The 122,051-nt window shown below is 44.8% G+C and overlaps 3 protein-coding genes across 3 annotated transcripts; 1 reads left to right on the forward strand and 2 right to left on the reverse strand.

The window, feature by feature from the left end:
* The first annotated feature begins 14,671 nt into the window (after window positions 1–14,671).
* Window positions 14,672–30,670, forward strand: tekt4 (tektin 4). The gene is made up of 6 exons (XM_068003468.1): window positions 14,672–15,376; window positions 20,032–20,102; window positions 21,782–21,925; window positions 25,856–26,078; window positions 30,150–30,304; window positions 30,431–30,670. Exons 1-6 carry the CDS (start codon window positions 14,843–14,845, stop codon window positions 30,645–30,647), a joined length of 1,344 nt encoding a protein of 447 aa, XP_067859569.1. The 5' UTR covers window positions 14,672–14,842; the 3' UTR covers window positions 30,648–30,670.
* A 295-nt stretch (window positions 30,671–30,965) lies between these two features.
* Window positions 30,966–90,277, reverse strand: LOC137340552 (uncharacterized). Its single transcript, XM_068003068.1, has 18 exons — window positions 89,806–90,277; window positions 78,884–79,046; window positions 77,497–77,646; window positions 76,129–76,289; window positions 73,802–73,975; window positions 72,868–73,009; window positions 72,513–72,700; window positions 68,599–68,740; window positions 67,099–67,272; window positions 51,255–51,460; window positions 46,597–46,759; window positions 45,773–45,922; window positions 44,358–44,518; window positions 42,531–42,704; window positions 40,717–40,858; window positions 38,503–38,690; window positions 34,843–34,984; window positions 30,966–34,115 (listed from the first exon to the last, which is right to left on the reverse strand). Exons 1-18 carry the CDS (start codon window positions 90,004–90,006, stop codon window positions 33,940–33,942), a joined length of 2,997 nt encoding a protein of 998 aa, XP_067859169.1. The 5' UTR covers window positions 90,007–90,277; the 3' UTR covers window positions 30,966–33,939.
* A 16,722-nt stretch (window positions 90,278–106,999) lies between these two features.
* Window positions 107,000–109,747, reverse strand: cox19 (cytochrome c oxidase assembly factor COX19). The gene is made up of 3 exons (XM_068003470.1): window positions 109,620–109,747; window positions 108,348–108,459; window positions 107,000–107,232 (listed from the first exon to the last, which is right to left on the reverse strand). The coding sequence occupies exons 1-3, from the start codon at window positions 109,699–109,701 to the stop codon at window positions 107,139–107,141; spliced, it is 288 nt and encodes a 95-aa protein (XP_067859571.1). The 5' UTR covers window positions 109,702–109,747; the 3' UTR covers window positions 107,000–107,138.
* Between the last annotated feature and the right edge of the window lie 12,304 nt (window positions 109,748–122,051).

The following is a 122,051-nucleotide window of genomic DNA, read 5'->3' on the forward strand; positions in this document are numbered from 1 at the left end:
CTGTAAATTTATATTACCATTGCTGTTAAATTGGGACTGCACTGCCCCTTCGCCATACACCCTAGCCTAGAAAACTAGCAAAAGTGACCAGCAGCTTTTAAAACAGCCCTTAACCTAGTGTAGTTAGGTTAAAATCCCAGAGTAAGGAAAGCTTTAGGATTAACTTTAAAAGGAGCAGAGACACAGAACAGTTCAGATACACATACATTTAAAAATGTTGATAAAGTTCTAAGAAACACGTGCTCCTAATTTATTTTTTAAAAAAGGGGCACACAGAGTACAAAAGCAGAGGTAAACCTATACAAATCATTGGTTAAGCAGCAGTTAGAATATGTTAGAGCAGATTTTCCTGTTTCATCCACCCTCACCACTGGAGCATTTAAAATGTGCTACTCCAGTCCCGGCCCATGAGACACATGAATCCCCCATTCCAGCCCCTTAACATAAGCCCACTTCCTAGCACTGGTAGAAGCAATAGGGGACATAAGCGCAGCTGCAGGGATGTTAACCCACTTAGGCTTGCAACTGTGTGTCCAGCCTCCAACATTGAGGTCTTCTGCTAGCAGCCAGAAGGTTCCAATTACTTGTAAACATTCTTAAATTTTGTGGTGGGGGGGGGGGGGGATTAAAATACTAAAAGGAAGACACTTCCCGTCTCTAGCCTGCTCCCACGCCCTCCCGATCAGGAGTATAGAGACAGACTACTGTGTTACACCAGGAACATGAGGTGGGAGGTTAGGAAGACCCCCTATTACCTCAGTAGAATTGTCAGATATGCAGCTAAACCCAGGTCAACCCCCCCCCCCCCGAAACTTGGAGGAGGTCTGTGCAGGTACTCAGGCCACTACTTGATTGAGGAGTAATGGTAGAGGCATATCAGCTCTCCCCACACCATGTTCTTATACAGAAGAGTACATTAAGGTCAACTAAAAATAATACACCAAATATACAGTATATCTTACAAACTTTACCAATTTAGTCTTACTCAACAAGACAGATGTTAAGAGAAAATGTAGCCCATGGGATAAATCTGTAATGTAGATTTTTCTCAACTATCTCCAGTGTGCATGGAAAGCACAAAACTGCAACTGGGCTAATAATTCCACTAGCCCAAGCAATGTTCTTGCTCAGGTTGTTGCTAATAGGCCTGCATGTGGGCTTTGCAATTCTTCTTATAGCCAGGAGCTATGAAATTGGACCTAACGAAGTACTGGGCTATCTAGATCCAATTCATGCCTAATTATCCTTGCAATCAACCTCATTAAAGGTAATGGTTCTTCCATTATCATTTAGAGTAGCATAGTTAAAATTTTCAGGCAGGAGTAGAGCATTGGTCCATCAAGTCTATCCCATCCAACTTCCTAAAAAATTACCTTGATGCATATAAAAATCTCATAACTCTGAATCCTATTTGTTGACAGGATCCTTGAGGGTCACAAGGAATTCCAAAATCCTGATGTTGGATTTGACCTCTCACCCACCCTCTGTATAGCAATGTTGCACTCCCTAACACTACTCCGAATTCTTAAGAAGTAGTGGAAGGATATCATGACTGCACTAGAATAAATTCAATTATTTCTGAGCTCAGCTAAAATGGGTGTAGACTTGTACATATCTTTGGTACTGTAGATTTCTACAGTGTATAATCAAAGCATAGCTACTACTGTAAATCTGTAGCTGAAAAAAATGTAATGTGACTTGACTATATATATTAACTGATAAAGATCACATGTAAAAAAAAACAAATAAACCCTGTAACAGGAAGGTTGTTGAAAGTACTGATGTCTCTACTATATTTTATTTAACATTTTTATAGAGAGGTATAACAAGATGAACAATGGTACAGACACAGGTGTCTTCTGTTTCAAATCATGGGTTTGCATAAATTCCAACGGAAGGTATGTTGATTAAATTAATGGACTAGTGTGCAATTCGAACTTCATTATTGTAACCAGAAGAACTGCAGTACAGTATTATATTTGTTTTTTAATGATCAAGTTGGAAAATACATCATGTAAAGTATGCCATCTTTTTAAAATGGCTATTTAACATCTGCTGGGTGTGGATTTTAAAGCAAACCTGCAGAACCAGCTGAAGTGTTCCATTAATAATCTAACCTCTGATTCATAATCGGTAAGGATAGAAGAAAATATCCGAGGAGATTTTTAAGTGATTTCAATACAGTACAGTGGTCTATTTGGGGATTGTTTTTAAAATTGGGATAAATTATGCATAAACAATGTTTTTGTATTGAGAATCAAACAAAAAATGTTAGTTAAAATATCACAAAGTATTAACAAATAACTCTGTTTTCAGGTTAAAATAGACGTAAAAAAAGTTTAAAAGTTTGCTCATTTCTAGTATCCAGTATAGGACAAGAAAGATTTGCATTCATGTTGCATTTTTCATGACCTCAGAATCTCCCAAAGCACTTTACTGCCAATGAAGTACTTTTGTAGTCACTGTTGCAGGGAAACGCGGCAGCTATTTGCGTACAGCAAGGTACCACAAACAGCAATGAGATAAATGACCAGATCATCTGTTTTAGTGATGTTGGTTGAGAGATAAATATTATCTGGGACACTGGAGAGAACTCCCCTGCGCTTCTTCGAATAGTGTCATGGGATCTTTTAGGTCCACCTAAGAGGGGTGACAGGGCCACGGTTTAACGCCTCATCTGAAAGATGTATATTCACTGAGCACTGCGGAAGTCCTCAAATTGTAATTATTTCATTTAAACCACGACAATACATCCTCACATGATTTCCTAATGTTCTGCTGAATAAACATATTCAGGAGATATTCTATGTCATCTGTACTGTCATAGAATCATAGAAATTTACAGCACAGAAGGAGGCTATTCGGCCGATCGTGTCTGTGCCAGCTGAAAAAGAGCTATCCAGCCCAATCCCACTTTCCAGCTCTTAGTCCATAGCCTTGTGGGTTACGACATTTCAAGTGCATATCCAAGTACTTTATAAATGCGATGAGGGTTTCTGCCTCCACCACCCTTTCAGGCAGTGAGTTCCAGACCCCCACCACCCTCTGGGTGTAAACATTTCTCCTCAACTCCCCTCTAATCCTTCTACCAATTTACCTTAAATCTATGCCTCCTGGTTATTGACCTCTCTGCCAAGGGAAATAGGTCCTTCCTATTCACTCTTTCTAGGCCCCTCATAATTTTATATACCTCAATTAAATTTCCCCTCAGCTCCTCTGTTCCAAACAAAACAACCCCAGCCTATCCAATCTTTCCTCATAGCTAAAATTCTTCAGTCCTGGCAACATCCTCATAAATCTCCTTTGTACCCTCTCTAGTGCAATCACATCTTTCCTGTAATGTGGTGACCAGAACTGTACCCAGTATTCTAGCTGTGGCCTAACTAATGTTTTATACAGTTCTAGCATAACCTCCCAGCTCTTAGAAACATAGAAACATAGAAAATAGAAGCAAGAGTAGGCCATTCGGCCCTTCGGGCCTGCTCCACCATTCAAAATGATCATGGCTGATCGTCTAACTCAGTACCCTGTTCCCGCTTTTTCCTCATATCCCTTGATCCCTTTAGCACTAAGAAATATATCTATCTCCTTCTTGAGTATCTAATGACTTGGCTTCCACTGCCTTCTGTGGTAGAGAATTCCATAGGTTCACCACCCTCTGATGAAGAAATTTCTCCTCATCTCGGTTCTAAATGGCATACCCCGTATCCTGAGACTGTGACCCCTGGTTCTGGACTCCCCAGCCATCGGGAACATCCTCCCTGCATCTAGTCTGTCTAGTCCTGTTAGAATTTTATATGTTTCGATGAGATCACCTCTCATTCTTCTAAACTCTAGTGAATATAGGCCTAGTCGACCCAATCTCTCCTCATACGTCAGTCCTGCTATCCCAGGAATCAGTCTGGTAAACCTTCATTGCACACCCTCCATGGCAAGGACATCCTTCCTCAGATAAGGAGACCAAAACTGCACACAATACTCCAGATGTGGTCTCACCAAGGCCCTGTATAACTGCAGTAAGACATCCCTGCTCCTGTACTCAAATCCTCTTGCAATGAAGGCCAACATACCATTCGCCTTCCTAACTGCTTGCTGCACCTGAATGCTCGCTTTCAGCGACTGGTGTACAAGGACAGCCAGGTCTCGTTGCACCTCCCCTTTTCCCAATCTATCACCATTCAGACAATAATCTGCCTTTCTGTTTTTACAACCAAAGTGGATAACCTCACATTTATCCACGTTATACTGCATCTGCCATGTTCTTGCCCGTTCACCCAACTTGTCTAAATCACATTGGAGCCTCTTTGCATCCTCCTCACAGCTCAAAATCCACCCCAGTTTTGTGTCATCTGCAAACTTGGAAATGTTACATTTAGTTCCCTCATCCAAATCATTGATATATATTGTGAATAGCTGGGGCCCAAGCACTGATCCCTGCGGTACCCCACTAGTCACTGCCTGTCACCCGGAAAAAGACCTGTTTATTCCTACTCTCTGTTTCCTGTCTGTCAACCAATTCTCAATCCGTGCCAGTATATTCCCCCCAATCCCATGTGCTTTAATTTTGCACACTAACCTCTTGCGTGGGACCTTATCAAAAGCCTTCTGAAAATCCAAATACACCACATCCACTGGTTCTCCCCTATCTATTCTACTAGTTACAACCTCAAAAAACTCCAGTAGATTTGATAAGCATGATTTCCTTTTCATAAACCCAAGCTGACTTTGTCCAATCCCATTAATGCCCTCCAAGTGTTCTGTTATCACATCTTTTATAATAGACTCTAGCATTTTCCCCACTAATGATGTCAGGCTAAATGGTCTGTAATTCCCTGTTTTTTCTCTCCCTCCTTTTTTAAATAGTGGGGTTACATTTGCCACCCTCCAATCTGTAAGAACTGTTCCAGAGTCTATAGAATTTTGGAAGATGATCACCAATGCATCCACTATTTCCAGGGCCATTTCCTTTAGTACTCTGGGATGTAGATTATATTCTATGCCTCAGCTAATAAAGGAAAGTATCCCGTATGCCTTCTTAACCACCTTATCCACCGTCCTGCTACCTTCAGTGATCTGTGGACATGCACTCCAAGGTCCCTTTCTTCGTCTACACCTCTCAGTATCCTCCTATTTATTGTGTATTCCCTTGCCTTGTTTGCCCTCCCCAAATACATTACCTCACACTTCTCCGGATTGAATTCCATTTGCCACTTTCTGCCCACCTGACCAGTCCATTAATATCTTCCTGCAGTCTTCAGCTTTCCTCTTCACTATCAACTATATGGCCAATTTTTGTATCATCTGCAAACTTCTTAGTCATGCCCCCTATTTAATTCTAAATCATTGATATATACCACAAAAAGCAAGGGACCTAGTACTGAGCCCTGCGGGACCCCACTGCAAACAGCCTTCCAGTCACAAAAACACCATTACCCTTTGCTTCCTGCCACTGAGCCCATTTTGGATCCAACTTCCCACTTTCCCTTGTATCCCATGGGCTTTTACTTTTCTAACCAGTCTGCCATGTGGGACCTTGTCAAAAGCCTTGCTAAAATCCATGTAGACTACATCAAACACGCTACCCTCATCAACCCTCCTTGTTACCGCCTCAAAAATTCAATCAAGTTAGTCAGACACGACCTTCCCTTAACAAATCCATGCTGACTGTCCTTGATTAATCTGTGCCTTTCTAAATGACGATTAATAATGTCCCTCAGAATTGTTTCCAATAATTTGCCCACCACCGAGGTTAGGCTGACTGGCCTATTATTACTCGGTCTATCCCTCGCTCCCTTTTTAAACAACGGTACAACGTTAGCAGTCCTCCAGTCCTCTGGCACCACACCTGTAGCCAGAGAGGATTGGAAAATGATGGTCAGAGCCTCCGCTATTTCCTCCCTGCTTCTCTTAACAGCCTGGGATACATCTCATCCGGGCCTGGCAATTTATCTACTTTCAATATCCAATCCCCTTAATATTTCCTCTCTCACTATGTTTGTCCCATCCAATACTTCACATTCCTCCTCCTTAACTACAATGTCTGCATTGTCCCCCTCCTTTGTGAAGACAGACGCAAAGTATTCATTAAGAGCCATTCTCACGTCTTCTGCCTCCATGCACAGGTTACCTTTTTGGTCTCTAATAGGCCCTACTCTTTCCTTGGTTATTCTCTTGCTCTTTATGTATTTATAAAACATTTTTGGGTTTTCCTTGATTTTACTTGCCAATATTTTTTCATGCCCTCTCTTTGCTTTCCTAATTTCCCTTTCCTGTCATGTGATCTTTTTGTTCTCCTTGTCACATAGCACACTGAACCTTTAAACTATAAGCCCCTGTGATGCTTGCACAGTATTCATCTACATGATGCTCCCAGCAAGACTACCTCATACCAGATCCAGCAACAAGTCGCTCCCCTGCTTCCCAGTCAGAAGATAAACTAATTCAATTAGTAACACATACATTATTTATTATACATAACGGAGCTAAAGGCAGGAAAGCCATATTGAAGTTCATGTGACACTGAAGCATCATGTCACCTTTATTCTCAGTTTTATTTTGGCAGGTGGGTCCATTGTTGGAGCGATTTCCTCCCCTTCACAGACACACACACATATACGTGTTCACAGTAAATGCTGGTGATACACAGCATTTAGCATCTATAAAAAGAAAAGGCAGATTAGGGCTCAATGAAGATATAGACCCTTGGTCAAAACTGCTCTGATGTACCAGTTCTGATGCAGGATCTACACTGTAAACACTGGTCCATCTTTTCCTCTTACAGCTGCTGCATTTTTCCAACATTTCTGTTTTTATTTCAGATTTCTGGCATTTGCAGTTTTTCTTTTTTATTCACACTTGTCACAGTCTGTCCTATGGATCGCTCATCAAATTTGCTCTAAAATTTGAAAGCTAATTGTTTTATGCGTAACTGTATTTTTTGACAATTATCTTTAAATAATTTGTTTGCAATACCACGAGTGGGACACACTAGGTCAGTTTAACATAAATCGAAGTTTGTAATACATGTAAAAGATGCAATTATTAAATACATTTTCATGAATTTAAAATCTTACTATCAATTGAATGTACTAAGGTTAACATTCATATATTGCAAGCTTTAACAGTTTAATAAATATATACATGCCTATCAGTGTACAGAAATAAAAAACGGTTTACAGAGTTATCTTAACTCAATCAATGGTCCATCTTTAGTTGATAATTGATAGATTTTTGTTAGGCAAAGGTATTAAGGGTTATGGAACCAAGGCGGGTAGATGGAGTTAAGATACAGATAGGCCAGGATCTAATTGAATGGCAGAACAGGCTCAAGGGGCTGAATGGCCTCCTCCTGTTCCTATGTTCCTATCTTCTGTTCAATGCAGACGTGGCTATATAACAGAAACTTCCACAGTCACCAGCAATCTTCTATAAAAGGTATCCCTATAAAACAGCAATATTTTAAGGGCCAGTCTGTTAAATCTTGCCATTCGTCCTGACTCTCCTTTCCAGAGATGCGTAAACTCGAGCCTCACAAACAAAGATGATGGTGTTCGATGGCAGGGCTTTGCAGGACTGCAGATCAGGCAAAACGTCCATCACCCGAAGAGACTAGAGAGAAGAGTACAGAGGCAACAATCAATCACCCTGCAGCATTTCCATAGCAAAATAAACTCATGGATGTTCATATTTTTACCAGATAACAACTGGATACCTATATAACCAACCTCAAGATATCATCTTGAACTACAGTCAACTACTGTATTCATCTTGAACTACAGTCAATTCAGTTGCCTGCAAATATTACAGATACACATATTTCAATTATATTTTGATTTTTAAACATTTTATAAACAATTTCTTCATTAAAATCTTTAGACAAACCAGGGGGAGATAAGGATCTTTTTTTACACAGCGAGTTGTTATGGTCTGGAATACATTGCCTGAAAGGGTGGTGGAAGCAGATTCAGTAGTAACTTTCAGAAGGGAATTGGATATATACTTGAAAAGGAAAAAAAAATTGCAGGGCTAGTGGGAAAGAGCAGGGCCGTGGGACTAATTGGGTAGCTCTTTCCAAGAGCCTGCACCGGCACGATGGGCCGAATGGCCTCCTTCTGTGTTGTATGATTCTATGAATCTTTCAATGCACGCCTTTTGGAATTAGCGTTGTTCCAACTACGAGCTGCAGTTTAGCAATCTACAGAAAGACCCTGGTGTGAAACCCCCGGTCAAATATAAACTGAAAGAAGGAATATAGACACCGACGGATACATCACTGTCCCTCACCATGCTTCCCATTCCTCGGTGCGGTGACTCGTCCTGCATTCCCAGTTCTCGGCTCTCGTCAAACCTGATCCCAGACCGATCCCTCCCACCGTGGAGAGTGCTGCCAGGCAGATCCCCAGTCAGTGATTGGCTGGTCCTTACTGGATCTGTGGGTCCATAAGTGGACGGATCTTGGGCGTGAGACCCGCCGTTCCTGGATTGGTGCCCAGTGAGCGATGGCACTGCGAGCTCTGGCAGAGTGACCCTTGGAAGTTCTGGAGCGAGAGAGCGCCTTGTGTAGGGCGATCGGTGGACTCCCAGCAGGATCCCGGAGGCTCGACCTACTGTATAATACCGAGCTTTGGCAGCCTGTTTGTACCAACCCTCTGCCGGATGCAAGGATAGCAGCAACATCGTCAAAGAGACGGAGAGCAGGAGAGGAGTGTGGCACTGGCTTACTGACAGCATTCTCTAACCCTGTAGCACAGGAGGCTGAGAGCAAAAAGAACCGAGTTTCCTTTAGCTTATATCAGGACGCTGGGTTATATACACTTCGGCCAGTAATTCTCAGCCCAGTGATTCAGAACCCTCTTGGGACAACTTATAAAAACAATTCTGAAAGTGCTGATTAGTTTCACTCTTTTCGCCCTGGTCATTCATTGATCGAATGAAATATAATGGGCTGTAAGCAAGGTTAAGAGTGACTTAAAACATCATCTCATCTTAAACGGTGACGCAAAAAGAAGCACTTATAACGTAATGAGGCTGGGAAGATTGATTTGCTCGTCAGAACTTGACATCAGCTTTAAAACAAACTGCCACGTTGGCTTCTCCACTCCTCCAATTGTTTGCTTCAGTGCATTGAGTTTTAACCAATTTCTGAATTTTCAGTACTGTAGCTGGATTCTTCAATTGGTCTTTTTTTAAAAATTAAGATTAAGTAATTACATGAACTTTTCAAGAGCTTTTCATCACCATTTTAAGACGATCACTTTTCGACCGACTATAAAGAAGTATGGGTAATTATTATGATGCAAATATTAAAAACAAAGTTAAATTTAAGTCATACATAAAACTGCAGTATGCTCGTGCTGTAATATTTATAATATTTGACGATGCCTTTGCTAACAATTAGAGTGTAGAAGGGCTGAAGTGAAAAAATGAAGGACCTGAATACTAATTGAGTAATCTTTGTTACAAACTACTATCCATTGCAACCCAATGTTCTGATCCCTCTATGAATCAAATTGTCAGCTATTCCTCAGGAATATTTATGAGTATGGACCATGGATTCGATTCACATTAAGGGAATTAACAGAAGAAGAAATCCTTTGATGTTTATGAATATGGATGGGTTCAGAAACTAAACAAAAGTTTCAAATCTTCCAGGACTGGTATAAATTTTAGTTATTCTGGTGCTATTTTCTACTGAAAAGCATTTTGTGGCAATATAGAAAGGAGAGACCTTTTTAACATATCAATTTTCCAATCTCAATTTTATTTCCATACAAGAAGTTAGTGATGAGAACTGAGGCCCGTGGTCAAGAGAGTGTGGCGTTCAGCTTCAGTGAGTGTTTGGGACATATGTACAGAAATTTAATTATACTGTATTTTGAGTGTAATTAACTTTAATTTAATTTAGGTGTCAGTCGTGACTCAGTTGGTAGCACATTCGCCTCTGAATCAGAAATTCGTGGGTTCAAGCCCCACTCCAGAGACTTGAGCACATAATCTCGGCTGACTCTCCCAGTGCAGTACTGAGGGAGTGCTGCACTGTCGGAGGTGCTGTCTTTCAGATGAGATGTTAAACCCGAGGTCCCATCTGTCCTCTTAGGTGGACATGAAAGATCGCACGGCATTATTTCAAAGAAGAGCAGGAGTGTTCTCCCTGGTGTCCTGGGCCAATATTTATCCCTCAACCAACATCACTAAAAACAGATTATCTGGTTATTTATCCCATTGCTATTTGTGGGACCTTGCTGTTGCAAATTGGCTGTCGCATTTCCTACATTACAACAGTGACTACACTTCAGAAGTACTTAATTGGCTGTTAAGAACATAAGAAATAGGAGCAGGAGTAGGCCCCTCAAGCCTGCTCCGCTATTCAAAAAGATCATGGCTGATCTTCTTCTACAACTCCACTTTCCCACTCGATCCCAATATCCTTTGATTCCCCTAGAGTCCAAAAGTCTATCTATCTCAGCCTTGAATATATTCAACGACTCAGCATCCACAGCCCTCTGGGGTAGAGAAGTCCAAAGATTCACAACCCTCTGAGTGAAGAAATTCCTCCTCATCTTAAGTGGTTTGATGTGGAGATGCCGGTGATGGACTGGGGTTGACAAATGTAAACAATCTTACAACACCAAGTTATAGTCCAACAATTTTATTTGAAAATCACAAGCTTTTGGAGGCTTCCTCCTTCGTCAGGTGAATGTCATTCACCTGACGAAGGAGGAAGCCTCCGAAAGCTTGTGATTTTCAAATAAAATTGTTGGACTATAACTTGGTGTTGTAAGATTGTTTACATTAAGTGGTTTGAGACATTGTGAAAGGCAAGTCTTTTTTCTTTCTATGAGCAGTTTTGGGTGCCCATTATACAAAGGACATTAAAGTCATGCAGCATAGATTCACCAGAATGATGCTGGGCATGGGAAATTATAGTTATGAGGAGAGATCGTAGATACTGGAACAATTTCCACTTGAGCAGAGAAGGCTAAAGGGAGTTTAATAGAAGGTTTTGAAATTATGAACGGTTTTAATGGTGAATAAGGAAAAATGATTTTCTCTGGTTGGAGAATCAGTGACAAGGGATCATTAATTTATAATTATCACTAAGAGAGTGAGGAGAAATGCAGGAGAAATTTCTTCATGCCTGGGTGCTTTGTCACAAGGAGTGGTTGAGGCAGACCACATTGTGCTTTTAAGGGAAAAGTGGATAAATATTTGGAGCAGAGGGTTATGTGAAATCAGCAGGGCAGTGGGATTAGTTTGGATTTCTCTAACAAAGACCCAGCATGGACATGGTGGGCCGAATAGCCTCCCGTGCTGTAAACTTCCATGGTTCTAACCCTTTTGAAGAGTGCAGCGATCAGTAATTAATATAAGATAGTTCACTGATGGTAATACATCTTTGAGTTTGTCTCCTAAATGTGGAAGACTCATTAACAATGTGTAATCAGGATACACATTAATTTGTTTTGAAGGAGAGGAGTTGAAGGATATTTATTTTATCAGTAAATGCTCCAAAGTTTTCACTTTGAGTACTGCATGTATGATTTCAGTTGAAGCATTTGATAGCAGTGCGTTATTTTAATGACGATGCAACATAATATAAGAAATACTTAATAAAACACAAGATGTAATATACTGCCCACTATATTATTTATGATAAAAGTACTCAAAATTGCCATGACTCATATATATTTAATCATGTAGGACAAAATTGTTATTATGTCCAGTATATTGAAATATTGATCTATTAGCGGTTAACCTAATTCAATTTGCCCTAATTTTGTTATTGCAATTAAAATTTTAATAATTTGCCTTGTGTAACATTTTGAGTTGGTAATATAAACCTAATACAATTAGTAGCCCCTCTCACTCTGAACTAAAGATCATATTGATTCTATCTTTTATTTTATCAGATATTGTATCTGATAGTAGAAACTGACATGATAATATTTTGACATTATATGATAAAAAATATATTGGGCTGAATCAGATTGCAGATAAATTAACACCAAAAAGATTAATATGTTGTTAACAAAAATGGTACCTTTTGTTCTTATCTTTTCCCCAAGTGTCACCAAGATACGTACATCAGGATAACCTAGCAGACAAGACCACAGTCCACTTTTTGAAACACTGAAGTATATTTCTTAATTGGTATCTAAGGTATAATATGCTTATTATTTTTCACCATTAGTCACTATCTGTTAATTCCACACATTCAAAATAAAGTTTGGAAGTATTTTGAAAAAGTATTTTAATTGTATGTTAATGGATAACAAACGATGAATTGCTTCCCATTATGATGGCTGGTCATTTTTTTTGAAAATTGCCACAATGGAATTAAGTGATAAGTTCATAGGTTCCCCTAAGCTCAAAATCCAATTTGATTTAAGAATTAACATTTCGAAACACAAAGGGTGGTAGAAGTTTGGAACACTCTTCCGCAAACGGCAATTGATACTAGCTCAATTGCTAAATTTAAATCTGAGATAGATAGCTTTTTGGTAACCAAAGGTATTAAGGGATATGGGCCAAAGGCAGGGATATGGAGTTAGATCACAGATCAGCCATGATCTTATCAAATGGCGGAGCAGGCACGAGGGGCTGAATGGCCTACTCCTGTTTCTATGTTCCTAATGAGCATGAACTTTTTTCACTTTCACAAATACAAATATAAAAATACAACAAATGTGTTGAAATTTACTATAGGAACAGATAGACACACCCACCGATGTGATGGGGGGGAGGGATACTCATCACCCCAGAATGTTTTGGGCGTGGGTTATCTTCCCTGCTCCACTCCAAATCCCAGAATTGCTCCTGATATCTCTTCTCTCCCTGAACATTTTATAGGTGTTTATACCTCTGTGGCAAAAGAAAACTCAGGCTTACCTCTGAATTCTGTACAAGAGGCCAAAGGCACAGTATGTGCTACGTTTTGTAAGGAAGCAGTTTCATCTCTGCACAAGAACTGAAGGTGAATTTCAACTTTGAAAAAAGATTGATTTCCACCCAAAATTCACTGCAGCTTTGTGACTCACTGTTGAAGAAAGGTCAATTTGGAGCTGAAATATTATGTGGGTAGACTTTGTTTTTAATTGCAGGGATGGAAGGACATGTAGAAAAGCTGTCCCAGACGCAACCCACTATTTTCAGAACGCAAATATTTACAGTTCTGTAGTGCAGTGAAAATATCAAGAGCTTAAAGTCAGCAAGTGTATAATACTCTGACGGAACTGCTACACAGACAGTTGGGAAACTACAGACCAGTATTTAATACAAGCCGGCTTGTCAACTTTTATTTTAACAGTCTGCTTGCTGGTTGCTTTTTAAAACCCATCTAATCACCTGATTAAGAAACCTGCCTGGTTCACTCATCTTCCTACTCACACAGCAGTTCCAATGCCAGAGGAAGAAGAGGGAACCAATGGTGGCCGTGCCTTCAGCCGTCTAGGCCCTAAGCTCTGGAATTCCCTCCGTAACCTCTCTGCCTCTCCACCTCTCTTTCCTCCTTTAAGCCGCTCATAAAGACCTACCTTTTTGACCCTGTCCTAATATCACTTTATGTGTCTCAGTTTCAAATTTTGTCTGATAACCCTCTTGTGAAGTGCCTGGGGACGTTTTGCTATATTAAAGGCGCTATATAAATGCAAGTTGTCGTTGGATCAGAAAACTGTCGAGGAGGCAAAAAGGAGAAAGAAGGAAGAGAAAAAACAGGGACAGTGAAAAGTAGGAATAAAACAAACAAAGGGAGGTGAGAAACAAAATCGTAGAGAGGCAATATTTTTGGTGGGGTCCAGCCCAAAAAAGTTTGACCAAGATAGTTTTGTTCAAATTAACTTAAGATAGGCTTGAGCAAAGGCATGTGGGTGAGACGTCATTCTTCTCTCTACCATTGGGTTGCCAACTCTAGTTGAATGTATTCCTGGAGGTTTCATCACATGACCTCCAGCTTCCAATTGCCTCACCCCCATACTCCCGCCATTGGTCACCAAACACGCCCATCCTCGCGGTGCACTGCCTTCCCACGCCAATCGAAAAGCGAATGGACTCTTTGTTACCCAATTGGATGATTCTTGACTGTCAGTCAAACAGCCTTTTTCCCATTCCAATATCATTAAAACTAATAAACAGAAGCGCTCAAAGAAAATTAAACAAAAACACAATTTTTTTAATGCCCAATGATTTTTCTCCCGGGTGTTGCTCCCAGCAGTGTCCTGGAGATTAATCATCAATTCCTGGAAACTCCAGGCCAATCCTGGAACGTTGGCAACCCCAAGCCCTTCTGTTATTTTGTTGGAAGTTGAACCTATATGGTACATATACCACATTTCATCAGTACAATCAATAAGCCTCCACCTTTTTGCACTGCCATGTCCACTGCAAATTAACTGGGGAAAAAAGAGGTAAGAAAAGTTTGGGAGCAGTCTATAAAGAAAATGAACGCTGATTAAAACGCAACTACACCGTTTTTTGGTGGAGAGAGGAGAGGGGGGAGGCAGCTGGCAGCAACCACATTGCTTAATGGCCAATCGAGTTTACAGTGGACCACGTTTTGTAACAACGCGTTCTCACCATAGTAACGGCCCCGGGTAACCGAGCAACGCGACGCTCACAACAAACTCAAGTAACAAAAAGTTAGGGCGGCAAGCAGCTTGTTGGTGACTTGACACAACCAAAGAGTGGTGGTGGGGGGAATCCGAGAGCCCGTCCGCTGTACGAGGCAAGGGTTCGAACCCAGCTCATTACACACAATTTTTTAAAATATATATATATATGTATTTATATATTTTTTTTGGAAAAAAGAGAGAATAAAAGGTTTGGAGGGGGAGAGAAACAAGAAACAATGTCTGTCTCAGAAGTTCTAGTAACTCATCCACAGGTTGCTCGATGCATCCCTGAAGAGGAGCTGCCTTGTAAACCTTACTGTATCATCAAGAACACGGGGCTTCATTCCTCCTCTGGTTTGGCCACCGCGGGTTTTAGGACAGCTAAGTACATCCCCGAGGAATGGCTGCAGAACAATTATTCCAAGTATTACCAGTCCTTCGCCGACCGGGACACGGCGGAAAACGTGCGGGACGAATCCAAGTTCTTGATCTCAGACAGAGAGAAGCTGACCCATGACACCCAGGCGCACTCCACCAAGAGACTGGGCGAGAGGCTGCAGGACATCTTTTTCTGGAAATCGGAACTGAAAAGGGAAATCGAGGACCTGCTGGCAGAGACGGAACTTCTGCTGCAGCAGAAAAGGCGCCTGGAGATCGCCTTGGACGCGAACGAAATCGCTCTTTTCATATCAACCGACAACCTGCAGAACAGGGAAAGGCGCCAGGGTCCGGATCTGGTCAAAGACAGGGTGGAAGAGGAGTTGCTCAAGGTGTGTGGCAGAATGCAATGTTGCTTAAACGTCAGGACTTGGCGTTTGAAGGTGCAGTAATTGCATTCCCGCAAAGTGGCTTCCACTTTGTAACACGGACCCATCTTTCCATGGTGTGAAGCTGGGAACTGTGGAGGAGCAGGGAGATTTAGGGGGTCCGTGTACAGAAATCACTAAAAACTAGTGGACTGATACAAAGAAAATTAAAAGGCTAATGGAATGCTGGCCTTTATCTCAAGGGGGCTGGAATACAAAGGGGTGGAAGTGATGCTACAGTTATATATTTTACCTGAGGAAGGAGGAAGCCTTCGAAAGCTTGTAGATTTCAAATAAAATTGTTGGACTATAACTTGGTGTTGTAAAATTGTTTACAACAGTTATATAAAGCTCTGGTTAGACTTCATGTATCTTAGCACCATTTATCCGCCTTGGTTCCATATTCCTTAATACCCTTACCTAACAAAAATCTATCAATACTGCGTCCATTTCTGGGCACCGCACCTCAGGAAGGAGGGGGTGCAGCACAGATTCACCAGAATGATACCAGGCTAAAAGGGTTACTATGGGGACAGGCTGCATAGACTAAAGCTTGTATTCTCTTGAGTATAAAAGATTAAGAGGTGATCTAATTGAGGTGTTTAAGATGATTAAAGGATGTGATAGGGTAGATACAAACTATTTCCTCTGGTCCAGAACAAGGCAGCGTAACTTTAAAATTAGAGCTAGGCCGTTAATGGGTAATGCCAGGAAGCACTTCTTCACACAAAGGGTAGTGGAAATCTGGAACTCTCTCCCCCAAAAAAGCTGTTGAGGCTGAGGGGTCAATTGAAAATTTCAAAACTGAGATTGATAGATTTTTGTTAGGTAAGGGTATTAAGGAATATGGAACCAAGGCGGATCAATGGTGCTAAGATACAGATCGACCATGATCTAATTGAATGGCGGAGCAGACTCGAGGGGCCGAACGGCCTACTCCTGTTCCTATGTTCCATATCTGACTCCAGAACACGCTGCTATGAGATGCCCTTGGGGAAGCCCATCCAGCACCAGTGCAGTGTCAAGCTGGGTTTAAAAAGTGCCCAGGGGCCAGTTAGCCCCTTAGGTTTAGGGAGGAAACTCCAGAGCTTGGGGCAGCTGAAGGCACGGCCTCCAATGGTGGAGCGATTAAAATCGGGGATGGGCAAGAGGCCGGAATTGGAGGAGCGCAGGCATCTCGGGGGGTTGTAGGGCTGGAGGAGGTTACAGAGATAGGGAGCGGCGAGGCTATGGAGGGATTTGAAAACAAGGATGAGAATTTTAAATACAGTGCAGTTATATTGTCCAAGTTTGGTATTACTTGATCACTACTTCCTGATCCACCTTGTTTTTTATCTTTCAGTCTCGGTGCTGTCCTACTCTATGGATCCTGGGCCTCCAACTGGGTTTCCCAATTAAAAATAAATGACCCAGACAGCACTTTTGGAGTGGTTCGAGTGGGCAGGGCGGAGTTATGCTGCCTACACCCAGTTCTCTCTAATTCGGCATGCGCAGAGCCTCCTCTGATTACAGAGCTGGGAGTTTAAATGGCAGTGACTATTCTGCTACCACCAGTAGATCTTCTTTCAGGCCTATGCTTGACATGTTGCACCTGCTCACTGCCAATACTGGGAATAGCTTAAATCAATCTGTTCACATCCATAATCTTATGATGAGTATAGATTTCAGCGTATTTGAGCATATGCTGCTAACACGTTTTAATTCCCTCACATCAAGATGTGCCCCAGGATCTTTGATCTGCTATAAATTTTTTATGAAATAATAAATGAGGCCAAGAGGATAATTTTGGTGCTGACAGAGAGCGCCCACAAACCAAATTGCACTGCCTCCATTTTAGGTCTGCTAATTGCAAGGTAGCCAGCATTTCAACCCAACTGTAATATTATTGATCCACTATTGGTGGGAGCAAGGACACAATCATAAAATTTCATAGCGCAGAAGGAGGCTATTCGGCCCATCACGCTTGTGCTAGCTCCCTGAGAGCTCCATCAGAGTTTAAATTCATTTATTTTCTCTGGATCTGTGCATGTACTTTTTTTTTGTTTCAGTGTTACTTCAGTCTGTCACAGACTTTAACCAGACATTTTTACTGTGCCTTGGACCACTTTAAATTCTGTATTCTAACGCCCCCCATTAATCAACAAGAAACAAAATGATATTGAGTTAAGAATGCCTGACACATATAATGGGGGCACATATCTGAGTACAATAAATACATTTAACATGTGATCCATAGATTCATTCTACTTTGATTGATCATAGCGTCATTGTATAATTGCTTTGATGATCCTTTCAAAGTGCTCACTGCTATATTATTATCTATACTTGTCTTGGTTTATGTGATGGATAACAGGTCAAACATGTTACCCACCAGTAACCTTTTGCATGAGCAATAGCAATCTTGTACAGTCACCTTGTGTAAATTTAGGTGGAAAGGAAGAAGCTCTCTCAATACAATTGATTTCCAACCCAACGTTCATATACGTATGATGGATGATATCTGCCAATTGTCATCCTTAAATGTTAATGCTATCAAGAGAACTATCATTTAATAATATCAATAAACAGGCAGGAAGACCCCATTAGTCCCTGCTTCTCTGTAACATATGTACCAATGTAAAAATGGAAATGAAGGTTTTAATGGGTCGTGCTGCCCATCTTACTCATTCTCCGGCAATGCCTTGATTTTAAAATTCTCAGCCTTGTTTTTAAATCCCTCCATGGCCTCGCCCCTCCCTATCTCTGTAACTTCCTCCAGCCCTACAAACCCTCTGAGATCTCTGCGTTCCTCCAACTCTGACCTCGTGCGGATCCGATTTTCGTCGCTCCACCATTGGCGGCCGTGCCTTCAGCTGCCTAGGCCCTAAGCTCTGGAATTCCCTTCCTAAACCTCCCTGCCTCTCTCTCCTCCTTTAAGACGGTCCTTAAAACCTACCTCTTTGACCAAGCTTTTCATCACCTGTCCTAATATCTCTTTATGTGGCTTGGTGTCAAACTTTGTTTGATATTCGCTCCTGTGAAGCACCTCGGGATGTTTTACTACGTTAAAGGCGCTATATAAATGCAAGTTGTTGTTGTTGCTGAATCAGATGATTTTGAATTGCTGCCTGTAAAAACTTCAAAAGGATTGTTTTGCATGGGTGTAAGTAAGCAATCTTATTGGACTAAAAACAAAATCCCAAATTGTTGCACTGACTTTTTCTGCCAACATATCAATACAGAAAACTGCCTTGCTATGTTCATACTTTGTTTACAGATAAAAGAAAAAACTTGCATTTATATAGCATCTTATCACATGCTCAGGATGTCCTAAAGTGCTTCACATCCAATGAATTACTTTTGAAGTCATTGTTTTTATGTAGGTCAGCAAGCAAATTATTTACGTATTTTAAAATGGGAGAGAGTCAGTGCAGTAAATGGGCTGGAAAAAAAATCAACCCACCCATAGGTTAAATAAAGACAGAAAATGTAAATACTAGAACTGCTCAGTTTAAACTCTATAACATTCATGTGTATTAAACACTTATAATTTCCTTATAATTCTGATTTGGAAACTTGAAAAAAGATCTTTGCTACCCTCTCCTGTGAATCATTTAATATTCTGCAAAGACCATATTTGTTGCATTGTGTTCAATCTGTGGAATTTCATTGCTGTTTTGAACTTTCATTAGCATTGTTTTCTTTATACTGAGACTACTGTATATATTACAGATGGCAGAAAAGGACCATGTGTGTGCAATTTAATACTGTGTTTATATGACACTCATAAACCACTCAGCCTGCTTTTATTGCTTTATGGTGCGATCTGAACACCCAGGAGTAAATCATAGCCCTATTACTCATTCCCAACTATCCATAATTCTACACAACTTCAATTGTGTTCATTAACCCATTGACAACTTTTCTCTCCACAGTGCAGTGTTTTACAGTGACTGTGTAATCCCAAATAGGAGATTCCCATTTTGCTGAGCCCAGAGTAGGCAGAACCAGTGGAATTTCTTACCATAAGTTGATGGAAAGGCCCAATTCACCTCCATCAGTTTCATGTTCTATATATGAGCGTTAGTCACTCTGAAAATATAGTATCACTGTCACTGGACTATTAGGATTCAATTTAATGAAATACCTGTACCATTAGATTAATTGAACAATTAGCCGGGATAAATACCCATTTCTTTCATCAACGGCTAACGTCTCAACAATGAGAAGATTTCCAGCATCTGGAGTATTTTGCTTTTGAATGAGAAGGAGAGCTGTGTTTCTGGGGCAAATCTGAAGTAAAGCTGTATCAGCTACCCTGATTGCTTGTGGACTAAATGCATCACATTGCATGGCACTGAGCTACACTGACGGTGAAGGTTAAGGTACCAGTAGGTCGCTGGCCTTTAGGAGTGGAGGCATGAAAGAGAAATGAGACAAAAAATAAACTAGAATCTCTAGAACGTTGTGTGTGTGTGTGTGTGTGTGTGTTGCTGCATTGCCAGTGTCAGTGAACACCTGGCTCGCTTGCTCCTGGAAAGCTTAATAGTTCACACATGGGAGTACCAACCAGTGAAAGCTCCATCAGTAATGCCCATTTCTGAAGCGACTTCCTATAAAGTTATTTCTTTTTAACACAGGAAGTTGACCTGATTCGAAATGTACATGGAGTTTTGAAGAGAACTTTGGATCAGGTCAATACACAGATAAGGTAAGTTCATTGTTGGTCAGGGATAAGATGTCAATGGATTCATTACTTATTCATTGCCCTTCCTGTGCGTTCTACGTTATGTCTTCAATTTCAAGTTACTTACCTACTGATATGACATCGGCCCGCAGGGAAGTCTAAATTTATGCTCAAAATCATTGCTCGGTAATCTTATATTTTATGTTAATTAGGGGAGCCTCACCATCAGGGCACTTTTTAAAAATCAATTACTAATGATTGTAGCTCATTTTACCATGTATTTTTCTGGTTACTTTTGTGATTTTTGCATTTTTTTAAAACAGTGACAAATTGAACGGGGAAATGACTTGAGAAGTTTTCTGTATAGTTGTCAGTTCAGATGCAGCATTTCAGAAACTACAACATTTTTAGCTTGGGCACTAAATAGAGCAATTTTCCACTACATAACCATCTAAAGACCATGATGCCTGCAGGAATATACCCCCCACTCCTTCTGATTAAATAAATGTTTTATTTTAGTGGAATCAGAATCATATAGAATCATAGAATTATACAGCATGGAAGGAGGCCATTCAGCCCATCATGCCTGTGCCGGCTCTTTGAAAGAGCTATCCAATTAGTCCCACTCCCCCCTGCAATTTTCTCCCCTTCAAGTATTTATCCAATTCCCTTTTGAAAGTTACTGTTGAATCTGCTTCCACCACCCTTTCAGGCGGTGCATCTCTTAGTTTTTGTATAACTTTTCAAAGTGTAAACTGTGACGGTATGTGTACAGCGTGTCAGAACACTTAAATGATAAAAAGAACCCCCCCCCCCCAATTGCTGTAAACTGAAATAAAACCAGAAGGTGCACAACAGGTCAATCAGCATTCCAAGGATGAAACCACCTCCAATGAAAGATCCGAACGGAACGTAAAATGGATATTCTGCTAGCATACTTTATTTTTAGGTAATAGGTAAAATTACCTAGCAGAATATACATTTTATATTCCGTTCAGATCTTTCATTGAATTCAGATGCTAACTGACCCATTGTGCATCTCCACATCTCTCTGGCCCGACGTAATTTTTTTTCTCTTCAAAAGTTGATATTTTAAACTCCTGCTTTATAATAACGCACCAAAACTCACTCTCCCATTAGCTTGCGTGAGTTTATTTAGTGAGCAATGTAGACCAGTAAAGCCCTGGGTTCGAACTCTGGTCTTTGCTTTGTTCAACTGATCTCAGCCAGGGCATCAGTAGGTCTTCTAGAATCGGCTTCAGCAGCTAATGGCGGGGAGAGGAAGGTCAGTCCCTAATTGCGATTCCGTGACCCCAGCTGGAAATGTGTCTGCAGATACGTTGGTTGAGAACAGGGTTGGGCTTGGTTGTGAGGCCCCTCATGACCAAATAATCTGCTGAGGCTCACTACTCCAACCCACATATGGCAAGGCACCTACATAAAACTTAAACTCAATGCTATTGCAACTCATTACATCCATTATGTATGTATGCATTTTGTCCTGTACGTATTACTTAAGCCTTAAAGTTAACTTTAATTTTCCAGAAAAGGGAGTTCAGCCATTTAAAAAAAAATTATTTCTTAGTTTTGTCATTTTGGAGAGTGCCGTACACTCTCTTTAACAACTTGTACTTGAATAATGTGGTATTATTCTAAATATTCGACCATTGTGCTAATGGTGCAATATAAATCATTTGTTTCAGGAGGAACAGAGATATCAAGGAACTCTTGGAGATGGATTGGTCCGATAAATATGAGGCGTATAAAATTGACGTCAAGGCTGGTGGCCTCAATGACCAGAGCACTAACATTCAGTTCCATCCAAACTCTTCCAAGTTCGAGGACAAGTAAGGCAAATTCAAATTGATACTCAGAAATCAAATAATGGGGAGAGGGGAGAATCCATCTATCCCATGTGTCAGTGGAGCCAGCCTTTGGCTTAGTGGTAGCATTTTTGTTAGGCAAAGGTATTAAAGGTTACAGAATTAAGGCAAGTAGGTGGAGTTAAGATACAGATCAGCCATGATCGAAGTAAACGGCGGAACAGGCTCGAGGGGCTGAATGGCCTACTCCTGTTCCTGTGTTCCGTTCCCAGCCTTGCGTCAGAAGGCTTGAACCCTGCCCCTGACAGTCCTGGCATGTGGAGACTGGAGCTCCATCTCTGAATTCTGAGTTGAGATCCAGCGGGTTACTCTCATCCAGTGGCTGTGGGTGGCTCCTCCCCCCTTCACTGTAAGGGTTGCGGGATCCCACAAAACCCTCCTGCTATATAGGACTAGGCACCCCACGGGATAGTATAAAGATGGTTACGGCCATGGAAGGAGCGTTCAAGTTAATCAGGTTGCGAATCCTTCCACTATTTCACACTATTCTCCAAGGGAAGAGCGTGAAGATACAAAAACAACAACAATCTGTGTCAGTCTGTGTTTTCCCCAAACTGAGAGTGCCTGATGCTGACTTTGCCAAAAGTAGAAAAGTCTTTCAGTGCTGACATGGTGCTGAACTGAGTTAACACTTCCAACAATTTTTTCAGGTGCCAAAATATTTTTCAACCACATTATAAATGCAACTATTGTTACTCAGTTGTGCAAATTTTGCTTTCTTCAAGATGAGGGGTGTTACGGTTGGGGAATGGAACGTGAAATGCAGTTTTAATTCATTTTTATGCTCGGTTTAAAGGCTTCAAGTATTTTCAATCAGCTTTGTTCAGTTGGTTAGCATTCTTGCTTCTGAGTCGTAATACTTTCGATTCATGCCCCACTACAGATTTTGAGCACATAATCTAGGCTGACACTTCAGTGCTGTACTAAGGGAGTGCTGCATTCTCTCAGGTGCTATCTTTTGGATGAAATGTTAAAAACTGAGCCCTTGTCTGAATGCCCAGATGGCACTATTTTCAGAAGAGCAGAGTTCTCCCGGTGTCCTGGCCAACATTTCTCCCTCAACCATCCGCAACAAAAAACTGGTTAAACATTCATTTGCTGTTTGTGGGATCTGGCTGTGGGCAAGTTAGCTGGTGCATTTGCCCACAAAACCACAGTGACTGCACTTCAAAAATTAATCCATTGATTGTAAAGCACTTTGGGATGCCTTGGAGGCATAATAAGCCCTATATAAATGCAATTTCGTTCTTTCTTAAATATGAAGAGTTGAGCCATATCTGTGATTGCACAGTATCCCTAATGATTATAAATATATTCCCTTTCGTATACCTGGTGGTTAATATAAGCTCGAAACAAAGCTGTACCTAGCTAACTTTTGAGAAACGCTTAAGATTGTTTGGGAGAGCATGACCTGCAGGACACTTCTCCCAGGAGGACACGGCCTGTAGAAGACGTCTCCCGGTCTTCCTTCTGGGAAGAATAAACATCCTCAAAATGAACATCCCACCCAAGCTCGTATTCCTATTCCACCCACTCCCAGTCCAAATCCCACAAATTAGAATCAGAAGCATAGATCATCAGACTCGTCGCAGGAAAACCCCAAATTAATATCAGAAAGCTCCAACCACCCAAAGACAGAGGAAGACTTGTCTCCCAAACAGGCAACGTCCTGACCACTCCTGCACAGCAATGGAAAAATAGTCCTGTCAATCTCTCCTGTGTCTCTGTGGCCAAAACGCTGTCTCCCACCCGAGCAGCTCACGTCCCCTATCCTAGAGAGATGTGGGCCGCCATTTCCATCTCCTGCGGAGTGGGGCAGGGTGTGTATGTGGCGGGGGGGGGGGGTTATCTGAGGCATCACCCAGATGGCATAATCCTGACATCCTATCGGCAACCCTGGGTAGGGGCTTCAAGTCCTGGCATAATAAGGGCAACAGAAAACTCTTACAACTCATTGACGATGGGGCCTTCAAGTCAAATTCCATTCAAACAAAACAACACTGCCTAATACTTAAAAGTAATCACTTCCAAACTGACTAGGCCACTCAGGTCAGAATCACATGACCACTTGCAGCCTTAGAAAATGAAGAAACGGCAAAATTCATTTTGAAGGGTTAAATGTTCTTTATTTCCATGTGTCCAGAAAATACACCTGCAGCAAAAATAGAATCATAGAGTGGTTACAGCACGGAAGGAGGCCATTTGGCCCATCGAATCTGTGTCGGCTCTATGCAAGAGCAATCCAGCTAGTCCCACTCCCCTTGAATAGCCTGAACAAGAGAGACCTGGGATGCACCTTACCTGGGATTTGATTTGTGAAGTGGCACACATGGTCCCAATCTATATTTGGACACATCCCAGCCTTGCTTGCACAAGTGGAACCCTGGAGTCACAGCAGTGTGTTGGGGATCTCAGTCCTTCCTATCTTCTAGTTGTGCCCCAAGATCAAGCCATACTGGTGTAAGGTGCACACAACATCCAAAAAAAAAAATCACCAAACACCCCGTCAAACTAGATCCAGCACCCTACCGCCTGCTCCGCACAGTGACTCCTCGCCCAGATCTAGAGTTGCCAACTCTGGTTGGACGTATTCCTGGAGGTTTCATCACATGACCTGCCACTTCCAACTTGCCCCGCCCCCATGCTCCCGCCATTGGTCACCCGACACACCCATCCTCGCAGCGTACCGCCTTCCCATGACCAATCGGAAAACGAACAGAATCTTTGTGACCCGATCGGAATATTCTTGACCATCAGTCAAACAGCCTTTTTCCCATCGTCAATAATTTTTATTAAACAAAAGTGTTCAAAGAAGATGAAATAAAACACTTTTTTTAATGCCCCAATGATTTTGCTCCCGGGTGTTGCTGGCTGCAGTGTCCTGGAGATTAATTTTGAATTCCTGGAGACTCCAGGACAATCCTGGAGGGTTGGCAACCTTTACCCAGACCCCAGCATGGGAATGCTCTTGAGTTTTCTCCTAACTACAACCAGTTGGTACATCCCACTCAAGGGTCCCTAGCCCCAACGTAAGAATGTGGACTGAGACACTGTGGAAGGATCCCCAGCCCAAGAAATAAGGCCCCGCGCCAGAAGAAATTATTTTAAATCAGGTCCCACGTTCTTGGTTCACTGGCAGCTGTTGATCGACATATAGGTTGTACACAGGGGAAAGCACAGCAGCACACATCAGCAAGAAAGAACGATTCGCATTTATACAGCGTCTTTCACGACCTCAGGACACCCCAAAGCGATTTGCAGCCAATGAAGTCCTTTTGAAGTGTAGTCGCTGTTGTAACGTAGAAGTGATATCATTACGACTCCTTCAATCAACCTCCAAGGTCATCTACAAGCCAAGCCACTCAGTAAAGTTCACTCACTATCGCAATATATTAGCTTCATGAACATGAAGCATATCAACATGATGTAAAAAGAAATTGCAAAAAATAAAATAATTCGAGTTGCATTCACCACTAGAGGGTGCTTTAACACTTATGACGTGCATTAAACCAAAAACTATCAACACAGCTGATGTGAATTTATTGCAAGTTCAAACTAGAAAACAACAGTTTAATATCTCATCAGAAAGATGGCACCTCCAACAGGGCAGCAGTTTCTCAGTGTTGCACCAAGGTGTCAGCCTAGATTTTGTGCTCAAGTCTCTGGAATGGGACGATGAACCTGTGACTTTCTGACTCAGAGGTGAGAGCTCTACCCATTGAGCCTCCGTTACAATTAAGTGAGAGGAAACGTCCCTCTGACAAGGTGCTGCACACCCTTCCCTGCTCTAGCTATGTTTTTAATGTCTATAATTCGATAATACTGTAGAAAGAGTAGTTCTGCACAGAAATAACCACTGAATCTTGATGCTGTTGTTTTTTATTAATCTCACAGTTCTTCTACTCCTGAATCTTGGGCACAGTTTACCCACTGTAACATTTACAAAGCTGAACAGGAGCGAATGGCTTCCATTAACCTTCGCGCTCTGGTTGACAACGTGCTGCTGGAAACTTCAGAAGATCTGCGTGAGCAGTACGATAGAGTCAACTCTGCTTTCAACAAGCGCCTGGAAGAGCTCAGTGACACAAAGGCCAAGCTGGAGCATCATCTGAGAAAGGTAAATGCCTGTGTCAGCTGATCCTGCTTCACTTAGCATTCACTTTTATTCATAAATCACATCAAATATAAAACCCTAAAACAGGATGTAATTTAATTGTAAAGGTTATCTGCTATTATGGGTGGATATTTATACGCCATGTGCCTTTTCCTATTTTCTTCTGGTGCTCTTTGTATTTGTTTGGACGTTTTTTTTAACTGAGAAACCTAAGTGAAGGATGAGCATACAATGCTGTACACCACCAAGGCTGAAAAGAGTTGGAGGTGAGTTAAAAAGAAAAGAAAGAAGTGGTTGCATTTATATAGCGCCTTTCACAACCTTACCATAGCGCTTTACAGCCAATGAAGTACTTTTGAAGTGTAGTCACTGTTGCAATGTAGGAAACGCAGCAGCCAATTTGCGCACAGCAAGATCCCACAAACAGCAGTCTGATAATGACCAGATAACCTGTTTTCGTGATGTTGGTTGAGGGATAAATATTGGCCAGGACGCCCCTGCTCTTCTTCAAATAGTGCTGTGTGATCTTTTACGTCCACCTGAGAGAGTAGACGTCTCATCCGAAAGACGGCACTTCCGACAATGCAGCACTCCCTCAGTACTGCACTGGGAGTGTCAGCCTAGATTTTGTGCTCAAGCCTCTGGAATGGGACTTGAACCCAGAACCACCTGACTCAGAGGCGAGAACGCTACCATCAGAGACTTACGATAAATCAAGGCAGCTGGGATCAAGTGGATCCCTTGAAGAGTATAGAGATTGCCGGAGTAGAGTTAAGAGAGAAATCAGGAGGGCAAAAAGGGGACATGAGATTGCTTTGGCAGATAAGGCAAAGGTGAATCCAAAGAGCTTCTACAAATACATAAAGGGCAAAAGAGCAACTAGGGAGAGAGTAGGGCCACTTAAGGATCAACAAGGTCATCTATGTGCGGAACCACAAGAGATGGGTGAGATCCTAAATGACTATTTCGCATCGGTATTTACGGTTGAGAAAGGCATGGATGTTAGGGTACTTGGGGAAATAAATAGTGATGTCTTGAGGAGTGTACATATTACAGAGAGGGAGGTGCTGGAAGTCTTAACGCGCATCAAGGTAGATAAATCTCCGGGACCTGATTAAATGTATCCCAGGACGTTATGGGAGGTTAGGGAGGAAATTGCGGGTCCCCTAGCAGAGATATTTGAATCATCGACAGCTACAGCTGAGGTGCCTGAAGATTGGAGGGTAGCAAATGTTGTGCCTTTGTTTAAGAAGGGCGGCAGGGAAAAGCCTGGGAACTACAGACCTGTGAGCCTGACATCTGTAGTGGGTAAGTTGTTAGAGGGTATTCTGAGAGACAGGATCTACAGGCATTTGGAGAGGCAGGGACTGATTAGGAACAGTCAGCATGGTTTTGTGAGAGGAAAATCATGTCTCACAAATTTGATTGAGTTTTTTGAAGGGGTAACCAAGAAGATAGATGAGGGCTGTGCAGTAGACATGGTCTACATGGACTTTAGCAAAGCCTTTGACAAGGTACCGCATGGTAGGTTGTTACATAAGGTTAAATCTCACGGGATCCAAGGTGAGGTAGCCAATTGGATACAAAATTGGATTGACGACAGAAGACAGAGGGTGGTTGTAGAGGGTTGTTTTTCAAACTGGAGGCCTGTGACCAGCGGTGTGCCTCAGGGATCGGTGCTGGGTCCGCTGTTATTTGTTATTTATATTAATGATTTGGATGAGAATTTAGGAGGCATGGTTAGTAAGTTTGCAGATGACACCAAGATTGGTGGCATTGTGGACAGTGAAGGAGGTTATCTAGGATTGCAACGGGATCTTGATAAATTGGGCCAGTGGGCCGATGAATGGCAGATGGAGTTTAATTTAGATAAATGTGAGGTGATGCATTTTGGTAGATCAAATCAGGCCAGGACCTACTCCGTTAATGGTAGGGCGTTGGGGAGAGTTATAGAACAAAGAGATCTAGGAGTACAGGTTCATAGCTCCTTGAAAGTGGAGTCACAGGTGGATAGGGTGGTGAAGAAGGCATTCAGTATGCTTGGTTTCATTGGTCAGAACATTGAATACAGGAGTTGGGATGTCTTGTTGAAGTTGTACAAGACATTAGTTAGGCCACATTTGGAATACTGTGTACAGTTCTGGTCACCCTATTATAGAAAGGATATTATTAAACTAGAAAGAGTGCAGAAAAGATTTACTAGGATGCTACCGGGACTTGATGGTTTGACTTATAGGGAGAGGTTGGATAGACTGAGACTTTTTTCCCTGGAGAGTAGGAGGTTTAGGGGTGATCTTATAGAAGTCTATAAAATAATGAGGGGCATAGATAAGGTCGATAGTCAAAATCTTTTCCCAAAGGTAGGGGAGTCTATAATGAGGGGACATAGATTTAAGGTGAGAGGGGAGAGATACAAAAGGGTCCAGAGGGGCAATTTTTTCACTCAAAGGGTGGTGAGTGTCTGGAACGAGCTGCCAGAGGCAGTAGTAGAGGCGGGTACAATTTTGTCTTTTAAAAAGCATTTGGACAGTTACATGGGTAAGATGGGTATAGAGGGATATGGGCCAAGTGCAGGCAATTGGGACTAGCTTAGTGGTATAAACTGGGCGACATGGACGTGTTGGGCCGAAGGGCCTGTTTCCATGTTGTAAACTTCTATGATTCTATGATTCTAAGAAGTCATGCTGAGTTGACTTGGGTTTTCCAATTTTGCAGGCTGTAGGACAACGGGGACTCTCAGGAGATTAGGCACTCCGCGGTCTTGAAATCTTGAAAAAGACTGTGTCAAACTGGAACAGTATGATAAGTGTTGATTTCAACACAGTGAAAATGCCTGGAGGCAGAAGAGAATGCAGGGTAGTGCCTCTTAAGTGGAACAGAGAGGAAAGTGACAAGATTTTGAGATCATAGCTATGTTGGTGAAATCAGGACTTTATTACTGTTGCTCAACGTCAGGCAGCTGATTGGCTGATTGCCCTCTTGAGGTTTCACCTTGCCTCATGATGTCATTCGCCTCGTTATTTAAATGTGGAGTTTGCAGAGAAGGAGGAGCCTCAGTTGCCTATTTTAAATAAATCAAATAAGCCTGGCACTGGGGCAACCCAGTGTCGTTATCAGGAAGGCCACTGTACAAGTGGTCTCTGGTAAAGAGGCCCAAAACTTCCAAAAAAGCTGACATTTTAATTTTGAGCAAACAGACATGAGTGAAAAAAAATCAAGCCTCAAACAAGAATTAACATTCACAGTGGTGAATAAGTGGAATCGACTGCAAACTATAGCAGTTAATAATATGCTAATTAATATGTTGATTGACGCCTTAAAACAAAGCTCAGGCTGAATGTGTGGTTCGGAACAGCAGCGAGGATCACAAGACAGAAGTGATTAAACACTGTGAAGCTCAATGGCTTCCCGGCTTCTAGCTCCATGGGTCTACATTCTACTCTTGTTAATTCAAAGTCATCTTTTGCTCATAACATTCTTAAAATTATCCAGCCATGCAAATTAGCCTGGCCTTTTTTCTTAGTACAATTTCAACCTGAATTAACAGATCATTTGAATTAAGAAATGTTGAATTAAACGGAAGTGGGCTGCAGCAATGTAGGTCAAAAGGTCGCACGGGTATACTGGAGTTTTGCCTGACCTACTTGTATGAGGGATGGGGAGGAGCTCTGCTGAAACCAATGGGAAGTTAAATGGATTGAGTGGAGAGCACAATTGACTGAACTGTACATTGTGGGTAGGGGAACAACTTTGATGGGTTAAGTTGCCTTTATCCGTGTATGTTATTATTGACAGCAATTCGGTTGGTATTAATGTCATTGACAATAAAATGAGAGCCACTGCCAATCAAATCCTCTGTTTTACCTGCTCGCTGGTGACAAGGCTCCATGTTGGGAGCCTCATCTCACGAAATTAGCCCCCATGTGTGCACCAGTAGGATGTGGCAATTCAGTAGACTATACTTCCCGCCAAAGAAAGTTCTATTAATAATTGTGTAGACTGCATTCATGTAAATGAGTGAGGACCTTTTAGAGGCTGTACATCGACATCCTATTATTTCTTTCTTTTGAACAGATCCTTGAGCAGATTGCAGCCCAGGAGAGAAACATTGCCAATCTAAAACAGGCCATAAAGGACAAAGAGGCTCCACTGAAGGTAGCTCAAACTAGGCTGTACGAGAGGACCTACAGGCCCAACGTGGAACTCACCAGAGACCCTGCTCAATTAAGGTAAGCTACAGAATGTTTGAGAGAAGCGGACGGTATTTATTCAAATGATTACTGTTCCTGTTCTGTTACGTGTCATGACCAGTTTCTCACAAGTGATGCCCACCTTTTGTCTCCCAACATCGGCAGCTTGATATGTGAGGTCGGTGAAATCACCGAGTCCATCGTGCTTCTGCAGGCAAAACTCAAAGAAGCCCAGATGTCACTGGAGAACATGGAAAACACTCGGATGACTCTGGAGAAGGAAATCGCAATAAAAGCAAACAGCATATTTATTGATAGTGTAAAGTGCCTGAAGCACCGTGAACGATACCCAACTGTCATTAGATTCTCAGGTTATCAATAAACAAAATAAAAATGCACACTTAATATGCAGACATGTTATTTATGAACAGTAATGTTTGGATTTCCCAGGGATGTTGAAGCTACATGTTGCACTAGTGTGATTTAATACACGTTGTGCATTTAGCTAAAAGCAGAACAAATACCTTTGAACAAATGAACTGAAATCACAACTGACTTATCATAAGACTCTGTTTGACACATACAAAATTTTACGATGATCAGGAGGCAATATTTGAAACTGAAAACATTTTCCGTGTTATCGTCTTTGGATTTTCCAGAATCTCGTTTCAATAAACTACAGGAACAGAAAAGATTCCAGTTGATGTGCAATATCATTTTTTAATGCTTATATTTACATGCATAATTTTAAATACTTAAACAAGACACCACTTTATACTTAGAACTACTAGTCAATGTCCTGTGGGAGTCAAAACCAAGCATAGTCTTCGAGTGAAGCAGGGTTGAGGTGGATAATTTGACCAGGGTGCTTCAGTCTACATTTTAAAGTCATGCATTCTGTGCCGCCATCAGCATTGGAAACCAATTAGAGCGCCAACAACAGGCGTCACAAAGGGGTTACATACAAACCTGACGGGTGGGCGCGGACATACAGAACTCCATGGGCCGATGTCTACATAAGATTTTTCAATGAAAGACCCGACAGATGTACCGTTTTAACAACATACTAGTCGATCTCCTGTAACATCACACACGGGGGAGCTAAGACCAAGGGTAGGCTTCGGGTGAAGCCGAGGTTCGTAGGAGCAGGGCGTGCAGACATAATGTGCTCCCCATTTTAACGTCATGCATTCTGTCCTTATTTTGTATGATTTTATGTGATAATTTAGGTGTACAGCAGCAATTTGGGAAGCGGAGAATTGGCTGGAGCTCAGGGGTTTCTCTGCAGCAAAGGCTGAGGAGCTGGGAGACGCCAAACTGAGGTGCTACAGAGGTGGTAGGGAGTAATTACATTGCTACAATTGCTACGCCAATCGTAAACAATTTTACAACACCAAGTTATAGTCCAACAATTTTATTTTAAAATCCACAAGCTTTGGGAGGCTTCCTCCTTCCTCAGGTGAATGTGGAAATGAAATCCTCAAACCTATCGCATTTATAAATCACAGAACAATGCCTGGTGATTACAGATAGTCTTTTCAACTGCCCGTTGCTACGCCAATCGTAGCAATTTATAAAGCTGACAACAGGAAGTAAGGTTTTGAAGATGGGAAGAATTGATGGGCAAAAGATTTTTAATACATTATACAGATAGAGATGTACAGAACTAGAAAAATCACATACACTATAAAATAAATGTTTGATCATTAGCACTAGACAGTGGGGACTACTAAACTGACATTATGGAAGCAAGTTTAACGCTGAAGATAAATGGCTGGCAATATACACCATAACAAAATGGGTGCAAGTGGTGTCCCTTATCTTTAGCACAGCTTCTTGTGCTGGGAATCCATATTGGGAATTTGGGCACATTCAACTCAGAGCCCCATAATTTTCTATCCATTACCGTTAATGGATGGCAATTCCTGGGCCCACAAATCGGGCATGTGCCCAAATTTCCAATATGGGCTCCCAGCGCGTGCCTGGAATACTAAAGGTTAAGATTTACCCACGAGGTCCACAATGGGTTTGCACCACGATATTAGACTGCATTACGATGCTGCCATTTAGTGCAGTTAAAATCACAGTATTTCTCAAATTAGAAGTGCAGCTTCGAATTTCTGATTGTGTAAAATTAGGCATGTATTCTTCATAATGCGCACAGAATCACAGAGTATGGAAGGAGGCCATTTGGCCCATCACACCTGTGCTGGCTCTTTGTAAGAGCTACCCACCTAGTCCCACTCCCCTGCTCTTTGCTCATAGCCCTGCAATTTTTCTCTCAATAAAACTATCATAGGAGGTAACTATAGAACAGTTCTACAACACCGAAGTGTGCTGTTCATTTGCAATCAAAGTAAGCTTAAAGATAACTATGTGTAATTCAGTGATCAAGAAACACAAAATGCTAGTGCTCTACCCTCTGGATGCCCATATCCAACCCTGACTGAATTATATCAAAGTGGTGAAAATACACAGTAGCTTCATCAGCATTAGAACAGAGAAAGGTCAGCCCTCCCCAGCATTTTCCGTTCGTATTTCAACCTTGACTGATCTTTGATCAGGGATGAAGTTTCTGATCTCTCCACAATTATCAGGTGAATCACTGAACAGAGCCTGAATGACCAGCAATCTGGAGGGATAATGACAGCAGAATTATACAGTGGAATTTCCCACTCCGTGGGGGGGATAGCAGATCGACAGGAGTTACACTGTCGGACTCCTTGACCACAGAGTGGAATTGAGAGAAAATATAGGCGCACTCTCTAATGGGGGGAGTGGCTCAGGAGGATGCAAAGGGGATAAAATAAATTTTGGGGGGGTGGGGGGAAAGAAAAGTTCTTTGATTGCATGCGCTGTAAGAAATTGCAGCATCTTTCTTGTGAGGGTACACCTGACTGTCGTTCAATTTTTTGTTCAATATCTTTATAACACGCTCAGAGTGTGAAACAGCACACAGAAACAAGCATTGACAGGATATATAATTAAGCTGTATCCACTTGCACCTCCTCTGGACCCATCTTTTGTTTCTTCACACGTTTCATTATCACCCCCTTTTTGCCTTGCACCATCATCCCTTTCATCAATGCCCTCCACCCCATCACGGACCTCTTCCCTTTGTTCTTTTCCTGCCCCCCTCCCCATTTTCCCTAGCTCTGTTTAATCTCTAACATCTTCCACTTCTGATGAAGGGTCATCGGCCTGAAACATTAACTCTCTTTCTCTCTCCACAGATGCTGCCGGACCTGCTGAGTGTTTCCAGCATTTACTGTTTTTATTTCAGAATTCCAGCATCCGCAGTATTTTGCTTTTTTTTAATATATATATATATAGAATGAATCATATATATATATAGAATGAATGTTTCCTCGATGTGAAGATTGATAGATACTGAGCTGTCAGGGTTGCCAACTCTGGTTGTACGTATTCCTGGAGGTTTCATCACATCAGCTCCTGCCTCCAACAGCCCTGACCAGTCAAACCGCTTTTTGTTCCCCCCATTTTCCAATATTTCTATAACTAATAAACAAAAATGTTCAATGAATATGAAAAAAACGTCATTTTTTAATGCCCCTATGATTTGTTCTCCCAGGAGTTGCTCGCAGCAGGAAATTAATCTTCAATTGCTGGAGACCCCAGGGCAACCCTGGAGGGTTGGCAACCCTCTGTGTTTGTTAGCAGAGTACGGCACACACTTGGTGAGGCTTTGGGCATAGAGTAAGGCCGACACACGGGGTGAGATCCAAGGAGGCTCCCGGCACAGCATGGAAGGCAAATCTCTGCATCAGTGTTGTAAAGAACAGAAAGAGCTCCATCCTGGCTAGGCTTTCCCCAATGCAAATCCGTCGCCCTTTGAAATACAGAAGGAAATAAATTCAGAAAGAGTTCCAGCACCGTGCTCTGCGAAGTGGCGAATCCATTTTCAAGTGACATTTTAAAACTTTATACAGTCACCAATAAAATCAGCTGAGACTGTGTTTACTTATAAATCTTGATTCCCTAGTCGATTCAAGGCATAACCAAATTCAAGCCTTTTTAACTTACTTAAAAGTTCAATTACAACATGAATTTTAAATTTTTTTACAATTACTTCAGCGTATTTAATTAAATTTTCAGCTACAACTTGTGAATAGTTGGAATTATTCCAACCTTGGTGTGAAAGTGTAATGGCTGCCATTTGTGTTTCCTGTGGGACGTGATCCTCCAATCTGATTAGGTCCAGCTAACCACATGATCAATAATATCATGTGATTAACTCAGAGCGAATCAGAAAGCAAGTTGAAACCCTCTGTTGATACACTGAGGCATTCACACCGACACCATTTTTAATTATATATTAGACATAAAGGACAATTCAAACTTAATTTTAGAGATTGTTGATGAAACCTGAAGCCTAAGCGATCATATTTCCCTAATAGTGTATTGAATTACTTTATTTTATTTTTAAAAATAACCTAGGAAAATAATTGGCAATGGAATGTCCACTAACCGATGCAAATAAAGCAATGTGTCCAGCTCTAGATAAATTATGACGATATAAAAAACGGTTTTATTAAAATAATCTATTCAGTTGATACCTGCAGAGAAAGGCATGAAGGCATCTCTCTTCACAAACTTCCCCTCCGCATCCAGAAAGTGAGATGGGTTGAACTCATTTGGTTTCTCCCACTGAGTTTTATCGTACAGCACCGAGGATAGCAATGGAATCACCTGCATGCCCTTTAAATCAAAAAAAAAACCCCAACGTTGTGAAAATCTCACCCATAGCTGTTAGGCTTATTCCTGCCGGAAGCAACAGGCACAATAAGAAGCAGAGAAAACATTCAATTGGCAGTTGCACAAACACTGCAATGAAGCAACTTATGCAGCTGTAGGCTGCATCACTGGGGTAAATTGTCCTCTTCACTGCCTAGGTGCCAATCTGGCAGAAACGGATTACCCGCCTGTTAGAGAAGCCACCCCATTGGAAATATCTTTTGAATTCACAAGTACTTAAGATGAGGAAGGCCATTCTGTCCATCTTAGTTCATTCATCAAGGAAGACCCCAAGTCCCCAAATTGTAGCTTCCTATTGTATCTTCAATGATTCCAGGATTTTTGCCTGCACTATTCTATCTAAGAGTTCATTCCATGTATTGAGTGAAGAATAACTTCCTAATATCAGTCTTAAATTTACTAGTTGTGTCCCCTTGTCCTACTCTCACACTTTAATTTAAAGTAATATTCCAGATTTACCTTTTCCATTCCCTTAACTATCTTTTGTACTTCTCTACGATCACTTCTCAGGCACCTGCCTTCCAGGCTAAAAAGCCCGAGCTCCAGTCTTTCCTCATAACACAGACTTTCAACACTGGAGCTCAGTTTTTCAGGACTTCTCAGCACTGCCCCCGATGCTTGAATGTCTCCCTTGTTTCTGTCCCTTGCACCCAGAACCAGACACAGAGGGCTCGATTTTCGGACGTCCGAGACGGCGGGTTCGTGGCGGGGGGGGGCTCCGAAAATCGGGGATTCCCGGGGAGGGTCCGGAGCCCGGCTCCAACCTGCCCACTTCCGGATTCCTCAGTGACGCGCTTTGATGCGCGCGCAGCTCCCCCCCCCATACGGGACTCCTGCCGGCAATTAAAGCAGTCGGGATCCCACTTAAACCAATTAATTAGATAGTTCAGGTCCTTTGCAGACCTGATTTGTAGGATATTTTAGGAGGGGTGGGATTTTCAGCTCAACTGAGCGTGTCTCCCCTACTGGGGGAAACACTCCCAGTTGAAATGGACGTGTTGCAGCCACCAGCTTGTAGCAGCTGCAAAGGTCCATTTGACAGGTGTGGGGGGAGACCCTCACTCATTGCAGGAGGTCACTCTGTCACATTGGACAAAGTTTGGCCTCCACCACCCTCCTCCTAACAATAAAATTCACAAACTTGCAACCTCAACCCCGGTGTGCAGACACATGTACCTACGTTGCGGACCCCCTCAAACGTACATCTTCCGGACGGGGGCCGCCATAGCTGCAGTCATGACCTCCTCGGAGGACGAACAGCATCACCAGCCTCGCCGACCATGCCGTCCACCTCTGACACATGGAGCTCCACAACACAGTGCTCTGACATATCCACCTGCACAGCAGGAGGGAGGGCAACTGCAGAGAGAGATGCGTCGCAGAAGGCACTACCCTCGCCACAGGGTCTACAGACCGAGGCTCAGCTTCCTGGACCTCTCTGAGGAGCAGTGCACACGGAGGCTCAGTGTCACTCGACATGTAGTCGTGGACCTCTGCAGCCTCCTTCATGCTGTGATGTGGAGATGCCGGTGATGGACTGGGGTGTACAAATGTAAGGAATCTTACAACACTAGGTTATAGTCCAACAGTTTTATTTGAAAATCACAAGCTTTCGGAGGCTTTCTCCTTCGTCAGGTGAGCGACACTCACCTGACGAAGGAGAAAGCCTCCGAAAGCTTGTGATTTTTAAATAAAACTGTTGGACTATAACCTGGAGTTGTAAGATTCCTTCATGCTGAGCTGCTCCCGGCTGGCTCGAGCACCACATTCTTACCTGTCACTGTCAAAGTCACCACTGCCCTCAACACTCAACAACTTCTCCTCCGCATCCTTCCAGGGTGCCACCAGGGACATCGCCGACATCTCTCAGTCGTCTGCACAAAAAAGCCCTGCAAACACACCTACACCCACTCTGCAGTGACACAATGGGTGGCATCAGTTGTGGGTCTTCATGGTGATCCTCAGGAAAGGGCATTATTGAACAAACCAGACAAGATTTGCAAAGACGTGGCAGTAGTGGTGACAATATAATATGTAATGTGAGTTGATCAGAAATCAAATATAAGTAAAAACCATGACAAACCCTCAAACACCCTTGTGCATCTCCTTCATGCTCACGACACGTTTGCCTTACGCTTCCTACTGCACATATGTGATGCATGCCCTGTGGCTGCAGCACAGGTAGCGGTTGATTGAGGCTGACCGTGAAAGAGATGCATGAGAGGGTGAGTATGAGACGGAGCCATGAGATTGTATGAAGATTGGATTGAGTGGTAGTGGTGGGATGAGTACTGGTGAGGTGAGTAAGTGCAGGTAAGATGAGGATGAGCTTTGAGTGGGTGTGAGGAGTGATGTGATATAGTGGTGTTGGCAGTGCAGAAGGAGATGTGGGGTGGGGGCAGTGATGTGGCAGACGGAGTGTAGGGGAAAGAGTAAGTGTACTCACTTCGGCTGACCTACTTAGGTCATTGAAGCGCCTCCTGCACTGTATGCAGCTGCGTGGTATGTTGGTGGTGCTGGTGACCTCCTCTGCCACCTCGAGCCAGCCCTTCTTGGTGGCAGAGGCAGGCCACTTCATCCCGTCCGCCGGGGAGAAGATCTCTGTCCTCTCCCTCCTCCTCACCCCATCCAGTAGGACCTGGAGTGAGGCATCATTAAACCTGGGAGCAGCCTTCCCCCTGGGCTGCTTCATGCTGTAATTTTGGCTCCTTTCTGCAGCATCAGTCAGTGGAGGACTGCCCCTTTAAATAGGGCTCCTCCAGCCGACAGCCGATGATGTGGGTGCGCAGTCCGCCCTCTGCGCAGCTTTCCAGCGCGAAACCCAGAAGCCAAGGTAAGTGGCTTCAATTAGGCTGTGATCCCGTGGGGAGCACCCCGAATTCACTGGGCGGGTTACCCACGCGCCCAGTCAACCCCCCGCTGCCAACCCGCCTCCCTCCTAAAATCGAGCCCAGAAACTCAAGGTGAGGTCTGACCAGTGCTCTGTAGTTTAATGTTAATCATGACCTCCTCTAACTTATATTCCACTGTATGTAGTTCAATATTCTACTGACTTTGTTCATTGCGACTGTACATTCAGCGTTGAGTCCATTAAGATTCCTAGGTCTGTAAACAGCCTAACCTATTTCAGCACCAATAAATATGATTCAAGTTGATTAATGTAGGACAACTCGAACAAGCAAAATTTGGCATCATGTGTTAAATCCTAGACATACAAAGACATAGTTGATATATTTTCTTTGTTGATTATACATATTGTGACTGTGCTTTTTTTAGCTAATGATTCTTATTTTAATGTGTCCCAAAGATGAAATTTCCAATCTTAATAGGGGCTTGGCTTCAGGCACACATTAATCATCCCTACATGTGGAAGTTTGGAATTAGCAGTTGAAAGATATTAGAAATTACTCATGAAGCATAGAACTGAAACATTATTTTGAAATCTTATTTGAAGACTTTACCTTCGGAATGAAAAACCCTCTGAAGTGGGTATCCACGGTCGTTGCATGTGGAATATTCATTGGGATGATGTTAGCAAATCTTTGGATCTCATGCAACACTGCATCAGTGTATGGCATTCCTCTCCGATCTTCCATTCTGGGCGGTCTCTCTGTTCCAATAACTCTTTCAATTTCCTCATGAACGCTTCCTTAAGGGGAAAAATACTTCAGTTTCTACAATATTTCCATTCATGAAAGAACACAGCAACTTCAGTACGTCTTTTTACTGGCTAACCTGTTCATTAAGAGGGAGTTGGTCAAGAATATAAATTTAAAATTTCCTAATTCACATCTGTTTCTGCAAGGCCTCTACTGACGTGAACTTATCAATGAATGTTGCATTTATTTATTTAATTTGCTGTATTCTTTCAAGATTGGAAATATTTGATTGTTGATTAACTCCTGTTTAAAAACAACCATGAAAATTATTATTGAAATGAATATAGACTTCATTCAAAATGTTGCAGTTATGAAATGCTGTTGTTTGAACAATGAAGACAGGAATAAAAGATTGAAGAGGGATTAAATTTGAAGATCTCATCATGATGATCGCATATGTATGAAAAAAAGTTAAGAATAATTATGTCTAACTTGAATCCTTGCTGTGCCAAAGATAAATTGGGCTCTTGGGCTACTAATTAGTTTCCTCGTTCCTTCCTGTAGCAAAGACTCACATCGATCTTCAGACTTTTTGCTTGGCTGAAAAAAAACTAGTATTCAGCTAATCAAGGAACAATTTTTGGAAGTCGTTTCCAACTCTGAAGTGAACAGTTATGCCCGGGATGAAGAGAATAGGCAGAGTAAAATGTTAGAAACGACAAGTTAGGTTAAATTAAATAGAGAGAAATTAAAGTTAAACTTTAAAGTTAGGACGCGGAACAAGACAAGAGGATGGAGGAAAAGGGACAACGGAGTGAACAGAATTAACCTGTCCAAAATGTTTTATTATATTTACAAATAAGTGCTTTTCAATTCAAGGATAATACTATAGCAGTAAAACTCTTGCTGACATTTGGATTGCTGTATTAATCCACTATTAGTGTCAGTCTCAGTGTGACAGTACGTGAGCTAATAGCTCCTGGGGTGAGAGGGTTGTCCTACGAGGAGAGATTGAGTAGGATGGACCTATACTCTCTGGAGTTTAGAAGAATGAGAGGTGATCTCATTGAAACATATAAGATTCTGAGAGGGCTTGACCGGGTAGATGCTGAGAGGCTGCTTCCCTTGGCTGGAGAGTCTAGAACTTGGGAGCACAGTTTCAGGATAAAGGGTCGGCCTTTTAGGACTGAGATGAGGAGTAATTTCTTCACACAGAGGGTTGTGAATCTTTGGAATTCTGTACCCCAGAGAGCAGTGGATGCTCAGCCGTTGAGTATATTCAAGGCTGAGATCGATAGATTTTTGGAATCTAAGGGATTCAAGGGATATGGGGATCAGGCGGGAAAGTGGAGTTGAGGTAGAAGATCAGTCATGATCTTACTGAATGACGGAGCAGGCTCGAGGGGCTGTATGGCCTACTCCTGCTCCTATTTCTTATGTTCTTATGGGAGCTTTCATTTTTCTATTCCTGCGGGCAGCCTAAGAGTTATTTGAAAAAATGCTGGAAATTTTGAACTTAAAACACAATAATCAATTGTACTTTTTATATAGCACCTTTCATAGCCTTCCAATGGACTTCACAGCCAATGGGAGAGTAATCATTGTTGCAATGTAGAGAAGCATGGTAGCAAATTTGTATACAGCAAGGTCCCACAAGCATCAATGAGATAAATGACCAGTTAATCTATTTTTTTAGCGATGTTGCTTAAGGGATAAATATTGGTCAGGACTCCAGGAGAACTCCCTGCTTTTCTTTGAATAGTGTCATGGGATGTTTTACATTCACCTGAGAGGGCAGACGGGGCCTCGGTTTAACGTCTCATCTGGAAGACGGCACATCTGGTAGTGCAGCACTCCCTTCAGTGCTGCACTGAAGTGTCAGCCTAGATTATGTGCTCAAGTCCCATTAATTAGAACTATTAATTAAGTTGTGATATTGGCCCATTCCTTAATGTAAATAATTATACCTCATCTTGCAATTGTTTTACAATTTTGAAATGCCATGTATGAACTTTTTCAAAGTTATATCCTACTCAGGTAAATGCATTGATAATTAAATTTTTAAAAAACCCTTACTCTGAATCTCTGGGTACTTCATCATCAGCAGAATAGCCCAGCGCAGTGTGGAAGAGGAAGTATCTGTCCCAGCTGCAAACAAGTTTGTTACTGAAGTCACCAAGTTGTTGTCATGGAAATAGGAATCTGAGTTCTTTGATTCCTTGAAAATAAAAATACACAACATGAAATTCATTTAATTTGGAAGCATCAGAGTCAGCCTTGTGTATAAGAAAGCCTGGAATGAGAAAAGGCGATTATGCTTATCTAGGCTGCTCTATAAGAGACCAAAGACACTTTCCCACCTAGTCAGCAATTCATAGTGGTAGGTTGGCATAAATGTCCCTCCCTAACCTTTGACCCCACCCTCATAATTTTTGAGCCCATCTGCACAAATATTTACCCTGTTCAATTAATATTCATCATTTTAAAATCTCATTATGAACATTCGATACTCAGCTGAAAGCAAACGGTAAATCACAGAATCATTGAATCATTATGCACAGAAGGAGGCCATTTGGCCCACCGTGCCTGTGCCGGCCCTTTGAACGATCGAGCCAATTAGTCCCACTCCCCCGTTCTTTCCCCATTGCTCTGCAATTTTTTCCCCTTCAAATATTTATCTAATTCAAATCTTTCTTCAAGATAAAAAATCTTGTTAGCAAAGCATAACTAATGCTTGGTATGTAAGTCTGCATTGACAGACTGAGTGGGGTAGGAGTCAATTCCACCACTGATAGAACAACAAGACAATGGGTCATTTTTATGTTGCGTCCAATATCTGCAGGATAATTTAAAAAAGTTAATATAATAGCCAGAACACAATGGATGTGGTGGGCTAGATACATCAGCACCAAATCTGGGCATCCTTCATATTGGATTGCCTTCAAATTGGTTCAAGTACAAAACCTGCCCACATCTCGTGGTGGTTTACTTTAGCTCAGGACCAATTTGGAGGTTGGACTGGACTCAGGCTGAGAGGGCTCTGCAAAAGTCACTGAGGCAATAGAATTGCCCAATTCCAGCTGTTGAATTGGAGAAAAGGCTGGTGCAGTCAGGGTGTTCTGCCTCAGATATCTTTAGTATGCTATGTAAACAGACTGCATGAGAACAAATCTTGGGGGTAAAATTCAACTTGGGCGGGGGACACAAAGTGAACAGTAGTGCATCTGCCACCCGTTAAAAGACCTGTCCAATATTCAGTTTTACTGAAAGCAAAGATAGAAAGATAGACTTGCATTTCTACAGCAACTTTCATGACCTCCGGACGTCCCAAAGCGCTTTACAGCCAATTAAGTACTTTTTGAAGTGTAGTCGCTGTTGTAACGTGGGAAACGCAGCAGCCAATTTGCGCACAGCAAGGTCCCACAAACAGCAATGTGATAATGGCCAGATCATCTGTATTTGTGGTGTTAGTCGAGGGATAAATATTGGCCGGGACACCGGGGAGAACTCCCCTGCTCTTCTTCGGAATAGTGCCAATGGGATCTTTTACGTCGACCTGAGAGGGCAGACGGGGGACCTCGGTTTAACGCTTCATCTGACTTCAATGGAATTGATTACCGGGCGAGGCGTATAACTGGCGGCAGATGCGATACCCGCCCGTTTTTGCATCCGCACCCACATCGAATTTCACCCCCTCCTTGAATTTTTTCTGTCCAGTCAGCAGAGTTTGGATCTTTCTGCAACATCTAACTGGACTATCCAGCAGCCATTGCACAATTCCACATGCCTAGTCTAAAGGTGCTGTCTGGTTACAGTGATATAATGTCCATTGTTGAACACAGCTTATACTGAGGATGCTTTTTAAAAAAAATCAAAAAGCATTAGGGTACCTCTTGCTGTTTTACCAAGAAAGCATCGATTAAGCTCCCTATATCATTCACGTTCAGAGTTTTCTGATGTTCTTTGTAGAAATTGAGGATAAGCCGAACCATCTGTGTTCTATTTTCAAAGATCTTCTTGTGAGTTCCAGGCAGAAACCCAAGGAAAGGAAAAGCATTGTACATCTGTGGAATATAGAACATGTTCAGTTCCTCAGAGATGATCAAACGAATGTAACATTGCATGTAACAGAGAATGAACATGGATACGTTTAAGGGGAAGCTAGATAAGTACACGTGGGAGAAAGGAATAGAAGGTTATGTTGATAGGTTGAGATGAAATGTGAGGTGGGAGGAAGCTCGTGTGGAGCATAAACACCAGCATAGACCAGTTGGGCAGAATGGCCTGTTTCTGTGCTGTAAATTCTATGTACTATTTATCTAAGACACACTTTAAATGCATTTTTTTTAAACCTGTGAGTTTTTCCAAATAATTGATCTTAAATTACCCCTTAGGGTGCTAAATTCGACGGTGTAGTGCCCGTTGTTTCAGCGTTAGGCGGCATCTCGAACACCCAAGATGGTGTCTTGCCGGCTTTTTGTAAGAGCAATCCAGTTAGTCCCATTCCCCCGCTCTTTCCCCGTAGCCCGGCAAATTTTTTCTCTTCAAATATTTATCCAATTCCTTTTTGAAAGCCCCGATTGAATCTGCATCCACCACCCTTTCAGGCAGCGCATTCCAGATCATAACTACTCGCTGCGTAAAAAAGTTTTTCCTCATGTCGCCTCTGGTTCTTTTGCCAATCACCTTAAATCTGTGTCCTCTGGTTCTCGGCCCTTCCGCCAATGGGAACAATTTCTCTTTATTTACTTTATCTAAACCTGTCATGATTTTAAACACTTCTATCAAATCTCCTCTCAACCTTCTCTGCTCTAAGGAGAACAATCCCAGCTTCTCCAGTCTGTCCACGTAACTGAAGTCCCTCATCCCTGGAACCATTAAAGTAAATCTTTTCTGTACCCTCTCTAAGGCCATCACATCCTTTCTAAAGTGCGGTGCCCAGAATTGGACACAATACTCCAGTTGTGGCCGAACCAGTGTTTTATAAAGGTTCAACATAGCTTCCTTGCTTTTGTACTCTATGCCTCTATTTATAAAGCCCAGCATCCCGTATGCTTTTTTAACCCCTTTCTCAACCTGTCCTGCCACCTTCATAGATTTGTGCACATATACCCCCAGGTCTCTCTGTTCCTGCACTTCCTTTAGAATTGCACCCTTTAATTTATATTACCTCTCTTCGTTCTTCCTGCCAAAATGTATCACTTAATGGTTGCAGAATATAGTTTGAGTTGTGGCATTTTTCTCAACATCATGCAGCACATTTTATTTTGCATGTTTATTTGTTTCACCTGAGACATTCTCAAGGGCAATTAGGGATGGGCAATAAATGCTGGCCTCGCCAGCGACGCCCACATCCCGTGAACGAATAAAAAAAAAACATACCCATTTTGGATTGTAATGAGTTTCCTAATTGAACTAGTTCAAGCCCCAAGGCATGAGTCAAAAGGAGGGGATAACACGAGCACACAGGTGTGGAAGGCAGTAAAGACCGGGCTGAATCTCAAGAAGAGGACAAAGAAAAATCAGAAATTTATCTGGAAAAAAGTTTTATCAATGTAACAATATTTATTTTTAGCTTATGTACTGGAAACGTTTAAATAATGCCTGGCCCAGGAAGTTTGAAGTTTACTTGCACCTATCAACAGTATGAAGGTTAATTTTGCCATTCTAAATATTTAAACATTAATCTGAATTCTATTATAACATTGGACAGATACCTGGACTCTAGAAGTTCCAAGTAGATTAAAATTTTCACGTATCAGCTTTGTTATAGTAAGAAATATTTTGTCCTCATAGTCAAACCGTTCTCCAAAAACTATAGAGCAGATAATGTTGGCCATGGCAGAGGTGACAGTAACAGTTGTATCAAAGGGCTGGCCTGCCAACAAAAACATATCAACGTGCAATTTAACGTTAGTCTGAAAACAGAATGGAGATACATTTTAATTCCTTCAGATATTTTAGATTGTTATATCTTCAGTTCCTATGATGACCCGGTGATTGTTTCTGAGTCACACAGATCAGGAAGATCCCACATTTTGGTTTGCAATGAACTTTGCCAGAACAGCAGAAGAAAGAAAGAACTTGCATTTAAACTGCGCCTTTCACGACCTCAGGACGTCCCAAAGCCATTTACAACCAATGAAGTGCTTTTTCAAGTGTAGTCACAGTTGTAATGCAGGGAATGCGGCAGCCAATTTCTGCACAGCAAGATCCCACAAACAGCAATGACCAGATCATCTGTTTTCGTGATGTTGCTTGAGGGATAAATATTGGCCAGGACACCGGGAAGAACTTTTTTTTTATTCGTTCTTGGGATGTGGGCGTCGCTGGCGAGGCCAACATTTATTGCCCATCCCTAATTGCCCCTTGAGAAGGTGGTGGTGAGCCGCCTTCTTGAACCGCTGCAGTCCGTGTGGTGAAGGTTCTCCCACAGTGCTGTTAGGAAGGGAGTTCCAGGATTTTGACCCAGCGACGATGAAGGAACGGCGATATATTTCCAAGTCGGGATGGTGTGTGACTTGGAGGGGAACGTGCAGGTGGTGTTGTTCCCATGTGCCTGCTGCCCTTGTCCTTCTAGGTGGTAGAGGTCACGGGTTTGGGAGGTGCTGTCGAAGAAGCCTTGGCGAGTTGCTGCAGTGCATCCTGTGGATGGTACACCCTGCAGCCACTGTGCGCCGGTGGTGAAGGGAGTGAATGTTTAGGGTGGTGGATGGGGTGCCAATGAAGCGGGCTGCTTTGTCCTGCCCTACTCTTCTTCGAATAGTGCGATGGGCAACATAACTGGCTGCGGCAACCCTAGGTAAGGGAAGGGAAAATCAGCCAGGATTCCCGCTCCTGATCACCTTACAGTGGTCGCTGTGGGAAGTGCACATGAGTAGATGTAGGGTGAACACAGGATCAGGCTTGGAGATGGTGATGAGCTGATCACGTACTTCAGTCTACTATCCAGAATCCTAGAAAGACTGTAAGGCAATAGGTTCATCCACCGGGCAGACACTCCAGTGGCCAGAATATTCAAAATATGAAATAAAACCTGAAATAAAAAACAGAACTGCAAAAGGCACTTAAGCAAGTTGGACACTAACATATCAACCAGAACAAAATTACAGAATTAAATAAAAACTCTAACCTTGGTGAGATTCTATTACTTGCACCAGGAATTTAGCTTCCTCTGTAATTTTGTCTTCAATTGTCTTCTTGCCCATTCCAAAATTACGTAGGCTCATTAAAGCAAATCTTCGCATCTGTTTCCATGACTCCCCATGTCCAAAAGAAATACCTAGAACGCACATCAAATGGAAAATAACTTTCTTTGTTTCCAGTGCTTGCAGGAACTAAGTGGGGAGTATTGGGTTTCTCGTATACTAATTGCACCCTTCATTTATTTGAATGGTTTCAGTCTAGTTGCCCTGGTGTAGTAATTTACACAGAATTATAAAGAATTTACAACACAGAAACAAGCCTTTCGACCCAACAGATCTCTGCCGGTGTTCATGCTCCACACAAGCCTCCTCCCACCCCTCTTTATCTAACCTTATCAGCATGTCCTTCTATTCCTTTCTCCCTCATGTGTTTATCTAGCTTCCCCTTAAATGCATCTATGCTGTTCACCTCAACTACTCCTTGTGGGGACGAGTTCCACATTCTCACCACTCTCTGGGTAAAGAAGTTTCTCCTGAATTCCTTATTGGATTTATTAGTGACTATCTTATATTTATGGCCCCTAGTTTTGGTCTCCCCCACAGGTGGAAACATCTTTTTACAATGAATATGACTTCGCTCTGTGCTATCAGCCTCACAGTAACTGGCTCACTGCTCTAGCATTTCTTGGTGGAGCCTAAGCTCATCCTTGTAACTGGCTAGCCAAATCTGTAATTGAAATATCTTCTTCATTTCATTAATAAATAAACGTAATATCAGTGATTCATAAGAAAGAGGAGAGCTGCATATTACCATATCCATCTGCCTGCATTTCTAACACTGGGATCTTTGCTCTCTCTGCAAATTCGTCCGCACGGTCTACGAGAGCTTCTTTCACCGTTTCGTACCCCGTGAGCACCACCACTTTTTCCAGTCCCAGTTGAATGGTAAACACAGACCCATACTTCTCTGATAACTGAAAATGAATAAGAAAAATTCCATCAATGCAATTATGTTCATAAAAAAAGAAGGTGGGGGGGGGGGGGGCGGGTGAAATTAGACACGGGCGGGGACCCAAAACAGGCGGTATCGCATCAGTCGCCCGTTAGAGGTCCCGCCTCATATACAGTTCCGTTGACTTCAATAGAACGGAATATCAGGTGCATCATATAACGGGCTGCCAATCCATGTCCGATTTCACCCCTGGGTTTTCTGTTGATTCAGAAGGTTCCAGCAACATGTTACTAAGCTTTCTAGAAAGGGCAGAAAGTTACAAAGAAGTTGTGAAGAACTTTTGAAGCAGTTCTGCACCAACAGAAAGTGTTAAGAGTACAAGTTCTGTCATTAAGGAACGATAAGTTGAATCGAACACATGGAAAACTTGTAAAGTGTGTCACAGCTGTTAATTAATAGCTTAAGGCCAGAGAGTACTATAACAGTGTACAGTACAGGGAGTTAGCATTCTTGCAAGGTTAGTTAAGGTAGGGCAAGAAGGTAATGACCGAAGAAAGAAGACAATGACCACAGACAGCACCAACAACCATAGATGAGACTCATCAAGGGCTCTCTCAGAAGAGAAGCTGAGCAGAGGAGGACAATGCTACAGTGGCATAAAAAGAGGATATTTTAAATTCCTATTTCAAAAGAATAGCTGAACGCTGAAACTTGTCAGTGACACACTGAGTATGAACTTGCTAAGCTGTACTGAAATCTTGCACAGTGAATATAGCTCTGCAATGTTATCATTAAACAAAACGCAGCTAAGGCTGAGAAATTTGCTACACTTGTTAGTCTTGTGTCTATGATGGACTAGTCCATGTCAATTAATACGTTGTAATTTCCTACATTGTAGTAATTTCCTACATTACAACAGTGACCATACTTCAAAAGTACTTCATTGGCTGTAAAGCACTTTGGGACACCCTAGGGTCGTGATAGGCGCTATATAAATGCAAGCCATTCTTTCTTTAATAATATAGAACAAAGTACACATTGTAATTTTCATTGGGTAACCTCATGATCGTGTTCATTGCGTTAGCATAGATTTTGCTACATAAGGTACTGCACTTCTGTGTTTATTGTGTCTGAAGTGTCAGCCTTGGCTCAGGGGGTAGCACTCTCACCCCTCAGTCAGAAGGTTGTGGGTTCAAACCCCCACTCCAGAAACTTGAGCACATAATCCAGGCTGACACTTCAGATCAGCACTGAGGGAATGCTGCACTGCTGGAGGTGCTGGGAGAAAAATTGGTTAAGGGCCCATTCTGGGCGATGGTAGCGCGAAGCGCTAACAGCCCACGCCCGACGGACCCTGGGCAGGCAAGACGCAAGTTTGGTCCCAAGGGAGGCGCTTACCTGCAATCAACATTCCGTTACAGGCCTTGCATGCGGAATGAATGCAATTTGCACTTTCCACCACCAGAGGGAGCTCCATCTCTTAAAGGGTAGAAATCTCTTAAAGGTAGCTGGTACCTGTTATTTGCTGAAAATAACAGTCTACTGTTTGCATGGAGTCTGGACAGAGATCAGACATCACACACGTAAAACACAGATCCCATCCCTATGGTTACACACTGATGAGTTATGTTAAAACATTGAATAAAGGTTGCACATTACTAAATTCCACATCCTCCAATCTGCCGATCTGAGTTGGTACCAGGCCTGTGAAAGCACATGCACCAAGGTTCTCTGCTGATGCACATAGTAGACCTTGGGTGCAAGAGGTGGACAGAAGGAGGGACATCCTATATCCACAGGGGGGTGGGGCAAGAGGCCCTCCAGACATATACTCAAAAGACAGTGGGAGGCAGCGGGGGATGAAGTCAATGCCAGGCGCACAGCATCATGAACATGGATGCAGTGCAGGAAGAAGTTCAAAGCTTTGACATGAGTGGGCAAGGTGAGTGAGGTCAACTGTCAAGTGGTGTCTCCTACCAACTGCACCACACACTACACCCCCATCACCCACTTACCAATAAACTCTTTCCATCAGTACTCAACTCTTCCAATCAGATGCTTCCTCTCACCCTTACACATTACCACTGTTTCAAGCCACCCACCCACAACTCACAAGCCACACACACTGGCAGCTACTCAACCATGACAGGCACATTACCCAGGCACACGCCTCGCTTTCTTGCAGGAGAAGGTGGCACATATCAAGAGGCAGCAAGTGCAGTGGCATTTAGCCCCTCGAGCCTGTTCCACCATTCAATGAGATCATGGTGGACCTGTGACCTAACTCCATATACCCACCGTAGCCTTGGTTCACAGAAATCTATCAATCTCAGATATAACATTCACAAGTGAGCTAGCATCAACTGCCGTCTGCACAAGAGCGTTCCAAACATCTCCCACCCTTTGCGTGTAGAAGCATTTCCTCACTTCACTCCTGCACGTCCTAAATGTTAGGCTATGTCCTGCGTCCTAGTATTGAAGTCTAGGAGTCATACCTAGCACAAAGGAAGATGGTAGTGGTTGTTGGAGGCCAATCATCTCAGCCCCAGGGCATTGCTGCAGGAGTTCCTCTAGGCCCAACCATCTTCAGCTGCTTCATCAATGACCTTCCCTCCATCATAAGGTAAGAAATGGGGATGTTCGCTGATGATTGCACAGTGTTCAGTTCCATTTGCAACCTCTCAAATAACGAAGCAGTCCGAGCCTGCGTGCAGCAAGACCTGGACAACATCCAGGCTTGGGCTCATAAGTGGCAAGTAACATTCGCGCCAGACAAGTGCCAGGCAATGACCATCTCCAACAAGAGAGAGTCTAACCACCTCCTCTTGACATTCAACAGCATTACCATCGCCGAATCCCCCACCATCAACATCCTGGGGGTCACCATTGACCAGAAACTTAACTGGACCAGCCATATAAATACTGTGGCAACAGGAGCAGGTCAGAGGCTGGGTATTCTGTGGTGAGTGACTCACCTCCTGACTTCCCAAAGCCTTTCCACCATCTACAAGGCACAAGTCAGGAGTGTGATGGAATACTCTCCACTTGCCTGGATGAGTGCAGCTCCAACAGCACTCAAGGAGCTTGACACCATCCAAGATAAAGCAGCCCGCTTGATTGGCACCCCATCCACCACCCTAAACATTCACTCCCTTCACCACCGGCACACTGTGGCTGCAGTGTGTACCATCCACAGGATGCGCTGCAGCAACTCGCCAAGGCTTCTTCGACAGTACCTCCCAAACTCGCGACCTCTATCACCTAGAAGGACAAGGGCAGCAGCCACATGGGAACAACACCACCTGCACGTTCCCCTCCAAGTCACACACCATCCCGACTTGGAAATATATCGCCGTTCCTTCATCGTTGCTGGGTCAAAATCCTGGAACTCCCTTCCTAACTGCACTGTGGGAGAACCTTCACCCCATGGACTGCAGCGGTTCAAGAAGGCGGCTCACCACCACCTTCTCAAGGGCAATTAGGGATAGGCAATAAATGCCAGCCTCGCCAGCGACTCCCACATCCCATGAACGAATTTTTAAAAATGGTTACAAATGTCTCAGTAGCCAGAAGCAATAATCCAGCAACTAACCTGTAAATCCTGCATGGTCCCTTTAAATAGCGCCGGTGGGGGGTCCTCCAGGCACTCTAAGACACGTTCGGATGGTCAGGGTTAAGACTGTGCGTTGAGTTGAGCGTTAAATCCCAAAATGGGGTCTATCACTTTAAATCAGCGTTGCACACTGATTGAAGCCATTTTCTCCCTACTTTTCATGATTCCAGCGTTCGTTATCTGCGCCTACGCTAACTCCTACACCAAGATGGCGTCTGGCGCACGTCACGCAGGAAACGTGCATGTGCATCCAAGACGCCATCTTGGATATCGGAGAGGCCATGTAGCGCGAAACAACGGGCGCTACACGGCCCAATTTAGTGCCCGCTGTCTTTTGGACTTGGATGAGATGTTAAACCAAGGCCCTGTCTGCCCTCTCAGGTGGATGTAAAAGATTCCACATACTCGATGGGCTGAATGGCTTACTCTTGTTTCTGTGAGAAATCTACCTCCAAAGCTTTACTTCTAAACTCTAAGCCAGAAAGTTCTCCACTCTTTGTGGTGTGCTTGTACTTTGTGTCATCAGAAAGTCTGAGTACCAGAAGTGAGACTTTGGAACACCACTCCCCCGCACTCCTGTACTTATCGAAACTATAAATTTACCCACAGCCTAATATCATCCTCCACAGACTTTAATGTGTTTTTGATTGACAAAAATAACTAAGAGTTAATAATAGAGAATGAGTTCACTTTATTCAGCATGCCGCCAGATAAGGAAATATTGTCCTCTCATTACCATCTACCTTACAACCGTCACACTGATCCAAGCCTGCCATGTAAAGCCCCAACCATACAAGATCGCTCAGTATAGACATGACAGTCTGTTTCTTTCATAGCCTTTCGTCCCATGACTTTCTCAAGTACATTGACACAATCGAACTTAACCAAGATAACCTTATATCACCTCCATCAGGCTCCTGGAGAGCATTTTCAGGTCTAGGATGTGCAGGTTCCCGATCAAAGGCAGAGGAGCTGGACCGGGGGGAAGCTTGAAAGCAGCTGATGGTTTGTACCCAGTATAAAAATACATCAGACAGAATACAGCAAAAAGTAAAAAGAGGACTAATGTGGCCACGTCAGTAGCAAACAAGCTCAGGAAAGACATGATTTATTAATTATACTTTCATTCAAAGAATCAAAAAGAAAACCCTTGGGCATAAGGAAAGAAGTAGTCGGACCATTCGCTACAAATGATCCTTGAAAACTGAGGTAAAAGTTGCTACACTTGAATAGATAATAAATGTAAATAAGGATGCACAAGTTTTTAAGCAAATATTAACATCTAGTCCAAAATGACTAACTCTCACCTTTGGAACCCATTATTACTACAGACCAGCAACTCCCTCCATCGACTCACCAATGGGCTTTTGCGTTGGCTGCTCTGTGTGGGTGCCTTTTTCAATTCCAGGTTATGTAGAATGCAGCAGACCGTGACTATTCTCGAAACCTTGGGTGGGTTACACTGAACTACTGATCTTTGTGGGACCTTGCTGTGCGCCAATCGGCTACCGCGTTTCCTACATTACAACAGTGACGTCACTTCAAGAAGTACTTCATTTGGGATGTCCTGAGGTCATGAAAGGCACTATGTAAATGCAAGCTCTTTCTTTCTTTCCGAGGCATCGGAATCACTGCTTAGCATGAGTATGGTGTTCTGGATTATGTATCCAATGGAGCCATGCGCCTCATTTTACCTGTGCTCCACTGGTGTCCGGGGATACCAAAGAGGGGTTATGAGCGCAGGCGGTAACAGGTATCCTTGGTTTCCCAGTATCCCACCCTTGATCTGCTGGGTGTCAGCAAATGATCAAGGCGTGGTAGACTACGGTAATATTCATGCATCATGACTGCTGCCAGGGAAGTGGGCGTTCACTTGTGGTATCACACACAAACTGGATATTGATGGTGTAAGTGCCCTTGCAGTTCATGTACGGAGCACATAGGGCTGTATGCATGCCATTAATGACACCCTGGACCTTTGGGAATCCTGGAATTCTAAAAAAAAAGTCTTTGGGCTCTCACCTGTTGGGCTCCATTGCTCAAGATGTAAATGATGTCATCGTTTGTTCCTGTAAACAAACGCATCAATGACCTGCTTGATGCAGCAATTCATTGCAGATTGATGAGGTTACTGATGCCCCCAGTGGTGTCTTGGAAAAAACCTCACCGCAGCTGCCACTGTCAGTGGTGAGCTTACCCTGGAGATGGATTCAAAGTCTTCCTGCAACTCTGTTGCTGTGCAACTCTGTCACTGTCTCCCTCGAGCAGCCTCTGAGGGTATTGCTTCTCAGTAAAGTCAAGACCAACATAATCAGGTGACAGCGGGTGGGACGCCCCTTCCTACGATATTGCCTAACTCCCCTCACGTCCGAAAGTTCTTCCTTATTCTCCTTCTCCACTTCCAAATACCACAAGTACAAGTGGATCCCAAAAGTGGCATCCATTGTCTAATGGGAATGGTGGAAACAGAAATATAGCCACTCCAAAGCAGCCCTCTAAATCTTCTGGTCCCAGAAAGTGCAGGGCAACCATAGGTGAGAAAACTTTAAATTGCTAAATGTTAAGTATATCAACAAATTCTGCAAAACAGATTGTTGCTGGCTGGATCTTTATACACCTTTGGCTTTTAGGTGCAGTCTAGCAACTTCTAACGCCCTGTTTATATGGACATTCTTAACCTGACCCACGCCCAACTTGAAGTAAGGACAATGGCACAGAAGGCATAATTTCTGCGTGGTATTTTAATACCTCCAACTGACCCACAAGCAATGCTCTGCACCCCCCCCCCTCCCCATTTCAGTCCCAGAAATGCCCATCACATGCAAAGCAAACAGAGAGACCTGGTATTATGCGTCACCGCCCCTTCCTCCCCCACCGAATGCCCCAGAAGTTGGTGCACACGGGCATTAGGCTGAGGAAGATGAACTTCCAGGTGGGGCAATGGAGATGAAAACCCAGGAATCAATTAAGCAACATCTGGATGGGGATCTGAATGGCTATTCTGGATGGATGGACTAAGGTGGACAGAACAGCCTTTAGAGAGACAAAAGACTTGCATTAGTTTAGCAGCCAATGAAGTGCGGGGTTCATAACCGCTTTAACAAAAGACATTTGAAGGAAAGGGTTAACTGTACCCCTTTTAAACAAAGATATTCGAAATCCTGCAAACATAGTAATGTAGTAAACTTTGTTCTCGCAAATCCTGTTTTCCCTCACTGATGCTGATGTCTTTGGAAAAGTATGAGTTTCGGGATCAAGGTCATTGTACTGCAGATAGATATCTAAGATTATTAAATAAATAAGCTAGATGGATCATATGAGCTTCAAGGCTTCAGATCGGGAAAGCAATGATAGGTGTGAAAAGGCATTGGGCCTCTCATTGCTATCTGGTAATCTGTTCAAAGAACTGGGATTTGTAAAACATCAAATAGTATTGCATCCAGCATCTGGTCAAATGGTATAAGGAATGGATTTGAAGCCACTGAAGCAATCAAAATTGGAGACGTCAGGACTATTAAGAATGCCTGTGCGCAGAAACGAAAGGGACTATCTCTACATGAAAGGCCATAAACAGAGACAGTAAAGGGGCCTTTTACATTCCATGGTTCAGGCACATGGTCTTTTCTCCATCAAAAGGGTCTCCGGTCACATGATCAAAGCCTAAACTGTCAATCATTGAGGTATGTTAATGATTGAGGCATAGCAACAGGGAGTGATTGGACAAAAAGAGTGACACTCCCCAATCCTGCTTCCTATTGGTAAAAAACAATATAAAAAGACCTGGCAGTCACAGGGAACGCACACTGCAGTTGAACATCACATAAGAAGAAGAGGACCTCCAAGACCGAAGAGCTGATCAACCTTCAGGCACGATGAGCAAAAGCCTTGGTTTAAAGGTTGCGTGTGTATTAATGATTTGCCCGATGTGTGTATGAATTGTTAAGTCATAACATTGCAAATTATTAAGTGTATAGCAGGATTTTATAAAGGAAAGTCATTTGTATGGCTTGATTTTACTTCATGAATGCTCGTACGAATGATAACATCATTAAATAATTACTTTTGATTAACGAAACTACTGTGAGTGAGGGTGACTTTCTTTGCTTGACTATTAGTCCAGTGTCCAAGAATCACAGGAAATAAGGAATTCCCTACAGAAATACTTTTGAAGTGTAGTCACTGTTGCAATGTAGGAAACATTACAACAGTGATGTTTATTTTTATCTATTTTGTGATCTCATAAATAGGGTAGAGTTACCCCTATAATAAAAAATAATGCAAATTTATAGAATAAAGTACATTTCCAGCCTGTAAGGGAACATCAGACAAGTTTACTAAGAATAACCCTTCCAAATCTCTGTTCAAAAACTCTCCAAAAGTTGCTGCCATTACAAATTACAAGCTACAAAAGTTCGTATAAGGCAATCTTGCAGATTCAAAGGAAGACAGACAAACATTAATTGACTCCATCTGTTTAGGTTAGATTACATATTAAGTTCACAGATGATCAATGTGTAATACAAGTCATGTTTACTTGGAAAAATTCCCGATCTGGAAGATTACGATCAGTGCAAATATTACAAACTTTAACTCTGATATTTTCTTACAATTGATCATATTCTTAATTCTGTATCGCAGGAGGAATCCTATCCTATTCAAAAAGTTTTTAAAAATGAGCTTACCTCAGCCACCCTTTCAGGCAGTGCATGCAGGATCATAACAACTCGCTGCGTTAAAAAAAAGTCTCCTCATCTCCCCTCTGGCTATTTTTCCATGTGAAGTGCTGCTTCATCCTGCCTATGTATTTTCTATAATGATACTGATAACTACTGCAGCTCATTGTACCTGTGCCTGACAGCCTTTTGCAGCTGTCATACAAGTATCATGAGCCAGGGTTGAAGAAGATATCCTTGGTCTTCTATGAGCCTGTCTTTCACTCTTCTTTGTGGATCAAATAATGGGGACATAGTGGATTGCCTTAAAAAAAATTCTATGCAACAGATTGCAAAATCCCCCACATATGTAGATGGAGGGAGGGGTGACCAACACTGGACAAATCGTGGGTGTGAAGTAACAAAGCACATAGGAACATAGAAAATAGGAGCAGGAGTAGGCCGTTCAACCCTTCAAGCCTGCTCCACCATTCAATATGATCATGGCTGATCCTCTATCTCAATACCATATTCCCGCTCTCTCCCCATGCCCCTTGATGCCTTCTGTGTCTAGAAATCTATCTAGCTCCTTCTTAAATATATTCAGTGACTTGGCCTCCACAGCCTTCTGTGGTGGAGAATTCCACAGGTTCACCACCCTCTGAGTGAAGAAATTTCCCCTCATTTCAGTCCTAAATGTACTACCCCGTATCCTGAGACTGTGACCCCTCGTTCTGGACCCCCCAGCCAAGGGAAACATCTTCCCTGCATCCAGTCTGTCTAGCCGTCAGAATTTTATACATTTCAATGAGATCCCCTCTCATTCTTCTAAATTCTTGTGAATACAGGGCTTGTCAACCCAATCTCTCCTCATATGACAGACCTGCTGTCTCAGGAATCAGTCTGATGAATCTTCGCTGCACTCCCTCTATGGCAACTATATCCTTTCTTATATAAGGATGACGAAACGGATTCTTTTACCCTTCAGTCTGGTTCAGCAAACACTGAGTCGAATACACCTTCAGAGTTAAACAGAGGCTTTTATTCTGCGCAGGACTGAGTCTTATTGCCTCGACAGTGACTCCCACCAGAGTCTGTCGAGTTCAACAGAGCAAGCAAAGTTACAGACAAAGGGTTACATTCTTATACAGTTTTAGCAAGAACATTAGCATGACTGACAATCATCAGGGCCAATCATAAGCGGTACACGTACACATACATTTCACAATCCTGCCTTAGTTAAAAAGCACGGGCTAAGTTACAGAAAACGACTAAAGGCTGTATCCTTATCTCTAACCCACAGAATGTTCCTTCAGCGTGACTCCCTCCAGTTTTACTGCCACCTCCCTAATGATTAATGGCCTCCAGGTGCTTATCAGCCACAGAGGCCTATTCTTTAAGAAACTTTCAAATAACCCCCTTGTACATTCCTCCAGTCGCCTCTCCGACTGTTTCAAGTTGCACAGTCTTCCAGTGATTAGCTCTACTGCACCCAGCAGCTGCATCCTAATCTATTGAGTCCTCCTGTGCCTAACAGGAGGTGTAAATAGAGAACTAAGCACGTTAACTCTGCAAAGATGTGGAGATGCCGGTGATGGACTGGGGTTGACAATTGTAAACAATTTTACAACACCAAGTTATAGTCCAACAAATTTATTTTAAATCCCACAAGCTTTCGGAGGCTTCCTCCTTCCACACCGTTCACCTGAGGAAGGAGGAAGCCTCCGAAAGCTTGTGGAATTTAAAATAAATTTGTTGGACTATAACCTGGTGTAGTAAAATCGTTTACAATAACTCTGCAAAGACTGAGACCCATTGTTCTACTCTCAGCATGTGGCAATACAGTGGTCGTGAGCTATTTAGCAAGCGGTAATGTCAGCATTCTTTTAGGGTCCCTAAGCATAAGGATTCTCAAGGAGACCAAAACTGCACACAATACTCCAGGTGTGGTCTCACCAAGGGCCTGTAGAGCTGGAGATATTTACTTCCAAGCTTGATTGGTAGTAAGATTTTTTTCTTACAGCAATCGATGTCAGTGATGCTCCGGTTATCATGTTTATACCATTGGCCTCTGCTCTTCACTGCTGGGTTATTGATAACGACAGAGCCATGAATTCAGGCATCGTTACACCACCTGTTGCTCTTTTATTCAGAGAAGATGGTGATTAATAAAGGGGAGGAATGGTCACATCAGCCTTTCCCTCAGACCCCTGGTCATTAACACAAAGTCGACGTGCCATTTGGAGGGCACAAAATTTTCCACCTGCAATTCTATCTGAGTTTATTTTTAAACAAGAGTGTTCAAATTAAAAAGAGCTGTTTTTCAGCTTCTAATCATTTTTGCTTTTTATATAACAAACCTTACTGTTGGACTGGCCTTTTTTAAATTTGGTTAAAGGATTCCTTTTATCTTTTGTTGATACAATAGGCCTTTTTTAGCTGGTCAGGTTATAACTTGTTATCCCAATCTCGATTGTTCGACCCCTCCGCTGCCTCTGATTTGTCACACTGCTTGTCTGACACCCAGTACTGGATGATCAGAAATTTCCTCCAACTAAATATTGGGAAGGCCGAAGCCGTTGTCTCCAGACCCTGTCACAAACTGCGTTCCCTAGCGACCGACTCCATCCCTCTGCCTGGCCACTGTCTGAGGCTGAACCAGACCGTTTGAAACCTTGGTGTCCTTTTTGACTCCGAGATGAACTTCCGACCCTATATCCGCACCATCACCAGGACCACCCGTTCCCACCTCCATAACATTGTCCGTCTCCGCCCCTGCCTCAGCTCATCTGCTGCTAAAACCCTCATCCATGCCTTTGTTACCTCTAGATTTGATTATTCCAATGTTCTCCTGGCCAGCCTCCCATCTTCCACCCTCCGTAAACTTGAGCTCATCCAAAACTTTGCTGCCCGTATCCTAACTCGTACCAAGTCCCGTTCATCCATCACCCCAGTGCTCGCTGACCTACATTGACTCCCGGTCCGGCAAAGCCTCAATTAAATAATTCGCATCCTTGTTTTCAAATCCCTCCCCATCTCTGTAATCTCCTCCAGCCCTACAACCCTCCGAGATCTCTGCACTCTTCGAATTCTGGCCTCTTGCGCATCCCCAATTTTAGCCACTCCACCACTGGCGGCCGTGCCTTCAGCTGCCTGGATCCCAAGCTCTGAAATTCCCTCCCTAAACCTCTCCACCTTTCCACCTCTCTCTCCTCCTTTGACTCTCCTTAAAACTTACCTCTTTGACCAAGCTTTTGGTCATCTGTCCTAATATCTCCTTATATGGCTCGGTGTCAAATTTTGTTTGATAATCGCTCCTGTGAAGCACCTTGCGATATTTTACCACGTTAAAGGCGCTATATAAATGCAAGTTGTTATTCTTCCATCTCATAACCTCAAATGAAATAGCAAGTCTTTACTCAGAAATTCAACCACATTTGGTGATGGAGTTACCACAAGCAATGAGAATGTGACTGAAATGGACAATACGGATGACAAAGTACTGTTTAGCGAAGCAGGCAAGAGTGGTTGCAATGTTGTAATATACTGGCCAAACACCAAGGTACTACCAAAATCAATAACCTCGGTAAACCATTAAATTCAGCTTGGTAAATCTGTGTCCCACGAGATGCAACGCTTATAAATTATAAAGAAGGACTTGCATTTATATAGCACCTTTCACAACCTCAGGGCATCCCAAAGCACTTTACGGCCAATGAAGTACTTTTGAAGTATAGTCACTGTTGTAATGTAGGAAACACGACAGACAATTTGGCCACAGCAGGGTCCCACAAACAGCAACGTGATAATGTCCAGATAATCTGTTTTAGTGATGTTGGTTGAGGGATAAATATTGGCCAGGACATCAGGGAGACTGCCCCTGCTCTTCTTCGAAATGTTGCTGTGGGATCTTTTATGTCCACCTGAAAGGGCAGATGGAGCCTCGGTTTAACGTTGCATCACGAAAGTCAGCACCTCCGACAGTGCAGCACTCCCTCAGTATTGCACTGGGTGGCATCAGGCCAGTTTATGTGCTCAAGTCTCTGGAGTGGGACGACCCCACAACCTTCTAACTCAGAGGCAAGAGTGCGACCCACTGAGCCACAGCTGACAAATTGGGCTTGATATTAGCAGGGCTGCGCATGCGCGGCGGTGGGGGGGGCTATTGGGCGCGTGGGTAACGCGCCCGGTGAAATTAGTCTGCCCCCTGCGCGATCGCAGCCCAGTTGGATCCACTTACCTGGTCTTCCGGGTTCCCCCCTGCTGGCCTGCGCGGCGGGCGGGCTGCGCATGCGCAGTAAGTTCTGTCAGCTGGATGAGCTCTATTTAAAGGGGCAGTCCTCCGCTGACAAATGCTGCAACAAATAGAAAAAATTACAGCATGGAGCAGCCCAGCGGGAAGGCTGCTCCCAGTTTAATGATGCCTCACTCCAGGTATCATTAGATGGGGTGAGGAGGAGGGGGAGGACAGAGATCTTCCCCACAGCGGGCGGGAGGAAATGGCCTGCCTCTGCCACCAGGAAGGCCTGGCTCGAGGTGGCAGAGGAGGTCACCTGCACCACCAACATATCGCCCACCTGCATACAGTGCAGGAGGCGCTCCAATGACCTCAGTAGGTCAGCCAAAGTGAGTACACTTACTCTTTCCCCTACACTCCACCTGCCACATCACCGCCCCACCCCACATCTCCTTCTGCACTGCCAACACCACTCTGTCACATCACCCCTCATACCCACTCAAACCTCATCCTCATCTTACCTGCACTTACTCACCTCGCCAGTACTCATCCCACCACTACCACTCAACCCAATCCTCATACAATCTCATGGCTCTATCTCATACTCACCCTCTCGCGCATCTCTTTCACAGTCAGCCTCACTCAACCTGCCACTACCTGTGCTACAGCCACAGGGCATGCATCACATATGTGCAGTAGGCAGCGTAAGGCATGGTTTTTACTTATATTGAATTTCTGACCAACTCACATTGCATATTATATTGGCACCACTACTGCCACGTCTTTGCGAATCTTTTCTGGTTTGTGCAATAATGCCCTTTCCTGAGGATCACTATGGAGACCCACAACTGATGCCACCCATTGTGTCACTGCAGAGTGGGTGTAGGTGTATTTGCAGGGCTCTTTTGTGCAGACGGCTGAGAGACGTCGGCGATGTCCCCGGTGGCACCCTGGAAGGATGCGGAGGAGAAGTTGTTGAGGGCAGTGGTGACTTTGAGAGCGACAGGTAAGAAGATGGTGCTCGGGCCAGTGGGAGCAGCTCGGCATAAAGGAGGCTGCAGATGTCCACGACTACATGTCGAGTGACTCTGAGCCTCCGTGTGCACTGCTGCTCAGAGAGGTCCAGGAAGCTGAGCCTCGGTCTGTGGACCCTGTGGCGAGGGTAGTGCCCTCTGCGACGCATCTCTCTCTGTGGTAGCCCTCCCTCCTGCTATGCAGGTGGATGTGTCACAGCACAGCACTGTGTTGTGGAGCTCCACGTGTCAGAGGTGGACAGCTGGTGAGGCTGGTGATGCGGTTCGCCCTCCGAGGAGGTCATGACTGCAGCTACGGCGGCCCCCATCCGGAAGATGTACATCTGAGAGGGTCCGCAAGGTAGGTAAGTGTGTCCTCACACCGGGGTTTCGGTTCCAGGTGGGTGAATTTTCTTGTTAGGAGGAGGGTGGGGGAGGCCAACCTTTGTCCAATGTGACGGAGTGGCCTCCTGCGATGGTGAAGGGTCTCCCCCCTCTCCCCCTTCTCCCCCCCCCTCCACCTGTCGAATGCACCTTTGCAGCTGCCACAGGCTGCTGGCTGCAACACCTCCATTTGAACTGGGAGTGTTTCCCCCAGTATGGGAAACAGTCTCAGTTCAGTGTAAAATCCCACCCCTCCTAATAAAACAGCTCAATCAGGTCTGTAAACGACCTGAACAAGCAACATAAATACTTTCAAGTGGCATCCCGCTGGCTTTAATTGCCTGCGGGATTCCCACCTGCGGGGGCTGCGCGCGCACGCCGGCGCGTCAGTGGGGAACCCGGAAGTGGGCGGGTTGGAGCCGGGCTCCGATCCCGCTCCGGGATTCCCCGTTTTTCGGAGCCCCCCCCAACCCCCGCCTGGAACGTACCCGATAGCGGGTGCTAAAATGATGCCCATTATGTGCAATGGTGGAAAGCAATTACTTCTGTTGTGTACAGGAGGTAAAAGTAAAGCCTGGGCAAGAGCAAATGCATCAAACTCAAAGTGAAATGAACAGTCCGAAATAAACGAAAATATGTAGGAGCAGCGTTACACTGAACAATGTAGCTGTAGAGGGCTTTATTTAGGCTTATATTATTTACAGCACAGAAGGAGACCATTAGGCTTATCACACCTATATTAGTTATCCTTAATAAAAAAATATGTACCACTAGGAATTTAAGGTTGATTATTGACCACTCTCTGAAAGAATCCAGTCAGTGAGAAGTCATGAAAATGATTAATCGTTTACTGCGTTGCAACACCAAAGGTATTTGACCAGAAGTCCAAATAAAAATTGTGACCTGGTGGAGATCAATGGTCAGGCACAGTGGAATTTTGACTGTAGATTTTGGACAAACTCCCTTCAAAAGGGCATTGGGCACATTGGAGACGGTTCAGAAAATAGTGATAAAAGCTGCTGTTATATTGTGCTTAGCAGAGGGCTGGGGCCACTGGTTTCTGACACTTTTAACTGTCGCACTCCCCTTACCCACGCACACCTTACTCTTGGCTTTTAACTGTTGTTCTCGTCCCTTCTCCCCCACCCCCACCCCAGCCCCTCCCCTTCCGGTCCAACAAAGAGACTTTCTGACAAAAGGTCTCGACCCACAACATTAACTGGTCTCAAAATGCTGACAGACACATTCTGCATCAGCAGCATTTTTAGATTGTCAGCATTTGCTGTTTTTTTTAATCTGTTAAGTAAACCTGATGGTCATGGTAGGTGAACAAATGAAGGTAATAAAGAACAGATTTCAACAATAACATTTAAAAATATTGAGGATAGGCAATGAATGCAAGCATGAAACTGTGAATCAATGGCTCAGATAAAAAATTAAAGACGAAGTTAGTGAAACCCCACCATCAACATCCTGGGGGTCACCAGTGACCAGAAACTTAACTGGACCAGCCATATAAATACTGTGGCTACAAGAGCAGGTCAGAGGCTGGGTATTCTGCAGCGAGTGAGTCACCTCCTGACTCCCCAAAGCCTTTCCACCATCTACAAGGCACAAGTCAGGATTGGGATGGAATACTCTCCACTTGCCTGGATGAGTGCAGCTCCAACAACACTCAAGAAGCTCGACACCATCCAGGACAAAGCAGCCCACTTGATTGGCATCCCATCCACCACCCTAAACATTCACTCCCTTCACCATCGGCGCACTGTGGCTGCAGTGTGTACCATCCACAGGACGCACTGCAGCAACTCGCCAAGGCTTCTTCGACAGCACCTCCTGAACCCACGACCTCTACCACCTAGAAGGACAAGAGCAGCAGGCACATGGGAACAACACCACCTGCACGTTCCTCTCCAAGTCACACACCATCCCGACTTGGAAATATATCGGCCGTTCCTTCATCGTCGCTGGGTCAAAATCCTGGAACTCCCTTCCTAACAGCACTGTGGGAGAACCTTCACCACACGGACTGCAGCAGTTCAAGAAGGCGGCTCACCACCACCTTCTCAAGGGCAATTAGGGATGGGCAATAAATGCCGGCCTCGCCAGCGGCGCCCACATCCCATGAACGAATAAAAAAAAAACACAGCAGACAATGTAACTTGTAATTTATTAAGAGTACAACAGTAACAGTTCACATATAAATGAATCGTACTTTGACGCAACAAAGTTAATTGCAGACAGGAAAATAAGAACTTTACACTTAAAACCTGTCATAATGAGGGGAAAAGAGAAATGATTTGCACTTGGAAATGGACACTGACTAGTATCCAGTCAGTGTGAATCAACCAAGCCAAACACATACTAAGAATATAAGTGGCAATATGCTTCTCTATCCTTATATAAATCGTTAGAGAGGACACATTTGGTACATTGTGTTCACTTTTGGGCATGCTACCTTCAAACATAAGAAATAGGAGCAGGAGTAGGCCATGTGGCCTCTCGAGCCTGCTCCACCATTCAATAAGATCATGGCTGATCTTCAGCCTCACCTCTTCTTTCCCGCCTGATCCCCATATCCCTTGATTTCCTTTGAGTCCAAAAATCTATCGATTTCAGTCTTGAATATACTCAATGACTGAGCATCCACAGCCGTCTGGGGTAGAGGATTCCAAATATTCACGATCCTCTGAGTGAAGAAATTCCTCCTCATCGCAGTCTAAATGTCCAACCCCTTATCCTGCAACTATGTCCCCTCGTTCTAGACTCTCCAGCCAAGGGAAACACCTGTCAGCACCTACTCTGTCAAGCCCTCTTAGAAACCTATATGTTTCAATGAGATTACCTCTCATTCTTCTAAACTCCAGAGGGTATGGGCCCATTTACTCAACCTCGCCTCATAGGACAACCCTCTCATCCCAGGAATCAATCTAGTGAACATTCATTGCACCACCTCTAAGGCAAGTATGTCCTTCCTTAGGTAAGGAGACCAAAACTGCACACAGTATTCCAAGTGTGGTCTCACCGCAGCGCTGTACAGTTGCAGCAAGACTTCCTTACTCTTGTACTCTAACCCCCTTGCAATAAAGGCTAACATACCATTTGCCTTCCTAACTGCTTGCTGTACCTGCATGTTAACTTTGTGTTTCATGTACAAGGACACCCAAATCCCTCTGAACACCAACATTTAATAGTTTCTCACCATTTAAAAAATATTCAGTTTTTCTATTTTTCTTACCAAAGTGAATAACCTCACATTTCCCCACATTATACGCCATCTTCCACCTTCTTGCCCACTCACTTAACCTGTCTATATCCCTTTGCAGACTCTTTGTGTCCTCCTCACATCTTACTCTCCCACCTAGCTTTGTATCGGCAGCAAACTTGGATACATTACACTCGGTACCTTCATCTAAGTCATTGATATAGATTGTAAATAGCTGAGGCCCAAGCACCGATCCTTGCGACACCCCACTAGTTACAGCCTGCCAACCCGAAAATGAATACTCTCTGCTTTCTGTCCATTAGCCAATTCTGAATCCATGCTAATATATTACCCCCAATCCCATGAGCCCTAATCTTGTGTAACAACCTCTTATGTGGCACCTTATCGAATGCCTTTTGAAAATCCAAATATACGACATCCACTGGTTCCCCTTTATCGACCCAACTAGTTACACCCTTGAAAAACTCTAGTAGATTTGTCAAACACGATTTCCCTTTCATAAAACCGTGTTGGCTCTGCCTAATCATATTATGATCTTCTAAGTGCCCTGTTACTACATCCTTAATAATAGATTCTAACATTTTCCCTACTACTGATGTCAGGCTAACTGGCCTGTAGTTTCCTGGCTTCTTGCTCCCTCCTTTCTTGAATAGCGTGGTCACATTTGCTGCCTTCCAATCCACGGGGACCATTCTAGAATCTAGGGAATTCTGGAAGATCAAAACCAATGCACCCACTATCTCTGCAGCTACCTCTTTTAAAACTCTAGGAGGGTAGGCCATCAGGTCCTGTGGATTTGTCAGCTTTTAGTCCCATTAATTTTTCTAAAACTTTGTCTTTACTAATCTTAATTACTTTAAGTTCCTCCCTCTCATTAGACCCTTGGTTACCCACTATTTTTGTGGTATGTTTTTTGTTTCTTCTACTGTGAAGACAGATAGAATGTATTTCTTTAATGTCTCTGCCATTTCCTCATTTCCCATTATAATTTCTCATGTCTCTAAGGGACCCACGTTTGCTTTCACTAATTTCTTCCTTTTTATATATTTATAGAAGCTCTTACAATATGTTTTTATATTTCTTGCTAGTTCACTCTCATATTTTATTTTCTCCCTCCATGTCAATTTCTTGATTATCCTTTGTTGATTTCTAAAACTCTCCCAATCCTCAGGCTCACTACTCTTTTTGGCAACATTGTAAGCCTCTTCTTTTAATCTAATACCATCCTTAACTTCTCGAGTTAGCCACGGTTGGATCACTTTTCCTGTGCAATTTTTATTTCTCAGTGGAATGTATATTTGTTGGGAATTATGAATTATTTCTTTAAATGTTTCCCATTGCTTAACTACAGTCATATCTTCTAATTTAATTTCCCAATCTATCTTAGCCAACTCGCCCCTCATACCTACATAATTGCCCTTGTTTAAATTTAAGAGCCTAGTTTCAGACTTAACTACATCACTCTCAAATTCAGTATGAAATTCTATTATGGTCACTCTTCCCCAGAGGATCCTTTATTATAAGATAACTAATTAATCCTGACTCATTACAGAAGACTAGATCTAAAATGGCCTGTCTCCTAGTTGGTTCCTCGACATATTGTTCTAGAAAACTGTCTCGGGTGCATTCCAGGAACTCATCCTCCAAACTACTTTTGCCAATTTGGTTTGCCCAGCCCATAAGGACACTGATGCATTGGAGAGGGATCAGAGACAAACAGCAAAGGTGATTCCACGCCTCAATAAGGAAAAGCGAATCACAGAATTGAAGAAAAGAAGATTGAGACCAGACATGGTCCATATTTCCAAACACTAAGATCAACGGTTAAAATCAGATGAAATCAGGTTATTTAATTTGGATTATGAATGTGGATCTATTTCATATGCAAACGTGTGTTTATATTCATGCGCACAGTTCCGCTCCTGCCATCTGAGCGCTAGTTAATTTTTTCATATTAAAGAGCCGATGGGGACAGCCAGCTCTTGGCTAACATTTTTTTTTTGCTATTGAAAAGATTTAAGAATTTTTTTTCTCTGCCTGCCAAGTAGTCAACATATTTTAAAGCTGGGCTGTAAAATTCCGGTTCCTGAGCGGCTGCTGAAAGGAGATTATAAAAACAAATATTGCTTTGTACATCCGTGAAGGGTTAAAGTCCTTACGTGAATCTGCAGCATCCATTAAACGTGCCAGAAAGTAATGTTGCGAATTCACCCAAGCTTTTGCATAAGGTGCAGTCATGGAAGGCCATTCACTGGGGTTGCCAACCCTCCAGGATTGCCCTGGAGTCTCCAGAAATTGAAGACTAATCTCCAGGACACTGCTGCAAGCAACACCCGGGAGAAAAAATCGTAGGGGCATTATAAAAGTGTGTGTTTTCTTAATTTACATTCAACATTTTTGTTTATTAGTGACCGGGGGAAAAAAACTGCTTGTCCAATTGGGTAATGAACAGTCTTTTCACTTTCCGATTGGCGTGGGAAGGCAGGGCACCCCGAGGATGGACATGTTGGATGACCAATGGCGGGAGCATGGGGGCAGGAGATTATATGATGAAGCCTCCAGGAATGCGTCCAACCAGAGTTGGCAACCTTTCCATTCACATGCAAGAGTGAATTATTTAGCGAAATAGCCAGATGACTACCCGCTACTGTGTATTAAACAAAGGGACACGTGGGTGGGGGGAGGGGGGGTTTGTTTTATTCTTAGTGGTAGGTGTAGTGAAATCGTAACTCTTTAAAAGGAGAGGTTTATGATTTCACTATACCTAGCACACATCCTTCACATATAATTGGCAAATATACCATTAATTCCGTGGAGTCCATGTCAAACACCCTCCTCCCCATTCACTGTCCAGTTTAGGGTTGGACAGATACTTTCTGCGGTGAGTTTAATGGGCAATTAATGTGCAAATCCAGCAAGTCCTTAAAAATAACTGGGAGGCTGAGGGCGAGATGCCGTTTGTGCGAAACAAAAGGTGGAGCGTCGTAAATCGACCAGCAATTTTGGAGATTCGCAACTCACGGCGAATCTCTTACTCCCCTGAATTTGCTGGTCGATTAGCGCATTAATAACGTGGTGCGTCGTTAACACAGCATCCATTTTTTTCAGCAAGATTTGGGCCCAATGACAACCATACCAGTCAGCGGTGCAAAAACACACATTTCTTGAAGGGATTAAGGAACTCGAGATAAGAAAAAAGTCAGGCAGACCACTGACGAGGTGTTTACATCAGCGACGCACAGCGCACACATCCTGGCACTGTGGGAATGAAGTTAAACCCACACCCGACACGAGTTCCAGCTCCCTGATGTTCAGCGGAGCTTGAAACTTAAATTTTTGAATCAGAGCAGTAAAGAAGAGGAACAGTTCCATCTTGGCCAGGTTCTCACCAGCACAGGCCCTCCGACCTGCAAAAACACAGTTGCAAGAAATGTCAAAGCTACTCTTCAAAACAACAAAATTATTCAGAACAATTTTAAATACCTAGGAACATAGGAACAAGAGGAGGCCATTCAGCCCCTCGTGCCTGTTCGGCCATTCAATTAGATCATGGCCGATCGGTATCTTAACTCCATCTACCCGCCTTGATTCTGTAACCCTTAACACCCTTACCCAACAAAAATCTATCAATCGCAGTTTTGGAAATTTTCAATTGACCCCCAGCCTCAACAGCTTTTTGGGGGAGAGAGTTCCAGATTTCCACTCCCCTTTGTGTGAAGAAGTGCTTCCTGACATCACCCCTGAACGGCCTAGCTCTAATTTTAAGGTTATGCCCCCTTGTTCTGGACTCCCCCACCAGAGGAAATTGTTTCTCTCTATCTACCCTATTAAGTCCTTTGATCATCTTAACCACCTCAATTAGATCACCCCTTAATCTTCTTTACTCGAGGCAATACAAGCCTATAATTTTACCCTTTTACCAGTTTTTTACAGTAACAAATATGGCCTCACAGTTTTATGCAACATTTCAGAAAGAAAGGCTTAAACGCCCATTCTTCACTTCTGTTTAAATGGAAAATAAGTCTCTTGATGACTCAGTGGCTAATTCGTCGTGTGATGTGATGCAAAGCAATCCATGCGACAAGCTCTAATTACTAATAATTTGTCAGCCTTGGCTCAGTTGGTAGCATTCTTGCCTGAGTCAGAAGGTCGTGGGTTCAAGTCCCATCCCAGAGATTTGAACACATAATCTAGGCCGACACTCCCAGTGCAGTACTGAAGGAGTGCTGCACTGTCGGAGGTGCCGTCTTTCGTCTGCCTTGTGTGTGCAAATTGGCTGCCGCGTTTCCTTACATCACAACACTTCAAAAAGTACTTTAATGGCTATAAAGTGCTTTGGGACGCCCTGAAAGGTGCTATATAAATGCAAGTTCTTTCTTTCTTTAATTCCCCGCCTATGCTATGTTAGCTGGTCTCAGCTGGGGTAGCAGTAAGGAGCTACAATAAGTTTTTGTAGCCCTAGGTGAGGGAGAAGAGAAATTAGGCTGGATTCCCATTCCTAATTGCTATCCACTCCCCTCTGCTGAAAACCATGTGCAAGATTGGATGTGGCCAAGTTTGGACTCTGCTTTGACAGTGTAGCCCCCTGCCTCCCTCCGTCCCCCACCCAAAAAAAAATAACAGAAATGGAAATACACTTAATGCTTCATTTTTCTACATTTTATTGTCCCTAGCCGGGGGCGGGGGGGGGGGAATTCCACCAATATGTAGTCTAAAGTTAATAAGTATGTTACCTGTGGAGAAAGGCATGAAAGCATCTCTCCTCACAAAGTTCTCCTCAGCATCCAGAAAGTGAGATGGGTAGAACTCATCTGGCTTTTCCCACTGAGTTTTATCGTACAGCACTGAGGTCAACAATGGAATCACTTGGGTTTCCTAAAAATATTTAAAATGTCGTTTTCATATGATTCTGTTATATTCAAAAAGCATTACTGAAAATATTTGCACTGTTGTTAATTCGCAATCTTCGTGGCGTTTAAACATAGTGGGGGAAAAAAAATTCGATAGGGGCCGTTTTTGGGCGTAGGTAGCGTGATGTGCTATTACCCCACGCCCAATGGCCCCTGCCCCGGCAGAACGCAAGTTTCGACCCAACCGAGGACTTACCTGCAAGCAGCGTTCCATTCCAGGTCTTGCACGTGGAATCAATGCAATTCACACTTTACACCACCAGAATCTCTTAAAGGGAGGATGTTTCTTAGAAATCTCTTAAAGGTAGCTGGTACCTGTTATTTGCTGAAAATAACAGTCTAATGTCTGCACGGAGTCTGAACGGAGACCTGACATCACATACGTAAAATACAGATGCAGCTTCCATCCCTATGTTTACACACTGACGAGTTATATTAAAACATTGAATAAAGGTTGCACACTACTAAATACCACAACCTCCAATCTGCACGCCAGACCTCACCAATCTGCCGATCTGAGTTTGTACCAGGCCTGCGAGAGTGCATGCACCAAGGTTCTCTGCTGATGCACTAGATGCCTTGGTGCAAGAGGTGGACAGAAGGAGGGACATCCTATGTCCGCAGCGGGGGGGGGGGGGGGGGGGTGCCGCCAAAGGGCCCTCCAGATATATATCCAAAAGGCAGTGGGAGGCAGCGGGGGACGAAGTCAATGCCAGGAGCACAGCATCATGAACATGGATGCAGGGCAGGAAGAAGTTCAATGCTTTGACATGAGTGGTCAAGGTGAGTGAGGTCAACTGTCAAGTGGCATCTCCGACCAACTGCTCCACACACTACACCCCCATCACCCACATACCAACAAACTCTTTCCATCAGTACTCAACTCTTCCAATCAGATGCTTCCTCTCACCCTTACACATTGCCACTGTATCAAGCCACCCACCCACAACTCACAGACCACACACACTGGCAGCTATTCAACCATGACAGGCACATCACCCAGGCACACATACCGCTTTCTTGCAGGATAAGATGGGACATTTCAAGAGGCAGCAAGTGGCCGTGGCATTTAACCCGTCGAGCCTGTTCCACCATTCAATGAGATCATGGTGGACCTGTGACCTAACTCCATATACCTGCCTTAGCCCCATATCCCTTAATACCCTTGGTTCACAGAAATCTATCAATCTCAGATTTAACATTCACAAGTGAGCTAGCATCAACTGCCGTCTGCAGAAAGGCGTTCCAAATGTCTCCCATCTTTGCGTGTAGAAGCATTTCCTAACTTCTCTCCTGCATGTCCTGGCTCTAAATGTGAGGCTATGTCCCCACGTCCTAGTATTCAAGTCTAGGGAACCTCCAAAAACAGTTACAAATGTCTCGGCAGCCAGAAGCAATAATTCAGCCACTAACCTGTAAATCCTGCATGGTCCCTTTAAATAGCTCTGGTGGGGGGTCCTCCAGGCACTCTAAGACACGTTCGGATGGTCAGGGTTAAGACTGTGCGTTGAGTTGAGCGTTAAGTTCCCAAAATGGTGTCTATCACTTTAAATCAGCATTGCACACTGACTGAAGCCATTTTCTCCCAACTTTACATGATTCCAGCATTCGTTATCTGCGCCTGTGCTAACTCCTATACCAAGATGGCGTCTGGCGCACGTCACGCAGGAAACGTGCGTGCGCATCCAAGACACCATCTTGGATGTCAGAGAGGACGTGTAGCACCCGTTGTTTCGGCGCTACACAGCCCAATTTAGCGCCCAGTATTTCCGCAGAAGGAGGCCACTCGGCCCATCGTGTCTGTGCCAGCTCTTTGAAAGAGCTGTCCAATTAGCCCCCTCCCCTGCTCTTTCCCCATAGCCAACGTAACAACAACAATAACAATTTGCATTTATATAGCGCCTTTAACGTACTAAAATGTCCCAAGGCGCTTAGACATAGCCATATTATTTGGAACAAAGATTATACATGAAATGGTACATGAAAATTGATGAAAGCTAGTCACTTAGGCACTAAAGGTTCATAATCTAAATGGATGCAATACCTTGATTAGTCTTTTCCTCCAATAAATGTAAGAACGCAAGGCCCTCAATGGCCCCACTTCCACTAATCAGCAGGCCAGAACGCCTGCCTTCTCTCAGCAGGCTGCCCGTTGATGTCCCACCAGGCTGGGGAGCAGGAACTCCCAGCTATGCCCCCTCCTACGCCACTGGCTCTGTTCGGGGCGGGCAGAAGCTCCGCCCCTAACAAGGCCCCACAGAAATTTCCAATGAAGGCCGGAACCTGACATATCTGGACCCTAACCTAAGTTGCTGGCCTTCCGAGAGACCCCTGCTGCAGCTACAATGGGAGGGTGCTAGAAGGGCCGTGGATTTTAGGCCCCAAATTTCCTTAGGGTTTTCAGCTGTACCAATTTTGATTAAAATGTTTCTAGAGCCAATACAATTGTCTTCAGTGACCCTAAACTAGGGAGAGGTAAAATCATAGTTTCGGCTCCTGATCACTGTTCAGTGACCTGTACTGGAAAGTGTGCATTCACAGATATTGAATGAGAGCAGGATTGGCCTTGGCAAAGAAGATTACAGATGAGGAACGCCATTTGGCTCCATCTTAGTTCAGAAAGACCTTCCCCATTTTTTCTTAAATAACTCCAGGGTTTCCACCTTCACTACTCTATCTGGAAGTCCATTTCCTGCATTTGTGAAAAGAAGCTTCAGATATCAGTCCTAAACTTGCCTTTTACTAGTTTGAACCTGTGTCCTCTTGTCCTACTCTTGCAATTTAGTTTGAAGTAATATTCCAGATCTATTTTGTCCATGCCACCTATTATTTTATACACCTCTATAAGATTACCTCTCTGTCACCATTTTTCGAGGCTAAAAAATCTAAGGGGGTAAAATTAAACTTCATTGCCTTCAATGGAAGAGGAAAATCGGGCGGGGTGTATAAAACGGGCGGCCAATCCACTACTACCCGATTTGTGCCCCCCCCCCCGTCCAAGGTGAATTTTACCCCCTAAATTTCTCCATCCTTTCCTCATACCTCTGACACTAAGGATCAGCATTGTGGCTCATCTCTAAAGAGATATGGCCTCCAGTACTTGACCAAAACTCAAAACTGGGGGACCAATCCTGCTAAAATTAATTTGCTTATATTGCAATAAATTCAAAATATATGGGCTAGTTTAGTTGGAAGGCAGGCTACTCTACTACTGTGGCTGATTGCACCCATTATGCTATTCTTCATCCTCGTTATGTAGAATTGTACATGGGTAGGTGCTAAACAAGTATTCAGAGAGCCACACTTCAGCCACAGGAAGAGTCACATGCAGCTTGGGAGATGCAAATTGACCATGTTGCCGTACATGAATCAGCCATTTTATGATAGTGGAGCAAAGGCAAAATACTGCAGATGCTGGAAATCTGAAATAAAAACAAAAAATGCTGGAAAACACTCAGCAGGTCAGGCAGCATCTGTGGAGAGAGAAACAGAGTTAACGTTTCAGGTCAATGATGTATGAGAGTGGAGAGTGCAGCAACAAACTGGAGACATTGCCCATCTCTGACAGCGCGGGGCAATATGTGATCGAATGACACAAGCAGCTCAACTGTGTCTGGAACAGAAAGCAGCTGCAAAAGACTTTTACATTGGTCGGGTTCGGCTGCGAGAGTCTCAATTGTCTGCAAGTAATTTATCATTACATCAGTACAAAAGCATCGTCTTAATGTTTACGGTACCTTCGGGATAAAATAGCCTTTGAAGTTTAAGTCCACTGTTGTTGCATGTGGGATGTTCAGTGGCACAATGTTACCAAACCTCTGGGTTTCGTGGATCACTGCATTGCTGTACGGCAAATTTTTCCGATCTGCAGCTCTTGGGGACCTCTCTGATCCAATAACTCTGAGAATTTCCTCGTAAACTTTTTCTGCAAGGCAAGGGCGTTTTAAAATGATTGGAATTACGGGTTGTGGCTTCACTCGGGTAAGCTCAAAATCTTACCCGCGGCAATCGGAGAATGTAATTCTCGCATTTGACGTGCAAACTGACACAAGAAGATAACTCTACAGTGGAATCAATCGGACTGCTTCTTACTCTGAATCTCCGGATATTTCATCATCAGAAGCATGCCCCAACGAAGTGTGGTCGAAGTGGTCTCCATGCCAGCAGCGAACAGGTTGGTCGTCGTGTACAGTAAGTTCTTTTCGTGGAAATGCGAATTGGGATTGTCCGATTCCTAGAAAATTAACAGCACAAAGACTCAGAATTTGGACTGGAAGCAGCAGCGCATGACCTCTGAGGTATAATTAACCTGAAATATTGATTATTGTGAAATGCATGTACAGAAAGGGCCAGGAATAAGAGACAGCAGCGGATTTACTTCAGTGCCAGTACTGAGGGAGTGCTGCACTGTCGGAGGATGAGACATTAAACCAAGGCTCCATCTGTCCACTCTGGTGGATGTAAAAGATCCCATGGCCATTATTCAAAGAAGAGCAGGGGAGTTCTCCCCGGTGTCCTGGCCAATTTTTATCCCTCGACCAACATCACTAAAAGGAAGAAAAAAAGGAAAGAACTTACAATTACATAGCGCCTTTCATGACCTCAGGACATCCCAAAGTGCTTTACAGCCAATGAAGTACTTTTTGAAGTGTAGTCACTGTTGTAATGTAGGAAAAGCGGCAGCCAATTTGTACACAGCAAGATCCCACAAACAGCAATGAGATAATGACCAGATAATCTGTTTTAGTGATGTTGGATGAACCTACATTACAACAGTGACTTAATTGGCTGTAATGCGGTTTGGGACGTCCTGAGGTCATGAAAGGCGCTATAGAAATGCCAGTCTTTCTTTTTAAAAGGAATTACTCTTTTCAAATCCTTTCCATAGAACTAGAGACATTTACAGCACAGAAGGAGGCCAGTGCTGGATTGAACTCATCTTCCTTTTTTTTCTGAAAGACATAAACACGGCTACCCAGTTATAGAAAATCTACAGTCCTTCTTAAAAGGATAGCGGGGTTCATACCTTCTGTTGTCTGACCATGAATACATCAATGAAACTCCTCAGGTCATTCTCATCCAGTTTCCGGCGATTTTCCTTGAAGTAGCTCTTCACCAGCGCACAATTCAGCCTTCCATTGCTGAGCATTGTCTTGTGCAGTCCAGGAAGAAATCCCAGGAAGGGAAATGCATTGTACAACTAAAGAGTAAAAATAAAGTAATGCTACTCATGTTATTGTCAAAGCAAGCCAATAACCTGCTATTATAATGGCATGTACAAGTCTTCTGCTTTTAGAAAAAGGCAATAAATAAATCTTTGAAATGTTATGACTCTTTCGTAGATATGGTATGCTTTTTTAAATGTTGTGACTAATTATAGCTGATTATAGGTCTTTACTATTGCTACTGTTACGATCTGGAATATACTGTCTGAAAGGACGGTGGAAGCAGATTAAATAGTAACTTTCAAAAGGGAATTGGATAAATATTTGAAAAGGAAAAATTTGCAGAGCGATGGGGAAAGGGCAGGGGAGTTGGACTAATTGGATAATTCTTTCAAAGAGCCGGCACAGGCACAATGGGCCAAATGGCCTCCTTCTGTGCTGCGTGATTCTATGACCTCCCTCTTGGGACTTTGAAATGTACACCATGTGAGTCAATGTAATCTCGGTTTATCATCAGGTACAAATCCAATGTGGCATTAAAGTATCCAAAGTGTGCACCCATCAGTGATCATGCTGTTGAAGGACTCTACCCTCAACTGTTAACCTGTCTCTCTTTTAGACACTGATGGTTTTTATTTCAGATTTGCAGCATTCACTTTTTTTTTAATAGGAGTTTAGAAACAGGAGTAGGCCATTCAGCCATTGAATTAGATCATGGCTGATCTGTATGTCAACTCCATTTACCTGCCTTGTTTCCATAACCTTTAATACGCTTATCTAACAAAAATCGATCAATCTCAGTTTTGAAATTTTCAATTGACCCCCCCTTTTGGAGGAAGAGAGTTCCAGATTTCCACTACCCTTTGTGTGAAGAAGCACGGAGGAGAGGCATTGGAGGAGGATGGTGTGGTCAAAGGCCACAGAGAGGTCAAAGAGGATGAGAGAATGCCATTCACGACATTAGTTAGGGCTGTTTCAGTGCTATGAAAGCAGCAGTGACCTGATTGAAGGGACTCAAACAGGAAATTGTGGGAAAGATTATTTTCACAGGTTAGGAAGTCAATGATGAGGGATCATTGATCTAAAACTGTCACTAAGGGAGAGTGAGGAGAGTTTAGGAGAAATTTCTTTACGCAGAGGCTTATTGGAGCATGAAATGTTTTGGCATGGGGAGTGGTTGAGACCACTAGATCTTTTAAGGGAAAAGTGGATAAACATTTGAACCAGGAGCTGATGCAGGACTATGAGGAGAGAGAAGGGCAGTGGGATTAGTTTTGGACTGCTCGACCAAAGAGCCAGCACAAACACAATTGACAGAATGATCTCCTTCTGGTAAACTACTATGGTACACTTCTATGGTACATAGTAAAGGGAGTTTTTACATAGAATTAACAGCACAGAAACAGGTAATTCAGCCCAACTGGTCTATGCCGGTGTCTATGCTTCACACGACCCTCCTCCCACCCTGCTTTATCTCACCCTATCAGCATATCCTTCTATTCCTTTCCCCCTCATGTGTTTATCTAGCCTCTCCTTAAATGCATCTATGCTATTTGCCTCAACTATTCCTTGTGGTAGTGAGTTCCACATTCTAACCACTGTCTGGGTAAAGAAGTTTCTCCTGAATTCCCTATTGGATTTATCAGTGACCATCTTATATTTATGGCCCCTAGTTCTGCTCTCCCCCACAAGTGGAGACAACTTCTCGACGCCTACCCTATCAAACCTCTTCATAACCTTGAAGACCTCTATCAGGTCACCCCTCAGTCTTCTCTTTTCTAGATAAAAGAGCCCCAGCCTCTTCAATCTTTCCAGATACCTATAACCTCTCAGATTTGGTAGCAAGTTCCACATTCTTACCACTCTTTGGGTAAAGAAGTTTCTCCTGAATTCCTTATTGGATTTATTAGTGACTATTTTATTTATGGCCAGTTTTGGTCTGGAATGTGCTGAACTAGTTTTCTTTCCTCCACATTTAATTGAATGATTAAACAACAGGGTTCAACTCAAAACAATGATTAATGCTCATTCCCAAATTAACCAGTCACTTAAATAAGCAACTTTACTAATATATTGCACTAAAGATTATTCGAGACTTCATCCATAGACCCCATCCAGTTGCATATCGCTACTTGCAAATGTTCTTTACTGGAACATATTTGTATTACTAATGAAAGAAGAGATTTACCTGGACCATTGGGGAACCAGCAAGTTGAATGTTTTCACTCACTCTCTTTACTAAATTGACAAAGTTTTCATCTTCATAATCAAATCTGTCTCCAAAAACTATAGAACAGATTATATTGGCTGAAGCAGAGTTCATTATGATAGCTGGATTAAATGGCTGGCCTGCAAAAGATCATATACAATTTAGTGCCGATGCTTTTTGTCACTTGGTTATTCTTCATCAAGTGGCCTTGAGATACATGGTCTGTTCTTATTGATACCTGGCTTTGATCTCAACAACAACTTGCATTTATATAGCGCCTTTAACATCCCAAGGCACTTCACAGGAGCGTTATCAGACAAAATCTGACACCGAGCCGCATAAGGAGATATTAGGACAGGTGTAGGTTTAAGGAGCGCTGTAAAGGAGGTGAGAGAGGTAGAAGTTTAAGGAGGGAATTCCACAGCTTAGGGCCTAGACGTCTGAAGGCACGGCCGCCGACAATCGGGAATGCACGAGAGGCCAGTATTGGAAGAACGCAGAGTTCTTGGAGGAGGTTACAGAGATAGGGAGGGGCGAGGCCATGGAAGGATTTGAACACAAGTATGAGAATCTTTAATTTGAGTAGTTGCTGGACCGTGAAACAACATAGGTCAGCAAGCACAGAGGTGATGGGTGAACGGGACTTGGTGTGAGTCAGGATACGGGGCAGCAGAGCTTTGGGCGAGACCAGGGTCTCATCTCGTGGATGGACACAATGAGGTAAAGATTCCTTTGGACATGGATGGGAGAATATTCTGCAGAATTGCGTATTCCCAGCTGACAATTTTTACATCTGTTAACTTTTACTGGATGCAAAATTGCAGGCTGAGAGTGGGCATATTTGTGATGCCTGCTCTCAGCATATGTCGAGTAGCACCATGGATATTTTAGCCCAATGTTTGCTGCTTTCTAATGGCTGTCAGGGCAGATGAAATAGATGGACCAGGTTCCTCAGATAGACCTTTAGGACCAAAGCCATTGTACTGCCAGAGCCAGGGTTAAGTATCTGAAGGAAGTGTTTAACTTTCTTGTGCGGGCAACTCAGGCAGCCAAATTAAAGTTGCGCAATTCAATGGAGTGCCTCACATCAGACATTGTATTTGAAGTGACTTTTTAGATAATATGTGTAACATTTCTGCCTCTACCCTATCTATTTGCTACAGTATATAGCAATTCAATTGCTGGTTGGTAATAAGTAAATATTAAACACTATATTTACTGAAAAGTCCAACAGTGAACAGAGAAGGTTAAGTGGAGATTTAATGTAGATCTACATTTACAAATAGGCAGAAGCACTCAAAGAAGAAAAATTGATAATTCCGTTGATTTACTTACACACAAGCTCACCTTTATAAGAATCAAACATTTTTATCAGAAAATTGGTTTCCTCAATTATTTTGTCTTCAATGGTTTTCTTGCCCATTCCAAAATCTCGTAGAGTGGATAAGGTGAACCTTCGTATCTGCTTCCACGAATCCCCGTGACCAAAAATAATGCCTACAATTAAATCCATCAGAAAGAAGCAACGTAACACTTTGACACTGCCAGCCTTGTGAGCCAAGTTAAACGTGAGACTCAGCATTAATTGGCAAGCTCTCTCAGAGAGTTCATGGAATAGCTGGTGTGGGCAAATGGAAAACAGTGGGCCAAGTAGAAGGCGTTCTTTTGGGGGCAATGTAGAGGGACCTTTATCAAACCGTGCTACACCCAATGTAGGAGTGCTTGACTAGATGGTCAAAGTGGGAAAATATTCCATTTCCCAACACTTTTATGAGCACAAAATTTTTTTAAAGTTTTTTAAAACGTCATAAATACTTCAAATATAAATAAAGATATTTGCGTATGACAGATGTTAGGTTAATACTTCTTCAGTTGATAATTAAATTTAATCGAAAGTTTTGTAAGCCTAGAAATTACTATTGGTGATATTAGGGTTATATCTGTATGATGTTACCTTGCCCACATGCTTAGAATTACATAGAATTTATGTCACAGAAACAGGCCATTCAGCCCAACTGGTCCATGTCAGTGTTTATGCTCCACACGAGCCTTCCCCCACCCCTCTTCATTTAACCCTATCAGATATCCTCCCATTTCTTTATGCATTAATAAAAGCATTAAGAAATTCACACCTCTGTTCAAATAGTGGAAAAGAGGATATCATATGAACTTGTTAAGCATTCCGACACCACCACCTTCTCAAGGGTAATTAGGGATGGGCAATAAATGAAAGAAAGTCAGTCAATTCATGTTGGGTTCTTCTGACCTGGAGCCAGAGCTTAGCCCTCTGATTAATCTTAGGAGTTTACATGTGGTTGTAATTTACTACCACTTGCTTATTTAGACCATTTGGTCACAGAGAGTATTGTATCAGTGGCTTGAAAGGACAAATAGGTTAGAAGCTGCACACGTCGCCCACATTCCATGAACGAATAAAAAAAAATCATCAAGTGTAGTTTATAGGCTGTTATTTTTCAGATATTATGCAGATATTACGTGATTAAATACAACCATGTTTTGTAGAAGTTACAGAGAATCAATTTCTGATTTTATTCAAAGGGTTATTTCTGTCTTCCAAAGCCCTTTAAAACATTAAGCTTTAGAAAAATGAACCTTTGCCAGACTCTTAAGTACCCTGTTGTATTAATTATCTGAACAGCGACAGAATGCAGCCAGCTTGTACTGGCTTCAACTTGTAGGTCTTAGGATAATGAAGTTAAAGTAAATGAGTTACCATATCCCTCCAAAATTGCCTCGAATATTGGGATGCGTGCTCTTTCTCCAAACTCATCTGGGTGGTTGACAAGGGCATCCTTCACTGTCTCGTAGCCGGTCAACACCACTACACGAGTGGGTCCTAGATTGATGCTGAATACTGTGCCATACTTCTCAGATAGCTTAAACAAGAGGAATAAGTTTCCATAATCAATTCATTCAGTTTTTTACATTGTGTGTCTTGTGATGCTTCTCACAATAATACATGTTCATCTATACGATCAAACTATCAGACATTTAAAATACGTCAGAACAGTTGCAAAATTTACTTCAGTCCAAACATTTTATGACGGTACTGAATCTCCTGTGGTGTTGCTCATGGGTAGCCTTGGGTCTGCCGCACAGTTGTGGTGTGCAGCTTCTAACCTATTTGTCCTTTCAAGCCACTGATACAATACTCTCTGTGACCAAATGGTCTACATAAGCAAGTGGTAGTAAATTACAACCACATGTAAACTCCTAAGATTAATCAGAGGGCTAAGCTCTGGCTCCAGGTCAGAAGAACCCAACATGAATTGACTGACTTTCTTTCAAAATACACAGGCAGGACTATCCCAGGGACCAATTGCATCTGTCCCACTGAACTAATTACCTCTTAGTTTGACTAAATTCTTTCCCTCCTTGCCTAGTCTCCACCCACGTACATCCGTGACCTTTCTGATGCTCTCTGCTGCTTTGAAGATTTCAGGTTTTCCAGAGCCTCAAATCATCTCCTTTGTACCATCAACGCACAGTCCCCACCACCTCCATCCCTCACAAAGCTGGGATCCAGGGCCTCCACTTCTTTCTTGAACAGTCCCATCCATCCTCCACCTGGCTAAACTTGTTCTCATTAAGTACAACATCTCTTTTGTCAGATGTTGCTCAGTGGGTAGCACTCTCGCCTCTGAGTCAGAAGGTTGTGGGTTCGAGCCCCACTCCAGAGACTTGAGCACATAATCCAGGCTGACACTCCAGTGCAGTACTGAGGGAGTGCTGCACTATCGGCGGTGCCGTCTTTCAGATGAGACGTGAAACCTGCCCTCTCAAGTAGACGATCCCCTGGCACTATTTTGAAGAAGAGCAGGGGAGCTCTCCCGATATTTATCCCTCAGCCAACATCACTAAAAACAGATTATCTGATCATTATCACATTGCTGTTTGTGGGACGTTGCTATGCACGAATTGGCTGCCGCCTTTCCTCCATTACAACAGTGACTACACTTCAAAAGTACTTCATCAGCTGTAAAGTGCTTTGGGGCGTCCTGAGGTGGAGAAAGGCGCTATATAAATGCAAGTCTTTCTTTTTTTGTTCTTTTCTTTTAACTTCACTCACTTCCTCCAGTTAAAGGATGTGGGATCCTGCACAGGTGCCAGATTTGCCTGTTTTTCTTTGTGGGGTATGTGGAGCACCTTTCTGGCTCTAATTTTTAGACTGTGCCCCCTACTCCTAGAATCCCCAACCAGCGGAAATAGTTTCTCTCTATCCACCATATCCGTTCCCCTTAATATCTTATAAACTTCGATCAGATCACCCCATAACCTTCGAAACTCTAGAGAATACAACCCCAATTTGTGTAATCTCGCCTCGTAACTTAACCCTTGAAGTCCGGGTATCATTCTAGTAAACCTACGCTGCACTCCCTCCAAGGCCAATATGTCCTTCCGAAGGTGCGGTGCCCAGAACTGCTCACAGTACTCCAGGTGAGGTCTAACCAGGGTTTTGTATAGCTGCAGCATAACATCTGCCCCCTTGTACTCTGGTCCTCTAGATATAAAGGCCAGCATTCCATTAGTCTTATTGATTATTTTCTGCACCTGTTCATGACACTTCAATGATCTATGTACCTGAACCCCTAAGTCCCTTTGGACATCCACAGTTTTTAACTTTTTACCATTTAGAAAGTACCCTGTTCTATCCTTTTTTGATCCAAAGTGGATGACCTCACATTTGTCTGCATTGAATTCCATTTGCCACAGTTTTGCCCATTCACCTAATCTATCAATATCCCTTTGTAATTTTATGTTTTCATCTACACTGCTTACAATGCCACCAATCTTTGTCTCATCGGCAAACTTAGATATGAGACTTTCTACGCCTTCATCTAAGTCGTTAATAAATATTGTGAATTATTGAGGCCCCAAGACAGATCCCTGCGGGACTCCACTAGTCACATCCTGAATTCAATTCCCAGAATTCCAGTTATAGCTCAGGGTTTATAAATTCAAGGCGATGAGTTATGCTGCACTTCAGAATGTTGCTATCAGCCACTTTCTGAGGCAGTGGAATCCAATATGCAGTGTAAGTGAATGGTACATGCAGGCAAAAAAAAAGTAGCCCCCCTTTTAGTAGTGATCCATAGAATTCTCCCCTATAAGACCCTACTATGGCCAGTCCTTGATTACTCAGCTGAAAAATACGGCCCTGTGTTTACTTTTAAACAGCAAAAACACTAATTGCCTGACCTCTCCTTGGCATATTTTCCAGACTCGGTCCAGAAGCACATTATCTCATAACTTGGTCCCAACTCCCAGCTGCCACTGCTTATGGGGAGAGAGGGCCTACCAGGGGTAAGTAACAGAGCACCGCGATTCCATGTCTTGGTATAGAAACAATGAGAAATGACCGATGACTGCTTCAATTGGCAGGCTGCATGACCCTCAGAAGCTAACTATGCAGCAGTACCCAACTATCATTGCTTTACCTAAGGACGGGTGGCTGCAGATCACCTCCCAGACTGGCATGTCGTGCTAGCCCCCATTGAAATGAATAGAGCCAATGGGAACACATCTTCCCCGCCATTTGCATCAATGCAAAATCAAAACCCTTTTGTATCATATAACTGTGTAGAAATAGCAGGCCTAGTGGGTGTATATTGCCTCAGTTATACTGAGCCCTGGCTTCATAATCCAAGCTGTGCGCCATTACCAGAGAAGCTCTAGAGGGAAGGTGTCCAGATTATACCTTTAAAACCAGCAATGTAAAAAGTCAATGACGCCAGTTTCTTCCTCAACAACTGGTGAATCCAGTCAACAAAATCAATACTCTATCATGTACACAGGTAACCGATGTTTTTGTCAATTAATCTTCACTCAATACCGACATTACTTCATTGCCAATTGTACTTTTGATACAAAGATGTTCTGTTCACACAAAGTTAAACTGAAATAGAAATTACGAAACCTGTAGCACAGACATTTGCTTCTTCGACAGCACCTCCCAAACCCGCGACCTCTACCACCGAGAAGGACAAGAGCAGCAGGCACATGGGAACAACACCACCTGCACGTTCCCCTCCAAGTCACACACCATCCCGACTTGGAAATATATCGCCGTTCCTTCATCATCGCTGGGTCAAAATCCTGGAACTCCCTACCTAACAGCACTGTGGGAGAACCTTCACCACACGGACTGCAGCGGTTCAAGAAGGCGACTCACCACCACCTTCTCAAGGGCAATTAAGGATGGGCAATAAATTCCGGCCTCACCAGCGACGCCCACATCCCATGAACGAATAAAAAAAAAAGACATTTACGCATCAGTTGATGAAATGGCACTATCCTGCAGCAGTACCTTTCTAACAGCGCCTCCCAAACCTGCGACCTCCACCACTTAGAAGGACAAGGGCAGCAGGTGCATGGGAACACCATCACCTCCAAGTTCCCCTCCAAGTCACACACCATCCCAACTTGGACATATATCGGCCGTTCCTTCATTGTCGCTGGGTCAAATTCCTGGAACTCCCTACCTAACGGCACTGTGGGAGAACCTTCACCACACGGACTGCAGAAAAAGGCCCCCCACCACCTTCTCAAGGGCAACTAGTAATGGGCAATAAATGCCGGCCTCGCCAGTGACGCCCACATTGCCTAGAACAAATTTAAAGAAAAACTTGATAGGGTCTAAACCAAGTATTCTAGTTCAGGCTACTCCTGTCTCAGGAGTACTGCACTCAGCAGCAATGCAGTCCTGCGATTTACCAATTTTACCAAATTGGTGACTGTTTAAATACAGGTTTGTAAGAATATGGTTTGAAACAAGCATGGACAATACCAGCTCACATAACACCAAGCATCTTAGCGATAGGGCAGATGTTAAAGGGGGGTAAAGTTCAGTATCTCTGTGAGAAAACCCAAGAGGCCCTTGAAAGAATGCTGAGGTATTAGAATGCTGAAAAACAAGCAAAAATCAAGGAACAGTTCGTACCAGATAGTTGCTAAGAAACCACATATCATGACTGAATAACAGTGAAAGGCTATGACATCACAGGTGCCAAGCAAGGTTGAGGTGGAACAAACTGTTTATGCAGGAATACTAAGGGATAAAGTAGCCACACCAACATAGTACGGCCATCCTTGGGTATTTTTGACAGAGTCAACACAGTGGGATGTTTTACAACAAGGAGATAGGGACAGCGATGCTTACGTGCAGAACTACACAGCCGAATAGTGTAAAGGTAGGGCATGCTTCCTCCGAAAAGTTAGAGCTCTGGAGAAGGGACGGTCAGAAGTCCATTGTCACAGGCAGTCTGCAGAGGTCAGGTCTGATCATGCTGAATTCACTGGGAACCAAGTTGTATTGATTGCTTGTCATCTAATGTAATCTGAAGACAGTTGCACTATAATTACAATACTGTTGTGAGTCAATCTATTAAAGCTTGTTATTTTATAACCACTCGGGCTTGTATCCCGCAGCAGTTATTGTTGAAGGATTAACAACCCTTTTGCAGCGACAGTAATGGGAAAATCTGCTAACATATGGCGTTCCTGGGTGGGCCCGAGTTTTAAAGGTTTGAAGTAGCTGGTGTTAAGAGATTGACTAAGTAATTCCGACGAGGCAAGGAGGAGGAATAAGTGGTCTTGACCGAGTGAGCTAAAGGTAGCCACCCCTCAAGCCCGTGAGAGGAGATGGTGGGGGGGGGGGGGGGTTGGAGGAATAAGTATTTGGAATTTACCAACCCCCTAAGCCCATGAGAGAATAAACCGTGGTGAGTGCACCGGCTGGTTTATGTTCAACAATCCTCACAGACGTGGAAAAATGATGAAGATGCACTGAAGTTACTTGGCAACAGCATGACATGAAATGGTTAATGTGGCTCAGGAGAGTGCGAAAACCTTTTAAACATCTCCGTAGAGAAACCGACTAATTAATAATGGTACCAATCAGATGGATTGAAATTAAAGTAAAGAGGGAAATAGTGAATTGGATTTCCAAAATTCAGAGTTAGCTTCCTTTCAGTTAAAAACAAAATTGGGCTAGGGAGGAATAATACTTGGCAAAAATATCCACAAGATGGATATTAGTAAAAAGAGAGCTGGAGAATCTTTTAAGTTCATGATTTTTTGATAATATGATACACTGTAGGTTTCTGTATTAAGCAAGTGAAACTTAGCAGCAATCTGTATATGTTTGGGTGGTGCTTATGTAAACCTAATGTTGATAAGATGTAAACTCAAGATGATCTTAGGCAAGACCAAGAAGTTAGTTGAGGGATAAAGTGACAATTGAACCAGAGTGGTTTCACTCAGGTTCAAGAGGAGGGAAATGTGAAGATATGGTTAGAAAGAAGCATAGGCAATCCCAGCTCGCATAGCTGGAACCAAACCCCACAGGGGAATTAACATCCATGGGCGTCACTTGACCATTTGCCTCCTGGGGAATGGTGTTACCAAATGAGACAAACTAATGCAGGGCTTTTTTTTTCAGTAGTGACAACAACTTGCATTTATACAGGACCTTTATCCTTGAAAAAACTTCATAGAGGTGACAAACAGAAAAATAGGCTACAGATTTACTGCACCAGTTTCCATAAGAGATAGGAGCAGGAGTGGGCCATTTGGCCCCTCGAGCCTGCTCCGTCATTTAATGAGATCATGGATGATCTGATTTTTACCTCAACTCCACTTTCCTGCCCTTTCCCCATATCCTTTGACTCCCTTGCTGATCAAAAATTTGTCTAACTCAGCCTTGAACGTATTCAATGACTCAGCCTCCACAGCTTTTTGGGGTAAAGAATTCCAAAGATTCATGACCCTCTGGGAGAAGAAATTCCTCCTCATTTCCGTTTTAAATGGACATCTCCTTATTCTGAGAATATGCCCCCTAGTTTTAGATTTCCCCCATGAGGGGTAACATCCTCTCAGCATCTACCCTATCGAGTCCCCTCAGAATCTTGTATGTTTCAATAAGGTCTCCTCTCATTCTTCTAAACTCCAATGAGTATAGACCCAACCTGTTCAATCTTTCCTCATAAGACAACCCTTCCATACCCGGAATCAACCTAGTGAACCTTCTCTGAACTGCCTCCAATGCAAGTATGTCCTTCCTTAAATAAGGGCACCAGAACTGTACGCAGTATTCCAGGTGTGGTCTCACCAGCACCCTGTACAGTTGTAGCATGACTTCCCTGCTTTTATCCTCCATCCCCCTAGAAATAAAGGCCAATATTCCATTTGCCTTCCAGATTACCTGCTGCACCCGTATGTTGACTTTTTGTGTTTCATGTACGAGGACACCCAGATCCCTCTGTACCGCAGCATTTTATAATATTTCTCCATTCAAATAATATTTTGCTTTTATTTTTCCTCCCAAAGTGGATGACTTCACATTTTCCCACATTATATTCCATCTGCCAAATTTTTGCCCATTCGCTTAACCTGTCGATATTCCTTTGCAGACACTTTGTGTCCTCATCGCAACTTGCTTTTCCACCTATCTTTGTATCATCAGCAAATTTGGCCACAAGACACTCTGTTCCTTCATCCAAGTCATCGATATATATTGTAAATAGTTGAGACCCCAGCACTGAGCCCTGCAGCACCGATTAGTTACAGATTGCCATTTTGAAAATGACTCTTTTATCTCGTCTCTTTGTTTTCTGTTAGTTAGCCAATCCTCTATCCATGCCAGTATATTACCCCCAACACCATGAGCTCTTATCTTGTGCAGTAACCTTTTATGTGGCACCTTATCGAATGCCTTTTGGAAATCTAAATATACTGCATCCATTGGTTCCCCTTTATTCACCCTGCCCGTTACTTCCTCAAAGAACTCTAATAAATTTGTCAGATATGATTTCCCCTTCATACAACCATGTTGACTCTCCTTGATTGTATTATGAGTCTCCAAATGTCCTGCTACTACTTCCTTAATAATGGTTCTATCATTTTCCCAATGACAGATGTTAGGGCTAACTGGTCAATAGTTACCTGCTTTCTGTCTCACTCCCATCTTGAATAGGGGTGTTACATTTGTGGTTTTCCAATCTGCTGGGATCTTTTCAGAATCTAGTGAATTCTGGAAGATTACAACCAATGCATCCACTATCTCTGTAGCCACTTCCTTTAAGACCCTCAGATGCAAGCCATCAGGTCAGGGGACTTGTGTGGAAGTGCATGAAGGGATACTTGACCATATTAATGTGGAAGTGCATGAAGGGATACTTGACCATATTAACTCTTTACTAACTCACTTAACTCACATAATAGGTTTAGCTACAGCACACATAGAAGCACAATTGTGTAATTACATTTAAGCCTTAGTATGTTGATAATTAAGTTAGTTGAACAGGTGCTTAGTACAGCTTGGCCTCTCAAGATAAGGGTGCAGCTGACTACAGAATAATAAGAATACAGTTTCTTGAACGGCCATGTGGCCTTGAGACTGGCTTCAGCCCTACTGATAACAAGAGACAGAAATGTAGGGAGGAAGGGAATGCTCAGGCCTACGTGCAAAAGTAATAAGATGGCTATGGATGTTCAGGGGGAAGGCTCACTACTTGATTGACCAACTACCTGAGCCAATAAAGAATGTATGTGTATGTCCATATTCTGTAACAGATGTGCGTTCTTTACTGAATTGTATAAACATGAGCTGTTTCACTGACTCGAGGAAGTTGTACCTTCAACCATTGTTTTGAGGTGCTCTTTCACTTGTATACAAGTTGGGCTCAATAAAGTTTCTCTTTGTACTACTGGTTTGGGTGTTAATGCATTGGTATAGTGTAAGTTTTGACACTTGTCAGCCTTTAGACCCATTAGTTTACCAAGTACTTTTTCTCTAGTGATAGTGATTGTTTTTAGTTCCTCCCTCCCCTTTGCCCCTTGATTTTCTACTATTATTGGTATGTTATTAGTGTCTTCTACTGTGAAGACAGATACAACATATCTGTTCAATTCCTCTGCTATTTCCTTGTTTTCCATTATTATTTCCCCAGTCTCATCCTCTCAGGGACCAATGTTTGCTTTAGCTACCCTCTTCCTTTTTATATACTTGTAGAAGCTTTTATTGTCAGTTTTTATTTTTCTTGCTAGTTTACTCTCATAATTTATTTTCTGCCTCTTTATTATTCTTTTAGTCATCCTTTGCTGGTTTTTAAAGTTTTCCCAATCTTCGGGCTTACCAGTAATCTTTGCCATGTTGCATGCTTTTTCTTTTAACCTGACACCATCCTTGACTTTCTTAATTAGCCATGGTTGGTTCACCCTTTTTGTGGAGCCTTTCTTCCTCAAAGGGATATATTTTTGTTGCGAGTCATAAAATATCTTTTTAAATGTTTGCCACTGCTTATCCACCATCATTCCATCTAATCTATTTACCCAGACCACTTTAGCCAATTCCACCCTCATTCCTTTATAATTGCCCTTATTTAAGTTTAATACGGTAGCTTCAGACCCAAGATCCTTGCTCTCAAACTGGATGTGAAATTCTATCATGTTATGATCACTGCTTCCCAAGGGATCCTTTACTTTGAGATCATTAATTAACCCTGTTTTGTTACCCATTACCAGATCCAAAATGGCCTGTTCCCTGGTTGGTTCCCTGACGTATTGGTCTGAGAAACAGTCCCTAATACACTCTATGAACTCCTCCTCAGGGCTATTTTTGCCAATTTGATTTGTCCAATCTATGTGAAAGTTAAAATCGCCCATGATTATTGCATTACCTTTTTTACAAGCCTCCCTTATTTCCTGATTAATATTTTGTCCTACAGTGTAGCTACTGTTAGGGGGACTATATACTACTCCCACCAGTGATTTCTTTCTCTTGCTATTTCTTACCTCCACCCAAATTGATTCGACATCTTGATCTTCTGAGCCAAGATCATTTCTCACTATTATACCAATTTCATCCTTTATTAACAGAGCTACCCCACCACCTTTACCTTTTTTCGTATCCTTCCGAAATGTTAAATAACCCTGAATATTTAGCTCCCAACCTTGGTCACCTTGCAACCACGCCTCTGTAATGGCCACGAGATCACACCCATTTGTTTCCATTTGTGCCGTCAATTCATCTATCTTATTACGAATGCTGCGCGCATTCAGATAAATAACCTTTAATTTTGTCTTTTTCCATTCTTTCCTACCCCGGCCCCATTTGCAAGTGCACTCTTATGTTTATACGCTCTGTCCCTTCCTGACACACTCTGTTTATCATTACCCCCATCACTTTCCTGTACTACTTCCTTGTCTTTTCTCTTTATCAATCTAAACTTTGCCCCACCTGAGCCCTCCCCCCCTATATTTAGTTTAAAGCCTTCTCTACCGCCCTAGTTATTCGGTTTGCCAGAACACTGGTCACAGCATGGTTCAGGTGAAGTCCCAACGGAACAGCTCCCTCTTTCCCCAGTACTGGTGCCAGTGACCCATGAATCGAAACCCACTTCTCCCACACTAATCTTTGAGCCACGCATTCATCTCTCTGATCTGATTTACCCTGTGCCAATTAGCTCGTGGCTCAGGTAACAATCCAGAGATTATCACCTCTGTGGTTCTGCTTTTTAATTTAGTCCCTAGCTGCTCCAACTCCCTCAGCAGAACCTCTTTCTTAGTCCTACCTATGTCGTTGGTACCCATGTCGTTGGTACCTACGTGGACCACGACAACTGGATCCTCCCCCTCCCACTCCAAGTTTCTCTCCAGCCCTGAGGAGGTGTCCTTAACCCTGGCACCGGGTAGGCAACACAGTCTTCGGGACTCTCACTCTTGGCTGCAGAGAACAGTATCTATCCCTCTAACTATACTGTCGCCTACTACAACCACATTCCTTTTTACTCCCCCCACTTGAATGGCCTCCTGAACCACGGTGCCGTGGCCAGTTTGCTCATCCTCCCTGCATTCGCCCACAAGGGCTGCAAGAACCTCGTATCTATTGGACAAGAGCAGAGGCGGAGGCTCCTGCAATGCGACCTCCTGGATCCCCGTACCTGCCTCACTCGCAGTCACACCCTCCTGTACCTGACCACGTCCCAATTCTGCAGTATTTAGTCTAAGGGGCGTGACTGCCTCCTGGATCGAAGTGTCCAGGTAACTTTCTCCCTCCCTGATGCCTCGCAATGTCTGCAGCTCGGACTCCAGCCCCTCAACTCGGAGCTGAAGTTCCTCGAGCCGCAGACACTTACCGCAGATGTAGTCGCCCTGGACAAAACTGTCCAGTAGCTCCCACATATTGCAGCTGCAACACATCTCCTGCCCTGTCATAACTATTTTGTTTATTTAATTAAATACTACGATGCCAAACAAATTATTCTTAGGTTGAACCAAGTACTGGCCTTGTTTAATTTATGAAATTAAGTTTAGTTATTTAAAAAAAAGTTAGCTTTATGCTGAAAATTACTGAGGCCACAGTCCGAAGAAAGAATAAAACAGAAGAGATATTCACCACCACCTACCTGCCTGCCTTACCTGTAGTATCACACTGCAGTTTTGTTTTGTTGTTGCTGTGACCCGCTCTCCGTACGCCCCTCTCCCCTCGCCGTACGCCCCTCTCCGCTGACTAATCAAATGCACCTCACCCCTGAGTGCACCGAATCCCCCCACTCACCAAATTCCCAATGATAGACTCTGTCAAAACCAGACTCCATCGATAGCTGCTGCTCCCTGCTCCCTCACTCCTCTTACCTCCATCAAAGATTTGTGTAGCTTCTTCAGATCCAATATGTGCAGGTTTCCAATCACTGGAAGAGGAGTAGGTCCCGGAGGGAAGTTGGTGCCTCCATAAGATTTAGATCCCGTGTTAAAATATACGAGAACGATAATGGTCAGAGCACCCAGCAACAACACGGTGACTGCGTCCAAAGGGAAAACACTTTCAAACAACATAGTGGGCTCCAAACTGGTGCGGCCAGTCTTTCAATTGGAAGGCTTTGTCGGTTATTTGTTGCAAATTCGTACCTTTCAGAATGCTCTGGAGTTGAGCCAAACCCCGATGCACAAGCTCACACACCTCTGTTGCGTTCTGGCTAACTGGACTGCTCCGGAGAAATCTCGCAATGTAGCCGTGCATGGAAGGAAGGTTGCCGACTCTTGGAATGCAGAGCAAATACTGAACTGAGAAACGTTGCCCCTCCTCGCTACTCCAATTGCTCAATGGACAACATTCGTGTCGATTGCAAAGGTTATTGGCCATAGTGACTCCGCCTGGTGGCACTGGGTAATGGCAGTAGACAAATGTAGGGAATCTTACAACAACAGGTTCTCGCCCAACAGATTCATTTGAAAATCACAAGCTTTCGGAGCTTACCTCCTTCGTCAGGTGAGTGAGGGTTCTGAAATCGCATATCATATCTTAGGCTGGGAGACAGTCACAGCAATCAAAGGTGTCGTTGGTGTTCAGACAGGTTAGCCACGGAAAACATTACATCCCAGTATACTGAATACACAATGGGTCAGATTACACAGACATAGAGAGAAAGAGACCCGAAAGGCAGAGAGAGAGAGAGAGAGAATGTCCAGTTGTATTAAAAACAGATAACTTTTTTTTTCTCTCCTGCTGGTGGGGTTACGTGTAGCGTGACATGAACCCAAGATCCCGGTTGAGGCCGTCCTCATGGGTGCGGAACTTGGCTATCAATTTCTGCTCGACGATTTTGCGTTGTCGTGTGTCTCGAAGGCCGCCTTGGAGAATGCTTACCCGAAGATCGGTGGCTGAATGTCCTTGACTGCTGAAGTGTTCCCTGACTGGGAGGGAACCCTCCTGTTTGGCGATTGTTGCGCGGTGTCCGTTCATCCGTTGTCGCAGTGTCTGCATGGTCTCGCCGATGTACCATGCTCCGGGGCATCCTTTCCTGCAACGTATGAGGTAGACAACGTTGGCCGAGTCACAGGAGTATGAACCATGTACCTGGTGGGTGGTGTCCTCTCATGTGATGGTGGTATCTGTGTCGATGATCTGGCATGTCTTGCAGAGGTTGCCGTGGCAGGGTTGTGTGGTGTCGTGGACGCTGTTCTCCTGAAAGCTGGGTAATTTGCTGCGAACGATGGTCTGTTTGAGGTTGGGTGGCTGTTTGAAGGCGAGTAGTGGAGGCGTGGGGATGGCCTTAGCGAGGTGTTCGTCGTCATCGATGACATGTTGAAGGCTGCGGAGAACATGGCTTAGTTTCTCCGCTCTGGGGAAGTACTGGACGACGAAGGGTACTCTGTTGGTTGCGTCCCGTGTTTGTCTTCTGAGGAGGTCTATGCGATTCTTCGCTGTAGCCCGTCGGAACTGTCGATTGACAAGTCGAGCGTCATATCCCGTTCTTACGAGGGCATCTTTCAGCGTCTTTAGGTGTCCATCGCGTTCCTCCTCGTCTGAGCAGATCCTGTGTATTCGCAGGGCCTGTCCATAGGGGATGGCCTCTTTGACGTGGTTAGGGTGGAAGCTGGAAAAGCGGAGCATCGTGAGGTTGTCCGTGGGCTTGCGGTAGAGTGAGGTGCTGAGGTGCCCGTCTTTGATGGAGATTTGTGTGTTCAAGAAAGAAACTGATTCTGAGGAGTAGTCCATGGTGAGTTTGATGGTGGGATGGAACTTGTTGATGTTATCGTGTAGTCTCTTCAGTGATTCTTCGCCGTGGGTCCATAGGAAGAAAATGTCGTCGATGTATCTGGTGTATAGCGTTGGTTGGAGGTCCTGTGCAGTGAAGAAGTCGTGCTCGAACTTGTGCATGAAAATGTTGGCGTATTGGGGAGCGAATTTGGCAGCGAACCCAATGAGACAATCAACGATCCAGAACAGCAGACAGAGGGATCCGCGGTACAGCAACCGAAGAAGAAATAGTCAAACTGGACTCCTCCGGAGGATCGCTGCCCTAAGCTTGACATGTATGCTCAAGCTGTCAGGAGATGAGTCAACGCCAGATTCATCAGCCGCACTCACAAGACAGTCCAGAATGTCACCCGAGCACAACGCAACGCCATCGACGCTCTCAAGACCAACCGCAACATCGTCATCAAACCAGCGGACAAAGGAGGAGCCATCGTCATACAGAACAGAATGGACTATTGCAAAGAAGCATACCGACAACTGGACAACCAGGAACACTACAGACGGTTACCCGCAGATCCGACCAAAGAACACACCCACCAGCTCAACAAACTGATCAAGACCTTCGATCCAGACCTTCAAAGCATCCTACGTGCTCTCATCCCACGTACTCCCCGCGTGGGAGACTTCTACTGCCTCCCAAAGATACACAAAGCCAACACACCCGGACGTCCTATCGTATCAGGCAACGGAACCCTGTGTGAGAACCTCTCTGGATACGTCGAGGGCATCCTGAAACCCATCGTACAGGGAACCCCCAGCTTCTGTCGTGACACTACAGACTTCCTACAAAAACTCAGCACCCACGGACCAGTTGAACCAGGAACATTTCTCACCACGATGGACGTCTCGGCACTCTACACCAGTATCCCCCACGACGACGGCATCGCTGCAACAGCCTCAGTACTCAACACCAACAACAGCCAATCTCCAGACGCCATCCTACAACTCATCCGCTTCATACTGGATCACAATGTCTTCACCTTCGATAACCAGTTCTTTACCCAAACACACGGAACAGCCATGGGGACCAAATTCGCACCCCCAATACGCCAACATTTTCATGCACAAGTTCGAGCACGACTTCTTCACTGCACAGGACCTCCAACCAACGCTATACACCAGATACATCGACGACATTTTCTTCCTATGGACCCACGGCGAAGAATCACTGAAGAGACTACACGATAACATCAACAAGTTCCATCCCACCATCAAGCTCACCATGGACTACTCCTCAGAATCAGTTTCTTTCTTGGACACATGAATCTCCATCAAAGACGGGCACCTCAGCACCTCACTCTACCGCAAGCCCACGGACAACCTCACGATGCTCCACTTTTCCAGCTTCCACCCTAACCACATCAAAGAGGCCATCCCCTATGGACAGGCCCTGCAAATACACAGGATCTGCTCAGATGAGGAGGAACGCGGTGGACACCTAAAGACGCTGAAAGACGCCCTCGTAAGAATGGGATATGACGCTCAACTCGTCGATAGACAGTTACGACGGGCCAAGCGAAGAATCGCATAGACCTCCTCAGAAGACAAACACGGGACGCAACCAACAGAGTACCCTTCGTCGTCCAGTACTTCCCCAGAGCGGAGAAACTAAGCCATGTTCTCCGCAGCCTTCAACATGTCATCGATGACGACGAACACCTCGCTAAGGACATCTCCACACCTCCACTACTCACCTTCAAACATCCACCCAACCTCAAACAGACCATCGTTCGCAGCAAATTACCCAGCTTTCAGGAGAACAGCGTCCACACAACCCTGCCATGGCAACCTCTGCAAGACATGCCAGATCATCGACACAGATACCACCATCACACGAGAGGACACCACCCACCAGGTACATGGTTCATAATCCTGTGACTCGACCAATGTTGTCTACCTCATATGTTGCAGGAAAGGATGCCCCGGAGTATGGTACATTGGCGAGACCATGCAGACACTGCGACAACGGATGAACGGACACCGCGCAACAATCGCCAAACAGGAGGGTTCCATCCTAGTTGGGGAACACTTCAGCAGTCAAGGACATTCAGCCACCGATCTTCAGGTAAGCGTTCTCCAAGGCGGCCTTCGAGACACACGACAACGCAAAATCGTCGAACAGAAATTGATGGCCAAGTTCCGCACCCACGAGGACAGCCTCAACCGGGATCTTGGGTTCATGTCACGCTACACATAACCCCACCAGCAGGAGAGAAAAAAAAAAGTTATCTGTTTTTAATACAACTGGACATTCTCTCTCTCTCTGCCTTTCGGGTCTCTTTCTCTCTCTGTCTGTGTAATCTGACCCATTGTGTATTCCGTATACTGGGATGTAATGTTTTCCGTGGCTAACCTGTCTGAACACCAACCACACCTTTGATTGCTGTGACTGTCTCCCAGCCTAATATATGCTATGCGATTTCAGAACCCTCACTCACCTGACGAAGGAGAAAGCCTCCAAAAGCTTGTGATTTTCAAATCAAACTGTTGGACTATAACCTGGTGTTGTAAGATTCCTTACATTTGTCCACCCCTGTCCATCTCCACATAATGGCAGTAGGACATTCTTGTAATGTCACCGTGGAAGGCGACAACTCAACCAAGTTCTCTGGAATGTATAATTTGATCCAGTCATCGTCCAGCAGGCTACAGAATTCAGACAAACTACAGTGCGAACACAACTGATTTCAGAGAACCAACAGTGTTGACACTCCCGAGTTTAGAGAACGCACAGCACCAACACTCCCGAGTTCAGAGAACACATAGCACTGACACTCCCGAGTTCAGAGAACGCACAGCACTGACACTCCCGAGTTTAGAGAATGCACAGCGCTGACACTCCCGAGTTCAGAGAACACATAGCACTGACACTCCCGAGTTCAGAGAACGCACAGCACTGACACTCCCAAGTTTAGAGAACGCACAGCACTGACACTCCCAAGTTTAGAGAACGCACAGCACTGACACTCCCGAGTTTAGAGAACGCACAGCACTGACAATCCCGAGTTTAGAGTACGCACAGAGCTGAAACTCCCGAGTTTAGTTAAGAGAACGCACAGCACTGACACTCCCGAGTTCAGAGAACGCACAGCACTGACAATCCCAAGTTTAGAGTACGCACAGAGCTGAAACTCCCTAGTTTAGTTAAGAGAACGCACAGCACTGACACTCCCGAGTTCAGAGAACGCACAGCGCTGACACTCCCGAGTTTAGAGAACGCACAGCACTGACACTCCCGAGTTCAGAGAACGCACAGCGCTGACACTCCCGAGTTCAGAGAACGCACAGCGCTGACACTCCCGAGTTCAGAGAACGCACAGCGCTGACACTCCCGAGTTCAGAGAACGCACAGCGCTGACACTCCCGAGTTCAGAGAACGCACAGCGCTGACACTCCAGAGTTCAGAGAACGCACAGCGCTGACACTCCAGAGTTTAGAGAACACACAGCGCTGACACTCCCGAGTCTAGTTAAGAGAATGCACAGCACTGACACTCCCAAGTTCAGAGAATGCACAGAGCTGACACTCCCGAGTTCAGGGAAGGCACAGCGCTGACACTCCCGAGTTTAGTTTAGAGAATTCACAGCACTGACACTCCCGAGTTTAGAGAACGCACAGCGCTGACACACCCGAGTTCAGGGAACGCACAGCGCCGACACTCCCGAGTTCAGGGAACGCACAGCGCCGACACTCCCGAGTTCAGGGAACGCACAGCGCCGAAACTCCCGAGTTCAGGGAACGCACAGCGCCGACACTCCCGAGTTCAGAGAACGCACAGCGCCGACACTCCCGAGTTCAGGGAACGCACAGCGCCGACACGCCCGAGTTCAGGGAACGCACAGCGCCGACACTCCCGAGTTGAGGGAACGCGCAGCGCCGACACTCCCGAGTTGAGGGAACGTGCAGCGCCGACACTCCCGAGTTGAGGGAACGCGCAGCGCCGACACTCCCGAGTTGAGGGAACGCGCAGCGCCGACACTCCCGAGTTGAGGGAACGCGCAGCGCCGACACTCCCGAGTTGAGGGAACGCGCAGCGCCGACACTCCCGAGTTGAGGGAACGCGCAGCGCCGACACTCCCGAGTTGAGGGAACGCGCAGCGCCGACACTCCCGAGTTGAGGGAACGCACAGCGCCGACACTCCCGAGTTGAGGGAACGCACAGCGCCGACACTCGCGAGGTTAGTTTAGAGAATTCACAGCGCTCACACCCCCGAGTTTAGTTTAGAGAACGCACAGCGCCGACACTCCCCAGTTTCATTTAGAGAACGCAGTGCACTGACACTCCCGAGTTCAGAGAACGCGCAGCGCTGACACTCCCGAGTTCAGAGAACGCGCAGCGCTGACACTCCCGAGTTCAGAGAACGCGCAGCGCTGACACTCCCGAGTTCAGAGAACGCGCAGCGCTGACACTCCCGAGTTCAGAGAACGCGCAGCGCTGACACTCCCGAGTTTAGATTGGAGAACGCACAGCGCTGACACTCCCGAGTTCAGAGAACGCACAGCGCTGACACTCCCGGGTTCGGAGAACGCACAGCGCCGACACTCCCGAGTTCAGAGAACGCACAGCGCTGACACTCCCGGGTTCGGAGAACGCACAGCACTGACACTCCCGAGTTCAGGGAATGCACAGCGCCGACACTCCCGAGTTCAGGGAACGTGCAGCGCCGACACTCGCGAGGTTAGTTTAGAGAATTCACAGCACTGACACTCCCGAGTTTAGAGAACGCACAGCGCCGACACTCGCGAGGTTAGTTTAGAGAATTCACAGCGCTCACACCCCCGAGTTTAGTTTAGAGAACGCACGGCGCTGACACTCCCAAGTTTAGTTTAGAGAACTCGCAGCACTGACACTCCCAGGTTTCATTTAGAGAACGCAGTGCACTGACACTCCCGAGTTCAGAGAACGCGCAGCGCCGACACTCCCGAGTTCAGGGAACGCGCAGCGCCGACACTCCCGAATTTAGATTGGAGAACGCGCAGCGCTGACACTCCCGAGTTCAGGGAACGCGCAGCGCCGACACTCCCGAGTTCAGGAAACGCACAGCGCCGAAACTCCCGAGTTCAGGGAACGCACAGCGCCGACACTCCCGAGTTTAGAGAACGCACAGCGCTGACACTCCTGAGTTCAGAGAACGCACAGCGCCGACACTCCCGAGTTCAGGGAACGCACAGCGCCGACACTCCCGAGTTCAGGGAACGCACAGCGCCGACACTCCCGAGTTCAGGGAACGCACAGCGCCGACACTCCTGAGTTCAGAGAACGCGCAGCGCCGACACTCCCGAGTTCAGGGAACGCGCAGCGCCGACACTCCCGAATTTAGATTGGAGAACGCGCAGCGCTGACACTCCCGAGTTCAGGGAACGCGCAGCGCCGACACTCCCGAGTTCAGGAAACGCACAGCGCCGAAACTCCCGAGTTCAGGGAACGCACAGCGCCGACACTCCCGAGTTTAGAGAACGCACAGCGCTGACACTCCTGAGTTCAGAGAACGCACAGCGCCGACACTCCCGAGTTCAGGGAACGCACAGCGCCGACACTCCCGAGTTCAGGGAACGCACAGCGCCGACACTCCCGAGTTCAGGGAACGCACAGCGCCGACACTCCCGAGTTCAGGGAACGCACAGCGCCGACACTCCCGAGTTTAGAGAACGCACAGCGCCGACACTCCCCAGTTTCCTTTAGAGAACGCAGTGCACTGACACTCCCGAGTTCAGAGAATGCGCAGCGCTGACACTCCCGAGTTCAGAGAACGCGCAGCGCCGACACTCCCGGGTTCGGAGAACGCGCAGCGCCGACACTCCCGGGTTCGGAGAACGCGCAGCGCCGACACTCCCGGGTTCGGAGAACGCGCAGCGCCGACACTCCCGGGTTCGGGGAACGCACAGCGCCGACACTCCCGGGTTCAGGGAACGCGCAGCGCCGACACTCCCGGGTTCAGGGAACGCGCAGCGCCGACACTCCCGGGTTCAGGGAACGCGCAGCGCCGACACTCCCGGGTTCAGGGAACGCGCAGCGCCGACACTCCCGGGTTTAGAGAACGCTCAGCACCGACACTCCCGAGTTTAGAGAACGCTCAGCACTGACACTCCCGAGTTTAGAGAACGCTCAGCACTGACACTCCCGAGTTTAGAGAACGCACAGCACTGACACTCCCGAGTTTAGAGAACGCACAGCACTGACACTCCCGAGTTTAGAGAACGCACAGCACTGACACTCCCGAGTTTAGAGAACGCACAGCACTGACACTCCCGAGTTTAGAGAACGCACAGCACTGACACTCCCGAGTTTAGAGAACGCACAGCGCCGACACTCCCGAGTTTAGAGAACGCACAGCACTGACACTCCCGAGTTTAGAGAACGCGCAGCGCCGACACTCCCGAGTTTAGAGAACGCACAGCACTGACACTCCCGAGTTTAGAGAACGCGCAGCGCCGACACTCCCGAGTTTAGAGAACGCACAGCACTGACACTCCCGAGTTTAGAGAACGCACAGCACTGACACTCCCGAGTTTAGAGAACGCACAGCACTGACACTCCCGAGTTTAGAGAACGCTCAGCGCCGACACTCCCGAGTTTAGAGAACACATAGCACTGACACTCCCGAGTTCAGAGAACGCACAGCACTGACACTCCCAAGTTTAGAGAACGCACAGCACTGACACTCCCAAGTTTAGAGAACGCACAGCACTGACACTCCCGAGTTTAGAGAACGCACAGCACTGACAATCCCGAGTTTAGAGTACGCACAGAGCTGAAACTCCCGAGTTTAGTTAAGAGAACGCACAGCACTGACACTCCCGAGTTCAGAGAACGCACAGCACTGACAATCCCAAGTTTAGAGTACGCACAGAGCTGAAACTCCCTAGTTTAGTTAAGAGAACGCACAGCACTGACACTCCCGAGTTCAGAGAACGCACAGCGCTGACACTCCCGAGTTTAGAGAACGCACAGCACTGACACTCCCGAGTTCAGAGAACGCACAGCGCTGACACTCCCGAGTTCAGAGAACGCACAGCGCTGACACTCCCGAGTTCAGAGAACGCACAGCGCTGACACTCCTGAGTTCAGAGAACGCACAGCGCTGACACTCCCGAGTTCAGAGAACGCACAGCGCTGACACTCCAGAGTTCAGAGAACGCACAGCGCTGACACTCCAGAGTTTAGAGAACACACAGCGCTGACACTCCCGAGTCTAGTTAAGAGAATGCACAGCACTGACACTCCCAAGTTCAGAGAATGCACAGAGCTGACACTCCCGAGTTCAGGGAAGGCACAGCGCTGACACTCCCGAGTTTAGTTTAGAGAATTCACAGCACTGACACTCCCGAGTTTAGAGAACGCACAGCGCTGACACACCCGAGTTCAGGGAACGCACAGCGCCGACACTCCCGAGTTCAGGGAACGCACAGCGCCGACACTCCCGAGTTCAGGGAACGCACAGCGCCGAAACTCCCGAGTTCAGGGAACGCACAGCGCCGACACTCCCGAGTTCAGAGAACGCACAGCGCCGACACTCCCGAGTTCAGGGAACGCACAGCGCCGACACGCCCGAGTTCAGGGAACGCACAGCGCCGACACTCCCGAGTTGAGGGAACGCGCAGCGCCGACACTCCCGAGTTGAGGGAACGCGCAGCGCCGACACTCCCGAGTTGAGGGAACGCGCAGCGCCGACACTCCCGAGTTGAGGGAACGCGCAGCGCCGACACTCCCGAGTTGAGGGAACGCGCAGCGCCGACACTCCCGAGTTGAGGGAACGCGCAGCGCCGACACTCCCGAGTTGAGGGAACGCGCAGCGCCGACACTCCCGAGTTGAGGGAACGCACAGCGCCGACACTCCCGAGTTGAGGGAACGCACAGCGCCGACACTCGCGAGGTTAGTTTAGAGAATTCACAGCGCTCACACCCCCGAGTTTAGTTTAGAGAACGCACAGCGCCGACACTCCCCAGTTTCATTTAGAGAACGCAGTGCACTGACACTCCCGAGTTCAGAGAACGCGCAGCGCTGACACTCCCGAGTTCAGAGAACGCGCAGCGCTGACACTCCCGAGTTCAGAGAACGCGCAGCGCTGACACTCCCGAGTTCAGAGAACGCGCAGCGCTGACACTCCCGAGTTCAGAGAACGCGCAGCGCTGACACTCCCGAGTTTAGATTGGAGAACGCACAGCGCTGACACTCCCGAGTTCAGAGAACGCACAGCGCTGACACTCCCGGGTTCGGAGAACGCACAGCGCCGACACTCCCGAGTTCAGAGAACGCACAGCGCTGACACTCCCGGGTTCGGAGAACGCACAGCACTGACACTCCCGAGTTCAGGGAATGCACAGCGCCGACACTCCCGAGTTCAGGGAACGTGCAGCGCCGACACTCGCGAGGTTAGTTTAGAGAATTCACAGCACTGACACTCCCGAGTTTAGAGAACGCACAGCGCCGACACTCGCGAGGTTAGTTTAGAGAATTCACAGCGCTCACACCCCCGAGTTTAGTTTAGAGAACGCACGGCGCTGACACTCCCAAGTTTAGTTTAGAGAACTCGCAGCACTGACACTCCCAGGTTTCATTTAGAGAACGCAGTGCACTGACACTCCCGAGTTCAGAGAACGCGCAGCGCCGACACTCCCGAGTTCAGGGAACGCGCAGCGCCGACACTCCCGAATTTAGATTGGAGAACGCGCAGCGCTGACACTCCCGAGTTCAGGGAACGCGCAGCGCCGACACTCCCGAGTTCAGGAAACGCACAGCGCCGAAACTCCCGAGTTCAGGGAACGCACAGCGCCGACACTCCCGAGTTTAGAGAACGCACAGCGCTGACACTCCCGAGTTCAGAGAACGCACAGCGCCGACACTCCCGAGTTCAGGGAACGCACAGCGCCGACACTCCCGAGTTCAGGGAACGCACAGCGCCGACACTCCCGAGTTCAGGGAACGCACAGCGCCGACACTCCCGAGTTCAGAGAACGCGCAGCGCCGACACTCCCGAGTTCAGGGAACGCGCAGCGCCGACACTCCCGAATTTAGATTGGAGAACGCGCAGCGCTGACACTCCCGAGTTCAGGGAACGCGCAGCGCCGACACTCCCGAGTTCAGGAAACGCACAGCGCCGAAACTCCCGAGTTCAGGGAACGCACAGCGCCGACACTCCCGAGTTTAGAGAACGCACAGCGCTGACACTCCTGAGTTCAGAGAACGCACAGCGCCGACACTCCCGAGTTCAGGGAACGCACAGCGCCGACACTCCCGAGTTCAGGGAACGCACAGCGCCGACACTCCCGAGTTCAGGGAACGCACAGCGCCGACACTCCCGAGTTCAGGGAACGCACAGCGCCGACACTCCCGAGTTTAGAGAACGCACAGCGCCGACACTCCCCAGTTTCCTTTAGAGAACGCAGTGCACTGACACTCCCGAGTTCAGAGAATGCGCAGCGCTGACACTCCCGAGTTCAGAGAACGCGCAGCGCCGACACTCCCGGGTTCGGAGAACGCGCAGCGCCGACACTCCCGGGTTCGGAGAACGCGCAGCGCCGACACTCCCGGGTTCGGAGAACGCGCAGCGCCGACACTCCCGGGTTCGGAGAACGCGCAGCGCCGACACTCCCGGGTTCGGGGAACGCACAGCGCCGACACTCCCGGGTTCCGGGAACGCGCAGCGCCGACACTCCCGGGTTCAGGGAACGCGCAGCGCCGACACTCCCGGGTTCAGGGAACGCGCAGCGCCGACACTCCCGGGTTCAGGGAACGCGCAGCGCCGACACTCCCGGGTTTAGAGAACGCTCAGCACCGACACTCCCGAGTTTAGAGAACGCTCAGCACTGACACTCCCGAGTTTAGAGAACGCTCAGCACTGACACTCCCGAGTTTAGAGAACGCACAGCACTGACACTCCCGAGTTTAGAGAACGCACAGCACTGACACTCCCGAGTTTAGAGAACGCACAGCACTGACACTCCCGAGTTTAGAGAACGCACAGCACTGACACTCCCGAGTTTAGAGAACGCACAGCGCCGACACTCCCGAGTTTAGAGAACGCACAGCACTGACACTCCCGAGTTTAGAGAACGCGCAGCGCCGACACTCCCGAGTTTAGGGAACGCACAGCACTGACACTCCCGAGTTTAGAGAACGCGCAGCGCCGACACTCCCGAGTTTAGAGAACGCACAGCACTGACACTCCCGAGTTTAGAGAACGCACAGCACTGACACTCCCGAGTTTAGAGAACGCACAGCACTGACACTCCCGAGTTTAGAGAACGCTCAGCGCCGACACTCCCGAGTTTAGAGAACGCACAGCACTGACACTCCCGAGTTCAGAGAACGCACAGCACTGACACTCCCGAGTTCAGAGAAGGCACAGCGTTGACATAACCCACTTCAGGGAACGCAGCGAAGAAAGATTTACTGGGATGATGCCACAACTGAGAGGTTGTACCTTTCAGGAAAGGTTGAACAGGCTGAGGCTCTTTTATCTGGAAAAGAGTAGACTGAGGGGTGACCTGATAGGGGTCTTTAAGGTTATGAAAGGTTTTGATAGGGTAGGCGTAGAGAAGATGTTTTCACTTGTGGGAGAGAGCAGGACTGTGGGCCATAAATATAAGATAGTCACGAATAAATCCGTTAGGGAATTCAGGACAAATTTCTTTACCCAGAGAGTGGTGAGAATGTGCAACTCGCTACCACAAGGAGTGGTTGAGCCGACTAGCACAGATGCACTTAAGGGGAAGCTAGATAAGTACATGGGGGAGAAAGGAATGCTTGGGTTCGATGAAGAAGAGTGGGAGGAGGCTCGTGTGGAGCATGAACACCAGCATGGATGTATGGGCGGAATGGCCTGTTTTTATGTTGTATATTCTATGTAATTCTATATAACCAGTGTTCAAGTCCCTCTCCAGAGGCCTGAGCACAAAATAAGGCTGACTCTCCAGTGCAGTAATGAGGGAGAACTGCATTGTTGGAGGTGCCGTCTTTTGGATGAGATGTTAAACCGAGGCCCTGTCTAACCTCTCAGGTGCACATAAAAGATCCCACGACACTATTTTGAAGAGCAGGGGAGTGCTCCCTGGTGTCCTGGCCAATATTCATCCCTCAACCAACATCAATAAAACAGGTTATCTGGTCATTATCTCATTGCTGTTTGTGGGACCTTGCTGTGCGCAAATTGGCTGCCGCGTTTCCTGCATTACAACAGTGACTACACTTCAAAAGTATTTAATTGGCTGCAAAGCGCTTTGGAACGTCCTGAGGTCGTGAAAGGCACAAAATAAATGCAAATTCTTTCTTTTCTTTGATGAAGTAACGGAGAGGGTCGATGAGGGTTGTGCAGTTGATGTTGTGTATATGGACTTTCAGAAGGCACTTGATAAAGTACCACATAATGGACATGTTAGCAAACTTAAAGGCCATGAAATTAAAGGGACAGTAGCAGCATGGATACAAAATTGGCTGTGGGACAGAAAGCAGAGTAGTGGTCACCCGTTATTTTTCAGACTGGAGGGAAGTATTCAGTGATGTCCCTCAGGGGTCGGTATTAGGACCATTGCTCCTTTTGATATATATTAATGACCTGGACTTGGGTGTACAGGGTATAATTTCAAAGTTTGCAGATGACACGAAACTCGGGAATGTGGTAAATGATATGGAGGACAGTAACAGACTTCAGGAGGACATAGACTGGTGAAATGGACAGGCACATGGCAGATGAAATTTAACACAGAGAAGTGTGAAGTGGTACATTTTAGTAGGAAGTATGAGGAAAGACAATATAAACTAAATGGTACAACTTTAAAGGGGGTGCAGGAACAGGGAGACCTGGGGGTTTATGTTCACAAATCTTTGAAGGTGGCAGGACTAGTTGAGAAGGCTGTTAAAAAAGGGATCCTGGGCTTTGTTAATAGAGGCATAGAGTACAAAAGCAAGAAAGTTATGCTAAACCTTTGTAAAACACTGGTTAGGCCTCAGCTGGAGTATTGTGTGTTCAATTCTGGGCACCGCACTTTAGGATGGATGTCAAGGCCTTTGAGAGGGTGCAGAAGGGATTTACTAGAATGCTACCAGGGATGAGGGACTTCATTTATGTGGAGAGATTGGAGAAGCTGGGATTGTTCTCCTTAGAGCAGAGATGGTTAAGAGGAGATTTGATTGAGGTGTTCAAAATCATGAATGGTTTTGATAGAGTAAATAAGGAGAAACTGTTTCCAGTGGCAGAAGGATAGGTAACCAGAGGACAAAGATTTAAGGTGATAGGCAGAAGAACCAGAGGCGACATGAGGAGGCATTTTTTTACGCAGCGAGTAGTTATGATCTGAAATGCACTGCCTGAAAGGATGGTGGAAGCAGATTTAATAATAACTTTCAAAAGGGAGTTGGATAAATACATGAAGGGAAAACATTTCCGGGGGGGGGGACTAACTGGATAGCTCTTTCAAAGAACTAGCCCAGGCACCATGGGCTGAATGATCTCCTTCTGTGCTGTATCATACCATGAAACTATGAAGGTACCTAAGGGCTGCCTGTGGAACATGCACTGTAGCATGAATAAACACACTCAAGAGAAAATTAGCACAGGAAACTGCAGACACAATCTTTCAGTACACAAACATTTACTCGTTAAAATAACTATTTAAAGTACACGCAGTAAAATTATTGAGGGATATTTATAGTGTTTAGTCCACCTTGAAATGTGTGTACTGTAGTTATTGCACAGTAAATTCTGAACATGGAATTCATATTGGTATGGGATTAGTTGCATTGTATAGAATCATAGAAATTTACGGCACAGAAGGAGGCCATTCACGCATCATGCCCGTGCTGGCCGAAAAAGAGCTATCCAGCCGAATCCCACTTTCCAGCTCTTGATGCGTAGTCTTGTAGGTTACGGCATCCCAAGTGCATATCCAAGTACCCTTTATATGCGATGAGGGTTTCTGCCTCTACCACCCTCTCAGGGTGCGAGTTCCAGACCCCACCACCGTCTGGGTGAAAAAATTTCTCAACTCCCCTCTAATCCTTCTACCAATCACTTTAAAATCTATGCTCCCTGGTTATTGACCTCTCTGCTAAGGGAAATAAGTCCTTCCTGTCCACTCTACCTAGGCCTCTCATAATTTTATACACCTCAATTAAATCTCCCCTGAGCCTCCTCTGCTCCAAAGAAAACCACCCCAGCCTATCCAATCTTTCCTCTTAGCTAAAATTCTCCAGTCCTGGCAACATCCTCGTAAATCTCCTCTTTACCCTCTCTATTGCAATCACATCTTTCTTATAGTGTGGCGACCAGAACGGTATGCAGTTGTATACAGCTCACATTACAAAAAGATTATCCATATTCTGCACAGATTTATCACATGATTTTTTAAAAAATCACCTTGCTATGGTACTTGGAGCTGCTGTAACGCTTTCACTTATGAGGTAACACCTTACCTCAAGAAATTAAGTCGCCCCGAGATGAAATTTTTGAAAGCAGAGCTACATTATTTTAAACACCTCGCTCACACCATCCCTTACCCTCTAAGGAATATAACCCAACTTTACCCAGTCTCTCCTCATAGTTAAGTCCCTTCATCCCAGGTATCATCCTGTTGAATCACCACCAGCTTCTCTCAAGATCACCATATCCTTCCTAGGGTTGTGAACACTACATTCCAAATGTGGTCTGACAACGTCTTTGCCTAACTGCAGTAACTTTTTTTTTTGCTTTTAAATTCTGTTCCACTTGTGTTGAATCTCAATAACTTTTGTGATCGCTTCTCTGCAGCAGCAATCTCAATAACTTATGTGTCAGCCTAGCTCAATTGGTCGCACTATTGGCCGAGTTGGAAGGTTGGAAGTTCAGGCCCTATCTTGGGATGTGAGCACATAACGTAGTCCAACATTTCAGGCCAGTACCAAGAGATTGCTGGAGGTGCTGTCTTTTGGATGGGGGCTTCAAACCAAATCCCTGTCTGCTTCTTCAGGTGGATATAAAAGATCACAGAAGAACAGAGTGTTCTCCCAGTGCACTGACCATTACTCCTCAACCAACACCAGCAAAAACAGATCAGCTGCTCATTACCTCATGGCCATTTATGGGGGCTTGCTAACCACAAATCAGCTGCCATTTTGCCCACACAATAAAGACTACACTTCAAATAATTAATTGGACGTGAAGTGCTTTGGGTGCCGAGGACTCAGCGAAGCTCTCTGTAAATGGCAGTGCATTCTTTCTTTCTTTTGTATCTAAACCCCTAAATCACTTTATTCACCTCCCCCCACCCCCGACTCCTGTGCTTCCCCATTTAAACTAAGTTTCAATATGTCAGTAAAAGTCCAAGATTAACTATTAGTCTTTCTTTTTTGGATGGTTTGGGACCCAGCCCACGTCTGCCATTTCTTTAGCCGATAGTAGAGTCTTTCGAGAAATTGTGTGAGAGGTCAGCTCTCCTGTGAGATCTGAACTCCAGGGGTCAACATAGGCGTCCCATCACCCATACACATGAAGGTCCATGAAAAGACTTTCACCCTAAAGTCCTACTGATGATCAAGCTGTGCAAGAAATACACTCTGTGCAAGAAGGGTATTTAACCTCGTGAACTGATTCTTTTTATTTTCTAAGTAATATACTCTATGTATCTTACTGTGTTCCATTACGACTATGTATTATTCTACTGGTAAATAAATCCATTAGTTTTTCCCTGGACACTTTGGTCTAACAGTGGTATTTACTACCTTTTGGAAAAGACAGGGGAATGTGGCAGGCATCCCATGTGACCTCTGGTGAACTATTCATACCATAACTAGAAGGCAGTCCACCTATTCTACTGCAAGCTAAGGTGAAATAAATTCAGTAATGTTCCCAAATATATACTCATTACTTAAATTTTAGAACATTTCTGCTGTTTAGTTGTTATGTTTTATCTTATTCACAAAAGGTGAAAAGAAAGTCATTAGGAATTTATGTAAACAGGCAAAATACTGCGGATGCTGGAAGTCTGAAATAAAAACAGAAAATGCTGGAAAAGCTCAGCAAGTCAGTCGTGGTAATGTTACACAAGGAATACACCGCAGAAATTCAATACATTTTCCAAAATACACGTTCAAATTTGTCAGACCTGTGGTTTTGAGGTCATGCAATGCATTAAACCATATACTGTACCAAGGTAGAGTGCATCTAAGATATTTATAAAATGTTGGTATGGGGAAGGTATCTAATGAATATGAATCCCTTTCCTGCTGAATGAACAATTATGACAAGAGTTTAAGGACTAAACAGAAAGGAATAAAGTGCCACTGTTAAAAGAAACTGAACCTCTCCCCATGCTGAGAACTTATCCCACATTTATTACACTGAAACTTAACATATTTTACAATATTTACAGATTTGGCATGAAAATAAGTCCATCAGTCATCGATGACCTCCTCTTTAGTTTAGTTTGTAAATACAAAGTCCTGTGCTCCTGTTAGGGTTTCGTCTGCTGCTGTGTTTCTGCTGCATTACTGTCGAGGAGGTCTTTGAATCCCAGTTTCTCCAGCGGCTCTTTCGTCATCAGTTGCCTGTCGAACGGAAGAATATCAAACACACGCAATGTTGGATAACCAAACGTTCAATCGCGTGCGCACGTTTAGCTGTGTTCTGACAAGTGCACTGCAAAGGCAAGTCAGCGGTTCAAGTGTCAGCCGTGGCTCACTGGGTAGCATTCTCGCCTCTGAGTCAGAAGGTCGTGGGTTCATGTCCCACTCGAGAATTGATGCACAAAATCTGCACTCCCAGTGCAGCACTGAGGGAGTGCTGCGCCGTTGGAGATGCGGATGAGACGTTAAACCGAGTCTGCCCTCTCGGGTGGACGTAAAGGATCCCATGCAGGAAAGCAAAACCTCAAGGTAGGAATCGTTACAGCACAGGAGGCGGCCATTTGGCCCATCGAGCCCATGCCGGATTCACCCAAGGGACCTGTGTGTTATCACTCTCAAAGGCCACCACAGTTCAAAATTACTGCCAATTTTTAGAGAAAAAAAATTAAATTTTGCCCACAGCATATACTACAGCACAGAATGAAAAGCCTCTACTACATGGTTTCTTTATCACACAAGTAATATTATTCTCTCTATTTTCTTAGCTGATGCACTCCTCCCCTTCTCTCCTAAAGGCTCAGACTCATTTGGAGGGGGAGGACACTTACAGAGACATGCCCAAGAGGCTGTTCTTTATGCCTCAAGCCAATGGTGGAGTGATTAAAATCATGGATGCGCAAGAGGCCAGAATTGGAGAAGCACAGAGATCTCGGAGGGTTGTAGGGGTGGAGGTGGTTACAAACAAAGGGAGGGGGAGAGGCCGCGGAGGGATTTGAACATAAGCATGAGAAATTTAAAATCAGCAACTAATTCTTTCACAATTTTGCATTGGAACTCCAAAATGCAATAAATATTTGATGGGAGGAGAGATTGTGAGGGAGAGACATTCAAAATAAAGAGAAAAGGTGTGTCCGAGAGGCAGACAAAGAAAAACAAGATGACAGGAGTGGGAAACAAGTAGATAGCTACAGGAAGAGATGTGTTATTCATAACACAGGAGATTAATTCATATTTTTAAAGTAACATTTGTTCCAAATTATGAAGAATTTTGCTGAATAAAGTGACTTTTACTAAGTTTTCATGTTCTGCTGCTTTACCTGTCCATTCTGCATTCCAGGTATTCCTTTGATTGCTCCCTACACAGGGAATTGTCAAACTTACTCTCTTTAAGGCACTTCATAAATTTCTCTTTAAATTTTTTACATTCACCTGCAAAATTGTGAACAACAAGCTGTTAAATATGATGCGGCTTTCTAATTTCCTATTGCCACTAAACCTATTCTCACCCCGCAGCCAATAAAGCAGCATCTTGGGGTACGGTGTCTAGGGTTACGGGGTCTCGGCTGCGGTATATGGGTTTGCGGTGTATGGGGGTCTGGGGGTGCGGCGTCCCAGGGATACTGGGGTGCAGGTTCTGAGGATGCAGTGTCCCGGGGGTCTCGAGGGGTCCCGGGGGCACGGTATCCCAGGGTCAGGGGTCCCGGGGGTCTGGTGTCCCGGTGTCCAGGGGGTGTGAGGTCCCAGGGGTCTGGGGTCCTGGGGGTGCGGAGTCCCGGGGGGGGGGGGGGTTTGCGGGGTGCGGAGTCCCGGGGGGGGGGGGTTTGCGGAGTCCCGGAGGGTGGGTGGGGGGGGTGCGGAGTCCCGGAGGGTGGGTGGGGGGGGTGCGGAGTCCCGGAGGGTGGGTGGGGGGGGTGCGGAGTCCCGGAGGGTGGGTGGGGGGGGTGCGGAGTCCCGGAGGGTGGGTGGGGGGGGTGCGGAGTCCCGGAGGGTGGGTGGGGGGGGTGCGGAGTCCCGGAGGGTGGGTGGGGGGGGTGCGGAGTCCCGGAGGGTGGGTGGGGGGGGTGCGGAGTCCCGGAGGGTGGGTGGGGGGGGTGCGGAGTCCCGGAGGGTGGGTGGGGGGGGTGCGGAGTCCCGGAGGGTGGGTGGGGGGGGTGCGGAGTCCCGGAGGGTGGGTGGGGGGGGTGCGGAGTCCCGGAGGGTGGGTGGGGGGGGTGCGGAGTCCCGGAGGGTGGGTGGGGGGGGTGCGGAGTCCCGGAGGGTGGGTGGGGGGGGTGCGGAGTCCCGGAGGGTGGGTGGGGGGGGTGCGGAGTCCCGGAGGGTGGGTGGGGGGGGTGCGGAGTCCCGGAGGGTGGGTGCGGAGTCCCGGAGGGTGGGGGGGGGGGGTGCGGAGTCCCGGGGGGGGGGGGGTTTGCGGAGTCCCGGGGGGGGGGGGGGGGGAGTCCGGGGGGGGGGAGTCCCGGGGGGGGGGGGGTGGTTGGGGGGGTGTCCCGGGGGGGGGAGGGGGGGTGCGGGGTCCCGGGGGGAGGGGGCGTGTTGCGGTGTCCCGGGGGAGGGGGGGTAATTCTGGGCCGTCTCCAGCCTCCGCCTACCCAGGTGGTCGAGGGGGAAGGAGCCCTTGTCGGGCGGCCGCGGGCTGAAGCTTTTGCTGCTGAAGTTCATGGCCGTCGACATCTTCCCTGCAGGCCGAGTGACGTCACGCCGCCAGGCCGCGAAATCGAGCGTCCAGCGCTCCGCTCGCACAATCGAGCGCAGAAAAGTCGATCCAATCTCCAGCACGTGCTCCAGGGCGTCACTTTGCTCAATTATTGTTGACTGGAAGGAAAAATATTCCTAACCATCAGTGTTCAAGTATATATGCGCTTATCCGTTTTGCTAGTTTATGTTTCTTATTGCTGAGGCATAAATACAATGATTTTTTAAAATAAAACAACTTATTAGAGGGCAACCCTCAAAAATGTAACCTAAGTACTTCACTCCTTGATGGTCCAGTGGAGTTTGCAGTCTGTCTCCAATCAGTGGCATGTTTAAATTTTACTACACATTACTAACAATAAGGTTTTCAAAATCAGTTTCTGCTACCACCCTTGCCAATGGAGATTGTTTCCTCCTTCCCACTCCAGTACGGGGACTAACATTAGGAACAGGCCATTCAGCCCCACAAGCCTCTTCCACCAGTCAATTCGATCGTAGCTGATCAGTATCTCAACTCCATTTATCTGCCTTGGTTGCATATCCCTTGATACCCTTGCCTAACACAAATCTATCAATCTCAGTTTTGAAATTTCCAATTCCACTTCAAATCCATCGGTCATTACAAATCAGGTTTTCTGCCAACACATTTTACTTTCCATAAGCAGCCCAAATCTTTATGAACTGAAACCAGCACTGTTAAACGTGCTGTGGATGGGATAGAGTGTAGCAGCCCAAACAATTACCTTTTAATTATGGTTTATGGTGTTGAAGATCATGTGGGATGTCCATCATGTTATGTGTGCGCCAATAAGCAGTAAATACCAATGTTACATTTAAACCAAAACTAATAGGGCACAAACTTTTAAGTTTTGGCGGAGGGGTGTAAAATGGTTGATAGCAGATTGGTCTCCAGTTATACACCTCGCCCGATTGTCCTTTACATTGACTTTCAAGTTGAAAGTTCCACCCATAGTCTGGTTTATTTACAAGTAAGATAATTATACAGCAGCAGATAGGTGCTGATGGTACAAATACTGGGAAAACAATAAAGGTTAAGTTAGTTCATAAGAGGTTAAAATAACTTCTTCAGAATGTGCTTCTTACAAATGACTTTTGGAGGAAACAGTCTTTCGTGGACTTCCGATGCGACATTTATATGTGGCTGAGGTGACATAATTAGATTAGCACATTGGTCAAAGAATCTCCCTGCCTTCTGACGGAAAGCTGGACCCGGGGTCTATAATTTATAGTGTGCAAGGACAGTTTCTAACTTAACTCTATCTTAATGTGTGTTATTTCTAAAACACATTTATCCTGAGTATCTAGAATCATATTCAACAAAAATGCAGAAATTTGATACAGGATTTCAAAATCAGTTTGATACAGAATGAAAATTCTGTTCTTATCACAGCGAGCTATTCTGTAACCTTTTGTGCGTAAAACACGTCCTTCTGAAAATGAACGGATAAACTTGTCAGTCATATTTTCTTTCCAAATGAACACACATTGGAGAATTGCAGTTTGGGTTTTACTTTTCCAACAATCGAGGCTGACAAATTTTTTCATTCATTTGCAAAAAGGGAATGTTTCCAAATTGTTTGGTAGCTGACAACCCACAATCCTTTGCGAGCTTAACAAATGCATGATTGTCAGGAATCCGACAGGATGCACAATAGATTAAATTAAAATTAAGGTTAAAAAAATTATCTACGTTTAATGCCAACTCTCTGAATTTTATGCTGAGACTTCAGGTTCTGAGGTCATCTCTTCCTCTCGACCTCTCTCTCCTTTAAGACAATCCTTAAAACCTACCTCTTTGACCAAGCTTTTTGGTCACCTGTCCTAATATCTCCTTATGTGGCTCGGTGTCAAATTTTGTTTGATAATCGCTCCTGTGAAACGCCTTGGGATGTTTTATTACATTAAAGGTGCTGTATAAATACAATTTGTTGTGGTAATGTCTCTGTGGTTTTTGCAGAATTACTAGGCAGAAGTTACACATTCTGTTGGTAGATGGGAAGTAAACAACGTTTAGATTTTTTTCCTTTCGACAGCCTTCAGCAATTGGGCGGAATTTGTTAGCAAATTGATCCAGTGAGTAGCTGAATTAAGAAGGCCCCAGGAATAATGCCTGGTCTCTACTGAGGTAGCTGATCATAGAATCATAGAAAATTTTTCGGCACAGAAGGAGGCCATTTGGCCCATCGTGTCCATGCCGGTTGAAAATGAGCCAACCAGCCTAATCCCACTTTCCAGCACTTGGTCCGTAGCCTTGTAATTTACGGCACTTCAGGTGCACATCCAGGTACTTTTTAAATGAGTTGAGGGTTTCTGCCTCTACCACCCTCTCAGGCAGTGAGTTCCAGACCCCCACCACCCTCTGGGTGAAAAAATGTTTCCTCAGCTCCCCTCTAATCCTTCAACCAATCACTTTAAATCTATGTCCCCTGGTTATTGACCTCTCTGCTAAGGGAAATAGGTCCTTCCTGTCCACTCTATCTAGGCCCCTCATAATTTTGTATACCTCAATTAAATCACCCTTCAGCCTCCTCTGTTCCAAAGAGAACAACCCCAGCCTACCCAATCTTTCCTCATAGCTAAAATTCTCCAGTCCTGGCAACATCCTCGTAAATCTCCTCTGTACCCTCTCTGGCACAATTACATCCTTCCTGTAACGTGGTGACCAGAACTGTATGCACTTGCCTAAACAGTGTTTTATACAGTTCTAGCATAACCTCCCTGCTCTTATATTCTATGCCTCAGCTAATAAAGGAAAGTACCCCGTATGCCTTTTTAACCACCTTATCTACCTATCCTGCTACCTTCAGGGATCTGTGGACATGGACTCCAAGGTCCCTCACTTCCTCTACACCTTTCAGTATCCTCCCATTTATTGTGTACTCCCTTACCTTGTTTGCCCTCTCCAAATGCATTACCTCACACTTCTCTGCATTGAATTCCATTTGCCACTTTTCTGCCCACCTGACCAGTCCATTGATATCTTCCTGCAGTCTATAGCTTTCCTCCTCACTATCAACCACACGGCCAATTTTTGTATCATCTGCAAACTTCTTAATCATACCCCCTACATTCAAGTCCAAATCATTAATATATATCACAAAAAGCAAGGGACCTAGTACTGAGCCCTGTCGAACCCCACTGGAAACAGCCTTCCAGTCGCAAAAACACCCGTTAACCATTATCCTTTGCTTCCTGCCACTGAGCCAATTTTGGATCCAACTTGCCACTTTCCCTTGGATTATGGGCTTGTACTTTTTTGACCAGTCTGTCATGTGGGACCTTGTCAAAAGCCTTGCTAAAATCCATGTGGACTACATCAAATGCACTACCCTCATCGACCCTCCTTATTACCTCCTCAAAAAATTCAACCAGGTTAGTCAGACACGACCTTCCCTTAACAAATCCATGCTGACTGTCCTTGATTACTCCATGCCTTTCTAAATGAGGTTTATCCTGTCCCTCAGAATTGATTCCAATAATTTGCCTCCCACTGAGGTTAGACTGACCGAGGTTGGCCTGTAATTACTCGGTCTGTTCCTTGCTCCCTTTTTAAACAATGCTACAACGTTAGCAGTCCTCCAATCCTCCGGGGCACCACGCCTGTATCCAGTGAGGATTGGAAAATGATGGTCAGAGCCTCCGCTATTTCCTCCCTCCCTTACTTCTTTTAACAGCCCGAGATACATTTCATCTGGGCCCTGGTGATTTATCTACTTTCAAAGATGCTAATCCCCTTGATATTTCCTCTCTCACTAAGTTTATCCATCCAATATTTCATACTCCTCCTCAACTACAATCTCTGCATCATCCCCCTCTTTTGTGAAGACAGACGCAAAGTATTCATTAAGAACTATACCCACATCTTCAGCCTCCACACATAGGTTACCTTTTTGGTCTCTAATAGGCCCCACTCTTTACTCTTGCTATTAATGTATTTATAAAACATCTTTGGGTTTTCCTTGATTTTACTTGCCAATATTTTTTCACGCCCTCTCTTTGCTTTCCTAATTTCCTTTTTAATTTCACCCCTGCACTTTTTATATTCCTCTAGGCTTTCTGCAGTATTGAGTTCTCGGTGTCTGACCTTTTCTGCCTTATCCTGTACGCTCCTTGACAAGATCTCAGCCAAGGCAGCAATAAAGGTTCTGCAGCTCACCTCAGCGCCCCTTGTGTTACGGAGATGGTTGGTTGCTGCTCTCGGTCAACGTTTCAGTGACTCCTGCTGAAAGTGCCCGTGTCTGGACACCAGGATCGGGCCAGAACCCGGAAACAAGACGGATATCAGCTGGTAGTGTGATAAAAACATACCCCCCGTGCGAGTTATACCAGCGTGCCAGATCTGGGAAAATACAATCGCGCTGCTGTCATCGGCAGTGAGCTGCGGGACCTACCACGGCAGCCAATTGATAGAGGGAATCTCTGACCACCATCATTGTAACATTATTCCAGATAGCCGTGCTCAAGCAAAGCTCTATTAGCTCATCTCCAAATAATGGTATCAAAGGCCACAACGGTGAAGAAAAGAACAAGGATTAAATGGATGGAAAGGATATTAGTCGGATTTAACAGAATCAAATGGCGGATTTGAAATGTTGCCAGTGTATAACAGCTAACGCAGAACAGCCCATTTGGGGGTCTCTCAGTCAACTGCAATCTGCCAAAACATTCTTGTTGACCAGAAGGGGGTGCTGCGAGTCTGCTTTACAGCTTACTGTGTCTTTCAGCTGTCACTGTTACTGGCATGGCTCTCTGTTGCTCAATGTTATTAATTAGTCGCTAGTTGACTGTGATGAGGAAAACCAGCGTTTCAACCACATTATTGCCCAAGGAGATGTAGTTGGGATTGTTACTGTCTAGAAAAGTTGCTGGCGATAGATCAAGAGGCATGGAAAGGTGAAGGTGGCTAGAGGGTGTGATAGAATGAGCAGGTGTAATGTTGGAGGCTGATAAACATGCCTGTACAGAGATCAGTGTGGAATGCACTGGTCTACAGAGTGGAGAAGACACATGAGAGGGAGAGAAAGAATGTTGCTATCCCAATCAGTGCGGGCAGCTTAAAACCAACCTGGATACTGTCTTTTTGCTCCTGAAATCTAGGTATATTCACCCAGGTTTTAGCCTGAGATACACAATGTTAGTGTTATTTATTTGTCCATCAGTCAGAGAGACCAGCAGAGTATGAGGCATCTCGCACTATTTCCAATGAGGCTCTCAGGAGTCCAATGGGCTCCATTGTTCACCCTGGGCATCGAACACAACCCACACCGTCATGGTGCCACTTATGCACACCGTGAGCTCATCCAACACTCCCTGCCCCCACAACCACCCATGCAACCTCCTGGGAGAAGCAAAAAACCCCGGGTCAATTTAGAGGGAAAAAAACCTCTGGGAAATTCCTCTCCAAACCCGAAGACGATGGAACAAGTTCCAGGGGACCGCAGTGACTGAAAGAACCAGCCCCAATACTCCATCTACCTTCTATTAGTATTTATGTTGCGTACATTAGTTATATTACTAGTAGTTGTGGCTCACTTGGTAGCGCTCTTACCTCGAAGGTCATGGATTCAAGTCCCACTCCAGGGACTTCAGCACATAAATCCAGGCTCAAACTCCAGTGTAGTATTGAGGGAGTGCTGCACTGTTGGAGGCACTGTTTTTTGGATGAGACGTTAAACCAAGGCCCCATCTGACCTCTCAGGTGGATGTAAAAATTCACGTGGCACTTTTGGAAGAAGAACAGGGGAGTTCTCCCTGGTGTCCTGTCTAATATTTATCCCTCAACCAACATCACTAAAACAGATTATGTGGTCATTGCAGTTTGTGGGATCTTGCTGTGCGCAAATTGGCTGCTGTCTTTCCTACATTACAACAGTGACTACACTTCAAAAGTACTTCATTGGCTGTGAAGCGCTTTGGGACGTCCTGAGGTTGTGAAAGGCACTCTATAATTTCAAGTCTTTCTTTGACGTGAGCAACACTCTCCAAATCATCTAAATCCCTTTTGAATGTTTGCAGTGAATCCACACTCCCCTAAATGAACTGGCAACTTGTTCCAGAGACTCTCCTACGACTCTCTTCGAAAAGAAGTACCTTCTGACACCTAACCTAGTTCTAGGCTTACATTGCGCATAAGGTCATGGGAAGGAAAGGGTAGCCTTTTGTTCTAAGCATAAGAGATAATTTTCTGGTGACAGTCTACATTGTAACAAATTTTCTCTTTAATCACCAATATCGCAAGATTTGTTCAGTCTGGTAATTAAACCTTTTCAGAGCAGCCACACCTTGATTCGTAACGTAAGCTTTTCTGATGTCCCACTTTGCTTGGAGCAGCTCTGGCAATGAGCCGTACAAGAAAGAAGGAGAAAGAAAGAAACTTACATTTATATTGTTCATTCTTTTTTTATTCTATACATTCAGAATGTTTTACCCACAGTAAGTGGAAATGAAGGGCCTGTGCATTGAATTGCAATTTCTAGGTTGTATGCTCTGCCAGCCAATTAGGGATCGATGTCAAGGTTTCATTCATAGCCAGACTGTGGACTGAATCCATTAAAAATGATCACCAGAATGCACTGTAATTAGTTACATGGGTTGAAGCACGAGAGGTCGGCGGAAGGGATTTTGTGAATCGTTTGAAACTCCTCTGACAAGCTATGCTTTTTCTACAGTGTGCCAATGTGTGAGCAGGTACTGCTCCTGCCAAAAATCGCAGAGCCAGGGGGTGTTTATGGGAGTCGAGGGGGGCATCGCCACCTCACTAGAAGAGGCCACATAGTGTAAGAGGCCAGCCAGCGAGGAGCCGGCCCCCTTGGAAATAAAATGAGGGAGCTCCTCTTGTAAGGGAGACATGCCTATTTAAATTGAGAAGTCCTCCATCATCCTTGGGGGTCCAGGCCTTGATCTAAGCCGGCATTCCCCACCCACCCACCTCCAGTGGGCCCCAGTTGCACCAGTATTGGGGGCTGTTACACTCTTGGCGTACCAGCATCTGATAAGTTTGGACTTAGCCGGCTTCTACCTGCATTTACTACATTGCCAACGTAACAATGTTAAGTTCATTAAGAAATCTCAAGTGTTCCATAGAATCACACAGCACAGAAGGAGGCCATTTGGCCCATCGTGCCTGTGCTGGCACTTTGAAAGAACGATCCAATTAGTCCCACTCCCCCCAACCCCCCACTCTTTTCCCACAGCCCTGCAACATTTTCCCCTTCAAGCAAGAGAGTCGGTTACCAGAGGACACAGATTTAAAATAATTGGCAAAAAAAAAGCCAGGGGGAAGAGGGGGAGAAATTGCTAAAAAACTGTTAAGTCTCTAACTTCTTCCGGTTCTGACGAAGGGTCATCGACCTGAAATGTTAACTCTGTTTCTTTCTCCACAAATGCTGATTGACTTGCTGAGCATTTCCAGCATTTTCTGATTTTATTAAAGAACTTTTATACCCGCACACAGGATTCTTCAGACCTTGGCATTAATACAAGCATTTCAGTTAATTACAATCGGCCATGAAAATACTCACCCTGATGTTTGCTACAGTGCATTGCCTTATTCTATTTCTAACTTTCTTTTCAAATATTAGTCCTAGCAATTACGAGATTAGAACCTGCTACCTATGCAACATGCACACAACTTTGCTGAGATCCAGACTTCCCAAACTGTAGGAAGGATGTCAAAGCCTTGGAGAGGGTGCAGAGGAGATTTACTAGAATGGTACCAGGGATGAGGGACTTCAGTTATATGGAGAGATTGGAGAAGCTGGGGTTGTTCTCCTTAGAACAAAGAAGGTTAAAGGGAGATTTAATAGAGGTGTTCAAATTTATGAAGGGTTTTGATAGAGTAAATAGGGAAAAACTGTTTCCACTGGCAGGAGAGTCGATAACTGGAAGACACAGATTTAACATAATTGGCAAAAGAACCGGGGGGAGATGAGGAGCAATTTTTTTTACGCAGCGAGTTGTTGTGACCTGGAATGCACTGCCTGAACGGATGGTAGAAGCAGATTCAATAGTGACTTTCAAAAGGGAATTGGATAAGTACTTGAAGAGGAAAAATTTGCAGGACCATGAGGAATGAATGGGGGGAGTGGGACTGACAAAATCGCTCTTTCAAAGAGACGACAGAGGCACGATGGGCCAAATGGCCTCCTTCTGTGCTGTAAGATTCTGTGACAAGGTCACCATTTAATTGAGCGCCTTATTTCACTCTGGGTACAGCTGGAGTATGATATGTAGACAGCACTGTGGGGCTAACCAATATTAAATTTGAATTAAATTTGCAAAAATGCAAATATGATTGGATAGCTCTTTCAAGAGCCGGCATAGGGACGATATGCTGACAGGCCTCCGTCTGTGCTGTAAAATTCTACGATTCCATGATTCAAAAGTAGAAGGACACTTTATGAATAAGTGTCGAAAGATGATGATTGAGCACAATACATCCTTTCAGACTCTCCTTAAAACTTATCTCTTTGACCAAGCTTTTGGTCATCTGTTCTAATATCTCCTTATGTGGCTCGGTGTCAAATTTTGTTTGATAATCGCTCCTGTGAAGCGCCTTGGGACGTTTTACTACGTTAAAGGCGCTGTATAAATGCAATTTGTTGTTGTTGTTGAGGTATGAATCCATAACCAAACAGAATCAAGTATTTCAATCTCATCACCAGTGGACCTGCCACGGGGCAAACTGAATTACATCTGTTTGGGTTTCAAACCATAGGCCTGGGCTGATAAGTGGCAAGTAACATTCGCGCCAGTCAAGTACCAGGCAATGAGCATCTCCAACAAGAGAGAGTCTAACCACCTCCCCTTGACATTCAACGGCATTACCATCGCCGAATCCCCCAACATCAATATCCTGGGGGTCACCATTGACCAGAAACTGAACTGGACCAGCCATATAAATACTGTGGCTACAAGAGCAGGTCAGAGGCTGGGTATTCTGCGGCGAGTGACTCACCTCCTGACTCTCCAAAGCCTTTCCACCATCTACAAGGCACAAGTCAGGAGTGTGATGGAATACTCTCCACTTGCCTGGATGAGTGCAGCTCCAACAACATTCAAGGATCTCGACACCATCCAGAACAAAGCAGTCTGCTTGATTGGCACCCTATTGGCACCCTTAAACATTCACTCCCTTCACCACCGGTGCACCATGGCTGCAGTGAGTACCATCCACAAGATGCACTGCAGAAACTCGCCAAGGCTTCTTCGACAGCACCTCCCAAACCCGCGACCTCTACCACCTAGAAGGACAAGGGCAGCAGGCACATGGGATTACCATCACCTCCACGTTCCCCTCCAAGTCACACACCATCCAGACTTGGAAATATATCGCCGTTCCTTCATCGTCGCTGGGTCAAATTCCTGGAACTCCCTTCCTAACAGCACTGTGGGAGAACCTTCACCACACAGACTGCAGTGGTTCAAGAAGGCGGCTCACCGCCACCTTCTCAAGGGCAATTAGGGATGGGCAATAAATGCCGGCCTCGCCAGCGATGCCCACATCCCATGGATGAATAAAGGAAAAAAAATCTGGAGAGCACCGCTACCACTCAATATGTAGTTACATGATAACATGACCCCGGCTCCATAACTATAAGATTCCTCATTGTGCGTACTGGATATTGTGATTTCATAAATGCCCCACCTGCAGTTGTTCGATCATCTAAGAGCCGCACTAATCAGCACTCTCGTAATACAAGGTCAAATGTCAACCAACAAGCTGGTTTGTTTCACGTGAAATACATGACTGAATAAAAAAACCATTTTCGTGCCGAGAATTAACTATTCCCTAACACTCCTCGTAATATCAAAAATATTAAATTATGCAAAGTTTACTTTTGACATGGGCACGCCTTCAGTCGGTATTCATTGGACTGATTGGTACTCATTTAGAAAGGGAGAGTTCTCTGCCTCTCTGACCATTTCAGACTCCAACTTACTTCAAACATGCAGCGGTGGTTACCAATCAAGCAACCATCAAACAGAGTCTCGGATAATGGAAATGTAGCTTGACATCGCATCCTCCACCCATTGTGCCATTACAATGAATCAACTTGTTCTGTTGAAGTGTTACATTGCACACTTTGTTCTCTGCGGCTTCTCGGTCTTTCAGCTCCTAGTGAACTACAGCATTTTAAAATGCCATTTCCCTCATGCTCCTTCTCATTTGCAGTCTATCTAAGGTGGTTAAACCTAACCTCGAAAAGCAGAACTTGTAGTTAACTAGTTGAGAGCACCCTGTACTTGAAGCAAATGAACACTTTTAGCAGAAGCACACTATTCATTACATGAGGTAAAAGGTGTATTTCTTCTTCCGCTAAATAAAATTTTTAATATCACGTTTAAGTTGAATATTTGATCCCCTGAACATTTGCAATGTATACTTGTAGACACGAGTATGAACATTATGGGCTGGATTTTCCTCTACCTGCCAGAAACAGGTGGGCAGGACTTCCACCTGGTCATACAGCATCGACAAAAGCCCCTCTCACGTTCTTGGGGAGGGCCTAATTAGCTATTCAGGGCAGGGTTGGAGAGGTAGCCTTGTTCTTGACTTGCTTACCGCTCCTGGGAAGCCGCAAGACGCATTGCTGCTTAAAGGAGGCAGAGACTAAAGGTTCCACTTGGCCTAACCTGATAGAAACAGAATGTAGCACTTGGCATAGCAAAATGTTCCAAGACACTTCACGGTTGGAGGGATCAACCCAAGCGAGAGAAAGGAGGAAAATCCAGAGGAGGTAGGGGAAGCAGTCAAGGAGGAGATGAGGATTAGGCGAATATCAAGGTTGGAATCTAGGGCAAACCAGTGGTGCTTCTGCAGGCACATGAGGGGAAGCCAATGCAGGAGATGAGTTGGCTGCACCGGGACAGATAAATGTAGGATTGGCACGACTGTGATGCCCCCCAGGGTAGAATATCCTGCTGCTACTCAACGCTTCAGTTGGGGCGTCAGGAATGGCCAGGGGTACCTGAAGGAGTTGCTGTGGAACCCTGCCCCCAACAGCAATCAGCTTTAGCAGGAGGAAAAATAAGGCGAGGGAAAATCGGCCAAAAAAAAAATCAACATCTTTGCAATAGAATTGTAATCTGTTCCGTTATAAAGGTGAGATAGATCATAACATGACAACAAATAAGAAAATAGGGGCTGTGCATTAGAATAGAAATGAAACCTGCCACTTGCTGCACAAATCCAGGTTGTAAAATGAACTGGTTAATTATTATAATATATTTAAAAAATCCTAAATGACTGACAAACGTCGTAACTCTGTTCTGCCAGGTTTGTTTGTGTATATGCTCCAAAGCGCGGATCTAACATGGAATTCACTCATTTTACTAAATCTAAAACAGTTGCTCAGACTTGCTGGGTTCACATTTCCCACCATTGGTGGGGTCTCTCACGCAGCCAGTACACATCGGAGTATCACAGGGAGGCTGCCCACTATTTTCGGTCTGTTGAACGGATGGAAGGTGTCACTGGATGTGTCGGTGAGCAGAACTTCATAAAATTTACCCTGTCGTATCTCCCTTAGAGCCTTTTGCTCTGGTGTGAATTGGATTGTGCATTTTAGTTTATTGTAAAGTGGGTTAGGGCTATGTCGGCAGGTGTCAGAATTGCTTGTCTGCCGACATAGCCCTAACCCACCTTACAATCAACCAAAACGCACAAACCATGTATGATTCAATGCCATGTGCACTTGTCTCCTCAATAAAGAAAGTACTTGCATTTATATAGCACCTTTCATAACCTCAGATTGTCCCAATCGCTTCACAGCCAATGAAGTACTTTGTGTTGAAGTGTAGTCACCGTTCTAACGTAGGAACCGTGGCAGCCAATTTGCGCAGAGCAAGATCCCAGAAACAGCGATGAGATAAATGACCAGATAATCTGCTTTTGGTGGTGTTGGTTGAGGGATAGATATTGACCAGGACACGCCTGCTCATTCCATTAGAATTCCATGATGTCTTTCTCATAATAACGTGCTCTGAACTTGGAGAAATATTAACTGAATCTGCACTATTGTCACGTTGGTTGCTTTGGTCTTCGATGGAATTAAGGGGATAAAAGTTAGGATAAAAGGGGATAAAAGTTTCCCTCTATCTACCCCATCAATTCCTTTCAAAATCCTAAAAACTTCAATCAAATCACCCCCTAACCTTCCATATTCCAGGGAATACAAGCCGAGTTAATGTAATCTCTCCTCTTAATTCAACCCTTGAAGCCCTGGTAACATTCTGGTGAATCTGCGCTGCACTCCATCCAAGGCCACTACATCCTTTCGAAGGTGCGGTGCCCAGAACTGTACACA

The sequence above is a fragment of the Heptranchias perlo genome, chromosome 22 (genome assembly GCF_035084215.1).
Source record: "Heptranchias perlo isolate sHepPer1 chromosome 22, sHepPer1.hap1, whole genome shotgun sequence".
Taxonomy (NCBI): domain Eukaryota; kingdom Metazoa; phylum Chordata; class Chondrichthyes; order Hexanchiformes; family Hexanchidae; genus Heptranchias; species Heptranchias perlo.

What these genes read in the sequence shown, in the direction of transcription:
- tekt4 (XM_068003468.1), top strand. Translation starts at nt 14,843, where the DNA reads ATGTCTGTCTCAGAAGTTCTAGTAACTCATCCACAGGTTGCTCGATGC. An exon ending in TCTTCCAAGTTCGAGGACAA is followed by an intron (nt 21,926 to 25,855) that starts GTAAGGCAAATT and finishes TTAATCTCACAG; the next exon opens with TTCTTCTACTCCTGAATCTT. An exon ending in AGAGACCCTGCTCAATTAAG is followed by an intron (nt 30,305 to 30,430) that starts GTAAGCTACAGA and finishes CAACATCGGCAG; the next exon opens with CTTGATATGTGAGGTCGGTG.
- LOC137340552 (XM_068003068.1), bottom strand. Translation starts at nt 90,006, where the DNA reads ATGTTGTTTGAAAGTGTTTTCCCTTTGGACGCAGTCACCGTGTTGTTG. An exon ending in GGCAATTTTGGAGGGATATG is followed by an intron (nt 77,647 to 78,883) that starts GTAACTCATTTA and finishes ATTTAATTGTAG; the next exon opens with GCATTATTTTTGGTCACGGG. An exon ending in GGATGTGTGCGCTGTGCGTC is followed by an intron (nt 51,461 to 67,098) that starts GCTGATGTAAAC and finishes AGTATAATTAAT; the next exon opens with AAATCATGTCTTTCCTGAGC.
- cox19 (XM_068003470.1), bottom strand. Translation starts at nt 109,701, where the DNA reads ATGTCGACGGCCATGAACTTCAGCAGCAAAAGCTTCAGCCCGCGGCCG. An exon ending in CTTCCCCCTCGACCACCTGG is followed by an intron (nt 108,460 to 109,619) that starts GTAGGCGGAGGC and finishes ACAATTTTGCAG; the next exon opens with GTGAATGTAAAAAATTTAAA. An exon ending in CTGGAATGCAGAATGGACAG is followed by an intron (nt 107,233 to 108,347) that starts GTAAAGCAGCAG and finishes TCCGTTCGACAG; the next exon opens with GCAACTGATGACGAAAGAGC.